The 144,179-nt window shown below is 39.6% G+C and overlaps 2 protein-coding genes and 2 long non-coding RNA genes across 7 annotated transcripts in view; 2 read left to right on the forward strand and 2 right to left on the reverse strand.

Moving 5' to 3' along the window:
- Positions 1–32,155: 32,155 nt before the first annotated feature.
- Kcnj16 (potassium inwardly rectifying channel subfamily J member 16) lies at positions 32,156–83,828 on the forward strand. 4 transcript variants are annotated; one of them, XM_042669138.1, is made up of 4 exons: positions 79,169–79,178; positions 80,234–80,238; positions 80,874–80,985; positions 81,996–83,828. In XM_042669138.1, exon 4 carries the CDS (start codon positions 82,109–82,111, stop codon positions 83,387–83,389), a length of 1,281 nt encoding a protein of 426 aa, XP_042525072.1. In that variant the 5' UTR covers positions 79,169–79,178; positions 80,234–80,238; positions 80,874–80,985; positions 81,996–82,108; the 3' UTR covers positions 83,390–83,828. The 4 variants fall into 4 exon arrangements, 3 of the variants coding, with proteins under 3 accessions (XP_042525071.1, XP_042525070.1, XP_042525072.1); XR_006145778.1 differs by lacking the exons at positions 79,169–79,178; positions 80,234–80,238; positions 80,874–80,985; positions 81,996–83,828 and adding exons at positions 32,156–32,430; positions 43,307–43,552; positions 54,963–56,130; XM_042669137.1 differs by lacking the exons at positions 79,169–79,178; positions 80,234–80,238; positions 80,874–80,985 and adding exons at positions 32,364–32,430; positions 43,307–43,552.
- Positions 83,829–93,322: 9,494 nt separating this feature from the next.
- LOC122098680 lies at positions 93,323–93,840 on the reverse strand. The gene is made up of 3 exons (XR_006145779.1): positions 93,499–93,840; positions 93,396–93,397; positions 93,323–93,333 (listed from the first exon to the last, which is right to left on the reverse strand). It is a non-coding gene; the product is annotated as an uncharacterized LOC122098680 (long non-coding RNA).
- A 16,654-nt stretch (positions 93,841–110,494) lies between these two features.
- Positions 110,495–118,217, forward strand: Kcnj2 (potassium inwardly rectifying channel subfamily J member 2). The gene is made up of 2 exons (XM_042669139.1): positions 110,495–110,615; positions 115,851–118,217. The coding sequence occupies exons 1-2, from the start codon at positions 110,587–110,589 to the stop codon at positions 117,193–117,195; spliced, it is 1,374 nt and encodes a 457-aa protein (XP_042525073.1). The 5' UTR covers positions 110,495–110,586; the 3' UTR covers positions 117,196–118,217.
- A 20,801-nt stretch (positions 118,218–139,018) lies between these two features.
- The window catches only part of LOC122098677, a 19,003-nt gene continuing 13,842 nt past the window's right edge, over positions 139,019–144,179 (reverse strand). The window contains exons 2-3 of the long non-coding RNA XR_006145777.1: positions 143,272–143,276; positions 139,019–139,029 (exon numbers count right to left, since the gene is read on the reverse strand). This is a non-coding gene — a long non-coding RNA (uncharacterized LOC122098677). The remainder of the gene's footprint in view (positions 139,030–143,271; positions 143,277–144,179) is intronic.

Consider the following 144,179-nt stretch of genomic DNA (forward strand, 5'->3'; position numbering starts at 1 on the left):
TGATTTAAAAAGCAACTAGCTAAATGAGAATGTTTCCCCATAGAAGATATACAAACAGCCAGGGACAGCAGCCCAATATCATTAGTCACTAGGGAAATGTAAGCTCAGGCCATACCCACGAGGATACTGATTATATAAAAATACACAATAGCAATTGTTGAGGAGCTGGAGAAAAAGGAACTCTCACACATTGCTGGTGGAAATGTTGAGTGGATCAGCTACTTCGGAAAACACGCTGGAAGCTTCTTAATAAGGTAAGCCCAAATTTAGCATGCAAATCCCAATTTCCATTTGTAAGCCTTTACCTAAGAGGAAAAAAAAATGTATGCCCACAAAAGAATATCAAGAAGCATGTTCATAGAAGCTTTACTCATAATAACCTCAAAGTGGAAGAATTTCAACTGCTCATTTACTAAATAATAAATAATAAACTATGTTGTTTTTATACACAGAATACTATTGGCAATAATAAGATAAAGGGTATAATTTAAAGACATTATGCTAAGAGAAATATGCCAGCACCAAAGATCACGTAAGAATATGACTTCTACAAAATGCAAATCTAGAGAGATAAGAAATTGATCAGTGATTACCAATGGCTAGATTGGAAACAGAAATTGATTGCCAAGAAGAATAGTGAATCTCATTTTCAAGACCAATAGGGTCAATCTGGATTATTATGGCAAATGCACAACTATCTACATTCACTAAAAATCATTGCGCTGCACACACTGTGGGTTTGAGTACAGTAGTGGACCTTTCTGATACTGGTTCTTACATGGTTTCGGCATGGGAAGGAGAGATTAGCCCTCCCATAGGAAAGACACTTGCCAGGGGTCTATCGACCGTGTGTGTCTGTTTGTGCCACCTGCTCCCACCAGAAAAGCTTTATGACCAATAAAAATAGGAAATATGCCATTCCTGGAGCTCAAGGTTTGCATTTTCCTGCCCCAGAGGACAACATAAAACCCATGTTAATTTATACATTTCAGGTGTTCAAAACAGGGCATGGTATGATGCAGGAGACTTGAAAAGCAGAACATTTGACCTCAGCATCCTGGAATCAGGTGCAGGCAGAAGGAAACAAGACACCTGGTCGTTAAGAAAAATCCAAGGCCAGAAGAATAATAACTAGCACAGAGAACCATCCGGTAAGCGTCACCAGAAATATGGAGCCGTGGATTTGAGTGTGTTTCCTGTCATACTTAATGGGAGCTACACATGTGGAAATTGAAATGGAGCCTTTCAAATTAAAGTCCTTGTTGTTCTAACTGAAACTTTGAAAACACTCTCTCTGTGATAGTTTTTGTATTACAGCAAAATAACATTCACTTTCTTCTTTCAATCTGTATTTTCTGGGTGCTAACTGCAAAACAGACTGTCCAATGGAGATATACAAAGGATATCTAACATCTTTTCTCTCTTCTACAGCTTTTGAGCTAGTGGGAGATTCAAGCCAAACATATACATTGATAAATCAATGCCACAAAACGACAATGCTGCTTGCATTGTATACAGAGGTGTAGTGGGTATCATTGGTCTCTTACTCACGTTCCTAGGCCAGATGCATCAAAAGAAATAACCAAGAGCTTGTGGCTAATGCCAGTAATCATAGCTACTCCAGAAGGCTGAGATCTGAGGATCATGGTTTGAAGCCAGCCCTGGTAGGGAAGTTCATGAAACTCTTTAATTGATTACCAAAAAAGTGGTATGTGGCAGTGTGGCTTAAGTGGTAGAGTGCTAGCCCTGAGCAAAAAAAGCTCAGGGACAGTTTCCAGGGTCAGCCCCAGGACCCTTACAAAAACAAAACAACAATGAATAAATAAAATAAATAACAACACTCAACAACAACAACAATACTCCTACTATCCTCTTTCCACTTGCTGTCTTCCTAGGCAAACTTGTTAAAAGTATAGAATGTTCAGTTCTTGCATCTAGACCTACAGAATCAGGATCTGAATAGTGGTTTTCCAGGATGATTCAAATGAACAGCAATGCCTAATTTAGAGTAGACAATTAGATGCTTCAGGTATGAGGGTCTATTGATGTGTAAATTTTTTTATGTGATGGTAAATAATTTAGGTATATTTTGTTGCTGTTAATCTTCTTGATTCTTTTTTAATGACAGATAAAAGTGTGCAATACTGATTGTTCACAAGTTGTTTTGAAATCCATGTGCCTGGCAGAAAAGCTAATTCGAGGCAGTTAACCTCCATGACATCATCTACTCATTATTTTGGACAGTAGGAACGTGTGGTATGGATGTCCATAGCAATTTTCAAGCACACAACACATTGCTACTAGTTCTCTCTGAGCACATCCAAGCCCTGATGACCCCTGCCTGCAGCCAGGTCCTCTTGATGGTGATGTAGGATGCTGGAAAGGAATCTTCTCTTTCACTAGAACTCTTTTTAAGCCTGGCTACAATATATGGAGAAAGGAGAAATACAAGACCTTCAGAAGTAGTTAGTTGCTAGGTTGTGTTGTTCTTTCAGAGAAGATGACAGAATCCCTCATCAGAAAGGTGGGATCTCTAGCTGACATTTCAAGACAAGCAGCTGCTACAAAGGAAGCCATTGCTCCTTGTGATTAGAAAGACCATGCCCTGAGCTAAAGGATGTCCTTTGCCACTGAGAGGAAGAGTGCAAAGAATAAGGAGGAGGCAATGGACTGCAGGAATTATTTTATGGATCTCTCCAAAATCTGAAATTCCTAGGAAGAGTATCTTATTTGAACCGCAAGCCTCTCTCTCTCTCTCTCTCTCTCTCTCTTTCTCTCTCTCTCTCTCTCTCTCTCTCTCTCTCTCTCTCTATATATATATATATATATATATATGTATGTATGTATATTTCATTTCTGTGATTCTAGAGAGAAGTGGCTTCTGTGATTGAAAGAAGAGACAAAACAATGCTATTGTGTTGCCTTTTTATTTTTAATCTTTCAAAAGTTTTAAATGTTATTATTTGGTGGTTACTGAGTTTATGATGGAATGAACTCTAACTAGCCCTTCTTCCCATACCTGTGGCTTATCTATACCATGAGAATTTGGAGCTAAGTCTATCTCTGCCCCTCTTAACACAGGATTCTTTGCATAGCCAGTGAAATTTACACACATAGGTGTCTTGTGATTCTTGACAAGCCTATGCCTTTCCACTCCCTGGCACACAGTGTTTTATGGAAGTGCTCTCCCCTGTCTTTCGTTAGCATCTCTTTTTGCACAGAAGCAATAGTAGCTCATCAGTCTCGAATGTTTTGTGGAGATCAGCCTCTAGGACCAGGAAGATGATCCCTCCTAAGTCCTCCCCTTCTCTCTCCCTGCAATCATTTCTACTCTCCTATAGATATTGAGGTGGACATTCATAGCTTTCTTCTGAAAGGAAGAAATGTTTCTTTTGAGTGCTGCAACAATTCTTCCAATGGTAATGTTGCTCCTAGATTCCGCCCATTTCTGCTTTCCTCTAAGACCTTGCCCTACCAATGAACCCCCTCTCCCGTATGTTCAGGCTTTCCTTCTCTACAAACTCCTTCCTTTCATTTATAAACATGAACAAAGCTGACATTACAAACAAGCCTCCTTTGACCTTGCACCTCCTTTCAACTACTACAGCTCACCCTCCCATACTCCACAGCTTAAAAAAAATCTAAAAATCCTATTACAGAAGAAAAGCATGTTTATTATCTAAAAATAGAGAATACTGAGAGAGAGAGGGAGAGAAAGAGAGAGATACAGGAATAGAATAAAAAGGCAAAACTATCCTATCAATAACTAATGATGACCATTGTTAAAGTTTTGTATAATTCTAGGGTGTTTCTATTTAGACGAATTCTTTAGAAATGTACGACGAAATTCTGTACTGTTCATACGATTTTATAATATGAATGTTATACTTTTTATTAATTTTTTGTGCCAGTCCTGGGGCTTGAACTCAAGGCCTGTGCACTGTCCCTGAGCTGTTTTGCTCAAGGCTGGTGCTCTACTACTTGAGCCACAGCTCCATTTCTGGCCTTTTTTTGGTAGTTAATTGGAGGTCAGAGTTTCACAGACTTTTCCTGCCTAAACTGGCTTTGAACCTTGAACCTCCTCTCATCTCAGTCTCTGGAGTAAGTAGTATTATAGGCATGAGCCACCAGCACCCAGCTGAATGTTATACTTTTAAATAATACAGTGATGGTGAAGGAGGAGGAATACGCTCAAGATACCTTACGTACACATATGAAAAATGGGTCAGTGAAGCTTGTTGAATTGGTTTGGGAAGGGGAAGGAGGTGAGTCTGATATATGAAGTGTATAAGTGGACATGTCAAAATTACCACTCCCCCCCTCCCCCCCCCCTTCCTGGTACAACTAATTGATACTAATAAAATGTAGCAAAACCCTCTGCATCTTAAAGCACATTCACCTACATTGAATGTAAAGCACAACATTGTCTCTGGCGGCTGGTTAGCACTCAGTGGTATAGCCGGGTAATATTTTTAAAGTATTGTTTAATGTGTTTTAACCATATACACTTCATCTGATTGCCTTATGTCCTTGCACCTGCTTATTATTACAACCTTCTTCCCTCTCCTAACAGGACTCTGTGCCTACCAGGTGTAGTATCATCAAGTGGTTGTCACAGAAGTACAGGCAGAATTTTTAAAAAGAGACTTTTATAAATCCAAATATAGGGGCTGGAAATAATAGAAAAACATGTGTATTTGTGAGTGTCCCAGGAAATCAGGCTCGGAAAACTCTGTGCCGTAACCAGGGACAGTGTCCAAGGTAACCACATGGAGGATGCCCAGGGATGAGCAGATATGGACATTGATTTTGTGTGCTGCTTGTTTTAAAATGAACCCAGAGGTAGAGGAGCTATAACATCCCTGAAGTAGACGATCTGAGCATAATGAAGAATTGGCCTCTGCGCCCCAGATTCTCAAAACCACAATGATGAAGAAGAGTGGAATGGAAAAAGAAGTGAAGTAGAGGTTGGTACTGATCACTAAAGCATTTGTGGTTCCAGGCAGGTCGAGGAAAAGGTTAAGACTTGGTATGAGAGGAAGAAGGAAGTGTTGGTTAAGCTGGAGGTAATGAGCCAAAGGCATGCTACATGAGAAAGTGGCATGAGCAGCTGTAGCCAAGATAACAGGCATAGGAATATGTCAGTTGATCCAACAAGAAGGGGAAATCTCAGCCAGGAGGAAGACTCGATAAAAGAAGGTGTGGATTGTAGTATCCATTGATGATCAGTTGTCTTGCAGTTCTACCTTTCCTATCCCCACCGTACCCCACTCCATTGAGGAATTTTACAACTTAGCAGTGATGCTGAGTGAGAGAGAAAAGGCCTTGAATCCATTGCTTTCTCTTAGGGAAAAAGTTAGCAAAGCAAATCAAGTAATTTCCTTGCCTACTTGAATAACAGTTTATAAGGTTTGTGTCTGCTTTACTCCAAAGGGTTTAACTTAATTTATTTAACCAATTTCCTATTTTTGACATTTATTTTGCTTCCAATTGGTCTCAATTATTGTAAGTAATGCACAATCAGGAGGTTCTTCATTCCCTCAGTTACTGGCCTTCAGTTCATTTTTTTTTTATCCTGGAATAACCTATGTTTTTGCTCTTTTGGTTTTCACAGGACTACTTTACTGAAGGCCCAGTAAAACAATTTGCCAATCTCAATCGTCTCATCATTATCTCTCTGTGTGTCTGTCTGTTGGACTGTCTGTCTATTATTGGCATCGATATTTTGAAAAGGAGACAAAACCTTTTCTGAAACCCTCATCTGCAGTTATGGTTGGGATCCAAGTCGTCCCCAAAGGGCTACGAGCTATAGGCATGGGTGTCAGCCAAATGGAAAAGTTAACATATCTTCAGCTATCAATCCACTGTTTGAAAAAGGAAATATGCATTAAAAACTAAAAAGCAGAAAATTCATTTAAGATGTTTTGAAACAAAGACACTCAACACAATGAGGTCTGTCAAATGTATCCATAAATTTTTTTTTAAAAAAAGGTCATTTTCAGTAGCACAATGATTCACAACACTGCCTGAAAATCAAGTCTACTGCACGTTACAAATACATTTGAATCCCCCTATGAATTACACATTGTTTCAAATAAAAGTAAAATGAACTTATTGCCTCATTTAATTTTAAGATATTACCCTCTAAGCCCACACACGCTTGTTTGACAAACTCATAGAACTATGTGGTTCCTATATTTCATTCCATTTCACTTATTTACTTCATTTTACTTATTTTATCTTATGGTACTGAGTATTAAACACAGGACTTGTACTTGTTGCTAGGCAAGTAGAGCAACACTACCTGGGTTTTTCTCTTCTTTCTTTCTTTCTTTTCCTTTCTTTCTTTCTTTCTTTCTCTTTCTTTCTTTCTTTCTTTCTTTCTTTCTTTCTTTCTTTCTTTCTTTCTTTCTTTCTTTCTTTCTCTTTCTTTCTCTCTCTTTCTCTCTCCCTTCCTTCCTTCCCTCTCTCTCTCTTCCTTCCTTCCTTTCTTTCTTTCTTTCTTTCTTTCTTTCTTTCTTTCTTTCTTTCTTTCTTTCTTTCTTTCTCTCTCTCTCTCTTTCCTTCCTTCTTTCTTTCTTTCTTTCTTTCTTTCTTTCTTTCTTTCTTTCTTTCTTTCTTTCTTTCTTTCTTTCTTTCTTTCTTTCTTTCTTTCTCTTTCTTTCTCTCTCTTTCTCTCTCCCTTCCTTCCTTCCCTCTCTCTCTCTCTCTTTCTTTCTTTCTTTCCTTCTTTCTTTCTCTTTCTTTCTTTCCCAGTCCTATGACTTGAACGCTGGGCCTGAGCAATGTCCCTAAGCTCCTTTTGCTCAAAGCTATCATTCTACCACTTGAGCCACAGTGCCACATCTGGCTCTCTTTGGGATTAATTGGAGATGTAAGTCTCACAGAATTTTCTGCCTGAGCTGGCTTTGAACTATGATCCTCAGTCAGACCTCGACTACCTGAGTATCTAGGATTACAGGTGTGAGCCGCTGGTGTCTGTTCTTTCTTTCTTTCTTTCTTTTTTACAATGAGAAGTATGAGGGTTTGATCTGTGGTCCTCATTTGTGAGTGCTCTCTCACTTAAACCACTCTTGAGCTAAAGACTTAATGTACTTTGTTATCTTTTTTGTTCTGGCATTGCCCTGGGTAATTTCTGACACGTGTCCCTGATTTTTCCCCAACATTTCAATTCATCCTTTGCATTTTCTCTGATTGATATGTCTAAGATGTTAGAAAAGGCTTTTAATTGGCTTTCTGCTACCTGCGGGCTGAATTCAGTTTCCTTATCTGGGCACACAGAGCTCTTTGCCATCCGATGTGACATCCTTTGCTCTAGGCTGGCTACCTCTATGCTTTTTTGTGCAGAACTCTCACAGGATTTCATGCTTTTGCTCTTTGGTGTAGGGTTTCCCTCTGCCTGAAATGACTTCTTACCTTGTCTACCCAGATACTTCTTCTTTTATCCTGAATATCTTCCTTAGGTTACCTGAGTTTTCTCTCCCTCTGTTCCTAGCTTTCCATGACTGTCTCCATTGCTTTGCCTGCCTACTTGTTCTTTCATCAGCTTTTGAATTTCCCAGAAAATCAGATTGTCATTTAAGACTTTCTGTATTCAACATACCCATGAAAGTTCTGAAATTCACTAAGTATGCAAAAGAAGAAGAAATCACTCAAGAGAAGGGTAAACCAGAGATTTTTTTATACCACAAGTAAACCCCAATAACAATATAAGCTAAACATTCAGTATTGGCCATAGTGTGTCTGAGACACACCAAATTATAGTGTCATTATCTATTTTGGAATGTAATATTTTGTACCACCATTAGTATTTCAGTTCATAGGCAATTTTGATTTTCTATTTCTTTGTTTGACTAAGAGAAGCCCATGTAATTGTAACCCCTCTGTACAGTATTTTCACAATAAAAAAAGAGAGAAGCTTTTGTAATGAACGTAAGTGCTTCATTTTGTTTCAGTTTATTGTTGTATTAATTTGGGGAGTAGGGTCTAGGTATGATTTCAAGGTGCCTTGAAATAATGACCTGCCTGCCTCAGCCAGTCTCGGGCTGGAATTACAGTTACTTGTCCCCACCACTTCCTGTAAGAATTTCTTGAAGAAGGCAATTCTTTCATGAAAACCCTATAACGTGACTATCTAAGTCTTTGCTATGATTCTGCTTTCTTTAAGTTAATAGCAAGTAATGAATTACCCTTAATGGAAGTTCAGTCCTACAATTTCTGCTATAAAACCTACGCTGGCAATTCTATTAAGACACTTAGGGTACTCCCTGACAGCTTACAAGCCTCTAAGGTGTTACACAAGTAATTTCCTCCTCTCTGACAGAAACCTGGCTGGGGAATTTGCCATTTCCCACTGGGCAAACAATGAAAGCTCTATCAGGAGCTAACCATTCTTTGACCCTGCAGAAACAGCTGAGAGAAGTGGACAGGGGTCTCTCTCTGTCCTACGGGCGATTTCCTGGTGATTTATGAACGGGAAGGAACTGTTTACAGATCTAAGCAGCCAGAGATTCTCTGTTCTCATCACTGCAATTTCTTACAACTCTGGGGAAAAAAAGAAAAAGAAAGGAAAAGCCACCACAGAGTATTTCTGTGCTGTAATTTTCTACACTTCAGTTACTGTAGAGATCAGGCAGCTAATTTCAGATTTTGATGCACTATTCTGAGTATTGACTTAGGATGGCTGCTGTGGGTGACAATTGCCCTTTGAAGGCCAGAGAGATGACATCATCCTTGACAATGGCTGCACTGGCTGCTTGGAGACACAGGTTTCAGAAATGATCACTGACGAGTGTTTGTGCAGAACTGTTTGTATAGGAGCAAATAGATACAATGCACATCGTAGAAATGATTATCACTAGGAAGAATTTGCCACAAAAGAAATGCAATTTGAGTGACTAACATCTTATAGATGCTATTTTGAAGTTCACTTTGTTTTGGGTATCCTGCCTTTATTATTATTATTATTATTATTATTATTATTATTATTATCAATTCTAAGTAGTTGTTATGTGAATAGTCAGAATAGTTCTCTGTTCCCATTTCACTTAAGATTATGAATTTCATATTTAACCTGGCTTAAAGTTTTTCAACAAGTATAATTGACTGCCTATAGGTGAGGTTTGCAGTGCCTAATAAATAATTTAGGTTTTTCAGACTTCCTGCAACAGCTACTTGATTCTGCTCTAACATTGCAAAAGGAAGCATTAATCATATGCAAATGAGAGAACAGGGATGTATTTTTAATAAAACTTTATTTGTTACAGTAAGGAGGAAAAAAGCAAAGATACAGTAGACTAGATTTTGGTCCACAAACGATCATGCTTGGATTCTAAGTGGTAGTGTAATACAGTACAATATCTTATAAATACATTTTACTTTCCCATTTTTCTTAAATCTCAGCATGTAGATTATTTCAATAATTTCATTATTCTAATTAAAGAAATTGGAAGACATCTCTATGATTAAAACTTGGTCTGTGTTTCCTACATTAACCTTAGAGTAAATTCCTAGAAGTGATTTTTCTAGGTCAAAAGCTATAAAGCAAAACAAAACAAAATGCCCTTTTAAGTCTTCTTATTTTTTGGGCCACTTGGGAGTGTAAATTGGTGCATCATTTCTGGAAAGCAGTATGACAATGCTTTCAAGATAGCTAATCAAGCTCTTGGTAGTTCTGAGTACAGTACAGTCATCTGGAAAGGAAAATAAACAAACAAAAGCTGCATAGATTTTTTTTTTGTTGGTTGTAGGGTTTGAACTCTGGGCTTGGGCACTATCCCTCAGCTCTTCAGCTTAAGGTGAGCACTCTACCACTTGAGCCACAGTGCCACTTTTGGTTTTCTAGTGGTTTATTGGAGATAAGAGTCTCATGTAGACTTTCCTGACTGGGCTGGCTTTGAACCGTAATCCTCAGATCTCAGCCTCCTGAGTAGCTAGTATTATAGGCATGAGTCACTGACGCCCGGCTGCATAGATTTTTTTAATTAAGTTTTTTATTGTGAAAATACTGTTCAGAGGGGTTACAGTTACATGAGCAAGGTGATGAGTACAGTTCTTATCCAGCATTGTTGCCTCCTCCTTTGTAGATTTTTATGGCTGACTTTACAGTGTCTCAGGATATTCAACTTGTGTGTGACTGGTTATGGAAGTTCAAGTATGTTTCACATTTATTATCCATTTGTCTTGTATTTCAAAACTTGTTTTTACATTGCCTCGCTTGTTGCTTTACCTAAACTTTATATTTTCTTTTCTTGCTTGTTTATTGGTTGATTTGTTTTGGTGCTGTGGTTTGAAATGACTGCCTCATGTTTGCCTGACTTGCTTGCTCATAGTTGTCACTCGGGGTCATGTGTCCAGTCCAGTTTTTTGCTTTTTAGAGATTAAAATCTCATGAACTTTTTTTTGGGGGGGGGGGGGAAGGAGACATGGGCTGGTTTCACACTGTGAGCTTCTGATCTCAGCTTTCCACGTAGCTAATATCACAAGTATGAACTCGATGCGGGTGCCTGCCTCATTATATGTGTTTTGGATGACAAAAATGGAAGGTGCTGGTTCTAGCATCAGTCTGCCCAGGTTTGTATTGGAATTGTGTATTGGAATTGTATTGGACAGGTTTATTCGGCAATAAAACTCTCACATCAGTTTATTTTTCATTACCCTAATGGCACAACAAAAGTGGACTCCATTATGGAGAAAAGATGCTTATTTTGGTGGATCACCTGGTTGGAGCTCTGGCAATGGTCTCCTTTTGCTTCATCACCATTAGTGATCCTGGGTGTTTGTCTGTCTCTTGGTGGGCTGTGGATCACCAGGATTCAATCCCTTAGTACCTTCGAGAGTGCCTAACATATAATGCTCAATGAACTTTCAAGGTAAGGAAACCACAGTCTATGATGCTCCATTTTCCAGATGTCTGAGATTCTTCAAAGTCTGCATGCACCAATTTGAAAGTCAACATGAGGTTCAGACAGAATGGGTCATAGGGAGCTGAAAGTTCTGTCCAAGCAACACCAATGTCCCCACTTCCACGGTATGCCACTGATGAAGGGGTGGGAAGCATTGAGGATTTGCTTGGCTACTTCCACCCTTGTGTGAATGTCTCAATGTTCAGTGATCCTGTGGATTGACTGGAGGGAAACAAAGTCTTTTGAGCAATCTATCAGCATAGGATTGCCCTCCGAATTTAAAAGAGTTGAGGTTTCTGAGAGTCTGGCTTTAAGGAATGTCAGACCGAAACCCGATTACAGGATTAAACTGGACATTACCCAGAGCAGAAAGAGTACTTAGTTTTGCTTCAGTCAGGGATAAAGAAGGAATTTTATAACATCCAGTTATTTCCAAGTGTCATAAATTAGGAGCAGAGCCAATATAACTACCTTTCTTCCAGTTTAGGGATGAGCACAGTTTTCAATCCCTTAGGGGTAAGAACAATGGATCGCAAATGGCAGATCCTATGGCAATCGTATGGGATGCTTTGTAAGCTATTACCAAGCTGTCGAGCAAGGTGGCTATGCCATTTTGCACTTTTTCTCAGCAATAAGTGAGAGTTCCTGTGGTCTTATACCCTCACTGGCGTTTAGTGCTGTCAAACCACAGGCTTCTCTTTCCTGGGCCGTCTCGTTGTGTCTGAGTCTCAGTACTTTTGGATACTGGTCTACTCTCCACTTCATTTGCTTTTCTGCATGACAATCATCTCTGGAAATAGTCTCATTGACACCGCTAGAAAATGTCTTAGGCATCCTTCAGCCCAGCACAGAAGAAACCCAAGTTTTAGCATCTCCAGTACCTTACTGATGTTGTGCCTGCTGTATCTATTTCTCATAAAAAGGTGAAGTCTCTGGCTGATTTTTTTCCTTCGCTTATCTTATGTATGTAGGTCAGACGTGTGCTGTTTTTCTTCTCTCTCAAAAGAACTTTCAACATTTCTTTCAAGGCAGGTTAACTGATAAAGTTTTTTGTTTTTGTTTTGGAGGGTGGTTATTTATCTGAAAAAAAAAAGGCTTTATTTTTGCCTTCCGATTTGAAGGACAACTTCACAGACTCCAAATATTTAGGGACTCCCTCCCTCCCATTCTCCACAGTTCATATATTTTAATCCACTTATTTGTTGTGTAGATGGTTTCTGACAGGAGGCAGGACAGAATGTTTATCTTGTGTTCCCTGCGACCAGTGTTTTCCTCCCTCGGATTTCTTCCGGGACGTTTTACTTGTTTTCGATTTTGCATAGATTGAACAGAATCTGCCTATGTGCAGTTTTGTATATATTTCAGAAAAAGTTGTCTTACTTGGTTTTCACTTAGCATTGTGTATTTGTAATTTGAAGCCTGACACTCATTTGGAGGGATTTCCAGAATTTATTATCTCAGATATTACTAATATTCCCTTCTTTCTTCTACTTTGGAGTTCCCATAAGGCATATGGTAGTCTTTGTAATTGTTTCTCTGTTCTTGGATTTCTTTTTACATTTATTATTATTATTATTATTCTCTTTACTTTTCATTTTGAGAGGTTCCTATTGTGATGTCCCCAAATTCAGAGACCCTTTCTTGAGCCATGTTGAGTGTGCTAATGGTCCCATCAAAAGCATTCTTCATTTTGGTTACAGTGGTTTTGATCTTTAATGTTTATTTTTGGATCTTACTTAGAATTTCCATTGCTTTGATTACATTGCCCATTTGTTCATACATGCTGTTTATCCTTAGAACCCACAGCATATTAATCATAGTTGTTTTAAATTCTTGTTTACATTCCAACTGCTCTGCCATATAGAATCTGTTTCTGATGCTAGCTTTGCCTCTCACTGTTCATTATAACGTTGACTAAGCTGAACATGATATGTTGAATAAGAGGAAATGGTATAAATTGGATTTTTGTTGTTGTTGTTGTCAATTTGTGGTAATGTTGAAGAGCATAAAGCATTCTATAACTTCACTTAATAGAATGTTTGGGAGCCTCTGCATGGTTAACTTCACATGTGATTCTTAATCTCCCTCTCAACTGGGCAGGAAAGAATGGTGAGCAGGAACTGGTGTTGACTTTTCTCTTGCCTCCAGGTCAAATAGACTCTGATAAAACCCTAGCATGTTAGGTTGCATTTAACTAGTTTCTCCCATGGTAGGCTATGTTGAGAAGAAGAGAATATCCCAGTATACAGTTGATCCTCCACTCCTAACAAATCCATCCTAAGTTGCAAATGTCACTAAGTGAAAGACAAAAACGCATTTAATGCAGCTAATTTATATACCTTAAGTGTGCAGAGAACACTTACATTCACTGTAGCTGGGAGAAAATAATCTCACCAAAGCCCGTTTTCTAATGAGTATCAGTTGTCTCCTGCAACAGACTAAATCCTATACTAAAAGTACAATGGAAACATTGCTAAAAGGTTATTTTTTTTTATAAAGTAAGCTAGGGGCCATCTGTATTTCATAATGGTTCCTTCCCCCCCCCCCCCCCCATGGAAGAAGGATGATGGGATTTGCTTTGTTGCTGCTGCTGCTGTTGGAGCAGTATTCTCTGTGTGAGTCTGCGGGCTCCCGGAAGCAATGCTCACCCGTGTGTGCCCCCTTGTCCTTACCCATCTCATGACTGCATTTCACTGGCATTGTGTTTGGTCAGGTTTGTCCACATTCAGCCTCTGGTGATGCATCAATTACAATTCCTATTTCTCTACCTGGAAGTGTTTCTCAGGCACTGATTCTCTGTATTCACTTCCTTATCTATCCATTTGAGAGACAGCCATTTGCCTCTGACGAGAGTAACAAACATTTTTACATTTTTGTTTTATCTTACTGAGCTCGGAAGTTTCTACTCTGATCTTGCAGCAAGGCCTGGGCATTTCTTCACAGTCTGATGAAGCTCTTCTCACATTGTTATTTTATTTTTAGTTGTTGGTCATGGGGCTTGAACTCTGGGCCTGGGTGCTGTCCCTGAGCTCTTCAGCTTAAGGCAACCACTCTACCACTTGAGCCACAGCACCACTTCCGGTTTTCTGGTGGTTCATTAGAGATGAGAGTCTCACGGACTTTCCTGTCTGGGCTGGCTTTGAACCACAGTTCTCAGGTCTCAACCTCCTGAGTAGCTAGGATTACGGGCATGAGCCACTGGTGCCCAGTGAAGCTTTATTCTTTAATGCAGCACCTAAGTAGGAAGACAGCATGTTTACCAAGTTGTCTTTGTCTGTTGATGGAGATTTCTTCCAGCTCTTAGGAGATTTATTGATATGTTACCTGATTTTCCTGCTTGTGGTTGCTATGTCATGTGCAGAAGATAGACTCTTCTTATTCCTATAGCCCTTCAGTGGAACAATAGCACTGACTTATAGTGCAGCTATTGTAATTTCTTTTTCTTTCTCTTTTTTTCAGTTTGACGAAATGGAAAGTTCAGTTTCACATGATCCCTCCACCAAATGCTGTCAAAGTCACTTAAAATACTTAACAGATTCATTTTGGAGCCTTGTTATTTTTTTCTCACCTGCCTCTCAGGAAGCCAGTTTCTTCCCCAAAGCCAATTCTCCTTTTACTTCATGTGACATTCACAAGGAATATCTGTGAAACTGGATCCTTCCCGAGTTTTCCCCTCTTGCCAGGATCTATCTGACCTCTATAGGCTTTTTGCTTCCTGGACATATTGGCTTTGAAAGTTCAGACTAACTTAATCATTTTAATCTTGCCAGGAATTATGGCTGCAGAATGAAACTCCAGGAGCGATATATCAGCGTGTGTTTGAAAGAATATTTAGTTTTTGTATTTTTTTTGGGGGGGGGGGTCTGGTTGTGGGGCCTGAACTCTGGGCCTGGGCGCTGTCCCTCAGCTCTTCAGCTCAAGGCTAGCGCTCTACCACTTGAGCCACAGCGCCACTTCCGGCTTTTTTTCTTCTTTTTTTTTTTTTTGCTTATGTGGTGCTGAGGAATCGAACCCAGGGCCTGAGGCATGCAAGGCAAGCGCTCTACCACTGAGCCACCTCCCCAGCCCCTGTATATACATATATTTTAAGTCTTGGGTAAGGTGGAAGGGGAACAAAAAGGAAAGACAGCAGGTGAATAATTTGAAATACATTGCAACTGTATATGAAGAGAGCATTAGCAATCTGGATGAAAGCTGTTGATCGATAGCGTGTTTTCAGGGTGGGGAAAGAGATGTTTGGGAGACATGAGTACTAGTGGGAGGAGATTAGGTTAACTTGGAGGCTGAGTGGGGATAACTATGGAAGAAGTAGTTGGCTTGCATGTATGAAAATGGAACAATGAAATCTGTTGAATTTGATTCAGGATGCAGGGAGAGAGGTAAGAGAGAGTGTTACAGAGGGTGAGACTGATTGCATGTAGTGATTATAAACTGAATGTATATATTCACACAGTAGTTTATAATTATTAGCACACATTAGGATACATTAGCATAGAAGGGAGGAGGTTATGGTGAAATAACTCTCCTCTTGAGCCGTGACTCTAGATCCTTCTTTGCGTTGTTTACATTCACAGTGGGGTCTTGCTTTATGCTCAAGCAGATCTGGCCTGGAGTCTTTCTGTTTGTGATTCACTGTGTCACTGGGAATGCCTGGTGTGGGCTACTGTGCACAACCATTGTGCTTCCTCCGTAGCTGGGGTTGAGATGACAGGCAGGCTCCACTGGGACCCAGCTACTTGTTGAGATAGAATCTCATGAACTTTGGCCTGATTGAGCCTCAAACTGTGATCCTTCAGTTTCTGATTCCCAAACTGTTAAGATTGCAGACTTGTGAGCATGGCTAGGTTTTACAAGCTCACAATTACCGTTCAGTGAGTAAAGGACACAGAAATAACGTTCTCCATTCTGGTCTGAATATTTTCATACAGCGGATATACTCTGTCCTCTATGAATCATCTTTCATTTGACTTAAGTCAGGGGCACCTGAGTACCAGGAATGGAAAACCAAAGCACAGTCGAAGGAGCCACAGACCTGAAGGACCACGTGAGCTCTGGCTTTGATGACATTAGGAGCCCAAGCTTTCCCTCTGGAAATGATTCCAAGGTATAATTTCAACAAAGACACTTTCCACCTATAGGTTGTCTTGTAAACATTGCTGATGAGGTTTCAGGTATAGTTTTTCTCACTTTACACTTACGTGTGTGCACTTGGGTATGTGCATATTTGACTGTGTGTCTGTGTTATGATTGTATTGTTGGCTAGCCAGGGCTTTTAGAAGGGATCACTGGAATCAAAAGGCAAAAAAGGAAAGGGAGAGAAGCCAACAAACACACACACACACATGTGTACCCACGTATGTATGCATACACATATAAAATTTGCTCATGTTACCCTTGCATATAATAACCTAAAGTAGCATAGATTAGAGAATTGGAAAGCTAAAGAATTACATTGAGAGTTAAAATTCAAAAATAGATAATATTTGATTCCAAGTAAGTCTCTAGGAGAGTCACTATGAATGATTCTTAAGCATTGAAATAGAATTAGAAAAGCAAGCTGCATCAACTCCTTCTGTAGATTTTAGAATGAGAGTGGTCACAATGTTGCCAACTTTCTAGTTCTTGGTCAATACTGAGCTCTTTCTCCAGTTCTTGAATTTCAGTTTGCTTGTCAAAGTGTCAAGTGAATGTGCCATTAAGATAATCCCTGGGAGCCAGGTGGTGACTTCCTCTTTTCACACTTTCACTATGGCTTGGGTGTTTGAACATCCAGGAACTCCCAGATTAGTATTGATTTCAAGAACTGAGTAATTCCAGGAAATGAATAGAAGTGTCCTATTTGACCTCCAGTCTGTCTGTTGACTGGCTGAGGCAAGCTGGGTTTTTCCTCATATGACTCTGCAAATCCCTTCTGTAATAACATAAGCCCTATTCCAGCACTCGGAGGAAAATACAGCTCCTAAAGAAACAGAAATAGCCATAACCCCCAAAGAGAAAAGTGACTAGCACAACCTATCAGTCCCACTTATGGTGAAGACCAGTCAGAAAAAGAAGTTTGATGTATGCTGATTACTTTCAATACAATGGCTGCATTCAGGTCTCTGCTAAGGTGACTTTGCCCATCCTGATAAAATGCCTATCTGAGAAACAGTATCAGTTTTAATGCAAGAGGAAATTTCTCACATTAAAGGGACTTACAAGGTCATTTTCTAGTCTGCTCAAGTCAGTCAGGAGGAGGCCAATGATGGAGAGAACAGAGTCCTCTATGTCAAGGTGACTTCAAGGTCAATTTAAGGCTCCTTGTTTTTATTCATACAACCAAAGTGATCATTTCCTGTTGATTCACAAAGCTATAAGGATTAAATATGATAACACATGTATTTAGCTGTGATTACCTTGCCAGATTGTTGTTTCCTTGTTGGGGTTTTTCCCTCCACTGCAATGCTTATGTATCTATTGGGGAAAGAGGCAAAACCTTAGTTTTTTCAACCTTCTTGTGATATTTGTCTCTGAAAATTCATCATGACAAAGGGAACCCAGAAATATTAGCCCAGTGTTTGTTCTAGTTTATTATGGATAGTCATCTAATACAGGAAAAAAACCCAATGGAATCAAGACAGGATATGTTATCATCTTTCTTGATTAACTAGGCTTGACAGGGTATCATTCCCTGTTCAAACTGGCATCGTTAAGTGTAGAATTATCACCATTAGCATATGAACCACTAAGCAGTATAACAATATGGTTTTCCATAGTAATGCATAATTACTATTACTATTACTCTGCTTTTTTAAAGACTTACCAAAAAAGGAGAAGATTACAGTTTTGTGACTATATCCTTCTCTGCCCTGAGGATTGATGCAGATCCATATACAGCATTACCTGTCACAGACTTAGAATAGATCCCAGACAAGTAATTTCAACACCCTTCTCTGTTCTTCTCCAATTATTGATGCTGGAGCTGGAGAAGTGAGCTAGCATGAGATGGTGTTGTTGAATGAATCACACTGCACAATTCAACATTCTTGTCTCTGGCATGACTCTAATACTATGGTTCATTCATCTATAGGGCTTTCAGTTTTTTTTTTCTTTTAACAGATCATCGTAGGCAGGCTGTGATGCTGTATGCTAGCAGCTTGGTGATGATGGCCATTATAGTCATGAGAGAGCAGACTCTCAATGGCATAGGATAATAGTAGTACAAAGAAAGTATGCCATTTGAGGCTGGGAAGGTGGCTCAGTGGCAGAGTGCTTGCCTCGCATGCATGAGGTCCTAGTTTGATTCCTCAGCACCACATAAGCAGAAAAAGCCAGAAGTGGTGCTGTGGCTCAAGTAGTAGAGCATTAGCTTTGAGCTGACAGTGCCCAGGTCCAGAGTTCAGGCCCTACAACTGACAAAAATAGAAAGAAAGAAAGAAAAAGAAAGAGAAAGTATGACATTGATCATCTGAGTTCTTATTTTTAAAAGAATATAATTAACAAGCATCAACAAAAAAATACATGTTTCTTGTCTCTGCCTAAAACTGCAGGAGATTATTTTGTGAAAGCTGTGATTGTTGTGTAAAAAAATCAGTCTTCAAGATTTGATAATCTCAGATTTCCAGGAAAAAGGAATGAAAAGTAAATCACTGGCTATCTATGGTTTAGGAAACTGTATTGTGTCACTCCACAAAAACAAACTACAGACTATCTCTTATTTGTGATGGTTTCACTTAGTCTCTCCACTTTACAATGGTAATACACATTTGGTATTTCCAAAACTGAATTTTGGTCTCCTGGGTTTGTATTGACTGTCAGGACACTTTCTCAGATATTTGATCTCAGATATTTCAGCTATCAGTCACATGATCACAAAGGCAAAGAACCCAGATTATAGTCCACATTAGAATGTATTTAATGAATTGCATGAACCATTCAATAGCTGCTGAAAAAATAGTTGAATGCTTTGGCTCAACTGTTAGCTAATGTAAGGGCTCTGAACATGTTTTAAGAGTAGGTTCGTCTATATTATGATGTTTCATTGTTTAAGTGTGCGCTTTTGATTTATGGTATTTTCAACAAATGATAGATTTGTCAGAATATAACCCCACTGTAAATTGAGAAACCCCTGTACATTATTTAATAAAGAGAATGGAAATCTTTACCTTTAATAAAATATTAGACAGAGGGTTTCATAACTTCAATTACATCTTATTTATAAAACTTATATGGACTGATTTCCTTGAAATTCTAGGAAGCAAATCTTGCTTGTAGATAGCACTCATATAGAAAGGGGCTGAGATGGGTTGGTTGATTGATATTTGCTTAGTTTTATATGTTTTTTATTGTAAAAATACTGTACAGAGGGGTTACAGTTACATGAGCAAGGTAATGAGTGCATTTCCTATGGAGCATTGTTACCTCCTCCTTTGTTTCCCCCTCCCACTACCTCTTCCTTCCCCACCTCCCCAACTTCTCCCTCCTCCTCAAGTTGTAAAGTTCATTTTCAACATAATGTCTAGTACATCTCATTGTTACAATGGGTCAACCTGTATCCTTATTTCAGCATTTTGTTATTTCCCTTCCCAAATTAGAAGAGTGTATATACAAGATGAGGGGCACCAGCATCAAATACAGTGAAAACAGGGGTTATACCATAGGGGAAGAACATACAAGAGAAACAAAAAAAAATCACATAGTACATTTTAAATACATTAAAAACAATAACGAAAGAAAAAACCACTTATGGCCCTATTTGGGGGTTTATTTCACTTAACACCATCTTATATGGTCATATGTACATAGCCTTTGACTTTTCTGCCTGTCCTAGACTTATACTAGTTATTGCAAATAAGGGAAACCATGTGGCCTACCTTTCTTTGGGGATATTTGCTTATTTAAATAAAAGTAATTAGGAAAAACCTACTTTCATATTCAATATGCAGAAGTTTATTTTTTCTCTGAAATTTATAGATGATAGATAGATAGATAGATAGATAGATAGATAGATAGATAGATAGATAGATAGAATTTCTAAAGATTAAGCCAGTCCTATTTGGCAAGTTTACTAGCATTGTGAAGTCATTTGCCCTGCTCTGTTTTGATGTGTGTGTGTGTGTGTGTGTGTGTGTGTGTGTGTGTGTGTGTTCCTAGCCCTGGAACTTTCCCCTGTTCCTCATCTATCATTCTGTCTGGATCACTTCATGACCTCTGTCCTCAGATGCCCCAGCTTGCTGTTGCTTTTCTGCCTGTACACTCTGAGACAAACTATGAAAAGAGTAAGACTTTTACTAAATCCTGTTAAAACCAAATTTTCTTCCATTGACAGGAATCTCTGTCTATCTAATTCTACAGAGATGGCAGACTTTTTTTTCACTGCCTATTTTCTCTCCTCTTGGCTTTGTGTCTAGTTTGACATAAAAAAGTATTCCTAAGTGGATATAAAATTAATACATGTTATCAATACAACACATTTTAGGGGCCATACGCAGCTTTACAAGTGGCATGTGGTACTGGTTGCCTTAGCTAATTCTTCAGAAATCAACTCAATTTTAGAAAAGATGTTTGTGAGAAGATCTGGAATGTACAGATGATTTTTAGGTTGCTTTATTGAATTTTGGTTAAAGATGTAGTGATAAATAAGTCACACGTTATGAGTGTTGTGTTTTATATTTACGTTGCATCCATATAATATCTTTCCAAAGAGTAGACCATATTCTTAGACAGAGAAGACGATCCATTGCTCTGTGCATGTTGGAAGACAAGTTGAAAAATATTGGAGAATATTGCTTCTGATGTTTTATGTATCTAAAAGGCTATAGCATTGAGAAGAACCCCACCTCCACCCCCTGCAAAGAACAACCAAGTCCAACTTTAATGAAAAACATGGAAAATCTTTTCAAGGGTAAGAAATCACTAGATAAAATTTCAGGAGCCTAACAGTGGTAACGTTGATACGCTATAGGATACCATAACTAAGATCTGGAACAAATGGAAGAATTAAAACCTGGAGCCTAGATGGAAGATGAAAGATAGATTGGAAGGATAATGCAGGCCAATCAATTAAGCACACTGACTTACTTTAAGCAAAGATACTCCCGAACAACTTCTTTTGGCTGCCATATTATAGCTCTCTGCTTGGAAGAGAGGAATTTCATTGAGGACAGGTGAAAATATCATGGAAAAATTACCTGTATGTCTTGGTAGCTTATCCCCTTCTAATCCTAGTTACTTATCAGCCTGAGATCTGAGGATTGCAGTTTATAGCTAGCCTATGCAGGAAAGACCTGGAGATTCTTATCTCCAATTAACCACCAAAATGCCAGAAGTAGAGCTGTGGCTTAAGTGCTAGCCTTGAAAAAAGTAGCTAATTTATAGTTCCCAGGCCCTAACTTCAAAGCCCATGGCTGTCTCTCTCTCTCTCACACATACATACACACACATACATACACAAGCAGACAACTACTTACGTATGTGCAGAATACCAAATAGCTGTCTAGAAATTTCCAGAAGATTAAGCAAAAGCTTGAATTGTTACTTGACTATTCAAGGATTAAGAATAAACCTAAGACATACAGTTTACTCTTTCATGTGTTAGATAGAAGCAAATTCCAGTGCACTTAATCTACTAGGGAATGACTGGGACATAGGTGTGATTGCGTGAGCTTAGCATGAAGTTTGAGAAGACCATGTTTTCCCAAGTGCTGCAAGAAACACAAGGCAAATCTCCCCAAAGGAAAAGGTACTCAGCTCAACTGAACTCTGTAAAATCAACAATACACGTGTGGAAGCCTCAAATGAGCACCGATCCCCCTCAGTTCCCCCCCTCCCCAACCCCAGTTCACCATGTGTGGCATGAGCTCACCCACACCTGGCCATTGCAATTTTCCAGCAGGTTTCAGAATGCTTTTCCTTCTACCACATCTCCCAAACTCACTGGCTACAAAGACTTCTTCCAAAGTCCAATTCAAGAAGTAAACTTGGGGATTACTCAAGGTAAAGTACTAGGATGACTCCTGTTTATTGTAGTATGTATGCATTCTTTTTTAATATAAATTTTTATTGTAAAGATACTGTACAGAGGGGTTACAGTTACATGAGCAAGGTAATGAGGCCATTTCCTATGGAGCATTGTTACACCCTCCTTTATTTTTCCCCTCCCATCTCTTTCCTCCCCACCTCCCCACCTCCTCCTCCCCCCCACCCCCCACCCCCGCCCAAAGTTGTAAAGTTTGTTTTCAACATACTGTCCTGTACATCTCATTGTTTTACAATGGGTCATCCTGTATCCTTATTTCAGCATTTTGTTTTTTCCCTTCCCCTCTTTGTTTGCATTCTTTAACACTGAACATGTATAAAATGGGGCTGCCTATACGACTCCTATTTTAAAAAATATATTACCTATGGAACCAACCCAGATGCCCCTCAGTAGATGAATGGATCAAGAAAATGTGGCATATATACACAATGGAATTCTATGCCTCCATCAGAAAGAATGACATTGCCCCATTTGTTAGGAAATGGAAACACTTGGAAAAAATTATATTAAGTGAAGTAAGCCAGGCCCAAAGAAACATAGGCCCCATGGTTTCCCTTATTTGCAATATCTGTATATGTATGAGTCAAGCAGAAAAGGTCAGATAAGGTGATGTTAGGAAAATGAACCCTAAGATATGTATTCAAATGGTTTTTTTCTTTCATGCATTTGTTTCTAATGCAATTATAAGATTATTTCTTTGTTGCTTTGTATGTTCCTCCCCCACAGTATAACCCCTGCTTTCACTGTATTTGATGTTGGTATAATTTGTGGAGGGGAAGGGGAAAAACAAGTCGTTTAAATAAGGATACAGGATGGACCTGTTGCAACAATGAGAAGTACAAGTTGTCATGTCGAAAATGAACTTTACAACTTGTGGGGGGGAGGAGGATGGGGGGGGTGGGGGGAGGATGGGACGGATGGGAAGGGTAAACAAAGGAGGAGGCTACAATGCTTGATAAGAAATGTACTCACTATCTTGCCCATGTATATGTAACTCCTCTGTACAGCATTTTCACAATATATATATATATATATATATATATATATATATATATATATATATATTACCAATGATGTTTTTCTGAGTGTGAGCCTCTAATCCTGTTTTTCTTACTGAGTTCTGTGGGATTTCCTAGGAATCATGAATACTTCAGTGAGCTTTAGGAATGCGAAGGTCCTATTTGCTTAGAGCTATGAGATTGCCAGGCTACCATCAGGAAGCTGAGGCCATTGGGAAGAAAACATGGATGTTGGAGAGGATGTGGCACTGAATGCTTTCACTTCTCAGGACTCAGCCTTGGAAATGCTGCTTTCCTAAAGCACAGAATCTCTTTCCCATTTCACCAGGGGAGTAAGGGAATCTAAACACGAGACTTGGTCTTCTTTTACAAATTTGTCCTCTCATTATTTCATTCCTCTTTCCACCCCTTCCCTCCTCCCCGCTCCCCCCCCCGCCCCCCCCCCATGGCTTCCTTTCCTTTACCTACAGTGAACCTAACCAACTGGCTGTGCCTCACATTCTGTGATGGGTTTTCCAAAGACTAATTGTACCATTTTTTCTTGCCTTTTCAAAGAGAGCCCCACAGGAAGGAAAACAAGAAATTCAACTTTTAAGCTGGGCTATTCATGCCTTTGCTAGATCCTGGCAGAATTTCATGGGTTTTCATTACGATTCATCTCACTGATTTCCTAATAGAGTGAACTGGTCTTTCATTACTCACAAGGCGAAGTAAAGTTGGGCTACCCAAGCCATTAAACATTATCCGATGAGTGAAAAATGGATTGCTTTTCAATATGCATGTTGAGAAGGCTGTTGTATTCTTTCGTTGGATTCTGTTTTGTGGAATCTGAATCAAGGGGATGGAGGGGGTGTTAGAATAATATATGCCTTTTTTCTTTTGTGGACAGGCCAAAAGAAAGAAAGAAAGAAGAAAGGATGGACTCCGGAGTAGTGATAATAGTCCTAGCTAGCATTTTAAAAGAGCCTACACATTTTACCTGCTTGAGAACATTCTGTTTCTCTAGTTCATCGAATCTATTCCTTTAGTTTACCGAAGTGTTATTTCGTTTGTATCTTAGCTTTTCATTTAGAGGGGATACACACACAGAGGCAACAAACACATTGTGTCATTTCTTGCTTCTACCAATCTCTACTCCATGGTGATTTCAATTTACCTAAAACAAAAAAGTAAATTCATTTATATCCCATTCTGAATTCACTTTTTTAAAATCATTTTTTATTGAGATTGATTACCTAAATTTCACAAATTTCACAGTATTATGGGATAGTGATAGTTAAAGTCACGGACACATTTTAATCTTCACAAGGCAAATTGTCATTATCATGGTCTATAAAGTTTGTGAATTCTATAAATGTTGACAGTACAACTATTTCTTCCAAAATCAGGTGATATGTACATTTCTTTCCTTTTGCTTTGTGTAAGCTTTTCCCTCTTTTCCTCTCATTCTCTCCCTCCCACCGCTGCCCTTGAGATGCTTAGTTCATTTTCATCAATGTCTAGTGCAGCTGATGGGCCCTTCTGTTGTATTTTCCCCCATTTCCTAAATTCACTTTTAGTAGATAATGACATCTAATACCGAACTGTTAAAAACACTTTATGGATAGACCATGTAATTTCTGCTTTGTCTTCATTTGTTCTATATAGTTGTTTTTTTTTTTTTTTGTCGGCCGTGGGGCTTGAACTCTGGGCCTGGGCGCTGTCCCTCAGCTCTTCAGCTCAAGGCGAGCGCTCTACCACTTGAGCCACAGCGCCACTTCCTCTTCATTTGCTCTAAATTTACTGTGAAAGATGCTGCTTCATAAGTGATTAAAAGCAACTAACGTTTACTTATTTTGGATATAATTAGACATGATATACAGTTTGTGTGCTGTTTTTGTTTTTTATGTGTTTTTTTAAATACTAGAGCTTGAAATTAGGAGTTGGGACTTGAGCCTCACTCTCATTTTGCTTAATGTTTTGACTAGAGTGTCAAGTTTATGTTCAGGATAGCATGGATTATGATCCTCCTATTTATACTTCCCACATAGTTTGCATGACAGACACTTACCACTATGTATACCATTTTAGCAGTTGAAATGGAGTCTCCAAAACATTCCGCTTAGGCCAAACTTAAACCACGTCCCTTCTCTCTCCCTCCCTGTCCCTAACCTTCTTCTTTCCCTTTCCCTTCCCTCCTCCTCCCGTTTCTCTCTCCCACTTCCCTTTTTCCTCTTTCTTCTCCTCCTCCTTCCTCTTCTCCTCTTTCTCTTCCTCTTCTATCTTTTTCCTCTCATCTCTTTCATTTCTCTCTGACTCTTCCTGTCTCCCTGTCTCTATTTCTGTCAGTCTCTGTCTGTCTGTCTGTCTGTCTCTCGTTACAATGCCTGGCTAGATCTACTTAGCTGATCCTATTGAAGAATTTTCTTCTCATTGAAAGATAAGACACATTAGAATAATCTCCCACATATACATGAAAGCCTAGAATTATCTTTAACTCCTTATTTATCTCATATTGTCTCGTTTTATCATCTTTGGAAATAGCAAGAACCATTTTGTCTCCTTTACTTTGGCCCAGTTCTTCCAGTACTCTCTGATTTCAGTAATCACTGATCACTTCTTCTCAGCTCCCTCTGGTCTGTCCCACTTATAGGCCAGATTTGCATTTCAGTAAAGGTCTGCTTCCTTTCCAGAGGGAAGCCTTTAGTTACTTAGACAGAACACAGCATGTTGCAGCAGACTTCATCTTAAATAATTCATTCCACTTAGAATGATATCAACATACATGAATATCATTCATTCATATTTTGTACAAACTATCAGCTTTAGAAAACCAATTTCACCACTTTAAAAAATTATTCCTTTGAAAATATTTTAATTCTCTTAAATACTGGACTGGATTGGTCCTTGTAAAAGCAAATTCAAGATGCTTCTTTTTCCTCTGTACCTTCTCTTCCCGCCCCCACCCTCTCCACCCTGATCTACTGTATCCCAGTGCATCAATGTATACTCCCAACTTCTGTTTGCTAGGCTGCTGCTCTGCCACACAAGCCACAGCTCCAATGTTGCTATTTTGGGTTGGTTATTGGGAGATTATGTTCAGATAACTTTTCTGGCCTGGCTGGCATCAAATTTTGATCCTGAAGGTTGCAGCCCCCTGAGAGAGTCTAGGATTATAGGAATGAACCATCTGGTTGGTACCTGACTTTCCCTCTGTAGCTTGTCGTTGGCATTGTGGAGGTCCTAAAGCACAGTGAATTATACAAAGCTCTTTAGTAGCTCGCAGAAAAGAAATAATGGAGAAGGAGGGGGAGGGAGGCAGGAAACAGAGGAAGGCAGTAAAATTGGGAAAATATTTTTGAACCCAGACTTATTGTAAAAGTCAACATTGTACTTCTTGTTTCTGTAGGAGACAATTTTTGACTTGTGATCTGTGTGAATTTCATCTTTACAAAGGAGGGGGAAAAAACTCCTATTTGCATAAGCCTGGGCATCACATTTCAGCTCTAGTTCCTCTGGAGATTCCAGGGTTCTCAAGTTTTCCCTCCTCCAAATACAAACATCAGCTCAGTCAGGTTTCCCGTCCACACAGGAGAAGTTAAAGGACCCACAGTTCTGCTAGACAAAACAACGAGATATACAGACATACTGGAAATGTCTAGATTTTTGAGAAGTACCTGATGTGGAAAAAAATTAAAAGAGACAGGAATGGAAAATTCCTTTGTTGGCTTCCTCTTCTCTTTCCTGCTGAAGTGGGATTAGTTACCAGCTGTCAAAAGAAATATCACTTTTAATTCTTATTTGGGGGGAAAGGAAAGCATTAGGGGGGGAAATGTCTGGGAAGGGAATGAGGTAACAAGGTCTTTCCATTTTACAATCCATCAGTGAAGTTTAAATCGGTGCAGAAGAGCACACATTGGGAAGGAAAGGATTATGCGTCTGTTTGAGAAGGCTGGCTGTGGCAAGGGAGGTAACACATGGAATTTGCTGTCCATTGGATAAGACAGCGACAATCAGGTGGCAAGGAATTCAGGGAGGGGACTGGGAATAGCAAAAATCCATGTAGTTCTGTGAAATCTTCCCTTGGCCAGACATGAAAGTAAATTAGGTTTTAAAAGAAGGACTTATTAGCTGGGTACCAGTGGGTTATACCGTCATTCTAGGGAAGTAGGAGGCTGAGATCTGAGGATCACAGAGTGAAGCCAGCCCCAATCCATGAGACTCTGATCTCCAACTAACCAGCAAAAAGCCAAGGGTGGAGGTATGGTTTCACTGGTAAAGCACTGTCCTTGAATGAAAAAGCAATGAGCAAGCACAAGGCCCTGAGTTCAAGTCCCAGTACTGGCACAAATAAATGAGGGTTTCTTTGGAAGACAACTCATCCATGTCTGAGGCCATTTACTGTGAAAGGCCTGCCATCATTAGCACTTTAAATTGATCGTCTCAATTTACAAGTACCTTTTCAGGAGGAAGAAAATATACCTGATATTTGGCCATCTCCTTTAAATACTGGATGCATGTTTGATACTTTATAAAATTCATCCAGGGCAGCGTTTCAGTTAATCCTCATAATGTAGTGTAAGCCATCAGCTCACACAGCATAACTAGGAGTTCCAGAAAACGAACATGTTGGCTCCAAAATTCTCCCTGACTCACTCTTCCATGCAGGGAAGTATCTTGCTTCAACAGTTCTCGAAAGCACAATTAGAACTCCCATGCGAGATTCAAACATGTAAATATTATTGAACTTCTCTCTTTCTTTTTGCTAAAACAACTAAGAAAAAGATGGAGAAAAATTGTGCTGAAGGAAATTGAAGAGAGTGATTTTTATTACTTTCTTTGAACTCTTAACTCATGTTGTCCACAATGAACATATACACATATATGACTTTAAATACCTGGGAGAGAATTTTTTTTTAAGATATCCTTTTTTTCTTCCCCATCTACCAGGCAGATATGGCAATGTGTTTTCTTCTTTTTTGCCTGTCCTAGGGATTGAACTTAGTGCCTAGGTGCTATCCCTGAGATTCTTTTTGCTCAAGATTTACACTCTACCACTTGAGCCACAGCTCTACTTCTGATAGTTCTGGAAATTTATTGGAGGTAAGAGTCTCATGGACTTTTCTGCTGGGGCTGGCTTAGAACTGTACTCTTCAGATCTCAGCCTCCTGGATAATCAAGATTATAGTCATGAGCCACTGGGGCTCAGATGGTACCCCAGCTCTTTGTCTTAATATTAATCAGGCTATTTTATCTATGTCCTAGGCTATGTGAAACCAGGCTATTTCAAATGTTATGATTTTTGAATCATTGTTGAAGTTCTATGCATAATCATGGGGAAATACCGAATCAGATTGTTCTTTAAGAAAAAAAAATGTTAAAATTGGCTTTTTTCTTTTTCTTCTTCTTTTTTCCCTTGCCTCTCTGCCTCTTACCATCTATTTCAAAGAGAGCTTAGAACAAAACGAAACACAGAAATCCTTTCTAGTGGGAATGAGACACTCAAAGGGAAATTTCAAGAGCTGAGGTATGGAGTTGAGTGCCATCTAAGCATGACCAAATCCTTGTGATGTTGGCAGGGTGGATCTCTGAAGTGGGGATTGTGAACCTCTGACCGGGTGGGAGAGGTGGACGAGGAATGATCTGGAGACTCACAAGATACCCAGTTGAAGAGAAGAGAGTCAAGGTGGGTAAGCTAATCAATGTTTCTGCCCCTAGATATGATATACTTGATTAATTCAAAAAAGCATCCAGTCCTTAGAATCTATTATTGCCTACCTTTTGCCCTGACAGCTTGCTGGATCCGAAGGCAGTTAACAAGTCAGCCAGTTCCTGCTTATTAAATGTAAAAGATTTAGTGAAGGAGGTAAGAAGTATGTATGGCAAAGAAGTGTTAAGATACAGAAGTGTTAAGATACAGATGAAAAGAAATTGTGCCTTAAAAATTATTTTTTGTTAACCAATACCTAATTGATGCTTAGTGGAGGCGCAGAAAGAGCTAACTAAAAACAAATCAAAAACCCAAGAGTAAAGATAGGTGTGTTAACTTTCTGTGGCTATTTCAGAAACCTGAAATAAATTGACTTTAAAGGCCTAAATGGAAGAAAAGATTAATTTTTGCTCATGGCTTCACAGGTTTTGGTGTATGGTATGTTGGCTCAGTTGTTTGTTTGTTTGTTTGTTGAGGAGGGCAGGGATGCTGAGATGGGCAGGAAGCATCGTGGAGCAAACCTATTCATCTCATGGCAACTAGAAAGTAAACGGGAAAAGAAGAGGATTGAATGACCTTCAAGGCTCATCTTGGTGACCTAACTTTGCTCCAAAGTGGTTCCACTTCTTGAAGATCCAATCCAGTTACACCAGGGGCTAACAGTCCAGTCTTGAACACATAGACCTTTGTGGCCTGTGATCTTCACTAGAGCAATGGAATTTTCAGTCAAAGAAACAACAGTTGGCTTTGACTCAAACCATATGAAGAAGGTCACTCATCAGATGAGATCGGGTGCATTCAGGGTGGTATGGCTGTAGACTAGGTCATTCATCAGAAAAGAAGGAATTTGCCATTGGAGAGAAGTGAATTCTATGGTTTCACCAGATTGAGGATTGGCTAAAGTTATTCTGTAAGGGGCCAACCACTAAAGAGATACTATGATACTAACAATACTAACATTACATGTCTAGTGAGACATTGAGTTTTCCTAAATTCTGTCATTGTAACATGGAAGCCATTACAGTATGCAAGTGAATGGGCTTAGCTGTGTTCACACAAACTTGATTGATGGGCACCTGAATTTCATATAAATTCCACACATCACAGATGATTCCTCTTTTTTACATTTTTTTTCCTCGGTCTTCAAAAAAAAAAATCTAAAAACCATCCTTGGGTCATAGTTATTACAAAAACCAGAGGCAAGTTATAGCTAGATAATTGCAGAGTTAGAAGACTTCGTGAGACGTCATCCTCTCCTAGTTTAACCTCTTCTCAGACCAGTCCTGAAATCACAGAGCCAAAAGGGACACATGATTGACACAAAAACTTTCATGTCAAGTTTTTCCATTCAAGTTATGAATTCTTTCGCCATCTTGTAATGGTACAATCTTAAAAAACAAATATGCATTTGGTTTGATCCAGGTTCTCAGAGGATCAAATGGATCTCCAAAGAGAAGCTTCAATAAAGGGAAGGTAGCTCGAAGAGACAGTGTGTCAAAACAGTCAAACTTGGTGCCCTTTTTTTCTGCCTTTTCAAGTGGTGGGGATGTTTTTGTTTGTGTGTTTTGTTTTTGCTTATGTGTGAGTATGAGTATGTCCAGTTGTCCCAGAATTTATTTCAAGCAAAGGAATGAAGGCATGCTACTCGGTTAAAATTGGGAAACCTTCCAATTTTCCCCGGGATCCCTTCAGGTGTTTCATTTTCTCAGACCAACCCAGACACTCACTCTGAGTTACCTCTCCTACAATTCACCTCAGAACAGAGAAAATCAAGTGGATCTCTCTTAAAAGTCCTTTCAGATGGAGCATGCATAAAGAGAGTGCTTATTCTTACTAAAAAAAAAAAACAATCTACCTGGATGAGTTTACAGACATGTCACATGAAAACCACCTCAGTGAGTAAGAAAGAAAATGTAGGTGTTTATTTGGCCTTTGAGTTTCTTTGCACAGAAGGTAACTTCTAGGTCCACTGCTTCTCTGACGTTTATGGGTGACTGAAAAGTGAAGTCTGCTGGAAGGTTTGCATTCTTCTGCAGGCCCTGTATAACAGGTTGCAAGGTGCTGTGTCCTCATTTGAAGGTCACAACCTCTATGAAGCTCACAGCCTAAAGTACTGATCATCTCCCTGAGGTTGGTGTTGCTGCCGTGGCAAATGGTCATGAATGGGGCCCTCATTTTAAAGGTGAGGAAACTGGGATACAGAAATCACACAGCTAATAGGTGGCTGTGATGACTCTGTAATACAATCTTCCTTTCCCAAGTGTTTGGGTTTGGGAAAATAAAAGTAAAAGCCCAATCACCCCAAGTGACCAAGTGTGGTGGCTCTTGCCTGTAAACTCAGGAGGTAGAGAATGTGAAGACAACAGTATAAAGCTAATCCAGGTAAAAAAAGTTAGGAAAGCCTGCTCAATCAATGAATGGCGTGTGGTCCCAGGTACGCAGGAGGCCATCAGTAGGAGGATCATGGCCTGAGGTTTGCTTCGAGCGAAAGCATGAGACTCTACCTGAAAATAAGAAGAGCCAAAAATAAAAAGAGAGGATCGGGCTTGGAGATGTGGCTCAAGTGGTAGAGCACCTGCCTAGCAAGCCATAAAGCTTGGAGTTCATAACTCAGTACAGTAAAAGCAATATGGAGCAAAGCAACAATGACATCCCAAATGGGGTTGCAGTATGGCTCAAGTGGTAGAGCTTATAGAGCTCAAGTTGGCAGAGGCCCTAGACTTAATCTCTAGCTCAAAAATAAACAAAATGAATGCAAACAGCAACGAGAACCACCACCTAGCCAAGACCCTTAAACGTGGAGAGCTCACCATGCATGGTAGTCTCTCAGGTCGTCTGTGTACCAATGCTCCTTGAAACAAAGAAGAAAAGCACTCATACCCAGCCACCAAGCTATTCCTTTAAGGTTTCCTAGACACAACTGATATTTCTTTAGTTCCTCATGACTACTTTTATATTACCTGGACCATAATCCTGATGCTAGCGTTTTAAATCTACCTCTTTCTCTCAACACTCAATGCCACATGACCCCCTCCATATTTCATATAACCCCATTAGCATTAGGAACCCACTGCCAGGTAGAGCAACTGAAAGACTGCACACTGAGGACTGGATCACGGGATGAATTTTATTTACCATCTCAATCTCTTGCTCTGGTTCCTAAGGTAAGAAGACAGTTTAGCTCCTACCTTTCTTTTCTAGAGTTTAAACTGCTGGGATGAATAATTTTTCAAGGATCATAGGGTAAAGGAAGAAATGAGTGTTCAATTACTTGATTCCAATTATCCTGTCTCCATTTGCATTGTCATATGCAATCTCAGCCCTTCCCTGCCTGGATATGGACAATGTGCTGGTGGAAAGGATTTTTTTTTTTGCATGATTCAGATGAAATCTGGAAACTGGCCTGAGTTTTCATAGGTTAGTTCTCAGCAAACCTGTTTGTAAATTTGAGTCATTTACTGGCCTTGTTGAGCATATCTTTGGCTCAGGTATTCTTCCTCCTTGTATGCCTGACTAAGGGAAAACTTGGTCAGGGTATATTTGAGTGACCTTCAGAGGTACAGAGGGAGTGAGGTAATCTCTGTCTCAGCTGACTAGCTATCACCTGGGTTGTACAATGCCAAGGGCTACCTATGCAGATTCCCAAGTGGAATTATAGGAACAAATCTATGTCAATGGTTAACCCAAGTTCTTGATGTCTGGAGCTTTTCTTTCCTTTATTATTAACCAAAGAACATTCTTACCATTGCCCAGCTGAAAACAGCCAGCTCATAGCTTCTCAATGGGAGAGGATGCATGAAGGTAAGTATCATACTGTTTTACTATTATGTAGCCATTTGTGTGAGATTTTTCTCTTGCTGGCCTCTTTATTTAGAAAGCAGCAATGGTCTGTGTCCAGCAAGGTAAGTATCAATGCTGAATTAAATGTGGTGAAAATGATCTCATTCCTTATACAAGTGCTTGAAGTTGGAGTCAGATTGTGTGGCATATTGATTCATTTATTTTAAAGCTTTGGGCAAAAGCAGACTCATGATGGTGTTTAAATAGTCAACATACTATATGTATAGCTAGATAGAAATACGTAGAGAGATAGAGAAAGCTAGTAACTTCATTGTGTTCATACCACATGACAAACTATTAGAACCTCTATTTATCCATATGTATTTATTCACATGTAACTTCAAGCACCAAAAGTGTATATATAAATATATAACTCGACATGAAAAGTAGGTGAGTTTTTTTCCTAGAGAAAACTCGAACCTTCATTCCTCTAGACTTGTCTAAATGTGAAATAGAAGTTCTCTCTTGCTATGCTTACATTCATTCTTCTAGAGCTTTCCTTGCTCCTTTGTTTTTATCTTGTTTATTATCATCTGAGAATGCTTTTCCTTAAGAATTTATTCAGCAAAGTGTGCACCTGCAAATCTGTCTTCTCTGAGTGCCATGAATTCTGTAACTTACGCACTTGAATTATTTCCATGGTGGGTGGGTTGCAGTGGTAAATGAGAACTATTCCATAGACTGGATGGATTTTGACAGTACAAATTGTAGTTTTCAAGACTTACAGACTGAACTGTCTGGGGTGAAAATGAGGCTAATATTTCTTCTGCGTGTTTCCTCTCATAGCACAGAGAGACCCAACACCTTACAAAGAAAAGTATTTTCCCTATTATTATGGGAAATATAGACCTACTACTTTTTATGTGTTATTTTTAAGCAATAAAATTATAGAAAGCATCTAAACCACAACTGTTTTGCAGAATACATTCAAGAAACTTTTGAAATTAAGTCCAAAGAAAATTTAAAAAATGAACTAGGTCCAGAGTTTAGTTCAAATCAAGAGAAGTGTATGTGGAATAAACAGAATGGAGAAGACCAAGTAGGGAAGGGACTTGAGTAACTGATAGACATTATCTTTTTTTTCCAAGTTCAGTTTTAGAACATGAGATCTATGATAAATCTAAGACTTTAGTCTCACACTATATGAAATCATGACAACATTCAGAATTGAAAGAAAGGCCAGAGTGGAAGGGACATTCAGTGTGCTGTTGGAATTCATTTTTCTAAATATTTATTTGGAATTAGGAGAGGACATTTTTAAGGATGCTGAGAGTGTTTCTTACAAATAAAGTTTAGCCATGAGTGCCAGTTAAGAGAATTATAAATTGAAGAGAAGAATCTGCAAACTGTAGAGTTTTGAAGATAAAAATAGGTAAACAAAGAGCATCTAAAATAATCTGACACCCAATACTATGGGTGTTTTCTTTGTTTAGTTCACTAATCCAGTGTTGCACATGCGCTTCCCATTTTGCCCTAAATAGAGCTTACACTTAAGTGTACTATGCTGCTTTCTAGTTCTAGAAAAAGTAGACTTAAACCTAGGTTTTGACACATAAGGTGGATGCCAAGTAGAGTGGCTCACACTTGTAATCCTAGCTACTCAGGAGGCTGAGATCTGAGCAGAGGGAGTACAGGGCCCAGAGTTCAAATTCCTGTATTAGAATAAAAGGAAAGGAACAATGTATAGAAAAGTTTATTTGGAATTCTATGCCTCCATCAGAAAGAATGACATTGCCCCATTTGTTAGGAAATGGAAAGGCTTGGAAAAAATTATATTAAGTGAAGTAAGCCAGACCCAAAGAAACATAGGTCCCATGGTTTCCCTTATTTGCAATTACTAGTATATGTCTGAGGCAAGCAGAAAAGGTCAGATAAATTGATGTTAGGTGAAATGAACCCTAAGGTATGTACTCAAATGTTTTTTTTTCTTTCATGTGACTGTTTCTAACACATTTATAAGATTATTTCTTTGTTGTTTTGTATGACCCTCCCCCACGGTATAACCCCTGCTTTCACTGTAATTGATGTTATAATTTGTGGAGGGGAAGGGACAAAACAAATCGTTTAAATAGGGATACAGGTGGACCCATTGCAACAATGAGACATACAAGTCGTCATGTTGAAAACGAACTTTTCAACTTTGGTGGGGAGGGGGAAGGTTGGGTAGGAGGTTGGGGGAGGAGGGGATGGGAAGGGGAAACAAAGGAGGAGGCTACAATGCTTGATAAGAAATGCACTCATTATCTTGCCCATGTAATTGTAACCCCTCTGTACAGTATTTTCACAATAAAAAAAGAAAAGTTTATTTGGACATCACCATCTCTACAACTATTTCTATGATAAAAAGTGGATATAACAATTTTATGCTTGCTATGTTCTAGGTAATCATATGAAGGAGAAACAGCCTGAATTAGATTTTCTGAGCAACTGGCTTTTTAAAAAAATGCTTAGTGTGACTGCATACCTGTAATCCTAGCACTCGAGAGGCTATTGAAAGAGGATTGTGAGGGGCATGCCAACTTCAGCTACCTAGCAAGATCCTGTCTTAAAATTAAAAAAAAATGTAGAACAAGGAGAAAAATGAATAGAAGAGGAGAAGGAGGAGGAGGAGATTTTATCTTTATACATTTCAGAAATAATATCTCAAATTTTATTTTATTTATATAAGTATACTTTTAAAGACTTTTATGTGATCACCTGACATAGTTACATTTAATAATATCTTTTAATTTTCCTTGACAAAAAATCCAATTCTTCCTTCTTTTTTGAGAAGAAAATCATGTTTTTAGCCAACATGACAAAAACACGTATCTGCTTTAGGAAAAATTAATTTTTATTATTTTATTAGGTTCTGATTTTAAAAATCAAAAGGCTGTTTCCATCCAATCAATTATTGTATATTGAATCCTAGTGTTCTAGAGAATCTCGTACCAAAAATAATCAAAACCAGGTCCTGCCCTAAATATCTGGCCAGAAAAAACAGGTCTGTTAAGGGCAAGGCTAGTTAAGGGCAAAGCCTTGATCTGGTACCCAGAGAATATGCACTAGGAATAGAACACCAACCAGCTGAACTTTTGTCCCAAAAGCAAGAAGTTTGATAGTCAAGTCTGTGACAGGTCTGTGTGGTTATGAGTATGCTGTTGGAATTCAAAACATTTTCAGACTCTGACAGATTGTTTTTACTCTGAATTCGGTCACCAGATTTTCCATCCTGAAGATCTTTCTGACATTTCCCATTTAATTATTGTCTTTTCCTCCCTATAATTTGGCCACTGTATTAGTCAATGTTCTCTAGAGACGTAGAAGCAGCAGGAGGTATGGAGAAGGAGGAGAAGGAAGAGCAGAGATGTGTGTGTGTGTGTGTGTGTGTGTGTGTGTGTTTGTAGAGAGAGAGCGAAAGAGAGCGAAAGAGAGAGGGGGAGGGACAGGGGAGAGAGACTAAGAGACTATTTAATTTTTACTAGTGCTGAGCATTTCAACTCAAGGTTTTGGCCTTCCTAGACAGATACTTTTAACCTAGAGTCATGCTTCTAGCCATGAATTTTTGTTGTTGTTGATTTTTTTGTGTTTAAATGTACTGGTCCTGGGACTTGAACTCAGGGCCTAGATACTGTTCTTGAGCTTTTTTGCTCAAGTCTAATGCTCTACCACTTTAACCACAGGACCACTTCTACCTTTTGGTTAGTTAATTGGAGCTAAGAGTCTTGGGTGGTATGTAAGTGTATACAAATGTATTAACTGAAATATGGTAGATTCAAGGGAGGACTCAAATAGCATAATTGCCTAGGAAGGTAATGGCAAAGTTCAGTAACTTGAAAATTAGTGAAAGTTCAGCATTTGAAAGGGGTGGAGCGGGATCAAGAGGAAATGGGTAGACAAATGGAGAGGAGAATAGGAAGAATACAGTCAATTGGATCTACAATCCAATGTAGATCTGGTGGAATTAAGAAGAGCGAAGGAAGGAGTGAGTGGGGAAAGGGTGGGTGGGAATGTTGAAAGGGGTGACATTGATCAAGACACCTTGTGTTCATAAACTGCTTTATTAACTGGCACGTTCTTTGTACAACTACTTAAAAACAACAACAACAATAACAATAAGAGTCTCAAGGACTGGTCTGCCTGTGCTGGCTTCAAACTGTAATCCTCATTATCTCAGCCTCCTGTGTCGCTAGGATTATAGGCACAAGCCTCCTGTTCCTTCTTGATTATTGTAAAGATAATGTGATACTTCTTTCCCTAAGCATGAGCCTGGATGTAATCTATCTGTTTCAGGCTTCTCATGGTTGCTGGCATCACAAGCGAGTGCCACTAGGTCCTGCTTCTTTCCACTGAGATGAAGTCTCATGGGTTCTTCTGCTCAGGCTGGCCTGGAATCCTGAGCCTCTCAATCTCAGCGTCCCACATTGCCTAGGTGGACAGTGGCTCATCAGCTGTGGGTAGAAAAAGGGTCTTGGGAAATTTCCTGCAGAGTCTGGCTTCAAACAGTGGTCTTCCGATATAAGCCTTCAAGGTAGTTATGACAGGTGTGTAAAGGACTTATTTGAAGAAACTGGTTCATATGACTTAGAGACTGGAGAATCTAACGTCTGTAGTGAAGGCTGGAAAAATCTAGTAGTAGTTTATACTGCAGCCTTCAGTTCAGATTTGCAGGCTATGCCAGTAGACAGGAAAGAACGAGGGTTTCCAAAATACAGTGTTGAGTTGAGGAAGGATTGTCGCTACTTTTCTGGGAAGGCTGCCCTGGCTCTCTGATGGTCTTCAACTGATTGAATGAGACCCACCCATGTTTTGCAAAAATACTCTGCTTTACTCAAAGTCTACTGGTCATTAATGTTCATAATATCTAGCTTATGTCATCGTGGTAATAGTCAGACTGGTTTTTGACCAAATAACTGGGCAACATAGCCTGTCCAAGTTAGCATGCCAAATGAACTGTCACAGAAACTTGGGGCATCTTTATTCTGGTGCATTGATGCCATCCAGTTATAAGACATCATGAGGCTAAAACTCCAGGTTTTGTAAAAGAAATTAAGAGTTATCATTTATTAATTATATGCATTTTCAAATTCCACAAAGTGGATCTACCTAAAAATAACATCATCTGCATGCAGAAGTATCCACTAACTTAATACAGCACTGCCAATAGCTTAGCTAGTTTGTTTTCTTAGTATAGCTTTTTAGTTAACATAACTTGACAAAGACAAAGACATTTATTTTAATTGAGGCAAAGAAGCAGTCATTTTAACAGATACCTATAGTCTTTGAAATCTAATGCCATCGTTCCTGCTTCAATAAAGCTTTCTATATCCTATATTTTGAGCATCATATAACCTTCTTGTATTTGTGGGGCTTGGACTCAAGGCCTTACACTTACTCAACTTCTCTGCTCAGGTTGGCATTCTGCCACTTGAGCCTTGCTTTTATTCCCAGCTCTCTGGTAGTTAGTTAGACAAAGAGACTCACTAACTTGTCTGCCCACACTGGTTTTGAACCTCAGTCCTTAGATCTCAGCTTTCTGAGTAGCTATCATTACAGGCATGAACCAGCTCCTGTACTTTCTTAAAGTTCATTTTTTTTTTGTCTGTCATCGGGCTTCCAAGCTGTTTTTGGAAGTTGCTCTTTTGTGTGTGTATGTGCCAGTAATAAGGCTTGAACTCAGGCCTGGATGCTGTCCCTGAGCTCTTTTTGCTCAAAGCTAGCATTCTACCACTTAAGCCACAACTCCACTTCCAACTTTTTGTGGTTAATTGAAGATAAGAGTCTCACAGAATTTCCTGCCTGGGTTGGCTTTGAACTACTATCTTCAGATCTCAGCCTCTTGAGTAGCTAGGATTACAGGCCAGCACCTGGCTTGAAGTTCATTTTTTTATGTGTCTCATTTTTACCTCTCAGCAACTGAATTCATAGCAGTAGTTAACAGTCAGGAGTTATGAAAAGCCACAGGTTAAACATTATTCCATTAATTAAACTCCATAGCTTGGAAGGGGAATAAGAGATAGCAAGTAACTTCACCTATAAGCAGTTCAAAGCATGATGCTTGCAGTGCAATAATTACTTTGTAACGTAGCACAGCAAAATCCAAGGCTCGCACACTTTTTAAAGAAAGAAATCCTAAGGCGGTGGACTATTTTGTATTTAGACCTAATCCTTTAGGTTCTATCCTCAGATTTCCCCAGGAGTGTGCGTTAAGAATAACTTCTATTTTGTGAAGTTATTTTTCTTTCATGGAAAAATTTGAGAAACATGATTACAGGCTGGTTTTTATGAGACACAAATCTTGGGTTTGGTTCCTACTTGATTAGTTTGTTGGCTCAGCCCCAGAAAAATATCTACTCACCCACAGATTTGGCCAGTCTTTTCACAACTATGCTCTTTGTCTCATGTGAGAATGATCCAAACAATGGGTAATTCAGGACATTCTGTCTCTACTTTGGGAAAATAATCTGAAGTAACCTCACAAAATAAGGCACCTGGTATAATGGTTGAACCGCAAAACAATTATTCAGCAGATCTCTAATTCAGCCAACTGGATTTTCTGTGGGAGAGCTACATAGATCTCACAAACCAATACCCTAAAGACACACTTCACGGATCTCTGATGAGCTAACTAGACAATGAACCGGCCCTTTCATGTCCTGATATTGTTCTTTTGGATTCTATTCATAGATGGCTCAGTAAAATCCTTCCTAGGCATGCAGTAGAAAGTTGGGAATGAATATGAGCGATACTCCAGTAATTGTCCCATCAGAAATGTTGAGTTTGCCTTTTGTTTGAGTCAGACTTGAGCTAGCATGGGTGTGGAAGTTAACAAAGAGCTCATCCTGTGATCCACGTGAGTAAATTATTTAAGACTTCAGAGTTACTCCTATTTAAACATCAGCTTTATGAGAATAGATGGGTGGGTTCGTTTCCTCAAGACTGAAGTATTATATAACTGTATTAGATAACACTGTGGAGTCAAGTGAAAGATTTCACCATTCACTCTAAGAGTTCACATGCTAAGAGCAATATTCAGAGAAGCAAAAATGCACAGAGCAAAAATCATAAGGAAAGCCCAAGAAAATGAGGCAGAAGGCAATGCAATGTGGGTTTATACTCCCAGAAGTGAAATACGGTAGGAGTCTGGACACGCGTTGCTAAGCACTGCATTTGCTCTAGACCGAAGACTGTACACTGCACAAATGACAGTGTTGGCTTATCCCTGAGTTTTGTTAATGTACACAGTGGGTGCTGTTTGTCTGTTGGTTGGGCACAGAATTTGCCTGTGATCTATTGGGTAAAGTCATACAACAGAAGCACAGATAAGCAAAGTTAGACAAAACTGGCAGATGAGAAAAAGTCCCAATGAAATCCCATTCATTGTTCAATCTCTGTGATGTGTGAATGTGAGTGTGGTTTATAAATGTCTATATGATTGGTAATTGATAATTGTTACACCATAAGTTGGAGTTTCTTTTTAGATATTAAAATCATAGCACCTAGCAACTGACTTGCCATTTAGTAACAAAACTTTTAATGCTGACTTTTGTTTGTTTTTCTTTTCTTTTTTTGTCAGTACTGGGACTCATGGCTTTATCCTAGTTAGGAAGGAATACTAAGTCTTTTTTTTTCTTTTTCTTTTTTTTTAAATTATTATTTTTAAATTGTATTGTTACATGATTCAGGTAATGACTACATTTCCTTTTGAACGATATTACCCCTTCCCTCATTTTCTCCCAGGTTTTTCCTTCCTAACTTCCCTCCCTCCCCCCAAGATGTACAGTTCATTTGTAACATAGTGTCTAGTGAGGATCACTGCTGAATTGGTTCACCCTTTGTCCCACCATTTCTGTGCTTCTCTTTCCCCTGTCCAAGGCAGATAAACGTACATACAAGACAAAAGGTACAGAAATCAAAAACAGTGACAGAAAGGAGTAAAGCAAAGCAAAAAGGAAAGAAGAAAAAAGAAAAGACCTGCAAATCGTATAATGACAGACCTCTCACTAAGTCTTGAGCCACTCTTGTAGCTCTTCTGGTCATTTTTAAAAAGTGATGTTGGTTAGTTTTTCTTCCGTTATTTTTAGGATAAGGTCTTGCGTTTTGCCCGGCCTACACTACCAATCTCCCATTTGTGCTTCCAACTGTTGCTGAGATGACAGGCCCTTGCCCACCCTTCCAGCTTCCCGGGGTTTCACACACAGCCCTGGTCCTGACCTGGGATCCGCTTGATCTCAGTCTCACTTGATCTCACATGTAACAGACATGTGAGTCCCTATTCTTGGTCCAAACGCTGTCCTCGCCCAGTCTTCCCTAGTGAAAAGTGTGTCATTCTCCTTGTCTCCTGAAATGAGGCACTAACTCATCTGATTGGACTTTGAAGGTTTGATCCATGTGTTCCTTGCCACTGGGAGAGTCAAACGTCTAGCAAAAGAAGACAGTTATAACACAGGAGGCCTTGGGAATTGGGAAATTTATAGAGGATGCAGAACATCTGCTTGACAGTGAAGAACTTAGCAGTTAGGAAAGTTTGGCTAGAATGTTGATGTTGGTATGTGTGTTTGTGTGAGAGAAAGAGCGGGGGGGGGGGGGGAAACATGGGAAGCAGCAGGGTAGGAGTGCAATATAGAAGAGGGTATGACCTCTGTGGCAGCTGCCGTAGGAGGAGGTTTATAGTGTCTGTCCTTCTTGGGATTACGATTCCATGACTCTCCCTGTTATCTGTGACTAACTCTGGGAAAAGAAGAGAGGACATCTTGAACATCCAGAAATGACAGAAGAGTTGTATTAGTGATGTTTTTTATTCATTATAGAGGACACTTTGGTTAAGATGTGGGGTGAGTTTTCTGAAGAACTGCAAGGGTCTCCAGCAAAGGACTGCAGCAATTGCTTATCGAGCTCTTCCTCTTTCCAAAGCTGCTCGCTCCTTATGCTTCACTGCCTTAAGGTACGGTGCTATTAACTCAGGCCACTCTTCTGGGAGCCGGTGATCAGAGGGTCTTTTCACACCTGGATGGATTGCAAAAGATGGCATTAGGGGTTCACCTACATGAACCCTGTGTCTCAGTCTAGCAAGAATTGAGTGAGAAAGACCAGGGGAGGCATTGTGAAAGAGGAGTCAGAATGCTGGGTTTAAGTCAGAAGTCCGCTCTCATTCTACCAGCTCAATTATTATTATTGGACATCAAGCCATTCTCTGTGATTACTTTCCTCATCTATCAAAGGATGATCTTGTGCTCATTCCTTTGGACATTCCCTCCACCAACAGTTCAGAGACTTAATCTGTTCAGATTTGGTTAGAAAATCAGGATTCTAAGGAGAGCACATAAGGAAGTAACTCAACAGATCATCACCCAACTACATGCACAGCTAGAGAGAAGTGCTCTCTACTTATGCACACACACATAGTGTGTGCCTATATATTTACACATGGCTTATTAAAAATATTTGATGTTGCACAATTGGATACACTGCCTTCGGTGTCTCATACTTGAACCTGGAACCTTAGGGTAGGTACTGGGAAGGACCAATGGAAGAACCATACCCAAAGAAACACAAGTTACAAGGTTAACCTCATTTGTAATGATTAGAATGTGCCTGTAAATCTAGAACTAAACCCAATGGATAATAAAAGACCAAACATTACACTTGGATATGATTAATTAAATAAGACTCTAAACGTTCACACAGTGAGACCAAAGGAGGATGTTCTTAGGAGAGGGTCACCAGGGCTCAATAGCTATGTACATGTGATTACATAAAATGATACTTATCAAAACGAATTCTAAGAAATGGTAACAAGAGGTTTAATATTGTACTGTTTGCAGATGTTTTCTCTTCTTTTTTCTTCTGTTCCCCTCATTTTAGCATTGTTTTTGATATCTGTACCCTGGGTCTTGTATGCAAATTTATCTAATTTGGGGAGGGGAAGGGGAAGTACAGAAATGGTAGGACAAAGGGGGAAACAGTTCAGCAGTGTTACTTACCAGACACTATGTTGGAAATGATCTATACAACATGGAGGGAGGGGTTCAGGAGGGGAAAACCTGGGAGAAAATGAAGGAAGGGTGACATTGTTAAAAAAAAAAAAAGAGATATACTCATTCCCTGACTTATGTAACTCGAGCCACTCACCTTTAGAAATAAATAAAATCAGTGAGGAATAGCTAGAGATCGCCATGGTGAGGTATTCGGTGTTGTTCTCTGACAGCCTTTGAGCTTCCAGCTTGATACGGAGGAACTAAAGCTAAAGCCACTGAAAGAGGAGACCTGCAGGACCCTGAGGATCGATGGACTCACTTGCCAATACCAACCATGAGCACCACAAGGCCAGGGTTGACCCTTGTGAGTTGCCATGGAAAATCGTGTCCTGCCTCACTCTCTGATGTAGAGAAATAGAACTACTGGCTCTCTTCCACCTTACATAAAATGACTCCTAGATCTCAGGCTAGCCCCAGACCTAGGGAGGGGATAGAATTGGGAGGCGGGTACTCCCAAGTTTAGCTAAATTGGTTCCACCCAACTGGTTCATGTTTCATGTCCCACTTGAGGAGGACAGCTGGTGGATGTGCATTCTCTTATAACCCTTACTGTCCTTCCTGGTAGCAGAGTCTTCATTCTGGTGGGTGTGAGTACAGGACAGTGCTTGGCTCTCACACGAGGAGGAGAGCGTGGACAGCAATGCATGTGAGCAAGGTCTGAAAGTGTTCAAACGTGTGTGGTTCTTCGGAGCTCCATGTTGTCTCCATTGTAGTCTACCTCTACTGAAAAAGGCAAAACATGGGGGCAGTGAACTGACTCTAGAAGTCGCAGTGAGTCTGGGTTCTGTAGGAGTCACTGGCTTTTTACTTTTTTCTCGTAGTAAAATGGTGGTGCTGAATGGATAGCAGCTACAGGCCCCAGCTTACTAGATGGAAGATCCTTCATGGAATGAAGTCCAATTTTCCAAACCCCCATACACTTTTGCTGAGATAATATTTGTCCTGCTTTCCAATAACTTATCCCTCACTGAAGCTGAGAAACATCCGCAGAGGTATACTGAAGAGAGAGAGCAACAATGTTATTTGATCATTAATAACTGAAGGAATAGGAAACAGATCCTCAAAAGGTCAGACCAAATCCATGTGAGGAAAATGACTCGCTGTCAAACTATCTTCTATCAAGTTTTCATCTGTTTTTTATTAGTTCATGTTTGATCAATTATTTACCTTCATCTTCTGCCTCAATTCTCTTCCCTTCATGTGGGTGGATTTTGTAAATTTCCTGAAAGCCATGTTCTACTGATACTATGTGAAGTGTCATAATAATTGGCCTTAACATTTTCTTGAATAGTGTGCCTCCATCTTCCAAGAATTTTGTTACTTGAGTCATGTAAAGAAGATATCTCTGAGTCTTTGATAAATAATATGAGATGCCAAAAGAACCATAAAGCTTCGCTTACCAAGGCATGGGTGATATTTCACAACAGAAATTATATCTTCCTTTTAGTTTTGAGTGCCTTTCATTTCACAAAGTGATAGACAATGTTGTGTATCATTCTTAGTGCTTTCAGCTATGAATTCTAAGGCCAGGTGTGGTGCTGTGTGCTTGTAACATCGGCTATGTGAGAGGCAAAGACAAGATCATAGTCCTAGGTCAGAAATCACATAATCATATATATATATATATATATATATATATATACACATATATATATGTATATATATAAACACAACAAAATTAAGGGAACTGGGGTGTGGTTCAAGTAGTACAGCACTTGAATAGCAAATTCAAGATCTAGGTTTAGGTTTGGTATCGTCAAATACACACACACACACACACACACACACTCCACACATATTAATTCTTTAATTCTCATGTCAAATTCAAAGTGTTTGTTTTTTGTAGGTCATGGAGCTTGAACTCAGGTCTTTCCCTGACCTTTTTTTTCAAAGCTAGCACTCCACCATTTTAAGCTACAGCTCCACTTTCAGTTTTCTGGTTGTTAACTAGAGCTAAGAGTTTCACAGATTTTCCTGCCTAGGCTACTTCGAACTGGGTTCTCATATCTCAGCCTCCTAAGTAGCTAGGAATACAGGCATGAGCCACCAGAGCCCAGAAAACTCAATCTTTAAACATAAGGAAACGCGCACAGAGAGACCATGCATGTTTCAAATAGCATTTATCTGGTATAGTAAGTGATATAACTGTATTTGTCCAGTTTTTCTCCATAGAATGTTATTAACCACTAATCTATGCTGCCATGGAAAGAAATTCATTTCCCCTTATACCTGTATTCTGTCATAATTAAGGATACTAAGCAACACATATAGACACACACACACACACACACACACACACACACACACACACACACACAGAGAGAAACACCACTTTATACATACCTCATAATGGGATCCTAAAGCATCTAGCCACTGAGAAGATGAGAGAGAATCAAATTTCTTGTTTTATTTTTTTGTCCCAGGTTTGCTAAAAGCTTCTGGCTATTATTTAAATGAAAGGATTCTATTTTGCACATCAAAATTAAATTGTTCTTCCTCTACCAGGACATTTTAAGAATGCCTTATATTTAAACAAGCAGATCAGAAATGGAAAAACCAGCTAGCCCTGCTTTATTTAAAGGGTGGAACCTCAGATGTGCCCGAGTGATTTCTCATTTTTTTTTTCATCAAAAGCTAACAAAACAGGGACAGAATCGTCAAAGCACAAATCCACAGCACTCTTACTTCACCGAGCTAGCATAATGTCAGATGGAAGGAAAGCAGCATTTCATTGATGGGAAAAAAAGAGTTGGGTTTTTAAAAATATAATCCTATTAGCCGGTAACAATCTACTGCCTTAAATATCAAATCTTGAATGACTTATGAGTTAGACATTGATGCTCTTGGTATGGAATTGTTTACTATGAGACTTTTTTTCATGAGGCTATGGGGCCAGCTTAGATTTTGCTTTTCTACTGGAAACAGTTAATGCAAGGTAATCGCAGAATGAAATCACCCACCAATGTATTGTGTGCATCATTCATTGAACAGCACGTATTTCATTATCTCAGAAGATGTTATCAGTGACATTAAATTTTTATTTTATGAATGACTATCAGATAGAAACTTGCAGTCAGCCATGCTTGGGATCAAACTTAGGCCCATGTACATGCTAAACAAGTACATTCCCCCTGAGCTGCATCTCCAGCTTTTTGGTTTGATTGGTGTTTTCCACTTGCTTGCTTTTGTTTGCTTGTTTTCTGTGGTCCTGGGGTTTGAACTCAGGGCCTTACCCTTGTCATCCATGTACTATGCCGTGCCTTCTGTCCTTCTTTCCCCTGTATTATTTGAATAGGCTGTGATACCTCATGCTCAGGACCAGCTTCTGACTGTTATTCTCCTACTCGTGTCTTGTACAAGCACTTTCTACCACACTTGGTTAGTCCACAGGTCTTGCTGATTTTGTTGCTTGGATTGTCGTTGCTAAACCACACTTCCCATTTCTACCTCCCAACAGTTGGAATTTCAGGTGTGCAACAATGTGTCCAGGTCCTAGCCCCTTCCCACCTTTGTTTAGACATGGTATCTTGTTATATAGACCAAGTTAGCTTTGAATTGAACATCCTATGCTTTCCACGTCCTAAAGGCTAGAATTATAGGCATGTACCACTACACCCAGCTAAAAGATCACCTTTTAAAAATAGGTTTAGTATGCTCTAAAGGATAGAAAAATACTGAGATTAAGAAGGCAAACCATTACCATGTATATGTATATATATATATATATATGTATATATACATACACACACACACACACACACACACACACACACACACACACACATATACTTTATTTATTTTGTTGGTCATGGGGCCTGAACTCTACCACTTGAACTACAATGCCACTTCCTGCTTTTTCTGCTTATGTGATGCTGAGGAATCGAACCCAGGGCCTCATGCATGTGAGGCAAGCACTCTACCACTGAGCCACCTTCCCAGCCCCATAATTACTTTTTTACTGACCCCCCCCAGACCAATTAGATTCAAATGATTTTTAATTAGAGTTAAAATTGCTCACATGAAAGAAAATCCTATTGGAAAAAAAATAGGATGTTTACTTTGTTTAAGTTGAGGGAAAACAGTATTGGGAACAAAATGATTTGTAGTTTCTCTACCCTGAAAACCATTAGCATGTTCATCTTAGAGATGACTGCGTTCCTGAAGGTTCTAATAAACTTCTTTGTTAATATTCAACATTTCCTTTTACGTAGTTGCAGTGCGTAAACTAAAGATCAGACTGCTCACTGGCATATTTTTGTCTTTTTCTTGGTTTGTTCATCTTGTTTTGATTTCTAGTGAAAGGAACAAGCCACATTTGTGGAGCATGGGACATTTTTTTCTTACGCTGATTGACACATTTTTATCTTCAAAACCACTCTAGGAGAATTGTTAGTCTAAATAGTAGAAATCTTACTACAGCAATAGAAATGTCAAGGATTGGGTAACTTAAATGATAGTGCAGACAAAGGAACCCGTACTCCAAGGCTTCAACACAACATCCATTCCTCTTTCACTTGCCATCAAACTACAAAAAGCTCTGAGTGCCTGGTGTGGTGAGTGGAGCCTGTAAGTCTAGCTACTTGAGAGGTAGAGATCAGAGAATCATTATTCAAGGCCAGTCTGGGCAAAAACATGTGCTTGAGTGACCATCTTCCATTGGGATCCATTGCTGACTGTCCTGGTCTATGGGTGCCATCCCAATGACACAGGAAGCTCAAATAAGAGGACCACAGTCCAGGCACAAAGTGAGACCATATCTCAAAAACCACCAACACAAAACAGGATGGTGGAGTGACTCAATGACAGAGCACCTCCCCGGCAAGCGCAAAGCCTTGAATAGCATGAGAGGTAGGGGGGAACGGGATCAGAGAGACAGAGCAATTACAGGCATTGTAGGCACCTTTTCTGTTATATCAGCATGCATGTTACAATCTAGCAGACTTGAGTTTTAATCTAAGATCTGCTGCTTATGAGTTATATGGTTTACACCAGTGATCCTCTATAAGAAATGCAAGCATTTCAGCCCTGACTTAGTGAGCCAACAACTCTCATGTGAAGAATGGGCCTTAGTAGAGCTGTGTCTAATTCTGATACCCATTAACATTTAGGTAGGCCACTGGTGCAAGACAAAGCCTTTTATTACTATAGAACTTCTGTTCTCTGTTAATTGGGTCAGTGACAGCTATGATACAGAATTACCAGAAAATAGGGGCAGTAAATATGGGAGGCAGGGGTGGAATCGTAGCAGCTACTTTGTTTCAGGGGATTTATTTTTTATTACAAAGGCTAGTTTTCAATCACTCCTTACATTTGATCCTCTGTGGGAAGACAACAATGTGACCACCATTTTTGGATGCAATGCTATTTGCGAGTCTAGAAGCATGGCTCGTTCTAACTTCCAGGTAACTTATGGGCTATGTGAAAGGTGGTGAATACTTCCCTTCAAAAGGAAAGAAAGTGTAGCTAAGTGATTCTATTTTCCCCCCAACTAGTAACTTTAAGAGAAACTGATGGGACACAGCTATTTCTTTGCCAACAGCATTTAATTTGCTGTTTCTATGATTCTGTCCATGTTATCACAATAGCTTTGCCCCAAAGAGTCCATTTTAGTCCCAGGGTTTGAGCTGCTTATGATTTGTATGCCTAAAGACAACTCAGTAACTTAAAAAGTCACCAGTTTCAAATGTCTGTGAAATCAACTAAAGCTCAATGCGAAAAGATTTTAAATTTTGATTCTACCAAAGTGTATGAAAGTTTTTAGTACTTTTTTAATGTTTATTTTTTCTTGTGATGTGCAGAAGGGAGACAGTTATATAAGTCAGGTCATGAGTCCATTTCTTTTTGGACAATGTCACACCTTTCTTTACTCCCTCTCAATTTTTCTCTTTCTTTCTCTCTCTCTTTTTTTTTAATGCTGGCCCTGGGGCTTGAACTGAGAGCCTGGGTGCTGTCCATGAGGTTTGGAGCCTCAAAACTAGCACTCTACCTCTGTGCAACAGTTCTACCTCTGGCTTTTTTTTTTGCTAGTTATTGGGTGATAAGGGTCTCATGGACTTTTTTGCCCAGGCTGGCTTTGAACCAGGATCCTTAGATCTCAGCCTCCTGAGTAGCTAGGATCATAGGCACAAGTAAGTCATTGGCTAAGTTTTCACTTTTTAAATCTTTTCATTCTAATCAACAGCTCTGTTTTATTTTTAATACTCCTAAGACCCCATCATGAAGCATCATTAAAATAGTTACTCTTGGTGTGAAAAGAGAATATTTCAATAAAATAATGTCACTAGCTGAATTATAGAGATGTAAATGAAGACTTCGAACCAACCCCTCAACACAGAACAAAACAACCTTTCCTGTGCCAGGTACTGGGCTGTTGTGTGCTTAGGGTCATTTTATCCTCAATTATGTGCTTCTTTTTATAAGGAAAGCTCTAGAGCATTGCATAGCAGGAACTGGGGAACTACCCTAGATCAGTTGTTCCTTAAGTTTTTATTTTTAAATTAGTTCAATCTAATTCAAGAGTCCAGTATAACTGATATTTTACATAGTAGTTTTTAACTGCCAGAGAATACAGCATACTTTACATGCTTTTATTTAATGCCAAGAAAACCAGCATTCCCAAATCCTCTATTAATTATCATTGTTAATTATTATCACTTGTTTCTATTCTTTCTCAAATTGGGATCCTAATGGAGAGAAGACAGTGAGAAAAACACAGTGTCCTAAGTTACTAGAACATGAGATTCCAGGTTTTCCCCAACTGTAGTAGTCCTCTCCAACCCCAGAGCACACTCTTAAAGAAGCTGAATTTTCTAGGAAGGAGGGAAAATATTTAGCCATAAACTAGACTTATAACTACGTGCAACATTTTATTCCAATCTGTTTATTGAATCTATGTGCACCTAAAAGAGATTAAAAATAGCTATTCCAGTGTTTACAGATAGCACAAAGCTCTGTTTGCATCACACTTCAGATCAAGGCAGAATGTGATACCACAAACACTTGGTAACCCAAGAAATTACTCTATCTATCCTACCTGGGTTTAGCCCTAACTCCAAGAGAGTCTAGACAGGGGAGCTGGTGACTTCCACTTCTGTCCAGCCTTAGCTGTACCTGAATGTTCAATTATTTCCTTAAGCATTTATATTTTCAACTCTACTTCAGATTTAATCATTCACTTATCTTCCTGCCAAAGTCTGTGTCCTGGTAAAACAGGGCAACTCATCTGCACAGAACCTACTGCTTCTGCTTCTATCCAAAGAGTAGTTGGAGATAGATGTGTGGCAGTGGTTTTTATGATTGAATGGGGTAATTGTTCTGAAGGGTTTTACTTTTTTTTCTCTCTCTCTCTCCCCTTTCCATAAAATACTATAGGCCTGAAAGCTCTGAGCTAAGGGGGAAAGTCCACCAAAAGTCTATTTACCCTCTCAACAATCTTTCAGTGACGGAAAACAGATTATCCTTATTACTTGTTGGCGGGATACAGTTGCACACATTACTTGAGCAACTGAAGTCAATGAAAACAGAATTTATGTTCCCAGGTAACTCTTTCCTGACCCGAAGGAAAGACATCGTTTCAGTCCATAGCCTTACAGGCAGGCTGTACTGCCAGTTTCCAGGGTGCAAATAATACATCCATGTGACTGACATTCAAAACTCACTGATACATCACTTCCATTTACCAGAAAGGTATAGTGTCTTTTCTGTGTTACATGACTTTTCTTTCTACTCAGGTGATTTTTGTGTTCAATATTATATAACTTTAGTAAATCTGTTAGGTTGTCTTTTCTTTAATGCTTTCCCACACTTCTCTCTGCCTTTGCATCTCTGACCAATGCAACGAACGACACGACTTCTTGCTATAGCAAGCTCTGGATAAGTAACTTCTGCTTGTTTGAGTTTGAATGTCTTTGTTTATTCTCACAGCCTTGATTATTCTCTACCAATAAAGTATTAAGTTGCAAGGTTAGTCATGGACAAATAGGACCATTACTTGGGGAAGGGCACCAAATATCAAATGTGACGTCAATAATTCTGGGAGGCATAGGAATGGTAGCAATGGGCTCAGACTGATTGAGAGTCTTTTGACCTAGAGCAGACAAATGGGTAACATTACACAGTTCCCTTTCTAGATATATCAGCAAAAGTTGCACTTCAGGGAGTTTCATATGTATAGTCTAACTTGGGTAGTTGTATTCTTTATGGAACTACCCAACTCAATATGACATTTACATGTGGATAGTTTAACTTTGCTCCCATTTTTCTTCAGAATATCCACTTTCCTTTATTTACTGAAAATTATGCAGTCTTTCATATAAATTTGTGATACAATCTCATTTTTCTTACCTACATATTGCTCTAATACATATTTTGTAAGAATGGAAACACATAGTTGTTATGGTTACCAAAGTTCTCATCCACAATACTCAATATGTACTAACTATTATTCTTTGTCTTCTTGCCATGGTTGTATTTCCAAATAAATACATTTTTGTACGTTTACGGTGACAGCACAACATTCAGAGGTCAGATTTGAACAACTCACAAATGTTTCAGATTTGAGTAGCTGTTAGGTAAGCCCTGTTAAGTGAAGGGAGGAATTAAAAACTATCTTCACAATCAGGTGATAGTATCTACCAACTATTAAATTAATGTGAGCACAATTGAATATTACACAGGCAGGAATGTATTTTGATGTTAGCATTCCCATGACTTCTACTGGTTCTAACTAAGTTACAACTTAGTCCAGAGATCACATTACATTGCTTGCTTTTGCGCAGGACAGAGAAACATATATTTAAAATACGATATTTCAGAAATCCAGAAGGGATAGCCAAGCAGAGAGATCACCTCTTCTAACCTCTGAAGTATTCTGTATTCTCTTTTCAACTCCAATCTTATTAAAAAAAATAATAATCCAACACAGTGAAATGCTCACTGTGCAGACATGACGTACACAACTTTTAATATCCGAATCAAACAAAGGAAAAATTCCTGGGCATTCTAGGTGCATTTTTGTGACTGTGATCACCAATCCAGTGAGCCACTCAACCTCAAATGAGACATGACCTCAGGAGGAGTTTGTCCTTTGACTGAGTTACAGCGCTCCTAGCCATGTGCTCCTCTCTCCCTAGGGAGGTCAGGGAGTTGTAGCCGGGAGGTGTCAAGCAAACATTTCTGCAACACATATTCTGGGGGCACATCTGTGGCTTTTTCTCACAGAGGTGATGCAGTGGTTGAACTTGGAAACCAAGAATGGAAGGAATTGCTTTATGAAGATCCTTAAATCAGAAAGTGTTTATTTTTGTCTGGTAGTTCCAGTAGAAATACCCAGGGATGCTCATAAAGAGAAAGAGATGACAAGCAGCAACTCTTTCTAAACATCCCTAGTCTGTTAAATTCTAAAGGGACTGCTAGGAGGAGGAGACCCTCAGAACAGCCCCAGTGTGATCACAAAGTTTGCCACTTTCCTACAGTAGCTATTTCAAATGGTTTTGGTTACTTTTCAATCTGGACTCCTGCCTGCTCTCCTCACCCTTCCTTCCTCCATAAAAGCAAAATAAACTTCTCCTTGCTCCTCACCACGGTTCTTTCCTTTCCTTCTCTCCTTCTGCTCTTCCACTTCTTTTCTCTTTTACTTTCCCTCACAAATCCCCCAATGAATGTCTGATTATTGTGGATGCTGACTCCGCAGTATCTCTTGAATCTGTTCCTTTTGCTCTAGTCCCAGAGGTTAGGCAATGTATTCCTTCTTCACTGGTTTATTATTTCTCTATCTTGCATTTGGGTCAATCTAGTCTCACCCTCAGAACCAGAATTTCCAATGTTAAAAGATTTTATCTCACATTAATCATATTGTGTTCATTGTTTTTCTCTCTGTATGTGTTTGTGTGTATGTATGTGTGTGTGTGAGAGAGAGAGAGAGACAGAGACACAGAGACACAGAGAGATAGAGAGAGAGGTGAATACTGGGGGCTTGAACTCAGGGCCTAGGCACTATCCTTTAACCTTTTGGCTTAAAGTTGGTGATGGATCACTGAAGCCACTGCTTCACTTCTTTCTGGCTTTTTGCAGGTTAATTAGAAATAAGAATTTCATGGACTTCCCTGCTGAGGGCTGGCTTTCCAGATCTCATCCTCCTGGGTAGCTAGGATTACAAGTGTGAGCCACCAGTGTCCAGTTGTGTTTCGTCTCTGTGTCAAAGGCTTTTAATACTTCCTGAGAGCAATCCATATGCATTCCAATGCACTTTACCACTGTAAACTTGCTCTCCAGCTTCTGCTCATTCTTGTCCCCTTCAGAGGTCCCCAGATCAAGGCAAGTAAACAGGATTTTTCCTGCTCCCTCCTGTTCAGTACTAACACAATCTTTCGCTACCAGTGCCATTCAGTATGAAGAGAGGAAGGGTGGAAATTGCACCCTCGGGAAAATGTGACTCAACAAGTAACTACTGTAGAATAGATTCACCAGAGAACAAAAACAAACATGTCTATAGCTTTAAAAAATATTAGGAGCCTACCCAAGAGTAAAAAAAAAAGTCTAACTGTGAAAAATAAGCTTAGTCATTACTGTGATTTTAAGTTAAATATTTATAGATTTTCCTAAGCTTGTGATAAGGACATGAATTGTTAATGAATTATATAAACACATTTTAAGACTCTGAAATAAATCTTTTTTTCCATGTCAGCCTAAACAAGATAATTTCTTACAAATCTACTTCTTATCAAGCACAGTTTATTTTCCTTCAATTAAAACAACAAACAAAAATTCCATCATTTATGGCTTAGTAGGTCCTCAGAATTAATGTAAGATATATCTAATTTAATGGGAAGATGCACTTAGTCATTGATTTTATTGCTAAAAATGAGCTAAAGTTTATTTTTGTGACTCACATATTAGAAGCCAGAGGCTCTCTTTGCAATTTGTTTATCTCTACATGCATTGAACTTTTGAGGTAAAATGTTGAGTGAAGTCAAGACTGGCTTTTGCCTGGTCAAACACAGTCCATTAATTGTGAATTAAAACATATTGTATGCCAGGTACCTGACATGGGAAATGTGGTTCAAAGCCAGCCTGGGTAGGGGAGTTCATGAGACGTTGACCTGCAGTAGCCACCAAAAACCTAGAAGTGTAAGTGTGGCTCAAGTGGTAGAGCACTAGCTTTTTAGTGAAAAACCTAAAGGACAGTACCCCAGACTCTGAGTTCAAAAATAAATAAATAAATTAGATAGATAGACAGATAGATAGATAGACAGGCAGACAGACAGACAGACAGACAGATAGATAGATAGATAGATAGATAGATAGATAGATAGATAGATAGATAGATAGATAGATACTACATGTTAAAAGTGACATATACAACTGTAGCATGGTAACAACTCTGAATTAAAGTATGAATTAAAGCATGACACGGAGCCAGAGGTGGTTCAAACCAACTCAGAAAGACATTATTCAAGCACCTTAACAACCACAGCCTGAGATCTCACATTGGCAACTCCAAATCAAGTATTTTTGGAATAGTTACTCCATAGAAACAAGAAACTGCAAATCAGTCCTTTTTTTTTCTTCCAAAGAGAGTTCCTTGTTAAATTTGACCAAAACTGACTAGGGGAACAATTGCCTAGTATCTAACATGCTCAAGGCGGGAGTTAGAGCTCTAGTATTAGGCAATTTAAAAACATAAACAAAGACAAAAACCCAGCATTCCATTGCTTAAAAATAAGTTAATCTCAGCTCCAGCCACCCCAGTTGTCTACTGTTGTGCAAGTTATTCAGGATTATGACATTGGTCCCTTCCCTCCTCTCTACCCAAAGTGACGGATTGAGTCACCACTCTAGGTAGTGGGAACAACAGGAGACTTTGGAGTGTTTTTTGTTTTTGTTTTTACTGGAAGAAGTGAAGCCGGGGGTAGAGGGTAAGACGTGATGACCGGATTCTTATCTTTATTTATCTGAAGAATTGCCTGTTGCAAGGAGAAAACTTGTTTTGCCTTGCGTCAGGGGGACAGACAGTGCAAGGACCGGAAAGTCTGGTGAAAGCCAGGAGGAGACACGTATTTATCTGAGTTTAAGGAAGGATTTCCTCTTTCATTATTTGGAGTCATCATAAAAATAAGAGCAGGGGTGTACACAGGGCACACGCTGTGGGGAAGATTGAGGTCCTGGTCTATGAAAACTGACCTACAGAGGAGCTCAGCTAGTTATTCCTTGCTACGTGAATTCCCATCTGTTGATCTACACCAGGGCTTAATTCTTCTCTCTCCCTTACTTGACTCATCCATTTGGTATTCATCAGAGGGCCTTTGCCTGACCAGGTGTGCATGCGTGTGTCGGCATAAGGTGCAACAACCAGTCTGCAAAACACGATCCACTCCAATAGAAACTTGTGTGATACTTCCCTGTTCGGTTCTAAAATTAAACGATTGTGATAGTTGGAGCGGAAACACTTGCCAACTCACTACTGACTTATGATTTCAGGTTCCACAGTCTGCTAGGGTAATCCTTTTCACGTGTGCACAGTCTTGCTGAAGAAAGGAAGGTATGTCAGGAAGATTGAAATGACTTGAGAATCAAGAGAAAGGAGAGACTTTACGAAGTAGGACTTCCTACTTTCCTGCTTCTGGTTCCCAAGGTAGCTAGGAGGAAAGAAAAGCAGGAAACCTTGAAGCTGGGAAAACATGGTACCTGTAAAGTTCATTCCCATCACTCTGCGGGCCTGGCTTCAGTGGGGGCTGAGGCTCTCTAGAGCACCTTTGTGATTTTCATTACATGCAGAAAATTCAGATTCAGATGGACATTTCTATCCATGACCTACAGCAGCAGCTGCATGGTCTGCAGAAAAAAATGACACAGGTTTTCTTTCTTTTTCCTCTGCTTAAACTTATTTCATGGATCTAGATGATGAACATATAATGATCAGATATTTTTATCTCCCTCTTATGGACTAGGGGATGTGAGAATAGTATGGTTAAATATAGTTGGGTGGCAGAATTCCAGGTGACGTGATGGCGCAGAATCTCCACGTCGGACTGTTCTGTTTACTCTCCCTCTAAAAAAGACACGAGGACAACTTAGTTCATCACTTAACAATGTTAACATGATTCTCAGGGGAAATAAATTAATGTGCTCACTGTTCCTTCCATGGAAGTGTGCCTCTCTACCTATCTTCTCTGACATCTAGCTTCTGCTTGTAAAAAATACGTTTTTATAAGCTTGGTCACAGAGTCCTAATAAAGTCAAACATTGCTTTCTCTGGTACAGCTTTTGCAAAAGATATCCTGTCTTAAAAGAATTTGTCTGTAGTCAGTTTGACCATGTACACATATATCTGCATCTGGCCCTGTATATGTTTTCATATGCATTTATATTTTGGATCTAACTTTGATGTATGAGATTTCCATGGTATAATCCCTTTGCGTAATTAGAACACTGTTCAATAACATGAATACAGGGAGCTGAAGTCATTCTTGCTGAGAATACTGGAGTTTAAGGAGAGGGTCATAAGAATGGAGAGAGGAAAAGTGGGTCAATATAGTCACATGTGAAAATGGATCTTGGAAAGTTGATGGGATGGGTAAGGTTGGAATAGATGTGGAGATGATAGGGGGGTGACATTGATCAAGATGCTTTGTGCTTTCTACTTCTAAACGAACATGTTGATTTGAAATCCCTTTGTGTCAATATATAAGATTAATAAAAATAAACTAGTATATACATATATATGTTCCATTTAAAAATGATTCACTTTATTGTTTTATAAAGACAATTGCATTTGTATATACATTCATTCATATATACATATACATTCATATATATATATATATATATATCAATACTCTATTACAGAGTCTAGTCACCTGGAGCAAAATTCACATCTGTGGTATTTTGTGTAGCCAGGGGCAGCTTTGTTTATCAGAGCATGTGTAGCAATGTCTGGTCACATTTTTATAAGTCACAATTCAGGGTTGGGCTTACCTGGCTAATAGTGGGAAAAATTAGAGGTGTTGCTAAACAGGCTGTAGGCACTGAACCTCTTCACACGGCAAAGCACTATCTGCAAAAAATACTAAGACAAAGAAGCTTACATCTAAGAGATTTTAAGCCTTGGAAAAAGATTCTGATGGGGGAAATCTAATCATTTTCTTCAATGTTGTTATCAAAGTTATCTAAAAGTTCTATCACATGTTATCAATTTACTATATTGAGTAAATTCAGTTTATATCATTTATGTTCTATTTTTGTTGTTGTTGTTGGTTGTGGAGCTTGAACTCTGGACCCATGCCACAGCACCACTTCCAGTTTTCTGAGTGGTTTATTGGAGATAAGAGTCTAACAGATTTTCCTGCCTTGGCTAGATTTGACCCATGATCCTCAGATCTCAGCCTCCTGAGTAGCTAGGATTACAGGCATGAGCCACCAGTGCCTGGCTCATTTATGTTCTACTTTTGCCCTGCAGGTTTTCAAGGACTTAGTGTTATAAATGAGTCTTAATACTAATGCCATTCTTAAGGAAAATAGGCATACTTGTAGATCTTGTTAATGTTAAATGATTCAAGCAAAATAAAGAAAAATAAGGAAAGTACAAGAGCAAAATAACTGGTTGAATTCCTAATTTTTTTATACAATTACCTGAAACAAGTGGATAGTGACATGGCATTTACTAGTGATTGCTTCAGTAATACTTTTCAGTAATATTTTCTTCACATATATATTCCATATATATATATATTGTGTGTGTGTGTGTGTGTTGGTCCTGGGGCTTGAACACAGGGCACAGGATCTGGGTACTAACCTTGAACTTTTGTGCTCAATGATAGCACTCTATCACTTGAACCACAGTTCCATTCCCAACTTTTTGGTGGTTAATTGGTGATGAGTTTCATGGACTCTCCTACTGAAGCTGGCTTTGAACTGTGATCTTCAGATTTCAGACTCTTGAATAGCTAGTATTACAGGCATGAGCCACTGGCACTCTTCTCTCCTTTTAAGTTTTCAATGAAACCATAGGACTAAAAAGGACACCTCTTCATGAACCTCAGGTACTTGTTTTTAATACAAATGACCCACAAACTCAATTGCAGGACATTTACTACATTAAGGAATTAGTCAATGATCATATCTTACTTGACAAATTATAGCATCTCTCATGTTAAAACAAAACAGATAGACTTGTTCCCATAAAACAAAAAGAAAGAAAAGAAAAACCCTCAGATTCCTTCCATCTCCACACTCTAAATTCAACAGCAGAACATTCTGAAAGTATGATGCAGACTCTCTGCTCCTCCTCCTCTCAGTCTATTTTCACTTCTTCCTCCTCTACTCAGGCATGTTTCTCCAAAGTCTTATTGGATGGTTCGGCCACATTTCCTTCATTCCATGTCCTAGCCCCTGGCTTCCTGTCTGCTCCAGGCAGTTCTCCCAGTTTCTTTTGGATCTTCCTTATCTTCTTCCTTCTCTAAAATCGGGTTGCCTGAGGCCTGAGTCCTTAGAATGCTTCTTGTTGGTAATTACCCCTTCTGTGTCAGCTCCGTTGGGGAGGGGGGATGGTGTGGCTTCAAATGTTATGTATGTACTGATCATCTCCAATCTTAAACTTCCATTCTGGATCTTCACCACTGCCTCCTGAACCTCACCTAGTCATTTATTGAAGAGCATATCAAGCTTACCTCAACTACAATCAACTAGAGAGTGGCCCCCTTTAAAACTCATCAACCCAGGCCCTGTGAAAAGGCACCAGCATTCACCCATTTTCCTACCAACAACAGAGAAAAGATCAACATTTTATGACTCATTTATTCCAAATAAATGCCTTCATAATGACTGAGAAGTGAACATTTGAATCACTTATTCCTTCTTTTCCCTCAAACTTAAAAGAAAGCAAACAAAAGAAACCACAACATGACACCTGTTTCTCAGAGAACATCTGAACATTTGTCCTTGGAATCACAACCAAGGTTGTTTGTCAACGACCTTTCTAGGGGTGCACATTTCCTTGCAACCAAAATGAAATGAATTGGGCAAGAGTCTGTTTGCCTTTGGTGTAGAATTACATCCCCAGAACGGGTGTGGATTCTCATAGAAAACTCTTTGCTGTGACAATCACACTTAGGAAGAGCAGACTTGGAAGAAGTTGGACAAGTCCTGAGGTTGTTAGGAGGAGGAGGCCCAGCTTGCTTTCAGGGTCAGAAAAGTTTCAGGGACAATTTGTAGCCACTTTGTGATTTGAGAGGGGAGATTCTTGTTATTGAGAAGCTGATAGAGATATGATCAGAGGGAAAGAAAAAAGCAAACATTTAAATGGGCAAGAAGAAAGGATAGTTCTCTTGGCTTCTTCGTTTTCAGTCAGCCACCACTGGCAAGGCTACCTACCATGAGTAGGCATGGGAACCAATGAAAGAAAGTGTTGATTCACTGGAGAGAAGCTGGGAGCTCAGTGCCCTTTGTCTGTGGTGAATGTGTCCGGAAAGGCAAAAAAGAGCAAGATTTTCCTGTGGACTTTCTCATCTCCATGGTGGTAGGTGCTGACAGCTTCAGAGAATGTACTAGAAGGGCAGAAAGGAAAGAACCCTGAGACCTGTCTGAGGCAGTGTGATTATAAGGACGCAGAATTTGGCCCCGATCTCCCCTATCTGTACATAAGGTAAGACTGAGGAGTAGTGGATTACAAAGTGATCTGAGCCTGAACTAATTGCTCGCCTGCTCTTTTGCAGTCATTCTGTGTGTGTGTGTGTGTGTGTGTGTGTGTGTGTGTGTGTGTGTGTGTGTGTGTGTGTGTAGATTCTGCTAACAGACATCTTTATTCCTCCTCTCTCTGGGTACACTAGTTACCCTTTATTGCTGCACAGTCTCTAGCTGGGAACAATTTTTGCTTTCTCCTTTCATCTCTGGGGAGTTCTGAAACAAAAGAATGAAGAAGGCAAGCGCTGTTTATAGATCTGTTAAGGGAAATAGCATTCAGAGAAAGAGAACTGGAGGGATGATGAGTTAGGCAGCTGAACAGGGCTGACTGACGTTGGCCAGTGTGGAGGAGGTGAATCTTTTAATTTCCTGTGGAAACAGGCATTCATAAACCCGTCTTGCTGTCTCTGTGCGTGTGTCACTTTTCCACTGGTTGCAAAGTGACAAGGAAGGGATATTAAGAATTTGCAACGGTGATAAAAAAATATGTTGCTGTTGATTTGGAATTAATTGCCTGCTCGCAGCTAGACAAATGCTGCAACTATGCTTTCTAAAATGAACAATGGTTGATGTATAACTGCATCAGTAAAATGCCGGAAGTCTGATAAGCTATGAGGGCACGCGGCTTTCTAACTTTTAACACTTTTCCCCTATTTACTGATTTCTTTCCATCTGAACACCTGACTGTTTGCTATGGACTAAATAGTACTTGGTGCATGCCCAAGTCTGTAGATTCCTGTTTTTTGTTTTTGTTTTTTAATCTAACAGAAAGCAAGTTAGCAAGACTGCAATGTGTCTACGAGGAAACTCTTAAGATCACATGGAGATGTTGTCATGAATTTAATCACACTTGTTTATAGGAAGAAGAACTTTAATTCTTTCCTTGTAAAATAAACCTCATTTTTTTCTCTCTTCTCTTTATCTCCAATGAGCCTTGGTATAATCCCTGGGACTCAGAGGAAGCTGGAGAAATCACCCCAGAGACTCTGATAACCCATAAGCTGGGAGGTAGAAGCTAAATTAACTACTCTTCAGCAGAGTGATTTTTCCTGATTTCCTGCCTTCTCTCGGCTTTAAGTAGACGAATCTCTTAGATACCACTTAATCTCTTTTGATATGGAACCTGGCACATAGGGAACCCAAACTTAACGATTTTTTTGGTTTTTAATGAACTCCATTTTAGAGAGGAAGGAAGTTAGGATACAAAGTGCAAAAGTGTCTTAAGTGCTTTCCCTCCAAGTGTAATATCCCAAATGGCTCAGGTCCAAGAAACACACGCATGATTTGTTCTCAGGTTTAGGAAAACGTAAGCAGTCTTGTTGTGAGGATGATGGGATAGGATTATCACATCAAAGGCAGCTTTGGAAACTCACGTGAGTGACGATTGGTTTCTTCCATGGTTTTCTACCCAACTGTATTCAACATTCAGCTTTTAGACATTCACCTTAGGCTTCACTCTCGGTGGCCAGCCTTGTAACCAAGGTCAGAGAAGGTATTCAAGGATGGGCTGGCATGAAAGATAAGAAGTCAAGGAGAGTTCGGGCCAAGGACATTTTGTTATGTGTGCAGAGTGTAATAGAGATGAATCGTTTCACATTTTGATCTTTTTAGGTAGGGCCACATCAACACATCTGTTTTGAACTAGTTCTGCGCTCATGGCTTCGCCTACCGTTACCACCACGACAGCTTCAAGGCAGTCAAGGCAGAAGTTCCTGTTTTAAACAGGCCCCAAGATTCAGGTGAAACGTCCAGAACCTTTGTTATTTCACACGTCCATCTCATTTAATTTCCCTAAGTATGCTGTTTAAGGGATAGGAAACAAGAGGGAAAATAACTAATCTGTATCACTAGGTCCACAGGAGAGGTGAAACTCAAACAGAAATCAACTTGTCTCCTACAGTCAAATCTAAATGATGAAGGCAAAAATCATTATTTGGCTTGCAAAATAATACATAATTTATCTGGAATGACCTGATTAGGCTCTCATATCCACTGATATTCAAAACCTGAATTTGGTTTACCTTCAAAAGGTAGCAGCCTCCAAGTAGACTAGGTATTAAATAGTCATTGGCCCACAAATACCTGCCATTCCATCCTTGGACACTTGTGATGTGTGTGTGCTGTTATCCTGGATTTTCCTTGAGAGTTGCTCAGAATCAGTGATTCAGTCTGAATTGTTTTTTTTTTTTTTTGCAGGGGGGGTGGGGGGATTTTTAAATTTGAGATCTCTGCAGGATTACAAAATAAACATAAAAATAAGTGATGTGCCCGGCGCGGGTGACTCACACCTGTTATCCAAGCTACTCAGGAGGCTGAGATCTGAGAATCATGGTTCAGAGCCTCCCAGGCAGAAACTCTTACTTCCAATTAACCACCCCAAAACCTAAGTGACACTGTGGCTCAAAGTGGTAGAGCACTAGCCTTGAGCAAAAGAGCTCAGGGACAGTGTCTAGGCCCTGAGTTCAAGCCCCATGACTGACTACAAAGCAAACAAAGTCAACTGAAAGAAAAAGTCAATGAATGAGCATAGGACAGATAGTAGCAAAGTAAGCCAATAACTTGTATAAAATAATTAGAAGATTTTGGGGGCTGGGCATAATAACTCACACCTGTAAGCCTAGCTACTTGGGAGGTGGATAGAAGAGGACTATAGTTCAAAGCCAGTCTGGGCCAAAAGTTGTTGAAGCTTTATCTCAAAGAATAAGCCTGATGTGTTGCGATTCATGTTTCAATCCCAGGAGGTTTTGAAAGAAGTATTATGGTCTGAATCTAAAGGCAAATGGGTTGGAGATGTGGCTTAAGTGGTAGAGTGCTTGTCTAGTTAAGCACAAGAACCAGAGTTTAAACCCCAGTATTTCAAAAAACAAACAAATGATGATAGTAATTAGAGGACTCGAGTGTGTGTGAAGTCATCCTAATACTGTGTACTTTTGTTTTTATTTTATTTTATTTTTTGCCAGTCCTGGGCTTGAACTTAGGGCCTGAGCACTGTCCTGAGCTTCCTTTGCTCAACCATAGAGCTCTACCACTTGAGTTGCAGCACCGTATCTTTTTTATTCTGTTTATGTGGTACTAAAGAATCGAACCCAGGGCTTTGTGCATGCTAGGCAAGCACTCTACCAGTAAGCCACATTTCCAGCCCTACTATGTACTTTTAATCCTTTTGGATGGGTATTTACCACTGCCCATCTCATAATACCAGATTAAAAGCTATATACTAGTGAACAAAAAAATAAAAGCAACATAACCCTTGCTTCTATTGGCGGAATTTATGGCATCTCGTATGCCAGCTACTTGTAGTGCATTCATGTCCTCATTATTGGCACAACTAGATCACCATACAGTGTGTGTTCAACAAAGTTCTGACTGCAAGAGTGCATATCTGTAACAGTTCCATCTACCCTTCCAATATTATATCCAACTCTGTTCCTTCACCCTCCCAGGGACTTCTATTACAAAATAGGCAGAAAGAAAAAAAGATAGAGTCAACCTTTCCATGGTAGATATGAAATATCTCCAATTATAATTTTTACTACTTTCACTGGATGAAAATCTATTTTTGTTGTATCGGTGCCTTGATTTTCTGGGAAATTAGTCTTTTTTTCATCCCATGCCTCTGTTCCCTCTCTCCCTGCTCACCTCTGTTATCCTTCTGGGTTTGATGTGGATGCGCGTTCAGCACAATCCAGATACCCAAATGTCTCTGTCTGGGGACAGGAACTTTGACCTCCTATGCATTCCTCTCTGTTCCTGGTTCTGAGATGAATCATTCTCTAGCTTTCCCACTTAAGTGGGTGATCCTCTCATCTCTGGGAACTCAGGCTGTATTTCTCATCATTAATTCTACTCTGACCTTGAACCCAAGTTCAAGAGGTTGGGCCATCCCACTTTTTCTGAAGAAGTACCTTCATTCCATTTACCTCCACAGCTTCTTTACTCAGGAAAGCTCAAAACTGTAGTGATGACATGGTCCTTTTCTCTCACCATTTATCACCGGTATGACCCTAAATAACTCTATCAAACTAGTTAGTCATCAAGCCTGTATCTGTGACAAATGGAAAATACTTGTATTTGATTCTCAGGGTATTTGTATAGATAAATCCCTAGGCATAGAGCACCTGAGACTTAAGAAGTATGGGTGATGATTGTGGCTGACCCTTGAACTCTCAAAATGGAAGAATCTTTAACTCTGCTTCATAATCATGGATGGACCACTTTTTGCTGAAGCTCTTTGATATCGAATATTTGCCTGCTTTAATCTGCATGTTCTGTTTACCTCTATTTGTTTCTCCTTCCTCCTTTACCATGGTTTCTGGTCACTTTGGCTACTCAGTTCAAGCCCTGTCATTCTCTGTTCCATACACTTCTTGGAACTTCCCACTCACAGGGATGTCATTTTTCAATACTGACAACTTGGCTTCCATCTGAGGAATTCTGAACCACAAGGATGGTGGATTCTTTAACCCCTGTTCATTTTATAACCTGTTCAACGTTAACTTAGATACTATATCGTCTCTGATTTTTTTTCTTTTAACCTGGCAGATTCTCCTCAGTCACCTGTTATGGATTAAATTTCCCTTTGTTTTTACAGATGTTGGGCTGTCACTCACACAAGCCTGCTTATTGGGGGTCATTCTTCCCCATCTTCATCCTTTTCAGAGCTGACCATCAAAAGTCAGTTTGAAGGTTTCCTTGCAAAGAGCAAGTCTGCTCTCTTTTCATTTTGGTGAGATGGCTTTGAGATCTTCACAACAAGAACTTGTCTATATGGAGGAAAGAGTGGAATGTCACAGACACAGAGCTGGATTTACACACACACACACACATACACACACATCTTTCCAACATTGAGTCTCTGACTCAAGCTAATCTAGGGCAAATTCCATCATAAGAGTCAAACTTCTACTCATGGGAGGAATAAATGGAAAAAAAAATAATGCTATGTACTCTGGATGCACCCAGGAGGAAGTGATACCCTTGCTGCTTTCCTTAGGATACTCTGTGCTACCACCTACATGAGATTGTTTCTGCCGGTGTTAAGGCATTTTGGATGAATTCTAAAGGACATCCAGTGACCCAGAAGTCCACCTGCTATTTGTATAATCTCAAAAACTGAAAAGTCTCCATAGAGAAGCATCACCTAGATAACTCGTACTGATAGATCTGAGCCTGAGATTCCTTTGGTTTCTTTCTTTGTTCATGATTCAGATTTTTTAATATTTACCTTTTATATTATTTTTACATAGTTGTATAAAGGAGTTACCATTTAACAAAGCAATTTGTGAATACAATACATCTTGATCAATGTCACCCCTTCAACATTCTCACCCATACCTCCCCCCATCCCTTCCCTCACTCTTCTTAATTTTGTAGGATATATATCAATTTTTAAATAAAATTTTAATATTTTTATTATTTTAAAAGCAATGTACAGTGTGGTTATAGTTACCTGTCAGACAATGCCTACAAGTCTTTGCGGACAATATTACCCTTTCCCTGGCTCTCTCCCCTCCCGTCCCTACCCACAAGTCACATAGTTCATTTTTCCATTGGATTTTCCCCTCCTCTTCTCTTTCTTCATCTACCCTTTTCCTCTTGACTCTACTCCATTTCTTTCGAGTGCTGGTGTTTTATTTTGCTGATCCTGGATTTTAAGTAAAGACTTTGGATGTTATGCAAGTGTATGCAAATGTATTAACTGAAATACAATAGATTCCAGGGAGGTCTCCAATAATTCAAATCCTTCATGGTTTGGTTTGGTAGGATCTCACTGGTTAATAGTCATTCATCATTGTAATGGTATATACTCGTCTGTACTGGATATTATAGGGACCGTAAATTGATGTGTCTCAGGAAAGCTTGAGGGCCACCTTTGCTGAAATATGGCCCCTCAACCTGGTGTCTGGAGAAAGAGGAATGACAGATAGATAGATAGATAAATAGATAGATAGATAGATAGATAGACAGACAGACAGACAGACAGATACCTGTTTCAAGACTTCTACACAAATGATAAGCTTATCCAGTGTATGACATGAAGCATTACATACCATTTGCTATCTAGTTAGAGAGACCTGAATTATGACAAACTCTATGTCATATAGTAAACTACTCTCTGTCTTACCTGGGTAATTGGCAAAACATTAAAAAAAAATTAAAAAGCTTTTGGTTTGTGCATTGACAGTACTAGGGGTTTGAATTCAGGGGTTCACACTTGCTAGGCAGGTATACTACCAATGAGTCGTGCCTCCAGCCTGTTTTTACATTTGTTATATTTGAGGCAGGGTTTGGTGTCCTACACAGACACTCGCCTGGACCCCAATCCTCTTATTTTAAGCCTCCCACCATTGCTGGGTTGATAGTCTTGTGCCACCATACCCAGCTTCTGTCATTGAAATGGGATGTTCTAGACTTTTCCATCCAGGCTTGCACAGAAGAGTGATCCTTTTAATCTCATTCCCTGATGTAGCTAGGATAATAGGCACAAGTTACCATCACTCAGCTGTTATTTTATTGAGATAAGGTCTTGCTAATTTTTGCCTGGGCTGACTTTGAACTTCTAACCTGCTGCCTCTGCTTACTGAGTAGGTGGGGTTACAGCTGTGCATAAACACACCCAGTTAGTATTGTTGTTGGGGTCAGGAGAGATTAATCTGGTACCAAGTTTCTAAAAGAAGTAGTTGAGCTGGGCTGGGGAAAGCTGTCACCAAAAGCAGAAGCAGGGAACACACAGGCAAATTTCAGTTAGCATCATCAATGATCTACGTACTAGACCTGTAAGCTTTGTTCTTGTCTGGATTCTCCCACAGTTTAAGATTATGAATGATTAACAGGGCAAATGCTTCCTTACCATATTGTTATCTCATCCCTGAACTACGTAGGACATGAGAGCTGGCATGAGATCACACAATTTGTTGGAAAAAAAAAATCTGTATTTGGAGATTGTTTTTTAATCTGAAGGAGGTGTTGTCTATGGATTGAGCTCAGGAGCTACTCCCTAGTAAGCAAAGGCTTTCACACTGAGGTACACCATAGCCTTTTTAATTGTTTTTTTTTTTCTCTCAGTGAAAGTGTCCACTTTCTTTTTTTTTGGGGGGGGGGGGGTCCGGTCGTGAGGCCTGACCTCTGGGCCTGGGCACTGTCCCTCAGCTCTTCAGCTCAAGGCTAGCGCTCTACCACTTGAGCCACAGCGCCACTTCCGGCTTTTTTCATTTTTGCTAATATGGTGCTGAGTAATCGAACCCAGGGCCTCATGCATGCAAGGCATGCGCTCTACCACTGAGCCACCTTCCCAGCTCATCCACTTTCTTTTCTTCACAGAAAACTTACACACAAGATTTGGGAATTCAAGTACTAAGTTTATACTTCTCAACCAAAGAGCCAATACTTCTTCCTCGGATACTAAATTACAAATGGGAACATTTCAGTTCTTGAAAAAAATTCAGTATCATCTTTTAGGAGTATTTTAAACTTCTTCATACTCCCAAGCATTGATATTTCAATATCACACATTGGTGCAAAATGGCAGATTGATTAAGTTGAAGCAAATAAGTATTTTATTATCAGAGAAAAGAGTATCATCTCTCCCTACCAACCTCAAATCAAAGGACACTATGGGTTCTACAGTTAAAAATATTATAAATAGTCTTTAACAAAATCAGTTATTAGAATTATTGTTTCTAGATATGTTAGAAATCTTTCTGTATTCAGCTTCGTTGTGTACATTCTTGGCTGGGAAAGAATTTTGATTCAGATGGGATCATTCTTAGATTTTCCTAAGCACATTTTCTCCTGGATGAATTTGCCCAAGGAATTAAGGTTTTGCCTTTTGTTCAACTACCTGGACTTTTTCTCTTGATTGCATTGTGCTTATTCGGTAATTTAATTAAGATAACAAAAAACAGTATGCAAAAATGGGGTATTCTTTCCAAAGCATATGATTTATCCCAAGTCAAATGTAATTGGATTTCTCACTAATTTCTTTAACGACTTACCTATGGTCCCAACTTTCTTCATTTGTCTCAAAAGTTAACAATTAAGCACAAAATAGTGTTCTGAGAAGTACCTTTGACTCTTCAATGCTGAGCGGGAATGTTTCAAACCCAGCTTTGCTTTGCTTTGCTTTGCTTTCCCTTTCTTTCTCTCTCTTTCTTTTTCTTTTTTCTTTCTTTCCTTCTTTCTTTCTTTCAATATAGCAGACTCGTGATCACTTTGGTACTAGTATCTCATGCAGAGAAATCATTCTGAGAGCTTTCTATGCAGTGCAGAATGTCTGTGGTAGATAAGTCTTAGGTTCTTTATTTGGTAGGGGGGAGGGGAGCGTTGAACTCAAGGCCTCGGTGCTGTCCCTGAACTATTTTGTTCAAGGCTAGCACTCTACCACTTTTAGCCACAGCTCCACTTCCAGTTTTCTGGTGGTTAATTGAAGACAAGAGTGTCATGGGCTTTCCTTCCCAGGCTGGCTTTGAACCATGATCCTCAGATCTCAGCCTCCTAAATAGCTAGGATTATGGTCTTGAGCCACAAGTGCTGGGCAGTCTTAGGTTCTTAAAGGCAGTAGAATTACTCATAATCCTAGTTACAATCCTTATGATGTCTGAGATAGATTTAAATATTGATTAAGGAGAAGAATACATAAAGCCATTTTCTGGGTTTTTTTCCCTCAGCCCATTATAGGCACCAATATAGTTGACTATGATATAGTGACTCTTACAGAAAAGACTTAAAGGGAAGTTTTCCTCCATCTACCCCAAATTCAATTCCTCAGTGCCTATCAAAAGAAATGAATATTCAAGCCCAGGATGTGTTGGAAAATAGTACTACCCCCCCTTTTTTTTGTGGAAGATATTACTGACTTGGGTGGTAATGATTCACATACATATTCAAAGATTATGAAATTTAAGCGTTCCAAATCAAAATATGGTGATGTTTTCATACTTTATAATACCATAGTGGAAACCTTAAAAATACAAGTGATGAAGGAAACAGAAAATTTGATGGATGGGAAGTCAAGAGTCTTTCAAATGCACTAAGTCCTGGCAGGTAACTCGGTGTTCCATTCTCTGTAGCAAGTGGCAATGCTTTGCTTACTAAGAGGTCTGGAGTGGGCAGACGTGAATAGAAAGCTAAGCTCCTGTGATAATAGCTTGCAGTGTAGGGTATTGTTTTCAGAGCCTATCTATCTGGCTCTTCCTAGCTGGGATCTTTTGTCTTGTGTTTGTAAGTCCTTCACAATGTATCTGTATTCACAGGGGAAATGGGAATTGAGCTAAAAGCAAGTTAGGCTTGCTTTCTTTTCCTTCCCAATAAAGATGTCCTAAGTTTTCATTTTGACAGCTTAAAACAGAAACTAAAGCATTTAAAGGTCAAAGAAGTTGTAGACACTATCCAGGGAGTTTCTGGTCCACGAGTAAATCACGTCTGCGAGTTGAATGATTCTCGGCAGTTGGAAGAGACTAATAAATAGACTCTGTAAATTGCCAAAGAGGACAATTTGCAGGCCTTTCTCACAATTGGGGAAAAAATAGCCACTGAGAAATAGGACTTGAATTTCTGTTGGAATACCATAAATACCAGCGTTTGAGAAGGTCAAATGTCATGGCACATATGCTTTCCATAAATTACATTTGTTTGGGAATGAATGACGGGTTTACTCAAAGTAGCTCCAATGCAAAACTCCATGAGGTCTATTAAAGGTCAATGGCAGGCAACCCAGCATTTGGAAATTCAGGGAAAAGTGTTGTTGTCATCGTTGGAAAGTGAAAAGTGTGTGATTGTGCCACGGGACTTGTACTTTAAACGATACTTGCTGTTCTTCTGGGCAGCTCTGTCGTGTCTTCCTGAAAGTTATGAAGGTCAAGGCAATCAGGTGCCAAAATGAACTATCAAGCAAGTCTGGGAAATGGCTCACCTGATCGTTCACCACATAAATAGTCAGCAGTCAAACTTCTTAGAGGGATTTGTATTTGAATGATAATGTTGCTTTGCATAAGATGAGCCTATTACCATTTGGTTCCTTGAGAATGAAGCAGGAATACATGCTCTATGATTAGATACTTACCAAATGCCAAGTGCTCTAAGGAGGATGGGGAGAATGGTTTCATTTTTGTCCTCATAGTAAATAATCCATGCATCTGGATTTCCCAATAGGTAAACATAAAATCAAAGAGATATATAACCGGTACCAACATGGTCCTCTTACTGGTGATCAGTTTGACTCAAACTCATGTCTGTGAGAATCTAGTCTCACATCTAAAACAATTAAGGTAGTCATAGTCAATCTCAGTTTGGGGGATGGACAAGGATCATTTGGGGCAATTAAATCAGAATGAAGGCCATGGATACCCAGAAAGCCACAAATGCCATCCGTTCCTATTTGATTTTAGAGACAAATTGTTAGAAGACCAGCCTTTTAAAAACAATGCCATGCTGTACTGCTTGTAAGGTATCTGGGTGAGGTAGAATATGTCACAAGTATGCATGGGTTAAGAGTTGGTGAGGGTCAGTAACTTAGGTAAATTGTATCCTTAATTCATAATTGCCCTCAAGATTCATCTATTTCTTTGGGCTTGTGGAAATTGGTCAGTATAGCCCTTAATGCTGTTACCATAGCAGAACTTTCAAAAGACATTTTTTTTCCAATATTCTTTAAAATACTAAAGGTTAAAAAAAAAAGACTCCTAAACTGGTAGTTCATGTCTGTAAATCCTACCTACTCAGGAGGCTGAGATCTGAGGATTGTGATTTGAAGCAGCCTGAGCAGGTAAGACTCTTACCTCCAATTATCCACCTAAAAAGCATGAAGTAAAACTGTGGCTCCAGTGGTAGCGTGCCAATCTTGAGTGCATACACACACACACACACACACACACACACACACACACGCACATGCACACATGCACACACACATGTGCACACACACACATACAAGATTCCTAAAAATGGATCTTGCTGTATGAAGGTAGGAAATGAAGATAATGGTAGTATACTATGTTCTGCAATGAGAAAGGGGCAAAGGGAATACTGAGAAGGGGAAACTGAATATCAATACATCTTTAGTTCTAATTCTGCAGTATGTATCCCTGACTTGTTACTGACAGCTTTCTTGATTTCTCCAATGGGTCTCCAGTGGCTAAATATGATCTGACTCCCTTTTTTCTCCACCTCCTTATTTCAAATGAGATCTGGTTTTACTTAGATGAATTAAATGTCACTGTATTTGTTTCTGTGAATTGTTCCAGAAAAAATTACAGCATCAGTCTGATTTCAAATGTCTGTAAGACTGTCTGCTTCTCTGGCTATTTATAGTTGCCTTTTAAAAGGTCTAATAAATGCTTTTAGATTACAATTGGTTTGTTTTCTCCTTTCTCAGCCTTAAAATTGGTACACTTCAAAGTAGAAACCGAAAAATGTCTGTTTTCTTTTTTACTCAGAAGTTGTGTATGTTCATTGTAAAATTATAGAAACATAAACATGTAGACAGAAAAAAAATCACACCAAATGGAGAGGGCCACAGTTATTATTTTGTTGTACATAATTCTGTCTTCTCTCCATATTTAAATATACTTGAACTTAAAATTTTTATCATTCCAGCTGTTTTAGAATTCTGTTTTTATCTGCATGAAGCAATCTGGTACAGATTTTTCCTGTTAGCCTTGACCTTCATCTTTTTAATGGTTACAGAGTAATTATGTGATTATTCCACTACCTATTCACCAAACCCACAATTATTAGATGGTTAAGCAACACTCACATTTTGTCAATTCAAGTAGCCCTTCAATGCACCACTGTAGTCAAGCCTTTGTGTTTACCCATGGTAGTTTCTTTGGAATAACTTTTTACAAGTGGAATTTCTGTATCAGATGGCATACCAAATTCAGAGTATGTTATCACAAGTAGCTAACTTACCTTCAAAAACACTTCAAGTAAAGTGATGGACGTAGATAAAAGAGAGATGCACATTAATGGCATAACTTAATATTGGTGGAGTAACATCCCTTATAATTTAGTAACAAAAGCATCTAATTATATATAATTATATAGTATGTTAATACAGATATAACAAATTTAATTTAACATATGTTAGTGCCAGGCACAATCTTTTAACTCCAGATTTCCAGAGAGTTCTGAAGCATAGTGACATCCAATTATTGTGCTACAGCACTACAATCATTTCTGGGATATCTGCTGAGCAGTATAGTATAACTGTGAATCCAAGCACAGCGACTCAACTCTGAATTCTAGCTGCTCCTTGAGAAGGGGAAGTTTAAGGCCAGCCCATGTATAGAAGTTCATTTACTCAAGTGATTCTACATTATTCAATAGCTTAGTGTAGTGGCATATGCCTGCTATTACAGGGAAACACACATAGGAAAATCAAAGTCTCAAGTCCCCTAAGCATATAGCAAAACCTTTGTCTTGAAAGCAACCAGTGCAAAAAAGTCTGACAGTGACTCAAGTGGTAGAGCACCTATCTGGCAAACCCAAGGCCCTGAGTTCAGTCTCAGTGACATATACACATGCATGCACATATAAACATGGGCTGAAATTTCCTTAAGGATAAATAACATCTTTGTATTGTCCAACCATTTATGCATCTCTTTTATCAAAGTATAAATAATGAGCACTTGCATGGCACATACTGCAGTAGCTGCTGGGGAGACGGGGGCAAATAGGAAGACTGTGGATCTTTCTTCATACAACTGATACTATATTCCATGGGACAAGCCAATCAACCCATCCAGAAAGCAATCTTTTGTGTTAGAGCAGGGCTTGTCAAACTTTACTATAAAGATCCAAAGTCCTCTATTTGCAATGGGAAATTTGTTTCTTAAGCAGTTACCTATTTTGATTTTGCATTTTTACATTACAAAAGGGTTAAAATACAGAAGGACAAAAACAAGAGACCTACTTGGAAGTTCTTGCTATGGACTGGGTCCACTGAGAATTTGAGAGGATGGTATCAACAGCAGTGAGAAGTAGACAACTACTTTGACGTGATCCAGTGTGCTAGACTCTGCTGATAGTCTGCACAGCACCAGTTCCAGTGATTGACAAGTCATATTATAAAAATGCACATTAATCTTTTTTTTAAAACAGTCCTAGGGCTTGAACTCGGAGTCTGGGTTCTGTCATTGAGGCTCTTTGTGCTCAAGGCTAGCTCTCTACCACTTTGGCCACAGTACCACTTCTGACTTTTTCTTACTTTTTTCTTGGGGATTAGAGTCTCATGGACTTTTCTGCCTGAGCTGGCTTTAAACCATGATCCTCAGATCTCAGCCTCCTGGATAGTTAGGATTATAGGCATGAGCCACCAGCGTCTAGCTTGATCTAAATTTTATCTGGTTGTGTTTTTTTTTAAGTTTCCATTGGCTCACAAGTAGAAAAAGCACCCAAAAAGAATTTTTTTTAAAAAAACCATAGCATCTCAAATGATTTATGAAGCAAGGACACTGTTGTGAATAGAAGCATAGGGCAAGACAAAATAAAACTATGATACTGCAGACTATCTCCCTAAAAGGCACGACATGTATCCTTCTTTCCCTTTGAACATTTAGGCAGATACCAGCTCATCATTGCCATTAGTATGGCTTTCCATTTTTCCATTTGCACCCTCAGTGATACCATTCAACACCTTACGTCCTTTTCTCAAGATTCAATCTTGATTGTAATGTTCTGGTTAGTCACTTGTATGTCATGTGAGCCTGTCCCAGATACAGGTGGAGGGAACATTGTAGTAAGCGAGGGCTCCTGTTACAACCTGGAGTCTCGGGTCATCCTAAATTCCAGACACAATCACTTCTTACCTGACCAGTATCTTCCCCTGTCCATCCTACAAGTTCACCAACCAGTTGTCCACTGCACCGTGAGTGATCACTTAAAAATGCAAACATTATCGTGCACTTCCCTTAGCTAAGGTACTTCAATAGCTTTCACTGTTCTTGAGAGAAAGACACAAAATTTAGTTCAACCTATAAGGTCACAGATGCTGTGCCTCCTTTTACCCTCAGTGTTGCTCCTATCACGGGCCACACTCACTTCTTTGGACAATCTGCCTCTGTGTCTCTGAGCCACAGAACGCTGGCAGATGCTCTTTCTTCTGCCAGGGAAGCTTTTTCTTTCCTCTCTTATCTCATTAACTCCTGCTTGACTTTCACAGGGGAGCTTGGGATCTCTCACCTAAGAACCCATTATAGTAAGTTGTCAGAGTAGAGGTATTTACTGGGTTAGAGAAAGACTATAAAAAGTGAGAGTTCCCAAGGTTGCTACCAATGTATTATATTAGTTTTGTATTATATTATCTATTTTGTATTATATTATTTATTTAGTATTTGCTATATTATTTATTATGTTACTTATTCCTTGTGAAAGCCATTCTGAGATAAATCAGCTACTGTTCTTAAGTGTTAAATGAATACAGCCAGACTTAAAGTAAGATGATAATATGCCGAAGCTAAGATATGGGTGGAGCCTGAACTAGAACAGGAGTCTTTGATCTTTGTCTTCCTGTCCCACATCAATGTTCTTGTAGGGATCATATTAGGATTTGGGACTGTGCTTCATAGTGGCAGGGAGGTTGAATTTCAGTTTTATGATGATCCCTTTGGAAGAAAAAGACCAGAGATGAATAAGAATTTAAGCGGTTATATAAGCTAGGTGAAACGAGGTGACAAATTGGGAAAACCTGCTGTCAGTGATAAAGTGCCAATGAGTTCCTGTAAGGATGCTTGGTTCTTATGAGAATCAGGTCTTAAAATTAACTTAGAACAAGGAGCGCAGCAGACAGCTACTCCTATCAGTCAGGAGAGCCTTAACAACCAGATAGTGACTACCATCTTACACAAACAAAATAGGAGGGCAAGCCAGGTTGGAGTGAGCATTTTACCTAAGGCTAGATGAATGGAGCGTGTTATGAATTTGAGTGTCAGATTCTGGGCCAAACCTTTTCCCATGGCACCTGATACACAACAACCTCCTCTTTTGCTTCCAGCCTTTCTCCACGTTGGCATTTTATTTTGTTTTCTGTATTGTTGTTATGACTATCACAGATTCTCTTACTTTATTCTATTTGTCTTTATAAATGACACAAAAAAAATGTGATGGTCTCCTTCAGTGTTCACAGTGTGTTTTTCAATTTTTTAAATAATTAAAAAAAATGCATCAATGTTGGGCATTAGTGATTCAGGCCTGTAATCTTAGCTACTCAGGAGGCTGAGATCTGAGGATGGCAGTTCAAAGCCCACCCAAGCAGGAAAGTCCATGATAATCTCATCTCCAACTATTTGCCAAAAACATCTGGAAGTGAAACTGTGGCTCCAGTGGTACAGAGCTAGCCTTGAGCAAAAGAGCTCAAGGACAGTGTTCTAAGCCCTGAGTGTAACCCCCAGGAATAGACAGACAGAGAAACAGACAGATCGATACCATGAAACTAATTAGTAACAAATTCTTTTTTTGTGTGTGTGTAGTAACGAATTCTTAAATGGAAATTTAGTGATCATTGAGGAAAAGCTTCCTTTGTGCAAAAATGACTGAATTGTGTCTTTTAAAGGGACATAGACTCTTATTCTGATTTCTATCCCTACTAGATTTACCTTAAAGTAAAAAATTATGCAATTTGGGTTACAGTTCAAACTAAAAAGAGATGGGTGGGCTGATTATCAGAATAAAGACAAGACAAATCACTAGATTCATCTTAGAAGACTATGTACGCACACTTATGAGAAGGAATAATTGGATAATCACCTTGTGAATTTGCTTACACTGTTCACTATGCTAGCTAGTCAAAATTCCACTAACTTGGCTCCTTAGATTAAGTTATTGTAAAATTATTAAACTGAGTTGAGTGTGTGTGTGAGAGAGAGAGAACAAGAAATAGGTAATATAACATATGATACAGCTGTAAAAAGAAAACAAAGTTGTCCGATATGGGGGGGCTGTTGATACAGTATAAGTATATTATATAGTCTAAGAGTACAGAAGTAGCTCAATGGGAGAAAAAACTGAATTTAAATTAAAATGTCTACTGGGATCATAGTCACTCGGACACAGTATCATTCCAGAAGGAGGTGCCTTGAAAAGTGGATGCTTTGATATTTTACAGAGAGGGAAATTGAGTCCTGGAGACTTGGGTTGAAGCATTATTATAATTATTATTTTTTTGTCAGTTGTGGGGCTTGAAGTCTGGGCTTGGGCGCTGTCCCTGTGCTCTTCAGTTCAAGGTGAGCACTCTGCTGCATGAGCCACAGCACCACTTCCAGTTTTCGAGTGGTTTATTGGAGATAAGAGTCTCACAGACTTTCCTGGCTTTGAACGGTGATTCTCAGATCTCAGCCTCTTGAGTAGCTAGGATTACAGGCGCCTGGCTTGAAGCATTAATTATTGAATAGCATTCATCTTATTTTGTTATAATTTATTTCCTTTTAAAATGATACATAAAAATAGTATGTATTTATGACAAAACATATATATACATATATATGTATGTATGTATGTATGTATGTGTATATGCATATATATATATATATATATATATATATATATAATGCTCACATCAATGTTGATAATGGGAAAATCAACCAGATAATGGGAGAATCAAAATTGTAGACTTCAAATTTCTACCTTAAAAAAAAAAATCAGGGGCTGGGAAGGTGGCTCAGTGGTAGAGTGCTTGCCTTGCATGCATGAGGCCCTGGGTTTGATTCCTCAGCACCACATGAACAGAAAAGGCCAGAAGTGGCACTATGGCTAGAGTGCTTAGCCTTGAGCTGAAGAGCTGAGGGACAGTACCCAGGACTGACAAAAAAAAAAAAAAAATCACAGCATTCTCAACCAACCCACCCAACACAACCCTTCCCTCACTTTTCTAATTTTGTAAGCCTTTAATTGAATTCTTTGCCATTTAACAAAGCAGCGTACAAATGTACTCTACCTTGATCTGTGTCACCCTTTCAACATTTTCACACCCCCTTAGACCTACCCCTTCCCTTATTTTTCTTAATTTTGTGATATACATAATGAATTCTTGGCTACATTCTCCTCCTTTCCTCCTTCATTCATCCACCCTCTCCCATAGGCTCTAACCCCCTCTTGGCAAGTATCAATTTCCTGGTAGTATTCTGTTGAAAGGGATGACACTGATCAAGAAACACTGTATTCATAAACTTCTTTATGGAATGGCAACTTCTTTGTACAACTACTTAAATGCAATAATATTTTTTTTAAGAATCAAAAAACAATCATAGCAGTGTTTCCAGAGAAGCAGGGTTGATGGTTCAGATGCTCATCGATGTCACTGAAGAAAATCTGACTGAACAATGTCAGTAGCCATCAGTAATGCTGGATTTCAGCTTCCCAACTCCGGCCTCCAGATACTCTTTGCTCTGCATAAAACTCTGCTCAGTTGATTCAGGAAAACAAACAACAACAACAAACCACGGAGTTACAGAACCTGAGATCTGAGGATTGCGGTTTAAAGTCAACCCTGGGCAGGAATGTCCGTGAGACTCTTATCTCCAATTAACTGCCAGAAAACTGGAAGTGGAGCTGTAGCTCAAGTGATAGAGCACTTGCCTTGAGCTAACAAACTTAGGGACAGCGCCTAGGCCAGGGTTCTAGCCCCATAACTGACAAAAAAAAAAAAAGACATATGGCTATGGAAGTCAGAGAAATAGGCTCCTCTTCCACACTATGGCCACATCCAGGGAAGAGGCAAAGTAGGTGTTAGGTTTTTAAAAAGAGGTAGCCAAGTAAGAACAGCACCACGCACATGGTATTCAGGTAAGGGCTAGGTTTATTCAGTAGACCTGCTGGGACCAGGCAAGGTTGGCACTCCACGTGGCTGGGAAAGGCCTGGGAAAGAGAGAGGAGAGAGAAAAGAGCTAGAAAAGAGCTAGAAAATAGCAGAGAGAGGGTGTCTGGGCCTGGGCTAGGCCTTAGCTAGGGTATGGGAGGAGAAAGGTGTGGCCACATCAAATTCAGATGTGACCTCAGTGGATGCAGATGTGACCTCTTCCAGGTGTCCTAGTTGCCTAGGTAACGCAGGTACTGGGTGGAGACTTTGCTGTGAGGAGGGTGGAGTCTGCTCGCCATCCAGGAGCGGACCTTACAGTAAGAGGTTAAAGTTCATTTTCTTGACCCAGATCTTTGCTTTTGCTTTAGATTTAAATAAACAATGGGGAGTGAAGGAGAATTATTAAACAGTCACAGTTACAGGCATCCCAGTGGTTGGGTGGTGGTCACAAAAGGGTGCTTGCTCATTGATCAGACTTGGCCTTGTTTTTTCTTGTTTTTGTTTTTGTTTGTTTTTTTTTAGTGGGTTTTAGGGCTTGAACTCTGGGCCTGGGCGCTGTCCCTGAGCTATTCAGCTCAAGGCTAGCACTCTACCACTTGAGCCACTGCGTCACTTCTGGTTTCTTACCATAAGAAAGTCCCAGAAGCCTTGCAGGAAGTAACTTTATCTCACCCTTCCTGGATTCTAAAATGGTGACCAAAGGCTGGCAAAATGACCACAGGAGAGAACAGAACACAAAAAGGAAAAAAAAAAGGGTTCAGAGACTAAGTGCCCAAGATACAAAAAAATGAAGGCAGAAATAATTCCAAGTTTTTTATCCAGTTAATTAGTGGGCCCTTCTAAGTTGTTTAGGCCTTTTCAGGAAAAGCAGCTTATGTATCTACCTGTAATTATATGGGAGGGGGGGGGGAGAAGAGTCCAAATCCGATGTCAGGGAGACAGATGCTTGCATCTAGACAGTAAGGTTTGGAGGAAGCAAGGAAGAGAAAGGGAAGACAAGCAAGCTGCAGGATGGAGGAGAGCAGCTGAGAAGGAAACGTGAGCATTCCATGGATTTGTCCACAAGCTGAAGCAGCTTAAGCTGGGAGTTGGAACAGGTCGGGGTAGGCTGGGGGTGGGGAGTAGAGATAGTAGAACTGTAGGACTCCATCTCCTAGACTGTGAGAAACAGAAATTCAGTGGCTGGATGAGAAGCTCCCCCTAAGAGTTTTAGGTATGGCTGATGAAGAGTTCTCAGAAAGATAATCCTTAGGCATCTTTCCAAAGCAAGAAGTGGCAGAACGGGTTTTGGACAAAAATCATAAAATAGATGAACTTTTTTTGTTGTTTTTTTTTTTTTTCAGTTTGTCCTGCCTCACTCAACAGCCCTCTCTTATTCCTCCTCACCAATGGAATCCCACCCATATCCTCACTGTGTTCAGCCTTACTGCTCCTCAGAGAAGCCTGTTTTAGCAGGACAATGGCTTGCCTGAGGAATGAGGCCACCTTTTCTTCTCTCCACCCCATCAAGGATCACATTTCCACCCAAACTTATCTGATCTCATAGTTGCCAGGAGAGTAATTTGGTTGGTGGTGACTCAGCTGTCAGCTATCTTGGGTTCTTCATGCGCTAAAGAAGAAGGGACTTGTTAACCTCAAACATGAGAAACATAAACCCTTGGGTTTCGCCAAAAATAAATACTTTCTACCATTTTAATGGTAACTCTCAAATTATACATGGTAAATAATGAATATATTTAGGTTGAGTAAATGCTAAAGATGAGACTGACACCTGTCATTAATGTGACACAAGTTTTTTAACTTTTGTGCTCTGCGGATGCTAAGGGAAAGTTGACCTATGAAGACCTAGCTCCAAGAGCAGCTCTCCTGGTAAATAGCTGGTTGTGAGAGGATGTGGCAAAATGCTTCTAAGGTGACAATGCTTCAACATTTATGAGTCTGAATGCTTGTTTTTGATGAAACTGTTTCCTATTGGGTTTATGATCCATTGTTATTAGTAAGAGTTTGATTGCTGACTTCAGACAAAGACATAGAAAGTGGAGACCCTTTAAGCAGATCCTACTAGTTAATATAAACTAAGAAATACCATTTGACAAGAAGATATTTGTGTTTAAAAATGCATCATTTATGAGGTTGAAGAGTCACACGACAGATGCATTAAATCATAATCTAAATGCTAATGTCTTGATAAATTGAAATGGACACAATAAAGAGCCACAGAAGATGCAGTGAATTTGGGGCAGAATTCTCACAAAGGTATCTTTTAGCTGGGTGCCAGTGGGTCAAGTTTGTAATCCTAGCTACTCAGGAGACTGAGATAAGAGGATCAGGGCTAAGAGCCATTCTGAGCAGGGAAGTCCAGGAGACTCTAATCTCCAATTAACCATTAAATAGCCAGAAGTGGAGCTGTGGCTCAAGAGGTAGAACAACCATCACAAATGTATCTCTGAAATCATCACATTAGTCAGCCACATATTTCTCACACACTCAGATTTGCTTACTGTAACTTGTATTAGGCGATAATTAATGCGCTGGGACGTGCAATCTGGAAGGTGTTTTAAAAAGTAGCTTGAGGATAGCAGTTGTTGGCACCAATGAAATTCAAAATGATGCCAACAGAACCTTATTTCAAATGAAATCATTTTTTCCCCTCTTTTGGCAGCAGAAAAAAAGCAGAGTCACATAGTAGCTCTTGATTTATGAACCCTGCCTGCTCACTTTCAGCCCCTCTTACGATTTTGGGCACTTCCCTTTAAGGAAGTGGGTTGGAAACATTTAACAAAAACAAAAAAATGTAATCTCTAAAACTGTTCTTTAATTCAGAATCATATTTGCCTTTAAACATCCTATTCTGAGAGAACACTAAATCCTAGGAGAGCTACTATGACGCTCTCCTCTGTTTGGGGTATCACTTAATGACGAGGCAGATTGAAAGCTTCAGTAACTAATAACTGGTGGATACTATGGACCAAATTCATGAAGATACTTTTTCCCACCATCCAAGATGAATTTTGGTGGCCATGAGTCATGTCCTGAAATTATACAATTTTTCTCCCCCAAAGCTCGCCTGAAGTGATAACCAAGAAGTGGTAATTACCCCAAACAGATCTGAAAGATGGGTAGGAGAATGGGTTGATGCAGACAGCCAGTAAGAAATCCACAGTGTTTCACAGGATCTTTCTGTCACAAGCACAATCCATCCTTCTAAGGGACCCACTGCACAATGAGTTCATTGTACAATGGGCCTGATCCCTGGAGAAGGAGAAAAATGATTCTCACTGAGCAGAGGTTAACTCTTTCTGCCCTTTTTTGATGTGAAGATGCTGGGTCATTTTTGAGTGATTCATTTCTTTGGTTGGTTCAGAGAGCTCTCAGTGTCAGGGGCAGATTTTTTTCATACTGCACGGTACTTTCCATGTGGCAAATAGAAGAATCTTTTCATAGATTATCTGCACCTGCACACACCTTCTCTCACCTGACACAGGGAATTTCGAGCCATTAGAGAACCATCACATTGGCTACCCTATTTTTTTTTTGCATGGAGTCACTGAAGATGACTTTGATCATTACATTTTTAACATTAACTTTCATAATCCAGCTGTGAGATCCACAGATGTGATAAAGACTATCAATAAGACACGTATTTTGATCTTTTGTAGACTGAATTTTTAGGGGAAAGACACTGAAAGGAGGAAGGGTCCGACTCTATCCTTGCTTTCTCCCTTTAAGAGTGAAACAAGATTAGCAACTTTGGCAAATTTTTGTGTTCCTATTCAAAGAGAAAGAAAAGAGCTGCCAGTGTCCAAGTTAAAAGGATGATGGATGTGAGAAGACAAAGCAGAAGCAACTTTACACCTTACTGAAAGCTTCACGGGAGCGTTTTTTTGTTTTTTAACTTCTGTTTGTTTTTTTTTCCAACCAAGAGGAAGGGTGGAGCTAAGAGTCTAATCTTTATGGGATGTGCTTGTCATTTCTGCTCTGTCTGGGGAAACACACAAGAAGAAAAGTCTATGTGGGGAAAAGAAGAGGCAACAGGTGAGAGGTTTCCTATTCCAGCAGCCAATGGGTACCATTCAGGTTAGCACGTAAAGCTAGAAACTATTGCATCCTTCTTTATAGAAAACTGTTGAGCTTAAGTAGGTGGAAAGCTTATATGATTGCCAGGCAAGTCTCTGGATTCTTGTTTGCCTCTGTATATTAATGATTGCTTTGTTTTGTAGATGCTCTCATGCGAGAAAAGTCTCTGCAAACAAAGCAAGATGTTTTGTGTCAGGTCAGAAAGGAGTGAGGCATCATTTGGGGCAATCATTGTGTTTACTCGAGCCTTCTGCATATATCAAAATGTTATTTTCTCTAATTGCATATTTTGTTCCTGTAATGACTGAGTTGAATTCTATGCTGAAATGAGTAATCAATACCGAGTGTTTCTATGGTTCAAAAGGAGTCTTGGCTATTTTAGATGGCATAAAATTGCTCCCAATTTGGCAAACTGCTGGAAAGATGAAATTAAAAGCTGAAGTGTATTTAATGTTTCTATTGTTTTTCTTTTCCCTCTTTCTTTCTTTCCTTCCTACCTTCTTTCTTTTCCTTCTTTCCTTCTTTCCTCCCTTCCCTTCTCCATCTTTCCCTCTTCCCTCCCTCTCTCCCTGTCTTTCCTCCTTCCCTTCCCTCCTTCTCACCTGTCTTCCTTTCTTCCCTTCCTCCCTCCCTTCCTTGCCTCTTTCCCTTCCTTTCTTCCTTTTCCATCTTTCCTTCTTTCCTTCCTCCCTTCCCTCCATCCCTTCATTTCCTCTTTCCTTTCCTTTCCTCTTTCCCTTCCTTTCTTCCTTTTCCTTCCTTCTTTCCTTCCTTTCCTCCCTTCTTTCTTTCTCCTTCCCTCTCTCCCTCTGCCCCTCCCTTGCCTTCCCTCCCTTGCCTTCCCTCCCTTGCCTTCCCTCCCTTCCTCCCTTCCTCCCTTCCTCCCTTCCTTCCTTCCTTCCTTCCTTCTTTCCTTCCTTCCTCTTCCCTTCCTTCCTTTCACTTTCTTCGTTTTCTTTCATTTTTAGGATTTGACTGAAACAAAACAAAACACCAAAAAACTCAAGGAGCAGCAGCACGCCTAGAATTCTCTCTTTGTCACCTCCAAACTCATCTGCATGCCCTCGGGGCACCAACAAGAATGAGCTACTACGGCAGCAGCTACCGGGTGGTCAACGTGGACTCCAAGTACCCGGGGTTCCCCCCGGAGCAGGCGATGGTGGAGAAGAGGAGGGCGCGCCGGCGCCTGCTGCACAAGGACGGCAGCTGCAACGTGTACTTCAAGCACATCTTCGGGGAGTGGGGCAGCTACGTGGTGGACATCTTCACCACCCTGGTGGACACCAAGTGGCGGCACATGTTCGTGATCTTCTCCTTGTCCTACGTTCTCTCCTGGCTGATCTTCGGCTCCATCTTCTGGCTCATCGCTTGGCACCACGGGGACCTGTCCAGCCCCCCGGACCTCACGCCGTGTGTGGACAACGTGCATTCCTTCACGGCCGCCTTCCTGTTCTCCCTGGAGACGCAGACCACCATCGGGTACGGCTACCGCTGCGTCACCGAGGAGTGCTCGGTGGCCGTGCTCACCGTCATCCTCCAGTCCATCCTGAGTTGCATCATCAACACCTTCATCATCGGCGCCGCCCTGGCGAAGATGGCCACGGCGCGCAAGAGAGCCCAGACCATCCGATTCAGCTACTTCGCCCTCATCGGCATGCGGGATGGGAAGCTGTGCCTCATGTGGCGCATCGGGGACTTCCGCCCCAACCACGTGGTGGAGGGGACGGTGCGGGCGCAGCTGCTGCGCTACGCGGAGGACAGCGAAGGGCGCATGACCATGGCCTTCAGGGACCTCAAGCTGGTCAACGACCAGATCATCCTGGTCACCCCGGTCACCATCGTCCACGAGATCGACCACGACAGTCCCCTGTACGCCCTGGATCGCAAAGCGGTGGCCAAGGACAACTTCGAGATCCTGGTGACCTTCATCTACACGGGCGACTCCACGGGCACCTCGCACCAGTCCCGCAGCTCCTACGTGCCCCGGGAGATCCTCTGGGGACACCGCTTCCACGACGTCCTGGAGGTGAAGAGGAAGTACTACAAGGTAAACTGCCTGCAGTTCGAGGGCAGCGTGGAGGTCTACGCTCCGTTCTGCAGCGCCAAGCAGCTGGACTGGAAAGACCAGCAGCTGCTCCACGTGCAGAAGCCGACCCCCGTGGCCTCGCCCCCGCCAGGGCCCTGCGCCTCCGACCCCAAGGTCAGGCGAAGGTCGTTCAGTGCCGTGGCGGTCGTGAACAGCAAGGGTGAAAACCCGGAGGAGGACAGCACTGGTTACGACCCCCTGGATGAGTACAAGGAAACGCCCTATCAAAAAGCCGTCCTGACTTTAAATCGAATCTCGGTGGAATCCCAGATGTAGCCGCCTCTTGGCCTGGCGAGCCAAAGGGGGACCCCCACTTGGTCGTTTTCCTCTTCCAGCCACTGTGCAAGCATGGATCCCCCCTCCCCTCCCCCCAAAGATTAAAGCCATATCTTGTGACGGTGATTGTCTGTACAGCCTGTTAAACTACGGTAGGAAGAGATCGTCTAAAGATTCCATCCTTGGCTACTCTTCAAATCTGGGTTTTCATAGAAAACATTATCCTCGGATGCTAGGAAGAAGCATGATCATTGGAGATAAAAATCCTTCTCAGGATCGCCTATGTTGATGTCTACGGTTGGTTCTTATTTATCCGGTAAAATGAGTAAAAATAAATAAATAAATAAAAGCAAGAGGGGATGGGTGAAAATGGAGAGATGGGTAAGGGAGAATGATGAATAAGTTTTTACCTCTATTAAAAAAATGATAACAAACATAAGTGACACCTGATGAAAGGCATCATCTCTCCCGACCCAGATACACAAGGTAAGCATGTGCTTGGTGTCAGAAGGCTGAGACCTGGACCATGAGACCTATGGGTTAGTTCCAGTCAAACTGTTTGCCTTTCACAGCACCTTGACTTCATCAGTTAGAGAGAGTGGTGGTAAGATGGACCTGGTCATCAATTCATACATTTCTTCCATTGCCCTTTGCTCAGCCATGCTCAGTGAGAGCTAGAAGCTAGTTTGTTATTGCTGTTCTTTGATGTACCTGGCAGAAGACCAGTTGACATCATTATTTAGAACAGTATCTCTCCGTTCTATGATTTGGTTGACCCTCAACCAGGGGGAGAGTGAAAATAACACAACCACTTGTAAGTTCTCTGTCAAGGGCCTGCCTGAGCACAAAAATCACAGAATCACAGGGAGGGGCTGAAGCATCTAGCCCCACTGATGGAAAACTTTGCTAGGCTGTTTCCTAAGAGACAGCATGGTAGCCTGTGGTCTATGAGGCAGAGGCTCTATTAAAGGGGAGGGGGTGGAAGGGCAGGAGGCATTTAATATGCTCTGATAGTGTTTATTGTGCTCTTGATCATTGTGCACCACATACATGACTTGAGATGTGAATTTTTAGGAAACTCTGAATCTCAAACAATCATTGAAATGGATGCTTTTGTGAAACATAATACAGCTGGGGCGATTCTAGTCTACAGTAAGTGAGAAATCTGAATCTTAAGAGTGCAAAAATGTTAGGATATAAGATCAGCATGTATGCTTTACTACAAGGTTACACAAAGATGTTAAACTTTGATTGTTTTCAGCACAAACCCAATCACCTAGATCACCTAGGAGTGAACAGTCAGCTTTATAAAATGAAGAACTATCAACTACACTTAAATTATTTGTGTGTTTTTTAGTGGTCCCAAGCTGTCACTATGTACATGCCACATCTTTATATTTTTGATTAATGTTTTCACAGATATGCAGTTTTTGTTTAATCTGGAAATTCCTTTTCCTTCTTCTTCTCTCCCCCAACTTTCTCTTCACTTAAGACTTATAAATAAACTGAACTAAATCACACAGTCCATGATTACTAAGAAAAGCAAAATAAGGTAGGTATAGGGTTTTCTTTTCTTCTCTCTCTCCCTCTTTCCTTCTCTCCTTTTCCTCCCTCCCTTCATTCCTCCCTCCTCCTTCCCTTCCTTCTTTTCTTCCTTCCTTCCTTTGCCCTTGCTTCTTTCTGTTGTATAAAGCCATATAGCTACTTTTGAATTAATTCAAGAATGAGCGATTAGTTCAAGTCACAAGTTTTAATAGCAGAGTCTAACTACTGTACATTTTTTTCTGTATCTTTCAGGAATGCAAATTCCATTTTTTTGATTTCACACACACATACACACTGCAGATTTGAATTCTGTGGCAGAAATTAATTGACTGAAGGTTGAAAAGCATTAGAAATACTTTGCTTCACCTTTTTTTGGTTGGTATCATTCACGTCCAGTTTTGTTTTACTGTTCTGTGGGCTCAGCCTGTCCATCAGGTCTCTGTGATATCAGAATGGGGTCATCAATGCCCAACCAAATAGTTCTATTGTGCTATGCGTTTCTAAGCAGAACATAATGCAGAATTAGCATTCACATGTGCTATTGAGGTCTAATTTTCTGCATCGATTTTGTAACACACTTTGAAACTTCCAATGAGTTGCTGAAATAAAGATCTTAACAAGATGTTAAAAATGTGTGCATGTATCTATATCTCCAGGAGTGTAAACACTATTTGCTGAGAATCTGAATATTGCCTCCAAAGACAGCACAATGAACTACTTCTATGGGCTTTGGACAGTATGTCAAATGATTGCATTTAAAATAACACATTAGCTGCGTCTGTCAGCATCACAATAACTTTTTGTGCAAAATAGTATTTATAGTTGTAAATGCTCTGTCAACCTGTTCAGTAAGTTGGATATGATTTTCTTATACAAGCTATTTCCCCCCTAAAAATGGCAACTGTTTATAGGAGTTAATTAGATTGAACAATAAATTGTAATCCAGCACTGCTCCACTGGGTGCTATGGTCTGTGAACAGAGTCCTAGAGTAAGGAATAAATCCAAGGAGAGAGGGAGATGGGGTGGGGAAGACAGTCAGGAGGGGGACAAAGGGGAGAGGCGTGAGGGAGGGGGAGGGATGGAGTGGAAGGAGGATGGGGGAGGGGGAAAGAGAAAGGGAAAGAGAAAAGAAGAGTAGGGAAGGAGGAGGTGGACAGAAAGATGGAGAAGAGAGAGAAAATGGGAGAGAAGGGAGAGAGGGAGAAAGAGAAGACAGGAAGAGAGAGAGGAGCAGGGGGAGGCTAACGGGGGCAGGAGAGAGAAAGAGGAAAGACTGTGTTCCCTTGACGCCAGGGTACTAAGCACACAGATAGCTTAGCCTCACTTAGCCTTATTCAGCTAGATACGACCTAGTAAGGTGGAAACCTGAAATTCCCTTTTCTTTTGGTGTCCAATTGTCTGCTGTTTCCTGATTCACAAGTTCCTCCTTGGAACAACAATATTTTGTTTGTAAATGCAGCTATTTTTCCCTGGACATATTTTCTGTTAGATTGGTTTCATGGTGGCTGGGGGTGGGTGGTGCTTACATTTGAGATGGCTGTCAGCAATGTCAGATGTCAGAAGATTTCTATTGGTGTGGTCTTTATAGACCTTTCTAGCATTGGCATAGTGGGCATGTATCTTTTCACTCTTCCTCTTCAATCTCTCCTCGTCCACACCTCAGATTCATCGCCAGCACCCTCATAGCCATGCTGTGAGAAGTCAAATCAAAGAGAGAATGGAAATCAGGGAGAGTTGTGTCTGCAGATGGCATATCTCCAGAGTTTCATTTCATTAGTGAAATCTAATGCATTTTCTAATGGACACAAGGAGCAGTATACCAGAGGAGAATTACCTAGACAACAGGCTGGTAAGAAAAGTAGGTGTTCAGCTTGTGTCCTACTTGTACCCCATGGCATTTTGCTGGAGTTGATCACTGTGAACACGACATATTTTCTGGGGAGTTGAGGAAATGTCACTGTGAGTGTAAAATAAACACAAAGGTATTTCTTTGGGGCTTGAAAATACCCCCAAGACACTTGGCTTTGAGTGAGCTTGATAACAGGATTGACCAGGCTTGCTGGGGGCTGCTCTTGATCTTCTTCATTCCCTGAAACAGAATTCCATAAATTCTGCCTGTTAATGGGGCTTGTGCTATAGCTAATGACCTGAACGCACAGAAGCCTGGGACAAAGCAAGCATTGTACAGCTCAGAAAATAAAAATAAACCCCCCTCAAAACAACAACAACAACAACAAAACCTGTTTAAATTGCCTCAACAAACCTACATCAACACAGGATATTTGCTGAGACCTTAAATACAACTCAACCAACCTCCATTCTTATTTGGAACATCGGCATTTCTTATCTTGGAGTTGGAAGCTAGGATCCAAACATAGGAAACTCTCTAGGTGACTTCTTTTTAACTGAATAGGCAACATATTCTGAACATATTCTGAGTCTCAGCCACCACAGACTTGGGACTATTCTTCCAAAAATCTCGCAAGGCATGCTCAAAGCCCTGAGTTTTTTGTTGTTTGCTTTTGTTTTTGTGCAAATATAGGGGTTGAACTCAGAGTGCTCTCTTTTCACTTTTTCAGCCTAATCCTGAGCCACAGAGCCACATCTGGCTTTTTGAGTGGTTCATTGGAGAGAAGAGTCTAACAGACCTTTTTGCTACTAAATAAGCCTAGAATAAACCTGGGAGAATTCAAACTATACTTTGTGCACTGGAAAGAATGTTAGCAAATGCACCTGAGATAGGGACAGTTTGTTTTCTCTATTGCATCACACGTTTTAGTAGGAGTGTATTTTTCTTAGGAATATCCTACTTAAATCTGACTTAGCTATATGCTGGTGGCTCATGCCTGTAATCCTAGCTACTCAGGAGGCTGAGTTTGAGGATCATAGTTTGAAGTCAGCCCAGACAGGAAAGTCCATGAGACTCTTATCTCCAATTAATCACAGAAAAAGCTGGAGAAATGTGGCTCAAGTGGTAGAGCGCTAGCCTTGAACAAAAGAGGCTGATGTCTAGCACCAAGTTCAAGCCCTAGGACCTACAAAAACAAAAGACAAAATCTGCCAAAAATGGATTCAAATTCCTATTGCATAACTCAACAGGTGTGTAGACTTGAAAAAAAAATTTTAGCTATCACTCAGCTTCTTCCTGACAATATTTATCTTGTGGGCTGTTTTAGTCTTTCCAGTAGTACTAGGGCACAATAGCAGGGACTGGAAAATTTATAATGCATATATAATTAAGAGAAGTAGAAATGGTTCTAGAAACTGGGACAATTGGGACCAAGGACTTAGCATCTGATGAAGGCCTCATAGCTACAGCTTCCTATAGCAGATATTAGAGGAACTAGAGAGGATGAGAGAGGGGGGGAGGGAGGGGGAGAAAGAGAGAGAGGCAGGCAGATAGTGCAAAGAGGAGCAAAGTCACCACTGTATGGTTCTATTCCCATCGTAATAGCATTAATCCATTCATGAAGAGAGTTGAACCCTTATGGCCTAGACACCTCTAAGGGCTTCATCTTTTAATACCCTGAACAACAGCCACTAAACTTCCTTAGGTATTAGAGAGAATAAATACCCATACCTTAATACGAGTGAATCATGTGTACTACATAAGATTTTTCTGCCCACACTTGCGTATGTCTACATACATACACACATACAACTATTTAGCAGGTAGGAATTGCTCACCAAATCAGTATTCTCATTTCCTTTCATATGTATTTATGATAGCATGCTTCTGAGCAATTTGAAATCAGAAACATAATTAGCTATAGGAGAGAAATTTTTCATGAATAATCACAAAAGAGTTGTTTCAACACATCCATGATTTCATCTTGAGGTGGTAATGGAAGTCTGAGGCCATGTTTCTAAATGTATTGTTCCTACTTCCAAGAGATTTCCATCTCAGTTCTGCCACTACTGGGCTGTGAGTTTTGGGAGGAAAGACTTTACCTCTCTGACCCACTAGTTTTTTTTTGGAGGGGGGGGTCCGGTCGCAGGGCCTGAACTCTGGGCCTGGGTGCTGTCCCTCAGCTCTTCAGCTCAAGGCTAGAGCTCTACCACTTGAGCCACAGCGCCACTTCCGGATTTTTTTCTTTTTTTGCTTATGTGGTGCTGAGGAATCGAACCCAGGGCCTCAGGCATGCAAGGCAAGCGCTCTACCACCGAGCCACCTTCCCAGCCCTGACCCGCTAGTTTTGAATATGTACGACATGGATATTCCTTAATGACGTCATGGTTCTTTGTAGCTAAATTTGAAGATGATAATAAAAGTAATAATAATAAAACTTTAAAAAATATACCATGATTTTTCTTCACTCTACTTCTACTCCTTTTATCCCCTCTTACTGGCGTTTTGTTTTTTTCATAGATAGATAGATATAGATATAGATAGATAGATATAGATAAAATATATAGACTATATCCATATGCATGTATATGCATATGTATATATAATGTCTGAGTATTTACATTCTGTCAAATTCATATGTGAAAGCTTAATGCCCAAAGTGATCATATTAAGTGGTATGCCACTTGGGAGGTGATCAGGAGTGCAGAGCTCTCAGGAAAGGCCAGAGTGCTGTGACGGAAGAAGAGCTCTCCAAGGCTTCTCTTCTCTCCACCACGTAGGCACAGAAGCCTCTGTCTATGAGCCAGAACCAGGCTGTCATCGGGGCCTTCTCCACATCAGAAATAAGAGTCCCACTGCCAATTAGCCACCTCGTTTATGAGGTTTCGAGCAGCCTGAATGGAGAAAGCACACATATCACTTTTTCTCTTCTCAAAATTATTCCCTGTTGGTTCAAATTTGTCTGAGAAGTTCTGACTTTCAGTTCTTTTCTGCACCTTTGACAAACATCTTTAATGTATACCTAACGTGACATACATTGTGCTCTCCCCAGACTTAACAAACTGGCAATTAAATTATTGTAGCAATTGAATTTAGTTTCCAGAACTGCTGGTATTTCTCTAACATTAAGCCTTTGTGAGTTTGGATGCATTGGAGTTTGAACTCAGGGACTCACACCTGCTAGGCTTGTGCAGTACCACAGGGTCACACCTTTACTGCTGCTTTTTGCTGGTTAGTTTTAACATAGGGTCATGCTTCCCACCCAAGAGCAAGACGCATCTTTGGGAATGGGGGAAACGCGTTCATTCACATTGTTACTTGCTCTGAGTGCTATGAAGAGGTGCATTCTCACATGGATGATGGGAGGGAAGGAATATCCTGTCTGCCCAGTTTGTGTTTCATTCCTGTTGGGGAAAAATGGTTGCCCTTTCACCCCTTCCCAGTAAGCAATTGCTATTTTAACATTTAGACTAATAGCCATTCATGATCTCCTGGTTCCCCAAATGAGGGAAAAGTTGATCTATTCTCAAAGAAATGCAAGCATAAAATGAACAGAAACCAAATTGAAATATTTTGGGTTACTTTTCCCAATATCATATCTAGCATGGATCCCAGAGACATAGTGATTTGTAAGCAACAATAACAACAATAATAATAAAACTTCTGTCCTAAGTCAACTCTTCTAAACTGAGTCCTTTTATTCCTATATTTCAAATAACCATTAGAATAATCATAGATAGCTTCAACCGAATAGAAAACAACTTTGGAGCCATCAAACAACAGAAAGTTATGTTTATCCTCCTCTAGAAATTTAAACGATCACTGAAATTATTACTCATAATTCTGGACGACAACAAACAGGAATTTCAGGTCCACTTGCCTTCTTGGGGTTTGGAAATTTATGGAGCACAAAATATTAGTGATTTTTTTTCAACCAGAAGGTAGAAAGAAACAAAACAACAACAATGCAAGCGAGAGCGCATTCTATGCCAAAGGCTAGGGTGATATTTTCATGAGGTTCCTTTGAAACATTGGAGTCGTAATCACAGTAGGAATAATAATTATGGGAATACCTCTGGTAATTGCAGCTCTGTTAGGAGGTTGAGTGTTCTGGATCGTCTGTGTGCCACCTTGTGGTCAGATGCATGCAAGTTTTCCATCAAGTCAATCTGGAAAGCTTTTATTTTTCCTCCACAGCCATGGGATCATATTTGGAAGATTAACTTACTTAGCAGGTTGTCAGTCATATTTACAAGATACCAGGGGCAGCCATTCAACTCAGAAACTAGCATACATGGAGAACCAGCAAATGATGTTGGTCTCAGTACAGATTTCATGGGGTTGATTTTTCTCTCTGCTGCTTCAACATGGGTAATATGTCTAGAAGGGGAAAGTGGAGTCCTTTTAGGCTGGCATCTCAATCAGCAAATAGAGACATGGAACTTTGGATAGTTTCTATCGATAATCGAACACACACACACACACAAACATCCCAGCAAACTACTTATTGCAAGAGAAAGCAGCCAGCATTTAGGTGATCAATTACTAAGATTGTTTCAGAATGATGATATATAGAAGGAGCTTAATAAACACAATCTTAAGGACTGAGTAAAGATTTGCTTTGCAAGTGTGTGCAATATCATCTCATAATTTTATCCACTTCAAAGAGCTGTGATATTTGTTTAAAGGATTTTTTTTTGTTTGCCAAATTCCGCTTTTGTCAGTATCCAGATGTGAAGAACAGAGAAAGACAGGATTGGCCATCTTCCCACAGAGTGCTGTCTACTAAGGATTAAATACGATATTTAAAAATGAGCCCAGAAATATAATAGTCTTATACAATCAGGGCTTAGCTGATATATATATATATACATATATATATATATACACACATATATGTACATACATAAGCATGCACATTAGCACATATTATATATATACATTGTATACCATCTCTCTATATATATATGTAATCAAGATAAAAATATTAGAAAATAATAAGATGCAGCATGCCCCTAACCTTAAGAAGAGAGAAGATAGTTCAGAAGTGATTTTTATCCATTGTCTCAGACAGGCTGAGACACCTGCTTTGCTGGTATGGTGTAAGCCAATCAATCCTTGTTTCAGTCTCCATCTCTTGGTCTCTCTCTCCTTGATTTTCCTATCACTTGATCTTCTTTAGCTCTTCTATGTCTTATTCTCACTCTATATTTAGTCTCTCTGTCTCTTGTTGTCTGTCTCTTTCTCTTTGTCTCTTTATTTCACTCTCTAATTTAGATGGAAATCTAGGAGGCCCACTGACACAAACTTGAATCCCAGCCTACAGATTGCTTCATATGGCCTTAGGCAAACTACTCAAACTTCTAAGCCTTTTCTGTATCTGTTGAATAGGGGTTAAAGTAGTTTTCTCATAAACTTGTGACAATTACATGACACATGGTATGTAAAAGCCCTAAAGACAATACCATGCATGGAGTAAATGGCCAATAGATAGTGCCTATTTTTTGTTACTATGTGAAAGATGTGTATTTTAGTATTACAATCCCTGTCGTCTTAAGCTGTCCTAACAACCTTATTTATAGATAGGATGTCTTTGTAAATCAGAGTTAGTAGGCAATGTGTCTCATAGAATTTCAGAACAGAAGTTCCTGGGTACTTCTTCTAACTACTTTATTAATGAAATATGCAGAACTAGGACCAAAACATGTGTAATCATCTGTTAATTACAGAACTAATAAAAAGAACTCTGCATCCTTACCCAGAGTTCCTGGAAATGAATAATAAGTACTTTAATTCATGCAATTTCATTTCTCTCATTTAATCTTCTTGCCTTGCTTCTTGTCATCCTTTGTTCCTTCGTTCGTTTGTTCCTTCCTTCCTTCCTTCCACTCCCTCCCTCCCTTCTTCCGTCCTGCTTTCCTTTCTTCCTTTCTGTCTCCTTACTTCCCTCCTTTCTTGCCTCCTTTCCTTCTTTCCATCTTCCTTTCCTCCTCTTATGTATCTAAGACCAGAATTAATGGAGCCAAAATGAGATAAAATTTTGACACCGGAACTTGATTTTTAATGCATTAATTCATGCATTCTTATATTGAGAATCTACATTGGATCAGGATATCCATAGACATTCTAATGTGATGATGAACTAAATGTGTGTGTGTGGGGGGGAAAGTCTTGTTATGAAACTTAAACTTAGAGAGACAGAAGTAAAGAAACAAACATACAATTTGATGTCAGGACCACAAAGAGATACAAAAAAGAAAGGAATTTACCCATGCATGGGGCAACAGGCTCAGACACCAAGAACAGAAAAAAGCAAAGTGGCAAGTGAATACCTGAAAAAGAGTTCCCAGCACATACAAGTACCCTGTAACAGAATTTGAGAATCTGGAGCAGTAGCAAAAATTTAGTATGTTTCCGAGAACTATTTGATGCCCAAATGGGAATGAAGAATAGGGAACCATATATATGAACTTGGAGTGGAGGGAGAAAGTCAGACCTGACACTAAATTTTGAAGCCATTTGCCTAATGGTTTAAAACTGCAGGCCAGCCTGGGGCCTCTTGAGAATAAATACAAAATAGAGACCAGAGGTATAACATTGAGCCAGGACACTGCTATGTTGTACAGAAGAGACATTAAGGAACTTCATAAAGATGAATGAGAAGGAGTAATTTTGAAGGTATAAGGAAGGGCAGAGAAATATTAACATATAAACCAAATGCAGAACTGATGACTCTGATGGGTAAGATTAGATGTAATCTCATCTATTTGAGAGGCTGGAGACTAGAGGAGAGTGCGTTTAGATCAACTCCTGGTAGAAAAGTGCACATTACTCCATCACCACAGAGGGAATCTGGACACCACGGTGCACACAGGTGACCCCAGCAATGATGGAAAGCCTAAAACTATGTGGATTGCAGCTCAGGAGGTGAGAGCCTATTTCAAAAATAACCAGCAAAAACAAGGTTGGAGGCATGGGCAAAATGGTAGAACATCTTCTTAACAAGCATAAAGCTCTGGAGTTTAAATCTCAGTATGAAGAAGAAGGAGAAGGAGAAGGAGGAGGAGGAGGAGGAAAGAAAGAAAGAAAGAAAGAAAGAAAGAAAGAAAGAAAGAAAGAAAGAAAGAAAGAAAGAAAGAAAGAAAGAAAGAAAGAAAGAAAGAAAGAAAGAAAGAAAGAAAGAAAGAAAGAGGAAAGGCTAAATAAAGCATGTGGTCCAAGAAATGAGTGATGGAATGTTGGGATGACTGGAGAAGAATGACTATAGTGAATGCCTGATGGAAGGAGAATCCAGAGGGAATAAAAGAGAGAGAGACCGGGGATAACTTTGGAAAAGTCTTAATGTAAAATGAAGAAAAATACATGAAAGAACAGCTGGAGGGAGATATAAGGACAAAGGAGCTCATTTTTTTGCTTTTTTTTTCTTCCTATTTCTTTTCTCAGTGGGAAGTAGTTCAGTGTGTTTATGAACAGATGGGAATGATCCTTCTCTTAAGGAAAAAATAGATAATGTAGGAGAGTGGAGAACTACAGATACAGAGTTTGTGAACAAATGGGGTTGGGGAGGGATAGCAGCCAATCTACAAGTAGAGTATGGAGTGGTGGCATGTCATCTTAGATGCAGGCTTGTAAGGAAGCAGAATGGATAGGAGATACACAGCAGGATTTCTATTAGAATAGACAGCACTGTAGATGGAAGTAATTCTCTTTATCCAACTGCAGTTTCTCAATGTACTGAGCAGTAAGGCAGCTGGGAAAGGATAAAGGTTGGAGTGGAAGCAGGCAAAGTTCAAATGCAGAACCTCAATGATTAGATTCTTGTGAAGAGTAGAGAAACACAATAGGATTGAATATATCCCTGGAGCTTTGTAATCAAACTTTGTTTTGTTCTTTCTATAAACAGAATATTAGAGTTTGAATATAGGGTCTTCTACATGCTAGACAACTGGTCTACCACTGATCTATTACTACCAAGGCCACCAGCTTTTAGAATCACACTTTTAAATAGTTTTGTCAAGGTATGATTGTGTGCTTTCCTTCACATTTAACAATTATTATCAAGTCTAGTTTCCAAGAAATAATACATTAAAAGAAGCGAAATCCAGCTTTCCAAATGGCAATTTGGATGGGATCCCATCCAACTATGGTGGCCTATATTTACTATGTACAACTCCAACTAATCTGGACATGTGTGGCTATATTGGTGCCCTATTCTGTTCAAGAATTCTTTCATTATTATTTGTTTTCTTGATAATGGCTATTCTAACTGGAGTGAGGTGAGGTAGAATCTCAATTTTGATTCTCATTTCTTTTATGGCCAGGGAAGTTGAGCATTTCTTCATGTGTCTATTGGCCATTCTTATTTTCTCTTCAGAGAAGTTTCTCTTTAAGCCTTTAGCCCACTAGTTAATGAGGTAGTTGTTTCTTTGAGTATTTGTTGTTGGGTGATTTAATTTTTTGAGCTCTAGGTATATTGTAGATATGATGCCCTTTTCTGTTGTATAGCTAGTGATGAGCTTCTCCAAATGTGTGGGCTTTCTATTTATCTTGCTAGCTATGTCCTTTGCCATGCAGAAGCTCTGCAGCTTAATACAATCACATTTATCCATTTATTGATTTGTTGTGTTTCTAGATCTTTATTATTCCACCTGTGCCAATGAGCCCTAGCATATCCCCTATCCCTTCCTGTAATATTTTCAGGTTTTTGGTCTTACCTCCAGGTCTTTGATCCAATTGGAGTTGATTCTGGTGCAGGGTGATACATAAGGATCTAACTTCAGTTTTCTTCATGTGTATAGCCAGCAGATACTGGTGGGGATGTGGCCAAAAGGAAATGCTACTACACTGTTGGTAAGAATGTAAGGTGGTTCAACCACTCTGGAAAGCAGTATGGAGGTTCCTCAAAAGACTAAACATAAAGCTTCCTAGGATCTAGCAATCTTATTCCTGGGCATTTACCCAAATGATCACAAACAAGGTCACACTAAAGTGACCAGCAAAACTATGTTCATTGCAGCATTATTTACAACATTTAAGATATGGAACTAACCCTGTCCCTCAATAGATGAATGGATCAAGAAAATGTGGTATATATATATACAATGGAATTTTATGCTTCCATCAGAAAGAATGACATCACCCCATTTATAAGGAAATGGAAAGACCTGGAAAAAATCATGTTAGGTGAAATAAGCCAGACCTCATAAAACATAGGCTCCATGGTTTTCCTATTTTGTAATAATTAGTAAATTTCTAGGATAGTCCTAGCAGAGGATACATATGACTTTATAAAATGATGTTAATCAAAATGAACACAAAGATATGGAAACAAGAGGTCTTTTTTTGCTGTTGACCTTGTTGTCATCAATGTACTGCATCAGGTTCTTTCTTTTTCTTTTATTTCTTTTTCCCTTTAATTTATCCCTGGTAGTCACTGTTATTGATTCTGGTACCCTGAGTCTTGTAGATACACTTACCTGTTTGGGGGAAAGGAAGAGAAATCACAAAATGGTGATACAGAGACAAAAGGGGTCCCAATACAACAATGATATTCATAAGACACTATGTTGGAAATGAACTTTACAACTTAAGGAAGTCGAGGGGAAGAAATGGGGTAAGGGATAGTGGGAGAAAAATAAAGGAGGGGTAACAATGTTTGACAAGAAATGTACTCATTACCTTATTTATGTAACTGTAACCCCTCTGTACAGCACCTTTACAGCAAAATAAAATGTAATTAAAATTTTTTAAAAATTAAAAAAGGAATTCTTTTTCATTATTTTTATGAAAAGCATTATTACTTGATTACTGAGATGGCCTTTTTTCGTTTGGTTTTGTTTGGGTTCCTCTTAAGTTTTATATCTGAGCTACATAATTTCTTACTTTGCCTAATTCCAAATCTGCCTAGCAAGACAAACATGTAAAAGACACATATATATCAACATTGATACAAGGAACTGGAGATTTTCCTTTCTTCAGGAAATGACACTTCCCCAGTACCAAAAAAGAAAAGACAAAAAATACAGTAAATAAAAAAAGAAATGAAACACTTCCATAGTGTAATCAGAATTCAAAGCAAGACTATTATTTTTGCTACAAAATAGGCCAATTTATCCAATTATTTTTATGTTGTTTTAAGAGCTATACACTCCTCACTGCAACACTTAATACTCACTAATGAGAATGCATTCAAAGTAGATGGTTGGGTTGGTGCATGGCAAAGTTATTTACTTGACTTGGAAGTTTCACAGTGTGAATGATCCCTGTGGGGAACAGCTAAGTTTAACTGTGAAAAAAAAATCGAGAAACTATGCAATGTTAGCAAATAGGCCACAACTTATTCTCCATGGAATCATTTTTCGCATCCATTCATTTTTTTTTTTTTTTTGGGTCCTGTCGTGGGGCCTGAACTCTGGGCCTGGGCACTATCCCTCAGCTCTTCAGCTCAAGGCTAGCCCACCTGAGCCACAGCGCCACTTCCGGCTTTTTTTCTTTTTGCTTATGTGGTGCTGAGGAATCGAACCCAGGGCCTCAGGCATGCAAGGCAAGCGCTCTACCACTGAGCCACCTTCCCAGCCCGCATCCATTCATTTTAATCATTAGTATTATTAATAACTTTAATCCTATTTTATGAACCCACTTGGAAGCCACTTAATTTAACATGCAAGAGTATTTAATCAAAATATGTCAACTATAATTAACCTGAAGAGAAAACATTCTTTGTTTGAATCCATATTTTACAATCATTATATTGTTCATCCTAAAATAAACCTATGAACATTTTTATCTCTGCTCTAATGAGAAGGCACCGACAGTTAAATGGTTCAATTGAGTTTACTCAGCTTCCAAGTATCAGACATGAGCAATAACATTGATGTCCTTTTCAGTCGATTTAACCAGAGACTATGAAACACTCTTCTAGGCTACAGGTCAGCAATTATTCTTATAAAGAATCTGACAGTCAATATTTTTTTTTTACTTTCTCACCCACTTAACTTTGCCATTGTCAGAGCAATGGGTAACCAACGTTTGTAACCATGTTCCCATTAGAGTTGATGAAAACAAAAATTTGAATTGCATAGACCTTTCAAAAGCTACGAAATACACTGTTTTCTCTTCTGACTTTGTTCCCAACTTAAAAATGCAAACTCATTCCTAGTTTCTGGGCTACACAGGTTATGAGTCCAATTTGACTGCTGCATTCATTTATGACCATGTATGCAAAGCATGATGCTTGGAACCAAACATCTCACCAAGGCCCAAGATTTTGTTTATGAGTCTACTGTAAAATGATACTCTCTTATAATTCATGGATCTCTCATGGCTCATTTTCTTGATGGAGGTACTTGCCCATCTGTAGTACTTAATCTGGTATTGTATTCCATGAACAAAAAAGCAAGGCGGGTGCTGATGGCTCACACCTGTAATCCAGCTACTCAGGAGGCTAAGATCTGAGCACTGCAGTTCAAAGCCAGTCCAGGCAGAAAAGTCCCTGCAAAATTCTTATCTCCAATTAACCACTCAAAAACTGAAAATGGATCTATAACTCAAAGCAGTAGAACACTAGCCTTGAGCCAAAGAGCTCAGGGACAGTACGCAGGCCCTGAGTTCGAACCCCACAACCAGAGGGAAAAAAAAAAGAAAGAAAAAAGGAAAAAAAAGACTTGGAATATGTTAGGGAAATTATTCTGCACAAATAATGGCATCTTTGAAGAGTGGATTTTTAAAAAAGAAGTCTCACAATGTCGCTGTTTCTTCCTGTTGCATCATATTTTATTGCTATCTTTTCCATTTTAATTCAGTTTTTCATCAGCACTTCCAATAGAACTGATAGTCTTCAAAAGTCCACAGGAAAGCTCTTCCAAGATCTGCTCCTCTAAAGATCTGAGACAAGTTAAAACGCCTTCTAAAGTTTTCTTGGGAGATTTTCTGTGCAGACAGCAAGAGGAAGAAGAAAGAAGCTTATAACAAACATCATTGATGGCATATTGTCATAGCAGTAGCTGTGATACACTGGCCTTCTGGGGTTTTCTAGGCAAATCCATGGCTATCCTGACACATCTTGAGCCTAAGTCAAATGTGCAACTTCTCCCAATGGGACAATCAATGAAAAGTTTTTAGAGAAGGAAAACAAGTGATACAAAAATAAAAGGATTATGCAATCGTTAAGGAAAGAAAGTTGCAGGCCAGCTTATTCCTGTCCTTATTGAATACTGTATTTAGGATCCCCAAGGCTGGGCTTGACAGAGAACTGTCTACTTGCTCTTTGATACATTTCATCTCCTCTCTAAAGGAACACAAATGTATGTTCTGTTTATCACACACTCGTATGTTTACTTGCTTAAATCAGTCTATTCCTATATTTTGTAGAAATAAAAATGTAGTATCAAGATGGAGCTTATGCTTTGGTTTGTTTTTATTTCTGTTTTAACTGAGACAGCTGGAGTAGCTTTTCTCTGCTCATAGGTCTCGGCTATTCAAGTCATCTTCCCGCACGGCAAGTTGAGATTGGAAACAGCACTGATAATGTTAGAAATCCTAGGGAGACTTGGGTCATCATAAATACAAGATTGTGCCATTCAGCTCAAGAGTCCAGAGTAATTTTTTTCCATGATATAATGAACCTTTTAGACCTTTTGGGAAAAAAAAAACTCACCATCCAGTCCACTTTTTTGTCTATAGAGCCTTTCCAACTTTTCTGCAGCTGAGGTCATCTGCAGAGGGTGAGAGAGTGCATGTCTTAAGGCACAGGGCCTTGTAGACTAGAAGCATTAGTTATGGAGGTGGCCATTGTTCTTCCAAGCAAGGAAGAGAATAAAAGTGTAATCACACTGGGTCATGTGTAAATTTATGCTGTTTTTACTGGCTCTTAACCCTTTTCCTTCCAGGAATTGTTAAATTCCTTCGCAGTCATATATCAGTCCTTGGATATGTTCTTACTGAGGGTGACTGACGGGAAGGCCTCCCAGTAGGCAGACCCACAGAATAGAAATCAGATCAAGCAACCAATTGACTGGAAATTACGTAAGAGAAATAAATACCCTGGTATTTGCAGAAAGGAAATTATGAAACTCTCATCGAACATGAATTCATAGACTTGTAAACTCTCCTGTGAGAAAAATATCGTTCTTGGTCTGAAGAGGTCTTCGGGGCATCACTGGGGATAAGCCTTTTCTGAGGAAGTTATCTGGTTTCTAGATTGCTTGTAATGGGCTGCAGGACAGGCTGCCTTTGATGCAGACCTGGGCAGGGACCCGTGGGGGGTGGGGGTGTCAGAAGCTGCAGAAAGCGCAGAGCATCTGTTTGTAATTAGAGATTATTTTCCTTTCCTCATTTCTTTTTCTCCCCCACTTTTTTGTTGCTTTACATCATGACCTGTACGCCAATTCAAAGACAATCACTTTTCATTATGAAGAAATGATTGTGATTTTCATATTTTGTTTTGTTTTCCAACTGTACTGTCTCATCCTATAGGTCTGGCATGAGTTCATGGTATCGAGTGTGCCCGGTGACTTTCTGCCACATCACGTTGGTAGGTAACGCTTTATGTGGGAGCCTATGAAGCTAAAGTCATGCAGGTCGTGAACTACATTTCTAGAGATGAATCAAATGCTAAATCATGGTAGCAATACAATTCAGAGAACTCCGGCCTGGATCACCTGTCATACTTGGGTCCTAATCCCCTTCTTGTACAATGTATGGACTAGGGAATGGGGAAAAAATGCCCAAGAGGGAAGCAATGAATGTACAAGGAAAGAAGACAGACCATAGAAAGCTGTAAACTAATTTCTGTGCATAATTCACTTAGGGAAGAGCACTGATTCATTTTGAGCCCAGGATTAAGGAGACTTGCATAAATTTCCATTGTACTATGGATACGGGATCTGCTGGGCTAAATGTTATGTTGACCAGGTAGATGTTTAGATTACTTCTAGAAGGAACTACAAAGAATTTTCTCACTGTCTTGTACCCTCAGGGGACTGCTTATCTGTCACTAACTACTGTTCTACTGAAATTCTGAGAAAATGTTTAGTCTCTGAGTCTTCTAGATTATTCTACTTTTCAAAAATTCTGAAGGGTGCCAGTACCTATTTTGAAATTTTTCGTCTTTTCAATGCATAAGTAATGTGTATGCCATGGGTGAGTAGATGACTCTTTAAATTGCAAATGTGAAATGTTATTGAGCTGAAAGCATTCTAAAATCAGATTCAGGCAGGCAAATTATGGAAAAAGGGAATCTCAGAGCTGACCAAAGCTCTTCTGTCAGAACATATAAATACACATTCACGCTAGTCTTCTTCTTCCTTCTATAAGATTTTTAGATATGTCATTACTGAAGCCATTGATGTGTATGTGTCTGTGTGTACATGTTTATAGATACTTTGGATTTGCTTTCTGCCAACTAAGCTACTAAGTCTATTCCTTCCTTACTCGGTACTAAAGAGGTATGCTATTTTATGTCAAGATATCTCATAGTTAAAGCAATAGTTTTGGGGGGTTGATTTATTTGTCCGAGAGTAAAATAACATCATTATGTTTCATCATTATTTTAAAAAAAATCATTGTGATATTTTTGGAAAGCACTATTGCATATGTTAATACATGAACAAGGTTTCATTCTAGTAATTGTGCAAGTGAGCATTCCCACTTGATTTTGGTTTGCCAAGCTGAGCTAACGCTTACAGCAGGTCTTCACGTATTTTACTTTACATGCAGGGAAATGACAATCACTTTGCCAAAAAAAAAAGGTATTATTTATAGTGTCAGTTCCTGCCTTTTTAAAACTGAATGACTCGAAGGATAGACTTGTGTATAAATACAAGTGTTGAAATGAGAACCTTGCTGATAAAAAAGCTAAAAGGCTGGTGAAAGATTTTAAGTTACTGTCATAAATTCAGAGTGGATTGCTAACCCTAGAAACAATTTCTCAAACACTTGCTTATCCTTACAATTCCTTTGAGGTTTATTAACAGTTGTGAACAACTGGAGGCAGCTCAGATTTAAATGTGGCAGAATAAATATCTGGATTCAATACTAACAAGTTCATTAACATATCGAGGGACCTAGAAAATGAGCAATAGTATCACTTTTGTTTCCTTTTAACAATTATCTGATTCTTCTCCTGATGTTGTGTTATTCATCACCGGTGCTATTGATGTTATTTGTGCACAGCTTTTTACTTTTGTATAGTTGTAATACAAGTTTTACTTATTTGGAACTTGAACACGGGCTTTGAATAGAAGAATATAGATTTAACAAGAGACTGGAATTAAATATCAATTAAACAACAGCCATTAGTCAAAGATAGTGGAAAAATCCAATTAAAGATACATATAGCAACCAAATTTATTCTTTAAATGGCAGAAACACAAAGAAGCATGAATCATGACCCAAATATTGGGATCTGAAACCTATAAAAGGAGGCAATAGTTGAACTTTGTGTGTATTTTAGATTTGAGGAAGAAATAATTTCAGGGCAGTTAATTAGTGGCTCTGAAAATTCTAGGGTCAATCCTGAAGTATCCAGAGTTGCTGAAGCAGAGATTCTGTGAGAGGTTATCTTCTGTTAAAAGCAGCGAAAGAGATGGTAGATTTGGAAAAAGCAGGCTTAAAATTCACATCTAGTTTCTCCACTCATGGAAGATGTTTACTGCAATATGATTTCTAGATCTTGTTTTTTCTTAATTAAAATTTGAATTTGGGAAATCAAATTAAGAAAAAACCAAAAGGGCATATAACCTGGTAGGGCCGTAACCAGAAGCAAAAGACTAAGAAATGCCAATTTGATCAATGTTCCCAACGCGCTCCTTGCATGTCTTATCTTTGTTCTGTTTGCCTGTAGACCCTTCCTGTGTAAAGAATAAAGGGCTAACTCACCACCCTGGTTCTGAAAGTTTACAGCTCCAACCCAAATTTCCTATTCAATCCAAATATTGTTTTAAGAAATCCATGAACTTATTCAAATACACAGCCCATGAACTGAAAAATACATTTAATCTTTGTCATTTGGTTTAACTACAACCTGTACTTCTAATCACCTTAAATACTCCTCTTTTTATTTATGATTACAGTAAGTAACCAGATCCTGCAATAGATTTCTGTGTTTCTTACAGACTTCTTGCATAAATATAAGTCACTTATATTTATTAACCTTATTATTTTTTTCTCCATTAGTAACAGGGGCAGTAGTACTAGTATTACAAGTAAAAACTACATTGTTTAAATGGTTTCTATGTCTCTAAACACAATTTATATCTATGATTGTTATTCTCTACAACTTTCATAGCAGATCTTTCACAACTTCCACACAGTAGGTAGCAGATCAGAGTTACAGACACCTATCAGGATTACCCAAATCTCAATGCTACCCACCTAAACAAAAGTACTAAAGCCACATAATTGAGAACATCCTGGAAATTAAAAGTTTGAATTTCAGGTGAAAAAATTACAATGAAGAAAAAGTTTTGAGAGTATATCATTTTTAACAGAGCAATCCGCCATCCAGAAATCTATTCTAAAGACCTGGTTAAAGATGAAGGTAAAATATTATTTCAATAGTAAAGGCATCCTTTATACACAATCATGAAAACATATGCTTTCAGATAATTTTCATTGCATAGCAAATGCTTAAGTATTAAAAGTATGACAGTCATGCATTAAAAAAGTATGAAACAGTTGATCTTAAAATTGGAGAATGACTTAAAAATAGAAACCAGAAATAGAAGGAAAAAATATTAGGTTACAACCATTATCTCCAAATGATAGAGAGTTAAATTTATTTCATTTTCTAATTTTCTTACATCCTTGTACCTGTTGAAATGCTTTCTAAAATCCTTTACATTTTTTTTCACAATGATCATTCAATGCATTTACAGTTTTTCAAAAAGACACTTTAAAAAAAAAAAAGTCAAAGCCCTTATCCTAAAACTTGGGCATGCAGGTACATAGCTGTACATGCAAAAGTATCAGTATGGTGTTGTTGACCTGATCCAACATATGCTTTTCATTTTCTCCATGGACTGTGACACAGTCCACAAATACCTACATTCACGACTAGCCTTGCCTTTTGAAGTCTTTGTTTTCTTTGTTGTTGTTAGTTCTGGAAAATTCCAAGTAGCATAAATCCTATGATCTTCCACTGAAACATTACAAAAGAGGAAAGAGACATCCTTACAGGTGTTTTTAGACACTGGGTTCAGTTGCTAATAATAGCAGATCTTACTGGAAAGTATCGCTCCCCTTGGTAAGCTGTAGAACTGTGGTTTGCTAGATGCAAACTCACTCTAATGCCTGCTACAAATGCTGGTATCCTTTTGAAAGAACGCACTCAGTAGAATTACCAAAAAATATGTTATCTCCTCTCCTCCCTCCTTTTCTCTCGGCCTCCTCTATCTTTCTCATTATTTCCTTATGAAAATATCCAGGCGATGCAGAAGCACAGGGTTGCATAGCCTGCAAAATACAAGAGCGGTGCTTGCTTCTTGCAAAGACCTTAATGTACTTGGCCTTCTTATTGTTATTATTTTTATTAATGTTTCTTCGGTATTATTAATGATGCTATTACTGGACCTCCAGTCATAAGGCCTGTCTTTCCATAGTGCCTGTAATGAGTAGGCCTATGTTTCTGTCCGATGTCCTGCCCTGAGAAACTGCCACCCATGGATAAACTGAGGTTACAGGCCTTAGTGCCCTTGAGAGAGCTAACCTACAGCAGATAACACAGATCAAGCAATCATCATAATCACTGTGTGAAGACACAGTAATGTAAGGTTTGGTCCAAGGATGAATATGGTATTTTCAGAGTATAATTGTCTCACTCATGGGAGATAAATGAAGTCTCCTGGAACATGATAGAAGAGGTAATTTACTAAAATAATAACCTGTCTGGCTCTAGAAGTATAGAATTCTTCAAGAACAGATCGACGTATTATTCTTGTTGGATTTTAACAGATTTGATGGAAAATGAAGACCAAGATAATAGGGGGACAGAGTAAACACAGAAATAGTCACTGAATGAATACTTGGGATTTTGTTGTGTGTAAACCTATAAAATATACAAGCAGATTCGAACACTAAGGTTCCATCTTACTCAGAGGACTTCTAGTTAGATGGTCTGTAAAGCAAATACAGTTGTCAGTGTTCATATCTGAAAGCTCTTTTATCCAAAAAGGAAACTGACCAAGGGAAAGTAACTTCAAATTCAGCATCTGCTCATACTATGTAACAAACAAACAAGAAAGCATACTTTTACTCTTTGTACATTGCTAATGACCTGTCCAACGAATTAGATGAGCGTGTGGACAGCCTGGCAGATTCAAAGTAGTATCGCATCATTGAACACAAGAGCAAATGGGTCCACAGTACCCTTATGGGCTCTGGGTATTTTAGGCCAACGTGAAATATCTTGTTGACATTCATACTGCGTGTATTGGTCATACTGCGTGGTATTTGTTTTACTGGGACAGCATGCCTGACAAAAACTAGAGAGGAAAGATTTGCTTTGTAACCTTGTTTCAGAGGCATCAGTCCACAAATCTTCGGTTCAGCTGGTTCTGCGTTCGTGGCGAGACAGACAATTGCGGTGGCCAGAGCCTGTGGCAGAGGTTAATCACCTCATGAGGGACAGGAAACAGAAAAGGAAGCAACTAAGGACCAGGTATAACCTTCCAAGACACACCCCCAAGTACCCACTTCCCCCAAATAGGTACCACCTCTTAAAGTTTCCACCATGTCCCCAAATGGTGCCACCAGCTGGGGACATTCAGCACCTCAAGCTGTGGAAGATGTGCCATATTCAAAGCACAGAGCACTGAGTCATGGCATATCATACTGAATATTAATATCTATTGGTTCATTTCCTGTTCCACGGACCTTTGCGGAGGAGGACTTACGTACCTGGCCAACTGCAAGGGGATAAAGATATTGAAGGTAAGGAAGATACAGCACTGGATTTTGAAAAGCCTATGAACGGGAAATACGTGAAAATATTTTAATAGCATGAGAGGAATAAAACATGCTAGTTAAACACACTGTAATCACTTAAAAATATATGATGACCAGGTGCTGGTGGCTTACCTGTAATCCTAGCTATGCAGGAGGCTGAGATCTGAGGATCATGGTTCAAAGCCAGCCTAGCCAGAGAAGTCCCTGTGAGACTCTTATCTCCAATTAACCATTCAAAAACTGGAAGTGGCACTGTTGCTCAAATGGTAGAGCTCTAGCCTTGAGCACAGAGAGGCTCAGGAATAGAGCCTAAGCCCTGAGTTCAAGTCCCAAAACCAACATCAACAACAATGAAACTATGATGTAGGATGCTACATTCCTGGGTATGAGAGATACAAATTGATATTGTGAGCTGTTACTTTGGTGCCTCTGTATGAATAAAAGCACTCACTAAGAACATGCTATACTTAGAATTTACTTATACACATGACTGTATATGACTTGTGCATTATGGGTATTTCAGAATATCAGGTGAATGAGTACATAGTTGTGTCTTCTGACTTATTTTCAAAACGCTCAATAGCACTGCATCTGGCAATAAGTAATCATGTATTAAATCTTCCAGAATTTACTCACTGAAACATTTTACTTGTGCAATGTTTTTGTCTTCCAAAATCAAAATTTCAAACTCTGTAGGACAAAAAGTTTGCTTCTTGGACTTTCCTGTCTCCTGTGTTACCTGGTACTTAGTTGGCAAATATGATTATTGAATTTAATAAGAAGATTAAATAACCAGAGTGGTAAGTGAAAATGCTTACGTTTTAGAGCCAAAGAGGTTCTGCAGAATGCAAAGCTGTGTCCCAATAGAGAAGGTTACATTCAATGTTTTAAAATGCCCTACTAGTTGGTTTGTTCTTTTTGGTTTGTTTGATTTTTGTTGGTCATGGGTCTTGAACTCAGGATTTGGGTGCTGCCCCTGAACTATTTTTTTCTGTTCAAGACTAGTGCTCTACCATTTTGAGCCACACCTCCAATTCTGGATTTTTGTTGGTTAATGTTAGAGATAAGAGTCTCACAGCCTTTCCTGCCTGGGCTGGTTTTGAACCATGATCCCCAGACCTCAGCCTCCTGAGTAGCAAGGATTACAGGTGTGAGCCACCAGCACCTGGCTGTGGTTTGTTCTTAGTAGACTGCAGAAATATCCTGTCTACATCTCAAGCTGCTCTGATGATGTTCGTTGTTTATTACTATTGATTATTATTCAAAAGATTGATCAGTAAGTGAATGCAAATGCAAGTCGCTATTCATTTTTCATTGCTGTGAGTGTGAATTGAATATATATTTGTCTGTACATATATATACTTGGAAGTCTTAAAATATGTCTCATTGTTGGTGATCTTTCTAGAAGTGTGAAGGAAAGATTTGTGTTCCTAATGGAACACCAGCTCTGTGTGTCATGTATATCTGCCTGTGAATCCAAATTATGACTAATATTCGGTTCTAATATTATAAGTGGTTGCCGTGGAGGGGATCAGTAGGAGCATAATTGTCATTTCCTTGGAAAAATTTAATCTACAGATGGATCCCAGCACTCAACAGGAATGGTGTCTGAAACTAATGGGGAATTTTTCTAAATAGACCTGACTCAGCCAAAAAAAAAAATAGGCTGACTAGAGAAATCTCTATTACGCATCACTCCAAAAAAAGCATATTTACCCGAGTCCTAATGCTTTGGCACATAAAAAATTCCTTACAGGGATAGAGTTAAAAACTATTTCTTAATTAGGATGCATATATATATATATATATATATATATATATATATATATATATAATATATCCTTAAAGTGAAAGCAATGTAGCTAGAAAATGCTCACATATATTTAGACAAGCTTTGAGTTTCAATATTTAATCCTTTATGTGTTAATTTGCATCAATGATTAAGGGAAACACTATTTCCCCAGACTTGAAAGCTACTTAGTAAAATCAGTACCTTTCCTGAGACCTTCTCCTTAGGAATGTAAACATTATTTAGTGGGCTGAAGTGGAGGTGAAAAACAATGCCAATGGGTGAGTAAGAAAAAGTGGGGTATATTCATTCTGTGTTCCACTAGCTCCATGAATGTAGCCATGTAAAATCTTACCACTCTGGGTTCATTTCTCTAGTGATTCTCCTACCCTATGACCCCACCTTCATTTTACCTACGGTAGAGTATTAAACAATTTCAATCCAAACTTCAGCAAAACTTGCTGTCCCTTTCTGGGTGAGTGATTTTTTTTTTCCAACAGAACTTAATGCCTGCAAGAAAAACAAAGAAATTTTTAAAGAGGAAGGAAGGAAGGAAGAGAAAAAAGAAAGAAGGAAAGAAAGAAGGAAAGGAAAGGAAAAGAAATTGTATTACCTCTGAATTCACATGATCTGTAAAATTCTTAGCTATATCTGCAGAGGCTCTCACTGAGAATAAAATACAGAAGAGAAAAATGCATAAAAGATGATTTCTCCCCCCCCCCTTTCCCTTTTCCCCCAACTAAGCCTTAATATGTTTTAGGGGATTGATTTAACTTTCAGCCTGTTTTAGTTATTATTTATTTATTTTTTAAGAACTCCAAGAGGCTGCCCATTGAACTGAAACCAGTAATTAATCCTTTCTCCATCTTTGGCGGACACAGCATTAATCTGTGGGTCTCCCAGATGCCTTATTACCTGTAGCCTGGGTTCTTACGCATCTCCCTGTTCAGATTTAACTGGAGCTGAGTACAAGTGGCAGCTGACTTCATACATGTCGCAGCAGCCTTCCCCTTGTGAGTGTTCCCAGCGCAAGGCTTTCAAAGGTATGGTGTTAGTCACAGAGCTCTATGGACTCCAGCGATGTGGCCCATCGCAAGTTCACAGCGCGTGCAAGACCTTCTCCACACCCCGGTGATTTAAGTGTCTTGCTCAAGTGCTAGGAAAAGAGACACACTTGCTAAAGCAGGATTAACTATGGGTCTGAAGAAGAAAAGAAATCCAAGTGTATTTCACCAGCACCTCCTAGGGGCCACGTGGAGATGTGAAACTCGGAGAGGGAACCGGTTCACCTCCCTCGACACAAAACCCACCAGGCTGTTTTTGCCCAGAATGAGAGCTAGTTCGTGGAAGTAGGTTGGGGAATCTAAGGAGACCTTTAGAGAGAATAAACCGCTCCTAGAATGCCTTTGATCGCTTGAGGAAATAAAACATTGAAGTACATATACACACAAATATTTAAAACACACAGGGAATGCAAACGTCATGGAAAGAAAAGACTCAAATAGTGTGCTCTAAGATGAAAATCTCGTAACGATACTGAAAGCACTGAGAGACCATGCATTCACTTTACAGAACCGATGCACGCGGTTCGATTGATCCCAACTTGCAGTTTAACTCTCGGGTTGATTCTTTTTAAAAGGTCTGCCCGGATGTCTCTGTGTCTATCTGTCTGTCCTCCCCTTCTCTCTCCTGATTGCTGAGAATGGAACGCGAGAGCTGAGCTGGGAGGCGCTTGGTGCGAAGGCAGAGCACGGTTGTAGGAGTTGCTTGTTCCAGAGAATTCATTATTCTCTTAATTGTTCTGCTTTTAGATCAGCCGAGCGTGCCTGGCGGTGACAGTGGCGGTGGCGGTGGCGATGGTGTTGGTGGCGGTGGTGGATGGAGGAGGAGGAGGAGGAGGAGGAGGAGGAGGAGGAGGAGGAGGAGGAGGAGGAGGAGGAGGAATCGAGGATGGACTAGGCAAGAGCAAGGAAGCGGTTCATCCTCCAGAAAAGTCTAGGCATTTTGTAAGGAATTCACCAACAGCCTGGAAAACCGAATAGCCAAGCAGTTGCTACCTTTTCTCTCTCTCTTTTTTCTTTCTTTCGTTTTTATCTATCTATCTATCTATCTATCTATCTATCTATCTATCTATCTATCTATCTATCTATCTATCTATCTATCTATCTATCTATCTATCTATCTATCTATCTATCTATCATCTATCTATCATCTATCTATCTATTTTTGCGTCTAACTCCTGCTGGATTCTCTGCCCCGGTTTAATTAGCTGTTGCTCGGTGCGTGCGCGCTGCAGGTTCGGGGGGGTCGGGCGCGCGGGGAGAGTGGGGGGAATGGTGGAGTTGGAAGAAAAGGGGGCTTTGGGTGAGTTGGGATGGGGGACACCTGCAACCCTGTCGGACGTGCAACTTTTCCACCACCCCCCTCCCTCCAACCCCCCACCCCCAACCTCCAGCCCTCCGCCCCGCACCAGCACCTCGCGTGCCCTACTAGGAGCACGCACAGCCAGGGAAGTGTGTGGGGTTTACAGGGGTAGGAAGCCTTGCCCAAGGCTCAGCTGCAATTAGCCAGCCACGGAAGCCCCGGCCGCGAACCTTCCCACCTGCTGCTTGTCCCAGCTTGGCCGTGGGGGACCCCAAACCCTAGCCCTGTGACTCCCCCATACCCCTTCCACCCCCAAAACGGTGCTGCGGAGGGGCGGAGAGGGAGGACGCAGCCGCAGGTTCCCGGGACTGGCAGCATCTTCCCCCCCACCCCACTCCTTTCCCTCCTTCCTCCCTTCCCCTCCTCGCCGCGGGAAGGGAGGGGGTGGGGACTCAGGCGCGCTGCGATTGGCTGGCTGCAGCCAGGAGGCGGAGCCGAGAGGGCCGGTATCGCACTGGCTGCCTCAAAAGAGCCCAGGATAGCGCAGAGCGCACTGGAGCTCTGGCCAGCGCGCAGCCATCCGAAGCTTGGGTCTGGTTTTTTTTTTCCTTGGGAGTTCTCCATTGCTTTGACTCACTCTTTTTTTTTTTTTTTTTAATACAAACCATTGGATCTTACATGCCTCTGTATCCCTCCACTTCTACTCCATGTCCCCATGCTACTGTGCCAGCAACAGGTAAGGGCTTGTGTGCGGGGGGGGGGGGGGGTGCGGGGGGGGGCGGTTTCTTTCTTCATTCCGTGTCTCTCTGTCCTAGAGAATAAACTCGTCTCCTGCCCTAACCCCTGCCCGGCTGCTCCCAAGATGCCCAGCTGTCATGTTTCCGTCGCGCCCCCTCCCCCCCCCCATTTCACCCCTCCTCTCAAACGTCCCAAACTCATGCCTGGGTAGTTTGTGCGAGCCCTTGAACATCCTCAGAGCTAAAAATACTGAGACATGCTTGGAACAGTTGAGCAACAGACACAGATTTCTTGCAACGTCTGTTTGTGCTCATAACTTCCAATGTACCAGCTGTAGAGAGATACCGGATTTGCAGTGCAGGGGCGAGTCTGAGTTTGTTTCTTCTTCTTAGGAGAAAAGATAGAAGGAAACAACAACAACAACAACAACAAAAAAGACAAAGGGGTGAGAAAAGGAGCAGGGGTGGGCAGGGAGGGCTGGAGGTATGATATGAGCCCTCTTCTGAGATCCAGACACCTCTCCCCTGCACTCCCCTACCCTTGCTCTCCCAAATCAAAACTTCTTCTGGATCCTGATGTCTATTTTATTTTATTATCTTTCTGGTGGTTGTTTCAAGTGGGGCTTTCCAGAGTAAGAATCTTAAACTTGCTTTGCTGGGGGAAAGAGCGCCCCAGCTTGAGTTTGTATTTTTGAGCCTGAAGACGGCAGAACTTTCCCATCATATGTCACCCTGCCCTAAGCACTTTGTTAGTCTCATTAATAATGGTATCAATGCCTTACCTTGGTTGCAATTTGGTTTCAAGGAAGCAAAGATCACTACAACTTGAGTCTGCACAAAGATTGCATCAGAACATGAATTCATCATGACAACTGAAGAAAGAAATTAGAAATAGGGAATAGGTAGTTTAAAGTCTGTCTGGGTGAATGTATCAGTAGCATAGTGATGATAAAGAGAATTCTGGAGATTTTCATAAACTTGGGATGTTGGGAAAGAGGTGTTATTGGAAAAAAATCTGTTTTGGACATGCAAAGAATGTTGACTTTTTAATCATGTTTTATCATTACACTAATAATCAATAGGCTGTCAGATTTCCTTTCTACCAATTGTTGTGTGTCTGCTATGTAACACTGTTACACTTGTTAGTTTCTTCCTGCTCCCTTCTGAGTCTTTATATTTGTCACCATCCACAAAAATCCTGATGCTTTGGAGGAAAGACACATGTTACTTGGGATATGAAGGGAGGGGTGAGAGTTGAGGTCAAGGTCTGCCCCTCCCCTCATAGATTGATGGCACTTTGTTTTTTTAGATTATTACTATCCATAAGAAACAGATGTTTTATACCTTTGGGATTGTATCTCTCTCCTTCAGACTCTTCATTTGAAGATTTTTCTAGTTCATGGTAGAGTCCTTGTATGACTTTGGAGTATCCTGAACTATTAGCCACATGACCTAAGTATCTCTACCATTTCATGACAGTTTTCGTGTATATTACTATTTACCAATTGTTTGCTTTCCAAAATCTGCAAATGCTGTGCATCACAGCAGCATGCCTTGCTGAACATAGTTGTTGAAGACAGCTCACATAGATAAAGGGATGTTCTCTCTCCTCTGCTCACTTCCCCCTCCTTCTCTCTTCCTTTCTGTTTACTGAGCTGCAGAGAGGTTGCTCTGAGAGCAGTTGGGCTCACATAGCAACTTGTACCCAGAGCTCACTTAGGCTGGTCTATATGGCGTCAGCTGGGGAATAGCTGCTCTAAACACTCATTAGCAGACCTCTCATAGCCCAGTGCATTTTCTTTAGCTATCTCCTATCCTTAGGCAGAAACTTTGTTCTTGGCCTATAATTATAAGACATAGTCATTCTCTTTTACTCCTCTTGATTACCTTTTAATTCTATTTCTTTAAAATAGATTCTATTGGAACTATTTCCTACATACTGAAAGCAGTTTAGTGTCCCTCATTTATCCCATGTGATCTCTTTGACCTTGTATCTCTTCTCTCTCTCTCTCCCCGCCCCATTTCATATCTACCTAAGATTGAAGCGCTGAAATATTTTTTTCCATTGCTTATGCTTAATTTTGGCTCAGCCTATAAATAGTCTTACCATGAACAGCCCCACATGTAGCCTCTCAATTTCCCAGAAATACTTTCTACATCATTGGCTGTGGCCTAGGCAAAAATGATTCTTTGTGTCCATTGAATTGACAGCCAGCTCTGTAAATATTAAAGCTGAAAGAGGATTTTATACATTGTTCACCAAACCAGCTATCCATTCTCTGGAGCTATAGCCATCAACTCATTTAGTGTTCTCATGTTTCTATAGTTCATTGTTTCTCAGAAGATGATTTGGAATAAAGTGGCATGAACGCCTTAGTTATTTTTAAATTTAAGACACAAAAGCTTTCCACAGATGCTCATGGATGGGTGATCTCCAGTGAGAGAGGAGTGGGCAAGGAAATTTTCTGCCTACTTAACACCACTGAGGCATGTGAGAAAGCAATTTTTGTGTTGGATTCTTAAGACAGTTACCCTATCAAATCTGGCAGGTTCTACACTTCTGTGATGTAATTACCTCGACAAAGTCCAACTATATAGAATGCGCGTGCACACATATTATACTCATATAATTAGATATCTGGGGTATCTATTTGAAGTTACAAATGTCTCCATTTTGCCTAAAACAATGATCACAACGCAACCACTTATTTTCCCTTTCGAGAGAGAAATGAGAAATTTTCTAGATGGTGCTCCACTTAGGAAACAAATTCTGCCATTAGCAGTGGAAATGAGAGAATAACACAGTCTCTTTACATGGGCCTTTTTCAAGGCTCTAAATGGGGAAAGCTATTCATAGGAAGCTAGTATTGTGTGGTTTGTGGAATTCAAACAATCTCATCCTGACATCAGGATCTTTGGAAAGGCATATTTCAGCCTTTAGATTTCATATGGTTATTAGGCTCTCATCTGTAAAGAGTGAAGAAGTAAGCCAAAATAAATTGGAGGTGATATTATACTGCTCATGTTCCCCCCATGGTAATTCAGATCGAAGGATTGATGGATTGTTTTGAATCATGTAAATGGAATTTCTTTGTGTCAGTTTATACTCAGATAGTCTCAAGTCAAGCCAAATTCCAAGCTTCAAACCCTCTGTAAATGAAGATTCTTTTGTCCTTGCTTTATTGGAAAAGTACACCTGTGTTGAGTGTCCCATTGCTTTCTCTGTGTTTGTGTAAAAATACCTGGCAATTACATGTGAGCCAATAATCACTGCTTAAAAAAAAGAGGAAAAGAAATCTTTCCATATTTATGATTTACAAGCCTGAGGTTTGTGAATCTTTTTTTTTCCACCTTTGGTCCAAGTGCAAGCTTCATAAGGAAGCAGACAAAACATTGAAGCAGGTGGAAGGTAGGGAAGGCACTGTACCTTCTTTTTAGAAAGTAATTCAAAGGCACTTTCAAATCGGGGCATCATTTAGGTGTCAAAAGCTGCCAAAATGTAACACACATTGCAATTTTCACAGATGACTAATCTTAGGAAAAATGTGTTGGGGCACATTCTTGCATAATCGCTTGGATATAGAAGAAGTCAAAAGACTGTAACAAGGCATTTTCGAAGACAATGCACCTTGCCTCTTTATAAAAGGATGCACAAGACTGGGATAAATGCTTTGCTTCATTTGTCTTCAGTGGGCTTGACTGAAAAATGGTTCTGGTGACTGCTTAATCTTTAGTGTGGTTTTGGGGAGGAGAAAGAAAAAGGGGTGTCTGCCTTATCAGAATTTCAACAAATTTCTGATGTCTCCCTTCAATACAGGACATGCCTTTGGTTGTTGCAAAATTTAAAAAAAAAAAAAAAGGTGTGAATCACTTTGATATTTTAGTGCTAGGTTGAATTCGTTTTGTGAATTCAAACTTGATAAAGAAAACACCTTTGGCTTTCTCTTAGGCTGTTGTTAGTCAAAGAATAATGTATCTTTATTAGAGTCAAGATGGAAAGTTAATGCACGTAGGTAGTTCTTAACCTAGGGGAGAATGAGGCAATTGGAAAAAGAAAATGAAAATTGCTATTTGTTCTTGTTAAGTAAAGGTGAATGCCTTCCCCATAGGAACCTATAGCAAACAACAGTCCTGGAAGTGAAAGTAAGCTGACTGGCATTTACGAGCTGCTTAGATTACAAAGTTGTCTCTGTCTGAAAGAACCCAGCATTGGACCTACACGAAATGAGTTCCTGCCTTATCTCAATCCGCTAAAGACCTGGTCCTTTGGCACAAAGGTGCTTGCTTCCTAGCCTGTCATTACACATGGCAATCCCATCTCTGGAGAATTTCAACGACTCTTATTGCTAAGCAACAGAATTGCTCTCTATCCCCCAGAGCAAAGCTGTGTCTTCAAGTCAGAATCATTCCTACTAACTGAGATGCTGGCAGGCATAGCTGCACAGTGGCTACTCCAAGTGTGCAAAGCGATGGACCAAACCCAAACTCGATCCAGAAACTTCCATCCATTCACATGATTCCCAGAGAGGGCTCAGTTGTAACACCCACCCAAAATCGCCGGGGCCTCTTGAAGTCGGCCTTCTCGTGGAGGGCTCGATTTTCCCCCCATAATGCATTGCAGTGCAATTAATATCAAGGCTGCATTGACAGGAAATATTCTCTTTCTGAAAGTTCGTTGACAAGCCTTGGAATCAGAAAGGCTTTCTTTGGTTGAATGACTTGGAAACCTAACAAGCAGGAAAGGCGAAAAAGGAAGAGAGTAAGAGCTGCTAGGTCAACCTGGAGGTTAAATAGAGAGGTGGCCGGAAGTGCAAGAGGTGAGAATTGAAAGATTGGTGGAAAGAGTGTTACAGGTAACTCATCTCTGTCCAACACTTTTGTGATCTGGAGTAACTATTGAGGGAAGGAAACATTCTAGGGAACAAGGAATGAAGGTCCCTGCAATCCAATGCAGACTCTTTCTGTATTCGGTTCTGTTTCGGTTGGGAAATGCTGCCTTACTCTTTCAGGAAAGGACTTCTTTTGTAACGAAGGGCTCTGTGTTCTTCTCTTGCAGGACAAACTCTCTGGATGTCTGCTGAGTTACAGAGGTAACTGCATGTCCGTCAGGAGACCTTGGTAGAACTGCAAGGCTCTTGGAGACAACTCATCTCTCCTCGTTTTATTATTTTATTTTATTTTATTTTTTTGTGTGCGTGTGTCCTCACTGAACATTCAAAACTGTTTCTCCAAAGGGTCTTGCAAAAACTCAGACTGTTTCCCAAAGCAGAAGCACTGGAGCCCCCAGCAGAAGCGATGGGCAGTGTGCGAACCAACCGCTACAGCATCGTCTCTTCGGAAGAAGACGGCATGAAGTTGGCCACCATGGCGGTGGCCAATGGCTTCGGGAACGGGAAGAGCAAAGTGCACACGCGACAGCAGTGCCGGAGCCGCTTCGTGAAGAAGGACGGCCACTGCAACGTGCAGTTCATCAACGTGGGCGAGAAGGGGCAGCGGTACCTGGCGGACATCTTCACCACCTGCGTGGACATCCGCTGGCGGTGGATGCTGGTGATCTTCTGCCTGGCGTTCGTGCTGTCCTGGCTCTTCTTCGGCTGCGTGTTTTGGTTGATCGCTCTGCTCCACGGGGACCTGGATGCATCGAAGGAGAGCAAAGCCTGCGTGTCGGAGGTCAACAGCTTCACGGCCGCCTTCCTCTTCTCCATCGAGACGCAGACCACCATCGGCTACGGCTTCCGCTGCGTCACGGACGAATGCCCCATCGCCGTGTTCATGGTGGTCTTCCAGTCGATCGTGGGCTGCATCATCGACGCCTTCATCATCGGGGCCGTCATGGCGAAGATGGCGAAGCCCAAGAAGAGGAACGAGACCCTGGTGTTCAGTAACAACGCCGTGATCGCCATGCGGGACGGCAAGCTGTGCCTGATGTGGCGCGTGGGCAACCTGCGCAAGAGCCACTTGGTGGAGGCGCACGTGCGCGCCCAGCTGCTCAAGTCCCGCATCACCTCCGAGGGGGAGTACATCCCCCTGGACCAGATCGACATCAACGTGGGTTTCGACAGCGGGATCGACCGGATCTTCCTGGTGTCGCCCATCACCATCGTCCACGAGATAGACGAAGACAGCCCCCTGTATGACTTGAGCAAGCAGGACATCGACAACGCGGACTTCGAGATTGTGGTGATCCTGGAAGGGATGGTGGAGGCCACGGCCATGACCACGCAGTGCCGGAGTTCTTACCTGGCTAACGAGATCCTGTGGGGTCACCGCTACGAGCCGGTGCTCTTCGAAGAGAAGCATTACTACAAGGTCGATTATTCCAGGTTCCACAAGACTTACGAGGTCCCCAACACGCCTCTTTGCAGTGCTAGGGACTTAGCGGAGAAGAAGTACATCCTCTCCAACGCGAATTCCTTTTGCTACGAAAACGAGGTTGCCCTCACCAGCAAAGAGGAAGACGACAGTGAAAACGGGCCCCCCGAAAGCACAAGTACGGACTCCCCCCCAGACCTAGACCTGCACAACCAGGCCAGTGTCCCCTTAGAGCCGAGACCCTTAAGGCGAGAATCGGAGATATGACTGGTTGTGTGCCAGCGGGGAGTGGTTCCTTGTCTGGGATTATTATTCACTTCACCACCACGCGGTCTGTGGGTCAAAGGCCTGAGAGAGTGACAGAGACCACAGGACTGGCTCAGAGGTCAGCGCCCCCGCCAGGGACTAAGGCTCGCCAAAAGGTTTCCAGGAAAGACTGTAAGCTCAATGATGGGTGGCATGCACTCAGCACGCCTCCGGGTGACCCCCAAAGGCACATACGTGTTGTAGAATAAGTTATGGGTTGTTTTTTGGTTTGTTATTGTTTAATGTATCGTTTTTGTGTTTTGTGTTTTGTTTTTTTGTTTTTTTACAAAACTTGAATCTGCAGACAAGCCTAGCTTGGATATTCAACTTATCCAGAATGCTTTTCTTTAGGGGAACAAGAATGTTTTTAATGGCATAAAACAAAGGTAGCAAGCACTCTGCCTTAATTTTTTTGAAAAGCTGCTAACTACATGAACACAAAGTGTATTTTTGTTGCAAGTGTAGTTTTTCTTGTGTGTAATTTAAAAGTCAGTGTTGAACTCGGGTTGAAAGCTCACGAAGTGATTCACGGTGGCAAGTGTTTGGCGATTAACTGCCAAAAAGGAGAGCCTGATTTTTCTGAGACTAGTAATTTGTGTTAAAATTGATCGCTCTCTTTTTCTCTCTGTCTCTGTGTCTGTCTCTCTGTCTCTCTGTCTCTGTGTCTGTCTTTTTCTCTCTCACACTCTGGTTATATAAGGGCATTACGTAACACTAGCCAAATGGTAGCCTCTGGGTTTTATTTTTGTTGTGTTTTTTTTTTTCTCTCCATAATGTTAATGGATTATCTCAAAATTTAAGTTAGACTACTTAAAATAAATACCAAAGATAATGCACACTTTTTTGCACAGTGGAGCTTATGCTAAAAGAAAAAGAAAAAGAAATAAAGCTCCAAGGGTTGCCTTGAAATCAAGAGACTTTGAACTGCAGTAAGACCTTGAAGAGCCTGTCTGTTTTGCACCTTTTCTCAAAAAAAAGAAAGAAAGAAAGGAAGGAAGGAAGAAAAAAGAAAACAAAAATAACCAGGAACTCCTCCCCCCACACACACACCACAAAAAACAGAAGTAGCAAACACACAGAGTCCAGTCCAGCAAGTGTAGTACTTTTAAGATTCTTTCCTGTACCTGCTTATTTGAAGAGGAAGAAGAAAGGGGAAACACACACACACACACACACACACACACACACACACACACACACACACCTTTTCTTTCCTGATAGGGAGTGCTGGACAGGTTAATGCATTAAAGTAAAGAATGGTGATGTGCCCCTTGAATTTTCTGGGCTATCTCCCTCTTTTTTTTTTCTTTTTTAACACATTCTAATATTGGTTCCATAAGATCTTGGTTGAGTTTGTTGGCATCCTAGCACCTTCCAAATAGAGCCATCTAGCATCAAAGATAAATAGATATCATGTTCCGTAGGCAATTTCTTTACCTTGACAACCAGGCTATCTCTAGCTTGACATGGTCATGCTTGGCCTCTACTTTCCTTTCTTCCTTTTGCTTTTTTCTTTTTCTGCTCAGTCTGGAGTGAATCTTGCTGTGTCACAGAGAGCCGTAAATGCCAAAGACAGGGAGGTGAGGACAAACACTTTGCTTCAACACTTTAGCTTAAGTATTTAAGAGGGAGAGATGACATTTGCCTTTGGATGGCAGAGGTAGGGATGAGAATTATCTCAGTATTTCAGGATCAAAAATAGCCATAAACAATCACAAAGTTAAGGAGATAATTGTTGGAAAGACTTATGTCATTTTCCCTCTAAGTTCTCATCCTCATGATGAAAGTGAGTTGATCATTGTCATCTCCTGTGGAACTCCAACAAGTTACTAAGCCCACTTCATTTCCCCCTTCTTCTGCTTGGCTAGAAGCACCAGCCTCCTCCTGCACCTGCATCAGCTCAACAATACATCTATTTTTATTTTATTATTATTTTTGTTTTCCTCCCCACCTTTTTGTGTGTGTGTGTGTGTGTGAATTCTAGCATTGCCCACTTTCCTTTTTAATCGGAGTTTCAAAATAATCAACTCTCATGGTATTATTTCCTGGTATGCCATTAAAAAACAGCTTGTTCTAGAATCATGTATTTGTTTTTGTTTTGTTTTGTGTTCTACATGATGTTTGTGATGGCCTGTGGTTCTTGAACAGCCATATCTGGATTCAGTGCCTGCAAAAGAAAAAACAAAACAACTAGAGGACAGTTTTTTTGTTGTTGTTGTTGTCCGCAGCCTTCTATGTTGATGCGTCTGAAAACTGTGGGGTTAGGTTCATTGGAACCAAGAAGAAAAAGATGTTCAAGCAAGTTGGTGTTCTTTTTTTAAACCTAAATTCAAAAGGAAGTTTGGGAAGTTGTTTAGAATTGGAGGGACTGGGAATGAAGGGTTATGGTGGGCTCCAGCTGCTGCTATTACCATGATCTTTTTGCTGAGGGAAATAATCAAACCAAAGAGTATTTAGTGATATCATAAATTAAATGAAGATACAGAGACGAATGGGAGTGACTACCAGGGACTCCCCCATACACATAATGCTACCACTTAAAGAGCCTTGAGATATTGGAAAGGGAGTAGATGCAGGATCAAGAAAGAGAGTGGGAAATCTTGCAACTTATTTCTGAAAAAAAAAAAAAGAAAAAAACCTAAAATTTCTGGTGCACAGGTTTGTTTGTTTGTTTTTTTCAAGAAAAATTTTGCAGAAGCTATGTTTTTAAAGTGTACATTTTATAAAGTTTATCAGATATTTTCATATTTAAAGCCAAATGTAAATAGGAGTGTGTAAAGAAAAAAAAACAAATAATGCCACAGAAAGTATCATTTCGTGCAGCAATTTCTGGGAGCTAGTTCCTATATGCTACCGGTTAGCATGGTTTTAGCTAATATTTACTGACCTTGTAAGATTTGTAGTGCTATGTTCCTCTGTTATTTATTTCAGCATGGACTGTTCAGTTGAAAGCTTTTTATAGTTATTAGCAATTTAATAGTTACAAGCTTTAAATGGCTATTATTTTTTTTTCTTGTCAAGAGCCAAGACACAGGTAATGCACACTATTTATAGCATTTTACCTTCAACATATTTGTCCTTATTGACTGGGTCTGCCTAACTAGTGCACACTGGTCTCTAGAAGACAGATAGAGGAGACTCATCGTGAATATCTGGGGTTGATTCTCAGATGCATGTTGCTTCTCTCTTGTAAGCAGATCCTGTTCGAATTTCTTTATGATGTGTTCCCTTTTAAAGAATGTTTGCCCCTATCTGGAAGGGCGTTATTCTATTTTTTTTTTTGTGGGGGAGGGAGGGAGGCATAGATTCTTGGTTATTCTATTTTTAAATAAGAGGTAGACAAAGTGAATTCTATTTTGATTACTGAGAAAGGAATAGTTTTCTATCCCTCTAAGAGTATACTTGAACCAGACATGCTAAGGATGTCACTACAGCACTGTAGCCATTTCAAAATTCCTAGAGAAAGTTTGTTGGACTTCTATTTTTTTGTTTGTTTGTTTGTTTGTTTGGTTCTAGTACATGCATTATTCCTTCCCTATGCTTCTTTTCTTCCCAGTTGCCCCACACCCTCCAACTCCTAATGTGCATTGGGTTAGTTCTATCCTCAAAAACTCATGTTCCTCTGGCAAATAATAAATGCCAGCCTTTATTTTATAAGTCACTCCATAAAGGGAAAAGACTTAACCCAAGAAATAGAGTGAGTTTGTCTTCACTCTGTGTTTAATAATGTTCAGGTGGAAATGTACAAAGTGTTGAATAGTTATCTCTTTACTCACGATCTTCAACACACTAGATTAAAAAAAAAATAATGTTAGGTTTCAGCTCTGGGCTCTGGTAAGCTGATCAATTCTGGCCTTTGACAATCATGATAGTTATTAAATTTTCCCATTTGCCATCTCTTCTTTTTTTTGTATCTAAAGTCTTCCTATTGTACTGCACAAACCATGGATTGTACATATTTTTATATATTATGTCTTATTTTATTATTTCTAAATAAAAATTAAAAATGGAAAACAAATACGTGCCAAGTCTTATCAAGTCTCCTGTATAATTACTGTGGAAACGCTGAGATAGAAAGCAAATGTTCCCAAACAATGGAACATAAATCCTGGTGCTTTGGATGAATAGGGCCATAGAAATTTCCTGAGCACACAGGTGTGGTGGAGTTACAGATTAGTTTAATCCAAGTTAGAGGAAGTCCAGCTCATATTTTGTTTTTGGACAGAATGGCTTTGTAGACAGAGGATAGGAAAAAACAAAAAAAAATGCCACCCAACAACAAAACAGCCAACAAAACCACCACCAACAAAAAAAAAGTACAAGGTTTAGATTTTGAGTCCAGAGTGATAGTGGTTGCCCTGGCTTGACTCTCTGTGGTGTATAAATTCTACCTTGTGTTTCTCCTTGTCCTTGCCAAAAGTTACATCTGGGTAATCTTTTTCTCTTATTGGAGATGCCCAAGGAACAAATAATTTTGACTTTGTAGGGCAGAGGTCTACGTTCTCTGGTAAGACCCATTTTTGTAGTCCAACAACACTCATAGACACGTACAAACAAATGGCTCTCTCTGTTTACAAAAAACCTTTACTGACAAGAATACTGGAAAATGGGCCAGATCTGGCTGGTAGCCTATCACGTGCCAGTTCTTACCATAGTTGAAGAAACTGAGAATGGATTTGAATGCCATCCCAGTCAAACTTGAAGTAGTATTTGAATTCAGGTGTAATCAGTCTCTCAACCTAGTATTTTCCACCAAGCTATATGGTATTTCAAGGTACAAATTTTGCCTTGTAATCTTAAGGAAAATGCCACTTCCTGTAGCAAATAAAATGTGTCCCAAAGTGTAAAGACAAGAGAAGTTTGCGTAAAGGAAGATGAGTTTGTCCTTAATATCATTTGTCTTTTGCAAATACGCAAAGAACACTTTTAAAACTATGGCAATACATTCTCCATACACAATACAGTAATTTCCTCTTCACAGACACACCACGGTTCTCTTTTTATCCCCCCCCCCCCAAATGAGGCAGAGAGGAACTCATTCAAATGTTCACAGATGGGTGTAGGTATTCAAGTTGAGGTTTCAGCCTAGGGCCAGCTGCACTGGGCTATGCTGATCAGTCATTATGGCATTCCGTCTGGGGGAATGCTGGGTAAAGGATCACTATTTAATCCAAGCTGCCTCTCCATTTTGTTCTCAGCAACGGAAATTTATTTATTTTTTCTCCCCCTCTACAGGACACAGGGACAAAAGCAAGATTCCTAAGCAGTTCCCCGTTGCTCCTCAATTCCTCCTTTTATTATTCAAAGAAGAGGAACATCTCCTTAGGAATAGAATAATTACACACCGGAGTATTGGTTGGAAGATTTGGGTACACTTCAAATTTGAGATTAATTTCCTTTCACTAGGAATGGCTTAGCCCTGTCTCTAGACAAAACCACAAGGTTGTGCCACTAACCAAACAGTAGGTATCTAACCACCTCCTATACTTCTGCTTTTGTTATTCTGTGGACAGCCAGAGGAGGTAGTAAGATTTCCTGTGGTTGTTAGGAGTAAGAAAAGAAAGTGTAGCAATTCCATTCTCACTTATTTATGTATTTAGTTGTTTATTCATTTATTTATTTAACTATATTTCAAACTGTGTGGAATTTCAGAGTTCGGCACGTAAACTCCCTTGAATGACAAGCAAGCCCATCTTCCAAACTGTAGACTGAGGAAGCAGCAGCTCCTCAAATAACACTCACAAAAACCATAACTGCCTGTGTATTTTCTTGAGAAATTTGCATTTTAGCACTAGCAAAAAGTGATGAATCCTTCCGTTTTGTTTCCCCAAATTTACCTAATTTGTATATGCCATAAAGGAACAATGATAACTCCAGCTACTTTAAGAATCAAGTTCATTCCCAGACCTCAGTCATTTTATTATTATTCTTCACAATAGTTCAGCTAAGAACCAAGTGATCCAAGGATCCCTGTCACTCTCTGAAGTTTGCTATAACTTTTTATATAATCACTGACTAATCTGTACCAGGTACAGGTGCAATAAAACTACCAAGTAGCTGGCTCTGAGAGAAGGTGTTTAACTGGACTGAGGGGTTTTCCAGGTTGCAAGACATTCAATGATAAAACCAGGAAAGTTGTGGGCAGACTGGGAGGAGCCATTCATCTTGATTTGGAAGCTGGGGAATGGGACTTGTTGAAATGGGGGTATGTGGAAGGGCCGAGTTTTAGCACCGCAAGCCAACCTCAGAGCATTAAGTATTACTAAACACTGAGGACATTAATGGTGAATAATTACACATAAGTGGTTCTCTCTAAGTAACTGAAATGTGTTGCCCTGTGGGCAATTCATTGTTTTGGAGGGATGATTTTCTTTTTTTTTGGGGGGTGGGGGTCCGGTCATGGGGCCTGAACTCTGGGCCTGGGCGCTGTCTCTCAGCTCCTCAGCTCAAGGCTAGCACTCTACCACTTGAGCCACAGCACCACTTCCGGCTTTTTTCTTCTTGCTTATGTGGGGCTAAGGAATCGAACCCAGGGCCTCAAGCATGCAAGGCAAGCACTCTACCACTGAGCCATCTTCCAGCCCCTTGGTGGGATGATTTTCTAAAACTATAATTCACTGCCTGATTTACAAAATGATACAGATTTATTTAATATTCTGTTGAGTTTCTGAAGCTAATGTGTGCATCTCTTTCTGAGAAGATGTTGTTTTCCTAGTTTCTTATTTATCATGAAAATGTCAGCTGATCTATTGTTCATGGCCGGAAGTCTCTTAGCACCATTCAAGTTTATACTTCTGATCCGCTGTATCAAGAAATCAAGTTAATGCACCATGCTACAGACTAACTGTATCATACATCATATATAATATAATTTTATAGGTGTCATATCATTTATCATGGTATCACATAATACATGACAGAGATTATTAGACAAGATCATCAAACAATCATATTTGATTAATAGCAGAATATTGACCAAGACAGAAGGGCCAGATAAGAGACAATGATATGCTCCTAATATGAGTTTTTTGGGGGATTCCACTAAATTTTCAGAAACCTTTTCTAGTTTGGATTTGACATTCTATTCTGAGAGCTGGAAGCTGTTCAGGGATTTGACTTATTCTTTTCAACCCAACCAAAAAATGTGTTCAGGATTATATAAGGTTAAGTTCTCAGAGCTTTCTATCTGAGCTTATTTTTCTTTTTTCCTTAAAAGATCATGATTGGGAAAAAGGGATAGTATGATTGGCTTTTCTTAGAAAAAAAGTATATATATATATTAAAATGGATATATATGAATATAAATGACCACATACAAATATATATGAATGATATCTAGCAATCATTGAGAAGTTGGGAACTATTAAGCACTGTGCAGACAGATGCAAAGCTGTTGCTCTCCATTTACAGAAAAGTTCACTTGTCATAAGTTGTCATTATGTATTCAAATATTTATGCAATACCTCAGGAAGAATTGTTGTTACTACTGAAAAAGAAAGTCACTAAGAACTTTGGTTGAGTGACAAGGATGGATAGTTTAAAGATGACAAGTATCATTTTGCACCCAACAACCAATGTGTGGCTCTAATGAATGTCTAATGAGAGTTTAATTTTTTATTTAATTGTTGATGGTTCTGTTATGGCTCAAAGTGACCAAGGAAGCTTTACAAACTAGGTTGCCCCAAGGAAATGGAGCTGAATGAAGTAATCAACCCTTTCGTATGATGACTTTGCAGGCTCTCATGTTTACACATGAACTACTCTAACCCACTATTTATTTATAACTTTCTCCTTGCTCTCTGTCTGTCTCTCTTTATTCCTCTCTTTCTTGTTGCTCTCTCTGTTATTTCCTCTGTCTCTCTATTTCCCATCCCCTTCTGTGGCTGTCCCTGTTTCTCTTTCTTATAAATATTGATGGCGAGTTTTACTTTTGATTTTTATTTTATCCTTGAATTCTAAATAAATTTTATCTGGAAACCTTCATGCTGACAAAGAAATTTTCAGTGAGACAAACCTATTTTGCTACTTCATGATATTTTAGAATTAAAATGTGTGAAAACTTTTAAAGCATACTAAGGCATACTATTTTCTTCTCTAAACCTCCCTCCAAACACAGGTTAAAAACCTGTTAAATAAACAATTTCATGCTTTCATAGACACAGACTCACAATCTGAACAGATTACTATGAAATTTACTTTTACTTTTACCTCTTATAATGGAAACGCCAAACTTTGCTTTTAAGAAAAATTTAAATATCTGTGTGTGTTTGGTTTGATTTTGATAAACTGCTTTATGAAAACAAATGTACTCCTGAGTGAAAATTATCAAATAGTATGGCAGAAAATATTACTTAATTTATTGATTAAAGGAAATATAGCAAAGTTAATGTAGAGAACCTCAAAAGTCAGAGACATTAAGAAAATAGCTCCCTGCCTCCCTTCCTCCCTCCCTCCCGGTCTCCTTTTCCTCTTCCTTTCCTCCTCCCTCTCTCTCTCTCCCTCCTTTTCTCCATCCCTCCCAAATAGGATGTCTATTATATGCCTAATACTGTGTTTCTTGATGCAATTATTCATCTTTTTGGAAGTCATCCTTAATAAAATTCTAATAATACTATTAGGAATCTAAGCAGAGCTGCTTACAGTAATGTTTAATGTAATACAAGGAGTGCTTTTTCTTACATTTTAAGTGGCTCCTGTAAGGACCTTGCTCCAATGGGCCCTGGCCTCTCCCTGTATTATGCTAGCTATTGCTCTGACCCAAGATTCTACTGTGATTCCATCTGTGAATCACCTTTGCCTCATTCCCTCCCCAGTCCTGAGCCAAAGGCCAAAGAATGTCTCTTGAGAATATGGGTTCACTCCTATATATCAAACCAATGAATCAAGTCCTTTACTTAATAATTTCATGGCTTCGCTTTTCAGATTGTTGGTTAATACAGTTCTATATCTAAAGTCCCAGCTAAGCTGCTCTTTATTTGATCTTGCAGCAAAGAGAATACTTTGCTAAACAGTATCTAGAAGTTTCTATTAAAATGCATAGACAGCTGCAGCAAGATCCTACTCATCCAAACAGATTATTTACCAGTAAAGACATTTCAAAGGTAATGTGTGTATACATCCCTAGCAAAACAGTCTTGGGAAACTCATTGTCAAATGACAACCATTGTTAATCAAACAGAGGGAAGCTGAATAGATACGACAGACAGTCCTAGAACATGTTTTTCTAGTGGTCATAAGATCAGCAAAACATTCTCCCCTGCCTTTTCCAGAATTGGCTGGAAGTTGTAGCTGGCATGTTCACTTGATCATGTTCAGTCAATGAAGGCTGAAGAAGATGCTCCAGGGTTACCATAGAAACTGGAAGAAGCACAGAAGCACCTTCTCCAGCAAGCTCTTTAATTTCATCTGAGTGGCTTTATTTGGGAACCAAAAATAAAAAGTGCACAAGGATGTAATTATATATTTTAAAAAACCTGCATTCAATTATAGATACACAATGTACTTTTGCTTCTGTCTGTGGTCTGACTCCTTCCATTTGAAGATACTGTTCAAAGGTGAGTCTTCATTTACAATTTAATTAAAGTGAGGCCAGATTTATCAAGATAAGGGATTGTAGCTTATTTGCTTTTCTATGGACTCACACAAGATGTCCCTTTCCCATAATATCTTCATATTGAGCTAGCCAACATGATGAGGGGCTACCGAATTGCTCTGTCGTTAAGAATGCACTAGACTAGACTAGAACCTTCTATTTTGTAGGATAGTAAAAAAAAAAAAAGTGGACAGGAGAATGCCAAAAAAGCAATTAGTGGAGAAGGCCAACAAAATCTTTAAAAAAAAAAAAGTCCTGTTGCTACTTGCAATAAACAGCTCATTTCACAATGGGGGTTGAGGGGTACGTAATTTGTGGAGAAATCTAAGCACTTCAATAGTGGTTCTATTGCAAGACTCGCCCAAAGGGGGAATATGTTCAGAATTTAGAGGGTCTGCCTCTTTTCTTTCCACTTTCTAATGGAGCTGATGGATTAAGGTTGTTGGAAGAGAAAAGTCTATCACCTTTTCTTCTTTGTCAAGGCAATCTTAGACCTGCACCTTGGCACGATTTGGAAAGTACTTAGCTCATTACTTCCTGCTAGTGATTTGCATGCGGTTGTGTGCAGGACAATTGACTTGAAAAGAAAAAAATGCAAAGATACAAGGTGTGTCTGATGAGGCTGTTTGTGACTGTAACAGAATGTCTGTCTGAGCATTAGAGTTGAGGACTATCTATGCATAGGACCTTTGATTTAGTCCCAGTGCCAGGCAAATAAGTCCTTTACATGAATAAAATATGCATGATTTTTTTTTTCTTTTTAGGAGAGCTGGCAACCTGCAGGCAAAATATGTAGCAGATTCAGCTAGTACCATTTGTAAAATCCAGACTGGCTATATTCTTTAAATGCCTGCTAAAAACAACCACATGCCTACAAAAAAAAATTAAAAAGGAACTGAGGAACTTCCTTGATTGAGGTTGAAAGTTTATTTTACTGGATGGAGAATTTCCAGACTTTTCTGTCTAGGAGAGCATAACAATGGCATGAGGGAGGTTCTTCAGATACCACTTACAATGTCATCAGCGACCTTCTCTATCTGCCTCAGAAGAAAGTGTATGGATTGGGTGCTTCCATTTGTTTTTACATGGTGTTTGTTGTTGTCTATTTGTTTCTGTTCTTGATTGCAGTTTGTTAGGTTTTTAAAAAGAGGTAGCTGAATAAGAACAGCACCATGCAGGTGGTACTCAGGTAAGGGTAGGTTTATTCATCGTTCTGGCTGGCACCAGGCCATGTTGGCCCTCCACACGGCTGGGAAAGGCCTTGGAAAGAGAGAGAGCTGGGAAAGAGAGAGAGAAAGAGAGAAAGAGAGAAAGAGCTGAGGGAAAGAGCTAACAGAGAGCTAGAAAAGAGAGAAAATAGCTAGAAAAGAGAAGAGCCAGAAAAGAGCTAGAAAAGAGCTAGAAAAGAGAAGGGAGCTGGGAAAGAGAAGAGAAGGAAAGAGCTGAGAAAGAGCTAGAAAAGAGCAGAGAGAGAGCATCTGGGCCTGGGCTAGGCCTTATCTAGGGTATGGGTGGAGAAAGGTGTGGCCACATCAAATTCAGATGTGACCTCAGCAGATGCAGATGTGACCTCTTCCAGGTGTCCCAGTTGCCTAGGTAACGCAGGTACTGGGTGGAGACTTTGCTGCGAGGAGGGTGGAGTCTGCACGCCATCCAGGAGCAGACCTTACACAGTTCATCTCATCTCATTTTATCTTTCAAACTTTGTATGATCTGACCCACATCAATCTGCAGCACCACCCACATCCTCTTCAGGTTTTGTAATGCAACGTAACTGTCCATCATTTCACTAATGCCAGCTTGAATTGAAGAGGATTCTCCTGTGCTCTATGCAGAAAGCCAACTTCTTTTGCAGATCCTGATTCCCGGCACTGGGGGGAGTGGGTGGGGGGCTGGCTGGGGATTGGGGTGGGGGATGCTCATTCTCTGTTCTCTTCACCAAAGGCCCAGCCAGACCCAACCTGTTTCCCTGCTGAGAAAAAAAATCACATTGCCCCAAGAACCTCATCTGTAGCAATGGTTAGCTATAGAACTGCATACATTCTTTTCATTGTACACAGTCACTGTGCAGCTTAGATGTGCAGAGTAATAAAGCTTAATTACCATGGTGTAAGGTTTGGCTTCGGTTTCCCAGGCTCAGAAGTCTGACTCCATCAGCACATTAAAACTCCACTGAACCAGCCTTGGGGAAAGAGATGGATGGACTGGAAATACTTCCAGGGTCAATGATAAATGAGCATATATATATATATATATATGCTCATATATATATATATATATATATATATATATATATATATATATATACTCATATACACACACACACACAGGAACTGCACTGGATGGTGTTTGGGAGCAAAATGAGGAGAAGGCTGATGAATTAACTGCAGACTGGTAGCAAACAGAGATAGTTAATTCAACTGGACTCCCCATTGAGTTTTTAAAAAGGACTCCTTTTGTTGGGGGCCAGTGGCTCACACCTGTAATCCTAGCTACTCAGGAGGCTGATTTCTGAGGATTGGGGTTCAAAGCCAGCATAGGCAGGAACGTCCATGAGACTCTTATCTCCAGTTAACCCCCAGAAAAACCAGTAGTGGTGCTGTGGATCAGGCAGTAGAGCATTCGCCTTGAGCTGAAGAACTCAGGGACAACACTCAAGACCAGAGTTCAAGCCTCATGACCAACCAAAAACAAAAACAAAACAAAAAAAAAAAAACAGGACTCCTTTTCCTGACAATGTAGAGATATAAGATTTATCTTATGAGCTCTTTCCTTTTGCTTGCTTTGTGTTTTCTTGGATGCAAAGGTTTAAACTCAGGTTTGCCTAACAGGCCCTCTACCACTGGATTCATAGGGACAATCCTATCTTTTTTAAGCTTGGGTGGACAGACTGCAGTCCCTCTATTTGGGCCTTACCAAGTCACTGGGACAAGTGGCAGATGAGCAATTCCTGCTCAACCATTGGTCACAATGGAGTCTTGTGATCTTTTTATTGGGAAGGAGGGGCAGGGCTGATCTTGAATCATCATGATTTAAGAACTCCCCTTCCAAAGGAGCTGGGATTACAGGCTTGAGCCACTGTACCCAGCCACATAGCAAGGACTCTTTTTTCAAATACTTCCAAGGCTAACAATATCATCACTGTCCTCTTCTAATTAAAAGTCTGTTTATTTACATAACTAGATATGCTCAGTACATTTGAAGTTCAGATTCACAAATCTGGAAGTCAATCTCTTCTCCTCCTTTGTCTTCCTCCTCCCTTTCTCCTCTTTCTTTCTTTCTTTCTTTCTTTCTTTCTTTCTTTCTTTCTTTCTTTCTTTCTTTCTTTCTTTCTTTCTTTCTTTCTTTCTTTCTTTCTTTCTCTTTCTCTCTTTCTTTCTTTTTTGGTGCAGGGTTTTGAACTCAAGCACTTAAGCTCACTCAGTTTGCTTGCTTTGACTGGCCCTCTCCCTACCATTTGAACCACATCTTCAGACCTGGTAAAAAAATCAATAATTTCTTCAATTATTTATCCTTTTATAATATGCTATTTTATCAGAAAATGGACTTCTGCATGTATTTCTATAGCTTTTATAGGAAGTTTTTACTCTTATTAGCATCACAATAACCACACTATTTTCTCCACCACCCAGATTTATTTGGTCCCCTATTTCAGAAAGCCTTTTCCCTTTATCCACCCATTTAGCCCCCCAAATCCACTGATCAGGTTTTATAATTACAATTTCAAATTTCTTTTCTCTGAAGAGATTTTCTTCTTCTTTTTTCTTTTGGCAGTACTAAGGTTTGAACTCAGGACTGTGATCTTTCTAAAAAGGAGCTCTCCTACTTGAGACATACTTTTTTTTTTTTTTTTTTTTGGCTAGGGACTCTTTTTTTTTGCCTATGGATCTTGAATGCGGATCCTCTTACCTTATCTCTACCTGTAATACCTTGCAGGAATTACAGGTATACACTACTCTGCTCTGCTTGGCCCTGTTCTATCTTTTAAAGGCATTATGCATTTTTGCTTTAATCTTGCAAGTCTTGCTTTTACCCTCTAACTTTTAGAAGAAATGTTACTGGAAGATTTGAGAGCTAATACACGCCACTCCTGTTTGGTTCTCTACCTCTATCCTTCCTCAGTCAGACTCTAGGCACTGACACTTTATATTTGTCAAATTTATAATAGCAGAACTTAGAGAAAAAAGTTTGACTGTGAATATATGTGTATATCTGATCACATATAGACATATTTACCTGTATGCATGTGCCTACACATATGATTTCTAAGGAAATCGTCATTTCTAACAAATTTTCAAACATATTCCTATAGGTTTTGTAGCATTTTATTTTATCTTTGTATAAGTTGAATTTAAGCTAGGCATCAGTAGCTCATGCCTATAATCCTAGCTACTCAGGAAACACATCTAAGGATTGTGGTTCAAAGCTAGCCAGGGCAGAAAAGTCTGTAAGACACTTACCTCCAATTAACCAGTCAGAACCAGAAGTGGAATTGTGGCTCTTGTAGTTGAATGCCAGCCTTGAAGAAAAATCGCCTAGCAAGATTGAGGCCGTGAGTTCTAGCCTTGCTATTGGGGCAAGCACAAACACACTCTCACACAGATATATTTAGTCTCAGATAGTAAGATGTTTTTTGTATGCTGGTTCATCTTCCACAGATAACCATTGCAAAAAATTGGTTTTCATATTACTTAAGAAATTTGAAGCCCCGTGTCAGTGGCTCATGCCTGTAATCCTAGCTACTCAGGGAGCTAAGTTCTGAAGATCCGCGGTTCAAAGCCAGCCCAGGCAGGAAAGTCCATGAGACTCTTATTTCCAATAAAACCACCATAAAATCTGAAAAGGCATTGTGGCTCAAGTTGTAGAGTGCTAGTCTTGAGCTGAAGAGCTGAGGGACAGTGCCCAGGCCTAAAGTTCAAGCCCCAAGACTGAAAAAAAAAAGGAAGAAGAAATAAATTTGAATTTTGAGCATGGGTTGGTGCATTGGAAAGCATGAATAAAAGGAACATCTATTAAAATGAAACATGGCAATTTGTGTAACAGTGCCTGATAAATTATATAGTATTATGTATTAGTTATTTTTATATTTGGAATAGTAACTTTTCATTTCTTCTGATAGTCTTTACTCTCAATTCTAAACACTTCAGTCTATTGAAAACAACACAAAACCAAACCAAAACCCAAAACTTTTCTTCCTTTGGAAAATGTTTGCTAACCCTCAGGTGTCTCAAGCTGAGAGAGATACTCAGGACCCAATGGTACTTGTTGGAGAAAGATTTCAGTGGAGTTAGGGAGAAGAGCAGCAATTACAGTAATCTAATTTTAGATTTCTATATTTGTGCTCTGACCTTAGCAATTAAGCCCAAGACCTCCAATAAAGTGTCTGTGTAAGACATGTACACTAAGCAATCTTCTAGACTCTTGCTCAGACAATCTGGGCCATTACCTATCACCTTATAATGATTATGAAGTGCGCGTTGGTCTTGTTGTTGCAATATATATCTTTTTTCTTTTCCATTTCCTTTTGCTATGTGTGTCTATAAATTTGGAGTTTATGCACCTGGACTCCAGAAGTCGTTATTCTTGGCAACATGTTCACTAACAAGCCTATCAGATTACAGAGTGGATTTCCTTTATCTTGGGGCATTGGACTCTATTCAGGGGGCAAGAAGGATAGGATTTCACAGCTTGTTTGAACACGCTATTTGTTTCTTATTCTCGTTCTTTCCGAGAGAAGAGTGCATGCATGTAAGTAAGTGCATGCATGCTAGTAAGGTCAGTGTCCAAATGAGAAATATGTTTGGTGACCTAGACTCTATTATTGTTCTAAAACACTGTCACTTGCCGAGGGTAAGAAGTTGACCCGGCCCAGAACTTGCACCCCAGGTAGGGGTCCTGCGGCCCTGAGATGGAGGTTTAGCTGGTGATTCTATCAGTGTGAGTTATGCAAGAGAACCTCTCTTACTTCATCCTCTCCAAAAGGGCTTCCCCTCTTTGTATTCAAGGGGAGTCTCTCCCCAGCACTTCCTTCTAGATGTGTGTGTGTGTGTGTGTGTGTGTGTGTGTGTGTGTGTGTGTGTGTGTGTGTGTGTGTGTGTGTGTTATTTCTTACTGCTATATCATTGCATTTTGCAGGGCTAGTCTTTACCCAGTATTCATGCTGCTGAAATCTTTCTGGAAAAAAGAAAGATTTATTTTCTCTTTGTTCTCTTATGAAAGACTCATCTGAGAGGTCAGCCATTTCTTATAGAAAGTGTTCCTGTAAAGAGATATGGGAAGGCCCATCATGTCAATCGTGGCAAACACACACACACACACACACACACACACACACACAGATACACAAATAACAAGCACATAAGGACACCCCCACACACAGACTCATAAAAATACATTAAACTGAATGCATGCCAAGAGATCCCAAAAATTGTCATTCATAGAATCTCTCTTATGTCATTGGTAAGCTCCCAGGGACTACTAACTTAGTCTTGAAATTGTAAAGCATCAGTTCATTTAGGGTATTTGGCCTGATTTATTTATTATCTACTAGCTATAGTTGTAGAAATGAATAATAATAATAATGGCTATTTTATTATTGTGGGATAGTCCAGTTGTTCATATTTCAATAAAACCTGCTTTCTGTATTAGTGCAATCAATGTTAGATGCCTATATGTTCACTATTGTTACAACTTATTGTCATATTGATGACTTCTGAATACAAATAGCCAAACTTTTGGGTTTGGTGTTTGGATTTTTTTGATAGACATGGACATAGTAATTGTGTTTTGACTTTCTTGGTGCTGGTTCAGTGTATCTTTTATTTCTGTTCTCCTCCCCCACCCCCTGCCTTTTTAAGCTTTCTATATCACTTTTGTCTGAGTTTTACAACAAATTTGAGAAGGATATTTAGTTATGCTTCCTATTTTCTTTGTTTTTTTTTTTCTTCACTTTTGTACTTTACTGCATCAAATTACTTTTTAAGTTTTTATTTTGCCAGTACTGGGGCTTGAACTCAGGCTTGGGTGTTATTCTTGAGGTAGTTTTTCTCAACCCTAGCGCTCTTCCACTAGGGCCACAGCACCACTTCTGTTTTTTTCCTGTGGTTAAATGGAGATAAGAGTATCACTGACTTTCCTGCCTTGGCTGGCTTCACCCCATGATTCTTAGATCTCAGCTTCCTGAGTAGCTAGGATTATAGGCATGAACCACTGGCACCCAGCTACTTATACATATGCATCTTAATTCTTTTATTACATATATTAGTAAACAACTATATCAAGCAAACATTCTGAAGATGAATAGAGTCTGCTAGTACACACACGTGTGGGTATGTGTATATCTATATATCTATATATCTATATATATGTCTATATTTAAGACCTCAAAAACAACATGCTTTTCTTCTTTCTCCTTCCCTTATACCCTTATTTTTGGATTTTCTTCACCTGTAGCACACGATGAAAACCCAAACTTAATGAATTTTAGTGCATTTTCAATTTGGTAGAGATTCATTATTCTACCCCAAAATAGAACAGATGCTTTGGTCATCAAATTAGATTAAACTATTTTATTGCATCAAGACATGAACTCTAGATTAGGTTGTAAATTCCAGGAAATGGGTCAGGCTGTTCATTTGATATGGAACACAGCTGCCTTTTACTCTGTTTTGCAGAACCCACAACAACTTAACCTTCACCCAATAGGACATGGGATGAATAATCCCATTATATTTGAACAAGTTTTCAAGCCTTTTTGAAGGATGCGATTTGGAAGAGTTACGCTTCCCCACAGATAGACCCTTTCTCCTATAGTTTCTTATTCTGTATGCTAGAGAATCTACCTTTCTGGTAGGTTCTCAGGCAGTGCAAGTTGTACAAGTCTGAGGATCCCACGTGAGGAACAACTAACTACTCTATTTCAGCAAATTCTGAACAGGATCACAGAGAACCTGCAACAGAACAGACCTAGCCCTACAGAAAAACCATTTGTCTTTCTAGTCTTATAGTCATCTCAGATTAAGTGACAAAGGAGAGACCAAAAAATTTATAAGGCCTCGGATCTCTAATTTGGGTTTCTATCTTCTCTTATTCTCCAGAAAACTGATTATTTTCTTCTAAATTGTTTAAACAAGAACATCATATGAGTGTATTTATCAGTGAGATAGTTTTGAGTTAGTTGCACAAGGATTTTTATATAAGAAGCTGAAATAGATGTATTGAAGACATTTTTTTAAATGAGGGAAATAAAGCTCAGAATAGTAGATTGTAGTTTACTTAAGTCAGACCGTACGTGTTTATACATTTAAATAGGAGATAAGAAATTTGCCTCTTTGTTTGTGTATTTATTCATTTATTTGAGACATGGTCTCACTATGTAGATCAGGTTGGTCTCAACCTGCCAAGTGCTAGGATCATAGGCATGAACTAGTATACCCATATTGTTCAGTGTTTATTTTCTTTTATTTTTTAGCAGCCAAATTAATCAACATGGAGACAATTGTTTTCAGCATTAATGAAAGCAAAGGTAAAGGAAAATACTTGTATTTGTAGATATCCTTTAAAACAATCACAGAAATTTTGTTAAAGGTGCTTGTTAGAGATGAAATAGAAATAATGGAAAATGATTTTCATTGAGATTATTGAGAATGCATTTCAAACCCTAGGCCTACTACAAGTATGTACATTGTCACAGGAAACCTAGGATATATTTTAATAAACTCAACAGAGCTATTTTGTCTAGAAAAGAGCTTTTGCTCCTTGAGAAGATTTGACAATGCCTGGTGACATTTTTGTTTGTCACAACCAGACTGGAATCACTGTTAAACAGTCCACAATGCACAGTACAGGTCCTTCCAACACAGAACCATCTAGGCTAACCTGTCATTAATACTGAAAATGAGAAGTTCTTGTTCTAGCATGTAGCTACTTTTAGACATCAATGGAGAAATCAGTTTCAAAAAATGGCTAACGGATTTTAAGTGCTAAGCTAAAGAAATTTTACTTAAAATAGAAGGTTCTGAGCTGCCATTGAAGTTCTTTGTTTTTGATGGCAGAAATGCTATAATTAGAGTACTTTTTGACTCTGATGCAATGTTAAATCTATATTGTTGATTGGAGGAGCATAATAAGAACATAAATGAGTACTCTGGCAAGAGGTGAGAGTCTCTGGCCAAGATTTCAGGGGAGAGGTCATAAATGTTTCAACTTCACCAAGGAAAGGAAGTGATCAGTTCCAGAGCTATTGCCCATCAGGAATGTCTGGAAATGGATAAATGCTTAAATTATCAGAAGGGAGAAGGTATCTAGAAGAGTCACCAAATAGCTAAATTAGGAAGCGAAGATTTAGGAGACAGGGCTATGGGGGGCGGGAAATACACCTTGATTTGAGGTGTGCCCAAGTCAAGGATAGGTGGACATATCTCAAATAGACTGCCAGGAGGCAGAAAGGTTCAACCTACCTTTCTGCCTGCCTTCCTGAACTTTTTCTCTTTGAGTTGAATACAAGTTACCACCCTCATTTGCAACAATGCACTTTTTTTTTTCACCCTCCAGGAGGAGAGGACTTGGGTTTGGCTCTTCAGCTACTTACCAGGAGTGGCCAGCACTCCCAGACTCAGCCTAACTGCATGGGATTAGGGTTGACTGAATGTTTAGACATTCCTCAGGGGTACTAATGGCTTTTGTTTACCATCAATTGCTTCTGCAGGGTGTGCGCCTTCTCTTGATTCCAGGGCTGCAGATTTGCAAGTCACATTTGTATTCTGGGCTTGAGATCACATTTATGTAAATCCTTCACATGTTGCTACAGATCCGCTGGAGTCGACTGGTTTAGCACATCCTGACATGTACATTTGAGAGTTTTCCATGAATTACATTCTTTGTTTTAATCCAGCATTGAGTCATTCCCTTGTATTTACCATGGCTCTTGCTGTAACTTGACCACAGGGCTTTGTTAATCCTTCTATATAGTGGACAAAGATTCTGTCTCTCCTCCTCTTCTGGAATAGTGGAAAGAGAGGAGACCAGGGATTAGTTACTGCCCACAGTACATCAGCCCATCATAATCACTTGGATATTTTCTTCAGATGGAAGCTTGGAAGATTTGATTCTCTCTGCCTTAATGCAAGCCACATTTGCTTCTTCTGCAAGATTTCTTCATGTTTTCAGCTCTACAGTGTGAGAAAAGTGCCTTTTCTATCATAGTAGTTTGCATCCTTTCTGTGAATCTTGAGATAATTCGTTTTTTCTGAAGGCTTCCTGCTTTGGCCAAGTGGAGTGTTCCTGTTTAATTACATTTTAGTTATATACAGCCTTTGTCCTGAGCACTTTAAAGAAGACATCCTGTTAGAAGTACCCTAAAATTTCACATCATGTTAATTAAGTCACATCCTTTTGCAGATTATGGACCTGAGCTAAACCAATGGAAGCAGAGGGGCGGGGCCTTCTGTGTTAGGGATTAAAAAGGGAGCAGCCTGTCTGCTTGCTTGTCAGATTTTTAGCCAATGGTGCTGCCCTTCTGCGGAAGTAAACTTTGCTTCCCTGGTTTCCCCTTTCGAGATGGTGTCTTTATTCCTGCGTGACACCCCAACATCCGGAGCTATTTTAAACTATAGAATCGGGCAATAATAGAATCCATGTGATACGAATTTATGCAATACACTGGTGCTAGTGGCTCATATCAATCATCCTAGCTGCCTCAAATGGGAAGATCACAGTCTGAGGATCACAGATTGAGGCCTGCCCAGGCATATGCACAGGACCTTTTCTCAACCAACAGTTGACCTTGGAATATACCTGTCATTCCAGCCTTTGACTGAAGCCTAAACTTGGAGGATCATAGTGGAGGCTCATTCCTGAGACTGACCAGGAGGGCTGAATGAAGAAGCAATGGTTCATCTTAACTGTTCGGAATCCTGAGACTCTTCAGCTAAGCTTCCCAACTTTGCACTCAGCTTTGGGCTGTGGAGAGGTACTCGCACGGATACATGCACAGAAGCCCTGGAAGGAGCTCTGCCCAGCCACGTCATTTCTCCAATGAGTCTTCAGCAGTTTTCTAGGCCACATTCTTTACCTTGAGAGTCTTAGGTGGAAAAGCTTCACTCAAAGTAGTCACATAGATTTTTCATCTAAGAATGGCAAAAAGAAAAAAAAAAGACTTGTCAATTCAATCACCTAAGGTTTCTTTAACTTAGTATCATTTAGGACCCTATATTAGTAATCAATGTATCCTAAGATCTTTAAGGCAATTCTTCAACAACTGATGCGACCTTACTGGAAAATGTGGCTTATTGTTTCGAATCCTTTGAGGAAGGAACATGGTTGTATTAATTAAATGAATCTAAGCTGTCTAGTGTGACACATTCATGGATACTTAGGGATAAAGATATGCATCAGCTAACCAGACTCCATCTCTTATTCACTAGCTAATGAGGTAGTATTAGGAATTGCAGATAAATATTTTTAGTGGCAAGAGAATGATTTTTCAAGGCCACCAACGGGTTCTTGGTAATATTGTTGTTAACTTTAGGTCTTCCTTTTAAAGAATGACAGGAAAGCTTAAATTGTTCAGGATAATTCTGGAGACCCTTTGAGACTTGTGGAAATTTCAAGGAAAACAGCAACTTTCAAAGAGAGCCACCAAGATGTTGAAAAAGCAAATACTGTTTCTCAGTTTTTGACCATCCTGAACATATTTTCTTAAGTATAAAAGCATTGAGAAGCAAATCATGTGGACATTTTCATTAAAACAACAGAATGACTACTACAGAATGAATATCATAATCTGGTATGGTAGAACAATGCTGTACTCTTGAAAGCACAATTTGAAATTACATATGTACAATATCAATTGTATAATATTAGTTGGTTATATCTGTGCTATTTTGTATAGTTACATGTAAGATCACTGAAAAGGAATCAGGTTATCCCTTCTGGATTTTAACCAACTTCATCACTTTCTTTATTTCTCAGACTATCATCTCCACAACAATTCTTTTGCTTGTGGTGCCAAAAGTGAAGGATTACAGCTGTGTGCTGGTAGCTCATGACTGTAATCTGAGGATTATGGTTCGAAGCCCACCCAGGCAGGAAAATCTGAGATTCTGATCTCCAAATAACCACTAAAAGTCCACAAGTAGAGCTGTGGCTCAAAGTGATAGAGAGCTTAATCCTGAGCCAAAAATGCTAAGGGACAATGTCCAGGCCTTGAGTTCAAGCTCTTGTACTAACACACACACACACACACACACACACACACACACACACACACACACACACACACACTAAAAGATCACCTTTAAATTGGATGTATACTAAATGTAGATTCTGCTTTCTTTAGCAACTAGTTTATACCTCACCTTTTCCTACATTGAATCAAATAGCTTCATCATGTACCAGTAAAAAAACAAAAAAATTATAAATATCTTTGTCACGTACCCCCAACTGTCAGAAATGTTTTATACTCGGTATGACCTCATTTGATCTTGAACAAAGATGTGGAAATGAAGATCACCATGGTTATTTCCACATGAAGAAAGAGAATTAGACATGTGTCAGAAAATACACTGAATATTGTTACCTATTGGCTCAACCAAGATTTCAACCAAGGTATTTGTGATTCTCACCCAGCCTAAATGCTGCATTACATCATTTGGAACCAGAATTTGTGAAACTGAGTTTGAAATGAGGACATGATTTTCTCCTCTTTAGAATTTGCCTGAGATGGATACATCTGTTTTCACTGTGTGATAAATTGTTGATCTTGGAGTGTTCATTGGCCATATAGACTTTAGTTTCTTCTTTTTAAAAAATTCTGTATTATTAAATTTATATACTAACTAACACATATGTGTGTGTCTGACTCTAAAATTAGTGGCAATTTACATTATGAATTATAGAAATGCCAATCATTTATTTGAATTGAAAGGGATGAATAGACTAGGAAACACTTCTCAGAAGTTAATTTAAAAATCTTTAAAAATAAACAAATTACCCAATATTATAGGACACAGGCTCAAGAACCTTTTAAACACAAACTGGATTATAAATTTCACATTCTAGCAATCCCAATACATAGTGTATCTGCTTGTTATGAAGCTATTATTTATGAAATTAAATCTTATTACCAGATTGTTTTCTGGTCTGCTTATAATCTTTAAGGAATATATCATAGTTATTTTGTACATGGTTTTGTTTTTAACTGAAAAATTTCCATTTATGTATCCTTTAATCTAGATCTATTGAACTCAGAATAGAATATATTTTAACATAATACCTTTAGGTTGTGATTTTGAATTTTCATGTCTGTATGTATGAAGCTGGGTATGGCCTCATTACTAACCTGGCATGGAGGCCAATAAATTGTCACGCTATCTGTAGGAAGACAAGAACAGGTATCTTGGATTATCTTTAAATACAATACATAACACTATACTTAATGATTCTGTCTAATCAATAATTTAAAAAGAGAGAGCAGAGTAAAAGTCCTTTCATTTTACAGTCCTCTGCAACAGACACCCCATTAACAAGAAAGGAGAAATGAGGTTGCAAAATTTTAAATGAGGAAATGTCCACAGCTGCAGTTGTGACAGAAATAAAGATCTGCCAAGCACAGAGAAAGTTCTATTGCTCTGAAGAAAACCGATAAAAGAAACTAGATCTCTAGTGCTTAAGCATGGTGACTCTGAAGATCAACCCCAAGGCCATTTTTGTGAAAATATTGTTGCATGAACTAGTCAAGAAAAAAATCATATATCTACCCACAAGTCTGATACATACATATATCACACACAAATGTGTGTGTGTGTGTATACACACACACACACATATACTCTAGTACTATATTTGGTTTGTATTTGTGTAATTTTCTATTCATATATGTATACATATATGGACACACACACATATATGAGTATCTACTGGTTCATCTAGCTATGTATTATAAGATATACTGAGTTATCTATGGTTTCAGCCAAAGATGTTACAAAAGTATTTTGTAAGGATAAGAGAAGGAATATCAGATTACTGCACTCGGTAATTATTCCTTGAGTCATTACAAGGAAGGGGGAAAAATGAAGAGGAGGGGAGGAGGAAGGGTAGCAGAGCCGCTGGCACCTACTCTCCCTTATGCAATGTTTATATACTTGCCACATGGGGTTGCAGTCTTGGTTGGTTTTATTTTTATTTTTATTTTTCTAGAGAAGAACAAGTGCCCTGATATTCTGAGTGCATCTCCATCTGGATCAGGATGGTACAGAGTGCTCTATCTTTAACTTAAAGAACACACAGCAATATTATGAGTCTCTTGGGAAGGCCTAAAATAATGTAATTCCTATTTCACACTTCTCTGAGCAATCATTAAAAATAGCCAAAGTAAAATTAATTTCAACAAAGAGGCTATCTTTGAATGTCATAAGTTTAGGATAGAACAAATGTGTTTTTATATTTTCAGTAGTGTTAAGATATATTGATGTATTTTGGTGGTGTCCAAGTTAGAAATACTTTAATATTTTAGTACATATCTTTCAAAGGGGATATCTATCTTATTAGTATTTTATTTCATTTTCTAAATTTTCTTTAACTCAATTTTCATATATTATATATCTCCCAAGCAAGTTTTGTATAAAAAAATCCATACAAAGTCAAAACTTACACAAAGCCTCTAATACAACATAAGGGTGTAACTTCCCCTTTTCAGATAGAACTTTGAAATATTTATTGTCCATTATTTTCAGTTATATTAATTTCAAAGTTACTTGTGGCAAAGGAAAATCAAACATTTCTACAATGCTTACTAAAATTTTAAAAAATGAATACCCGAAGATGAAGGGTTGAACTTTTAGATTGAAGCTATAGTATATATTTTTACACAGTTTCAACAGAGTGCGAAGTTAATTTTGCTCTTTGTTTCCTTCTTCTTTTTTTTCCTCCTCTTTTTCTTCCTCTTATTCCTCCTCCTCTTTCTTCTTCCTCTTCTTCTTCTTCTTCCTCTTCTTCCTTCTTCCTCTTCTTCTTCTTCTTCTTCTTCTTCTTCTTCTTCTTCTTCTTCTTCTTCTTCTTCTTCTTCTTCTTCTTCTTCTCCTTCTTCTCCTTCTTCTCCTTCTTCTCCTTCTTCTTCTTCTTCTTCTTCTTCTCCTTCTTCTTCTTCTTCTTCTTCTTCTTCTTCTTCTTCTTCTTCTTCTTCTTCTTCTTCTCCTTCTCCTTCTTCTTCTTCCTCTTCTTCTTCTTCTTCTTCCTCTTCCTCCTCCTCCTCCTCCTCCTCCTCCTCCTCCTCCTCCTCTTCTCCTTCTCCTTCTCCTTCTCCTTCTCCTTCTTCTTCTCCTTCTTCTTCTTCCTCTTCTTCTTCTTCCTCCTCCTCCTCCTCCTCCGCCTCCTCCTGCTCCTCCTCCTCCACCTCCTCCTCCTCCTCCTCCTCCTCCTCCTCCTCTTCCTCCTCCTCCTCCTCTTCCTCCTCCTCCTCCTCCTCCGCCTCCTCTTCTTCTTCCTCTTCTTCTTCTTATTTCTCTTCCTGTGAGTACTGACTATTTATTAAGGAAGCATATGGATTCTGACTGTAGATCAGCCTCAGACAAAATACCCTTAAATTGGAAAGGTTGGGAAATGACTTCTTGACATGCATATCCACAAAAGTAGAAGGAGCAAATAGTCCTGCCACATAAAATGCCTTTTAAAATGAGTTGAGGCCCAGGCTTCCTGGACTTCAGGGGAAGAGTTCCTTCCTACGGAGGTCCGATACTGTCAAGCTTCTTAGCGACTTCCAATGTTATACTGATGAGAGGTTGTCTCTAATATTTAATGTCCAATGGTTCTGGATTGTGTCCTCTTTATTGTCCCAGGAGCCTAGAATTGCATACATATCCTATAAAAATGTATCTTTTTATGTATTTAAAATGTGAGTATACACGCATGCATATGAGAATATAACATACAGATTTACTGTGTGCATACCAGCAATAATGTCTCTTTCAAAATAGCAACATAAATCAAAGCATAGCTAATGCATCTCTTTTTACAGCTGAGCCACTTAAAGATTAATTTTTATTATTTTTGAATGTTGATTCTCAAAGCATTGTCAAATGATTCTCAATCACTCAATCCCTGGGGAAGGTATGGCCTGTCCCCATCATATTAAATATTTAGAACTTCAAAGGATATCTAAGCATCTTGTAACTGCCTTTTAAAGAAAATACATCTAATGGGTTAAAGATTCTCCTTCGAAGAAGTTATTGTCAGAAGGCCACTTAGGGTAGACGCTAAATTTGTATGTAAACCTACACTCCGTGCATCTTCTTTAGGAATGGGTGCTTTTTAAGGAAAGACTTTTGTAGGTGGTTCTTTTTTATTCTAGCCTTGCATTTATATTGGGCTCCACCCCCACATTCTTTCATTTAGTCGCACGTTTAGAAAACCAACTCATGAAAAGATAGATAGTTTTCTTTGTCCTATACTGAGCCTCTTATTTATATGCACTGTCATAAACTGGTGCTTTGGGAACACAAACTCTTATTTTTGGAGGGTTCTCGCTTATGCTAACCTCATGAACAGTTGAAGAGAGGAACACCCTAAGAATATAGAAAATTTCACATTAGTAAAAGCTCTGTGGGAGGGGACTATTTGCTATGGTGCCAGAGTCAAATATTTCTGAGACTTCTTACAGTGATTTTCTTGGTCCCTTGGGCCAAGAGTTATATTCTATCCTACCAGAATACTCTCTAGCAGTGTCAGGGCCATGCCTGATGCTTTCAAGCCAAAATGTATAGCATTAAAGAAAGAAATTAGTGGGTATTTTAGGAGAAATATGTTACTGAGAACATCATAAATTGGGATAGGGAGTGGTAACATGGACCGAACTGTTCTTTACTGTTTAGATTTTATATTGTAGAAATTTGAAGAAGCATGTGTGATCCCCAATTCTATAGCAGACCCTCCCTATCAAAAAAATGTCCCATAGGTCCCATGGTTTCCCTTATTTGCAATAACTAGTATATGTCTGAGTCAAGCAGAAAAGGTCAGATAAGTTGATGCTAGGGAAATGAACCCTAAGATATGTACTCAAATGTATTTTTTCATTCATGCGATTGTTTCTAATACATTTATAAGATTATTTCTTTGTTGCTTTGTATGTCCCTCCCACACGGCATAACCCTTGCTTTCACTGTATTTGATTGTTATAATTTGTGGAGGGGAAGGGGAAAAAAAAAACATTTAAATAGGGATACAGGTGGACCCATTGCAACAATGAGACGTACAAGTTGTTACGTTGAAAACAAACTTTACAACTTTGGTAGGGGGCGGGGAGGAGGGTTGGGGGGGGCGGGGCCGGGGGAGGATGGGATGGGAAGGGGAAACAAAGGAG

This window comes from Dipodomys spectabilis, unplaced genomic scaffold (assembly GCF_019054845.1).
Source record: "Dipodomys spectabilis isolate Male_0828 unplaced genomic scaffold, ASM1905484v1 ptg000485l, whole genome shotgun sequence".
In the NCBI taxonomy this organism is placed as follows: domain Eukaryota; kingdom Metazoa; phylum Chordata; class Mammalia; order Rodentia; family Heteromyidae; genus Dipodomys; species Dipodomys spectabilis.

Excerpts from the sequence above, each read along its gene's own strand:
- Kcnj16 (XM_042669137.1), top strand. The coding sequence starts at position 82,109 with ATGAGCTACTACGGCAGCAGCTACCGGGTGGTCAACGTGGACTCCAAG.
- Kcnj2 (XM_042669139.1), top strand. The coding sequence starts at position 110,587 with ATGTCCCCATGCTACTGTGCCAGCAACAG. Across the intron at positions 110,616-115,850 it reads TGCTACTGTGCCAGCAACAG|GGTCTTGCAAAAACTCAGAC; the intron begins GTAAGGGCTTGT and ends GTTTCTCCAAAG.